The sequence below is a fragment of the Leucopleurus acutus genome (assembly GCF_964270905.1).
Source record: "Leucopleurus acutus genome assembly, chromosome: 12".
In the NCBI taxonomy this organism is placed as follows: domain Eukaryota; kingdom Metazoa; phylum Chordata; class Mammalia; order Artiodactyla; family Delphinidae; genus Leucopleurus; species Leucopleurus acutus.
In genome coordinates, this window is record NC_139154.1 from 87,686,117 (window position 1) to 87,830,295 (window position 144,179).

General features: G+C 41.0%; 5 protein-coding genes and 1 pseudogene across 16 annotated transcripts; 3 read left to right on the plus strand and 3 right to left on the minus strand.

Annotated features, from left to right (window-relative positions):
* Positions 1-10,955: 10,955 nt before the first annotated feature.
* On the minus strand, positions 10,956-39,925 carry TIA1 (TIA1 cytotoxic granule associated RNA binding protein). 9 transcript variants are annotated; one of them, XM_082851999.1, is made up of 13 exons: positions 39,675-39,925; positions 31,765-31,861; positions 28,527-28,625; positions 27,748-27,802; positions 27,545-27,577; positions 26,318-26,405; positions 23,018-23,093; positions 17,522-17,630; positions 17,046-17,141; positions 16,854-16,938; positions 16,267-16,390; positions 14,562-14,704; positions 10,956-13,642 (listed from the first exon to the last, which is right to left on the minus strand). In XM_082851999.1, exons 1-13 carry the CDS (start codon positions 39,698-39,700, stop codon positions 13,516-13,518), a joined length of 1,158 nt encoding a protein of 385 aa, XP_082708125.1. In that variant the 5' UTR covers positions 39,701-39,925; the 3' UTR covers positions 10,956-13,515. The 9 variants fall into 9 exon arrangements, 8 of the variants coding, with proteins under 8 accessions (XP_082708125.1, XP_082708128.1, XP_082708124.1 ...); XM_082852002.1 differs by having other exon boundaries at positions 10,956-13,638; positions 14,562-14,707; XM_082851998.1 differs by having other exon boundaries at positions 14,562-14,707.
* A 345-nt stretch (positions 39,926-40,270) lies between these two features.
* Positions 40,271-43,449, plus strand: LOC309969620 (phagosome assembly factor 1-like; annotated as a pseudogene). The gene is made up of 2 exons: positions 40,271-40,319; positions 42,198-43,449. The product of its transcript is annotated as a phagosome assembly factor 1-like (transcript).
* Positions 43,450-57,073: 13,624 nt separating this feature from the next.
* On the plus strand, positions 57,074-80,240 carry PCYOX1 (prenylcysteine oxidase 1). Its single transcript, XM_082851542.1, has 6 exons — positions 57,074-57,236; positions 58,342-58,548; positions 59,575-59,749; positions 75,682-75,893; positions 76,250-76,402; positions 76,921-80,240. Exons 1-6 carry the CDS (start codon positions 57,116-57,118, stop codon positions 77,577-77,579), a joined length of 1,527 nt encoding a protein of 508 aa, XP_082707668.1. The 5' UTR covers positions 57,074-57,115; the 3' UTR covers positions 77,580-80,240.
* A 471-nt stretch (positions 80,241-80,711) lies between these two features.
* SNRPG (small nuclear ribonucleoprotein polypeptide G) lies at positions 80,712-90,407 on the minus strand. Of its 2 annotated transcripts, XM_082851630.1 has the most exons (4): positions 90,310-90,407; positions 87,102-87,124; positions 86,071-86,195; positions 80,712-81,316 (listed from the first exon to the last, which is right to left on the minus strand). In XM_082851630.1, exons 1-4 carry the CDS (start codon positions 90,339-90,341, stop codon positions 81,266-81,268), a joined length of 231 nt encoding a protein of 76 aa, XP_082707756.1. In that variant the 5' UTR covers positions 90,342-90,407; the 3' UTR covers positions 80,712-81,265. The 2 variants fall into 2 exon arrangements, with proteins under 2 accessions (XP_082707756.1, XP_082707757.1); XM_082851631.1 differs by lacking the exon at positions 87,102-87,124 and having other exon boundaries at positions 90,310-90,370.
* Positions 90,408-93,144: 2,737 nt separating this feature from the next.
* FAM136A (family with sequence similarity 136 member A) lies at positions 93,145-97,609 on the minus strand. Of its 2 annotated transcripts, none has more exons than XM_082852449.1 (3): positions 97,508-97,609; positions 96,444-96,584; positions 93,145-93,428 (listed from the first exon to the last, which is right to left on the minus strand). In XM_082852449.1, exons 1-3 carry the CDS (start codon positions 97,592-97,594, stop codon positions 93,240-93,242), a joined length of 417 nt encoding a protein of 138 aa, XP_082708575.1. In that variant the 5' UTR covers positions 97,595-97,609; the 3' UTR covers positions 93,145-93,239. The 2 variants fall into 2 exon arrangements, with proteins under 2 accessions (XP_082708575.1, XP_082708576.1); XM_082852450.1 differs by lacking the exon at positions 97,508-97,609 and adding an exon at positions 96,708-96,797.
* On the plus strand, positions 94,458-94,935 carry LOC309969467 (non-histone chromosomal protein HMG-14-like). The gene has a single exon (XM_082851286.1). The coding sequence runs from the start codon at positions 94,459-94,461 to the stop codon at positions 94,762-94,764; it is 306 nt and encodes a 101-aa protein (XP_082707412.1). The 5' UTR covers position 94,458; the 3' UTR covers positions 94,765-94,935.
* Positions 97,610-144,179: the final 46,570 nt, after the last annotated feature.

The window sequence follows — 144,179 nt, forward strand, 5'->3', positions numbered from 1 at the left end:
ACGATCACCATAAATAAAACATAAACTTGCTAACGTTTACTGAGTACAAGTAAGCTTTTCCCATGCATTTACTCATGTATGCTCACCACGATCCTGTGAAGTAGGTATTATTTTATCTTAGAGCTGAAGAAACTGGCTCAGAGAAAGTAGTGATTTGATTAATGTCCCTCAGCCGGCCTCTAGATAATCTAACGTGAGTTTGGAATCTGCTGGATTCCGTCAAACCACAAGTGAGAGGAAGGGGCAGAACTAGAAGCCAGGACTCTCAACTCCAGGTCCAGGGTAATTCCATTGCCCCGCACTGCCTCGGAATAGTGGAGAAAGGCCTCCGGGGGCCACGCAGACAAGACCCCTGTCATCCGGCCTGCGGGACCCGCACCTCCCACCTGGCTTCCGGGATGCGGCCAGCCCCCGGACGCACCCACCCGGGGACCTGCTTCCCGGCATCCTCCCCGCGCGACCGCTCACTTCCGGTCCTAAGTAGGCCCAAGCAGAAGCATCACCTGCCTGGCACCCTGCTCTTGGGAAACGCTATCCGCCGGGATTCCCAGCTCTACGCCCTTGTCCCATTGCCACCCCGCCTTCTGTCAACACAGCCCCCTTACCTGCCCTGCGCCCCCCACCCCGCCGTCCCAGGCCCCCAGCTGATGACCGCCCTCACCTCCTCTCTCTTCGCCTGCCACGGCCTTTTACAAACGCGGCCAAACTGTTCGCTGTAACGACAGTCGTTATTGGTCAGAGCCGCCCACGCGCGGCGAGAGCCCGCCCACCTCAGCTAGCGTTGTCTGACGGGAGTTGTAGTTTCCTCCTCCTGGAGGCGGCTGACAATTGGGGAATCCCGTGGTGGAATCTGCGCCTACCTGGTGGTAGTACTACTTAGGTTCTTTGCTGTGGAAAGAGTGCTTCTGGCCAACCCTGCTGGTACTGGAAGGCACAGACAACTCTAGGGCTGGTCATGACTGTTTCAGGCTTGAGTGAGTCCTATTTCTGAGTAGAATTCCATTGGTCATTGATGCAAAAATCAACTTAGATTTTCTACATTATTAGCAGATGCCGGCTGCGATTTAGTGTTTTGTCAAGGGGATCTTGTCCACCAAAGTATTCGCTGCTTCTATCACTTGTGTGTTTGCATCAAGTTATCTTTTTCTCCCTTAATTATACTCTGACATATTACTTGAACGTTTTCCCGTATTAGGCGTTGGAATTGGGTTCTGGTATGACCTAGTTTTGGTCCTTGGAATCGCACAGAATAAGTCTAATAAATAAGTCTAATCAAATAAATAAATTTGTGCTCCTGAGTACAAATGTGTTAAGGGTGAGGCCTGTGTGTGTGTGTTGGAAAACTCTGGAATGAGATTTCCTGCACCTTTAGCTTTCATCCTGATACTTATTAGTGGTGGCACTGTGGGCTGGTTGCCTGAGAACTGTCAACGGAAATAATAAAAATATTTAAAATAAAAAAAAAATGTGAGAGCTGTGAGTTTCAGTTTTATTCAGGGACTTACTTAGGACTATAGTCAGGGAGACAACCTCTCAGATAGCTTTGAGGAAGTGATCTGAAGAGGTATGGGGAGAGGTTAGTACATCTGTGATTTTGGAGAAGGGGTATGTGTAATCAAGCACACAGCTTGGTAGAAGATTGCTGCTGGTCACAAGGCACAGATAATGATTTCAGTGTTTTTCTAAGTATGGGAAGATGCAAGAAACTGGGTTCATAAAATCTCCCGAAAATATCTATATGAAGTCCTATTCTGCCAGTTTTCCCAGAGCATGGAGTACCCCATTTCTGATCTCCACCCTGAACTCCTTTCAGGGTGTGTTGAAGGTCAGTGACTGCAGTGGCTAATGACTTAATCCTTGTTGAGCCAGAAGGTGAGTGACATTCTTTAGCTGGTAGAACCGTAGTCTTCTCAACTGTTAATAAGAGAAGTGGTCCCTTTCATGATTAAGGTTTGCTATGTTGTTTCTTAAACTGGAGGTAGGGGGAGAAGGGAACATTTCTTTCCAGGAAATTTTTCCAATTTTGTCTTTCCGTTTCAATTATAAGGTTTTAAATGATCATCAGTATATCCTGTATCATCTAGATGATCACCTAGTAATACTGTGGGGTTTCAATGCCTGCTTGTGTTTATGATTGTATTAGTACCAAGTGATTATCTAAAGCAGTTGTTCTCAACTGGGAGCACTGCTACACATCTAGTAGATGCCATGGAAGATCCTGCAATGCACAGGACAGCCCTTACAACAAAGAATTATCTGGACCAAAATGTCAGTAGTGCCACAATTGAGAGACCCTGTTGTAAAGAGTGTTTAAATGTTTTTCAGTGGAATTGCCCAAATGTGTCCTAAGAGATCTGTGGGTTTTCTGCTGAGACACATTATCTGTTCCAGCCAGAAAGGAAGCTATCAAGCAACCCCATTCTAAAAGAGGTTTCTTTCTTCCAAGCCAGACACTCAGGGTTCTTCCATTCCTTCTTCAAAGAAGGGTCTTTGAAGAAACATTGCCATCGTCGAAGTCCTTTCTGAGCCCTCTTCTCATAAATAGGATTCTCAGAATTGCACAATATTCTCAAGTTATGGTTCATTACGGTATGTTAATTTTCAGTATGTTAATATTTTTTACCCAGTCACTTTACTTAATTCTCTCATTGTTTTTTTTTTTAATATATATAGACTATTTTTTTAAAGTTTATTTTTGTCCGCATCGGGTCTCAGTTGAAGCACGCAGGCTCTCTAGTGGCGCACAGGCTCCAGAGTGTGCGGGCTCTGTAGTTTGTGGTGTGTGGGCTCAGTTGCCCCATGGCATGTGGGATCTTAGTTCCCCAACCAGGGATCAAACCCACATCCCCTGCATTGGAAGGCGGATTCTTAACCGCTGGACCACCAGGGAAGTCCCTGCCCATTAATTTCTAACCTTTCTTTTCTAATATAAGCATTTAAGGGTATACATTACTTTCAAAGGGCCATTTTATTTGCATTCCACAAATTTTGCTAGACAATATTTTAATTTTCTTTAAATAATTTAAAATTTTCACTATGGCGTCTTCTTTGACTCATAAGTTATTTATACATGCGTTTTCGTAATTGATTTCTAACCTAACTTCTTTATGGTCAGAAAACATGATAGGCTACTTTTTTTGATCTCATAGAAACTCTGCTTTATTTATTTATTTGTTAATAGATGAATAATAGCTTCTGATATTTAAAGGCATTTCCAATAAAAAGAATTTGTGTGGTATTGGCACATTAGAACAATTATTCACAGTTCTTTGATTTTTGCCAATTGGCAATAATTATTCTTCAACTTTCCTTACCCTTCTAACTCCTGTGACCTTTAAAAACCAGTATTTTCTTAAGTATTCCATGTGTGCTTGAGAACAGATGTGTATATATTTTCTTTGCTATTAATTTGGCTACATCAGCTTCATTTAGGGTTTCCTGGTATATATCTTTCTGCATACTTTTGTTTTAGATGTTGCTTCTAAGCAGTGCATCTAGATTTTAAAAATCCAATTAGACAATCTCTTTTATTAGCTTAGTACATGTATTATGCTTGTTAATCCATTTGGAATTATTTCTACCATCTAATTTTATTTCTACCATCTAAGATTGGTTTGTCTGGCTTTCTCTATGTTTCTTTTCTTCTTCTGCCTTCTTTTGGATTTCTTTTGTTACCTCCTCTTTTGGGAAGTTATATGCTCTATTTTTATTATTTTAGTGATGATCCTTTACATTTTAACTCAAGGCCAAAGCTAATACATTTTTCTGCTATTCTCCTGAAAAAAATACAGTGATCTTAGAACACTTTAACCACCTCCTGTCATATATATTATTATTATCCAGTATTTTATTTTAGTTCTCCCTTAGAAGAAGGCACTATTATTGTTGCTTTAGATTAAACTACATATGTATACATTTCTTTGCTTACCATTTCTTTTTGCAGCTCAGACGTTTGTTTGGGGATTTTTTTCTCCCTGAAATATATACGCTTTAGAAGTTCATTTAGTATTGGATTTATTGTTGGCAAATTCTCTTGGCTTTTCTTTTTCTATTTCATCCTCATTCTTGTATGATTGCTTTAAGTTGGTTGTTTCTTTCAGCACATTGAAGATATCCCTCTGAATTCTGGCCTATCGTCTTGCTGTTGAAACATTTGATGTCAATCTAATTGTCATATCATTGTAGTAGTCTTTTTTCTCCCCCTCTCTGCTGCTTTTAAAATCTCTCTGTCTTTGATAATCTGCAATTTGACTATATATGTAAGCATGGACTTCATTTTATTTATCTTCCTTGGGATTCATTGTGGATCTTGTCTGAGAATTCCTACCCTTCAATAATTCGGGAAAATTCTCAGCCCTATCTCTTCGAATACTTCCCATCCCAAATTGTTTTCTCTCTTTATGGAACTCCAGTTTAAATATATTTTAGATTTCCCATTCTATTCTCCATGCTCTCTTCATATTTTCTACCTCTTTGTCTCTGCACTGTTGTACTGTTCCAATTCACAGATGTCTTCAGCTGTATCTAATTTGGTTTTGCCAGTCCACTGAATTTTTAATTTTAGCTTTTGTGTTTTTAATTTCTACAGGATCTATTAGTTTCTTTAAAAATTCTGCCTAATCATTCAATAGTCACTTCTTGCTCATATTTTTACTGCATCTTTTACTTCTAAAGACATATGATATATAGTTATCACATATTCAACATGTGATTATTATAATGTCTTAAAGTCCTTGGAGGTCAAATGGACAAAGGATACAGACAGGTCACAGAAAAGAAACACAAACAGCCAACTATCATGGGAACAAATCACTAACTTTACTTACAATCAGGGAAATAAAAGAGGTCATTTTACATGCATCAGATTGGCAAAAATAAAGGCTTAATAACAACCAGCACTGGTAAAAGTAGGGGGGCAAACGAGTGCTTTCGGACATTATTGGTTGGAGTGTAAAATGGTACAGCTTTTAAGAGCTGTACCATTATAACTGTACCATTATAAAGAGCTGTACGTTATAAAGTACCAATATAATTTGACAATATATATCATACAGTTTTTGCAATTTACATTCTTTAATCCATCATTCAATTGAGTATCCTAGAGAAACAGTACACACATGCACACAAACGCATTCTTTAACTGTTGTTTCGATTTTCTATGTAAAACGGAGGTGAATGTTTTTTGTTGTGTATTTCCGAATGAAGAGTGGGGTTGTTTTTTTTGGTGGTCATTTACTTATCTTTGTGATTTATTCATAGTTTATTGTATTAAGATTTTTAAAAATTATTGCTTTTTAAAACCCATCTCCTCTTTCCTCTCTCCTTCCGTCTATAGCCCACTTAATCGGGAAGGCAGAGGCTGCACTAGCTAACTATCCCCACCTCCCACTCCTTTACAGTCCACATTTTGCTCCTACTACTTCACTGAAAATGATTTTTTTTTTTTTTTGCGGTACGCAGGCCTCTCACTGTCGTGGCCTCTCCCGTTGCGGAGCACAGGCTCCGGACGCGCAGGCTCAGCGGCCATGGCTCACGGGCACAGCCGCTCCGCGGCATGTGGGATCTTCCCAAACCGGGACACGAAGCCGTGTCCCCTGCATTGGTAGGCGGACTCTGAACCACTGCGCCACCAGGGAAGCCCAAAATGCTCATTTTTAAAGTCACCAATTACTGCCTCATTGCTAAATCCAATGGACTTTTTTTCACAACTTGTATTTTTCCCCTCTGCCAAATTTGACTCTTCACTACTCCTTGAATGTTTTCCTCCTTGATTTCTGCAACATCATGGACCCTCAGTATTTCTCCCACCTGTCTGATAGCTCTTCGTCATTCTCCTTTGCAAGCTTCTCTGTCTCTGTCCCCTTCAATACTGATAGACCTAAGAGTTCTGTCCTCAGTCCTCTTCTCACTCTAGTGTCTCTCTGGGTGATTGCCACTCCATGGGTTGAACTACCACCTAAATGCTGATGACTCCCATCTCTATTTCAGCCTGGACCTCCCTTCCAAATTCCATATCATTACCTACTGGCTATTTCTACCTGAATGTCACACATGTCCAAGCATCACATTTTGAAAGGCAGACCTCATTAGCTTTCATCTTCTGCCCTGTAACTAGCATCTATCCTTACTCACGCCCGCAAACTGCGCTTCTTCCTTTTCCTACCCCAGTAACTAGTCCCAACCATCCATCTAATTGCTCATGCCAGGAACCTGGAAGACATCTTGACTAAAAACAAATTAGATCAATGGCTCCCTAGGACCTTTAAGATAAAAAAAAGTTCAAATTACTTGGCATGGCATAAAGAATTGGCCCTGGTTTGGTCCTTTAGTTTTAGCTCTTATCACCTTATACCCAGTACTCTAGCTGGTAGTACTATCAGCACATGGTAGAAATCCATTTGGTTAAAACAAGATTGAGATAAATTAATTGATTGATTTACTACCTACTGGGTATATACAGCACTGAAGGAAAGTCACCAGCTTTTAGTGGGCAACACAGGTTTTTTTTTTTTTTTTTTTTTTTTTTATTTTATTTTATTTTTTTTTTTGCAACACAGGTTTTAACGATACAATCGCACAAATACATAATTTAAAATGATGACAAATGCTATAAAGGAAAAGTAAACATAAGATGGCTTGAGAGGCTACTGATTTAGATTGTGGGTAAAGAAAGGAAGGCATTTTAGAGGAAGGGACATTTAAGTGGAGAGTTGAAGACAAAGAGCAGACAAAAGGCATTCACATGGCAGGGCTCTGCAATGGGAGTCTCGGTCCCCAGTCCACTCTTCTTGGCCTTGCTTTGTGAAACATTTCTTCTTTGCCAGTTGGCTCAATGTTAGGCTTTGTCAATAGAGGGCACTGGGGGAACATGGCAAGGTGATGGTGACAGGAAGGCACATTCCTTATGGGTTCTGGTTCTCTCTTTCTTTTCAGTGTGCAAGCCAATGGATCAGTGTACAGAAGACCCAGTGGCGCTCGCGTCAGTGGTTCTCTGGACCTGCCCCGGCTGCACCCTCAGGCCACACTTTACTTACCTGCAGCTGCTTCCATGGCAGCTTTGGCTGCACCACTCTCGAGGACTGACAGATAAAATACAGGACACCCAGTTAAACAACAAATGACTTTTAGTATGTTTCTTGCAATATTTGCGATTGTGCTTTCACTTGCTAATTCTGGCAACCCTATAGCTCCCCCACATGGTGGACCATTTCTAAAGATTATCTCCAGCCCACCCACCTCTGGCCAATGGCAGGCAGCTTCTAAGGACCAGCTCTGGCCCACGCCATCTGGCATGTTTGTTCAGCAGGTGGCACGTTCCTATGATAATCAAGCCCACTTTGAAGAGGTGAGAAACTCAGTGCTCTCCTAAACCCTTAGTTTCTGCATTGTCCCCTCTGTCCATAAATAGTAGCTGCTTTTTTTTGCGCCTGCAATTTCTGGATCCTTTTTAGTAGTTAACCACTTTTTATTATTTAACAACTATTCACATTAAAATTTCCCTTTTCAAATTTTAGTGTTGGCTTCTGTCTCCTTGACTGGACCTTAACTGATATAAAGTGTTTACTTATTCAGGAAACTGAAAGATGAGTGTGGAGTGGAAGGGCTAATGGGAGACTGGAGAATGGCTTGCTGTGAAGTTGGGTAAGCACAGATTGCATTTGTAGAAGGATCTGCGGGCCACCTTAAAGATGTTAGATTACTGCTAAATACAATTTGAAACAAAGACTTTCAAGCAGGGGAGTGTCATGATCAGATTTACATCTGTTAAAAGATTCCTTTGGTCTTCTGATTCTGGTAGAAATGTTAGCAGCCTGGTTCTGGATCTTTCCACTTCTGGAAACCACAGGGAGCGACAAGAAAAACATGACCAACTGACTCCCACGAACAGTTATCTTAAGTGAAACTAGGGATGCAAAGAAAACTTATACATTCCACATTGAGTGGAAGTGTGGTACTGGATCGGAGGCCAACTGAGTGCCATGGGGGAAGGACAGGGAGTGAGGAGGGGGCTGGTAGTGGCAGACCTCAGAAATCACTCGCAAATATTCACTCTGAGAGCCAAACCCTGAGTGGAGCCTGCTGTGGGGAGGACCGAACAAGCATATGAGTGTGGGAGAGGCAGGGAGGGAAGGTGTGTGAAGTGCCTAAGGGGTCCAGAGGTGATGTCTTTCAGAAAGCAAGTTAGGGGATCTCATTGAAGACATGAGTTAGGTCCCTTAATGTAGCAGATGAAGGAACCAAGGGAGCTCAGAGCTGGCAGAGAACTTCTGAACAAGATCACATCCCAGAGAAGACCCATGGCTACACTTTTAAGGAGACAATTCATTGTAGCCAGAGGGAGGTGAGATACCTCGACAAGGTCTTTCCCCTTCATCCTCCTGCTGGCACTTGGTCTAGGAAAAACCAACTGTTTCAAATATGAACAAATAGGAATAAGCACAGCATTTGTATCAAGATACTGTAATTAAAAATAAGACGGCAAAACTTACCTAGAGTTTCCCTGGAGAAGACTCACAGGAAAAATGTTCCCACAAAGCAGTTGAAAATAATATAGACATTCCAATATGAATTTTAAAAATCTAATGAAGTAAATGCAGCTAAGAAAAACAAGAATTCAGGGAAGAGACATCCCTGACGTCAAACAAAAATTGGTGGAATTTAGAAAACAGAAAAAAAAATTTTTTTCAGAAATGAAGATTACATTAAAAGGAACACAAGTGAGTCTGGATACCACAGGAAGCATATTAAGGAACGGAGATTAGAAATGAAAAACGCCAACAAAAAGGTAAAAATAATTAAGAACAAATGATAGAAACCATGTCAGGCAGAGGAAATCCAACACACAATTGGAATTGCCAAAGAAAACCAAAGCAGTGGAATAGTATTGATACAAATATTTGTGAATATAATTCAGGAAAACATGAAATATTATCTTGATGCATGTACTTGGCTCAGGGAATGTTTCCTTTCTTATAGAATGCTTTCCCTGACAACTGTCTCTTTCCATTTGCTTTTCTTCCAGTATTTAGTCTTTTCACATGCTCCATAGTTCCATAAAACATCTCACAATACACAGGCTGGCGTCTCAGATAACCTTAAGTCTAGCCCTCTGACCATCAGTCTGGATTGGCTGCCAGGTCGCTTCACAGCTGCAATCCTGGGACTTCCCGTTATCTCACTCGTGTTTGATCCTGTTTCTAGACGCTACATCATATTTTTTCTTTGATTTACTCTTATTTTGATGGAGTTTATCCAGTAACTGAGAATCAGTGAACAGGAAGAAAATCTTTTGAGAACTTGCATGTCTAAAAATGTCTTTATTCTATTGTCACCCAAGACATAATTCATTCAAACTTTTGAAGACAGCACCCCATTGATCACTAGGTTCCAATGTTGCCGTTGAGTATTTTCCTTGATCCTTTTTCTACCTGGTAAATTTCTGAATATTCTCTTTATAGGTCTGGCATCCTAAAATTTCATAGTGGTATGGCTTCGTATGGGTCTTTTATATTTATTGTGCAAATTCAACATTAGCTTTTTTTTAATCTTGAAACTCAAAATTTCACCAGGGAAATTTTCCTTTATTTAATAAATTCTACTCAATCCTCTATTTTCTGTTTTCTTCCTGGAACTCCTATTGATTTAATATTAAACCTCCTGAATTGATCCATATTTTTTTTTCCCTACACTTTTGATTTGTTATAGAACATCTCTTTTAATATTCTCACTGAATTTATTCACATTCTAATTTCTTGTTGTGACATTTTATTAGTATCCTGTTCTAATTTCTTGAGTACAGTATCTTATTTGAGGATATGACAGTTGTTGAAGTTTTCTGATTCTTGAGAGTTGCTTTTATTTAGCTCTACCTTTTACAATCAAGGTTTTTCTCAATTTCTGGTGATCTTTGGCTGTCTTTATTTAGAAGTGAAGCACTAAAAACCTGTTTGGAAGGTTTGTGTACGTGGGCAGGGCTTACTGATTGGTACGCTCCACTGTAAGGGGACTCTTGGCCAGTTACTTTTTGGCGGGGACCCTCAAATGTCAGCATCTGTCTTTTCACTCAAGAGTTGCTTAGTTTTTCCACAGTAGGAGCCATCAAATCTTGCCTGGTGTGTTTAAGTGTGGCTGTTGGTTTTCTAGAGCTGAACACAAATAAGGAGCTAGGGATCTCATTTATCTAGTATATAAAACTGCTTAATAACTATTTTCTGCACAGCCTCTCACCCGAGCTTATTAACCCTGAGTAAGAAATCTACTTTTCCCTTTTTTAGGTGAATTACTATCAGAATAGCTTAGCCTTCAACTTTAGAGACCACAGTGTAAAGTCCTATTCAACTCAGAAACATTCAAATACATTTTATCAAGGCTCTTAAATTAAAATTTGTTGTTTTGGAGGTATGTCTTTCAAGTTCTAAATAGTCAAATGCAGTGACTGGAAAAAACGTGACAACCCCCTACAAAAAGATTTTGTTTTTAGAAATCATCACTCTTTCATTGAAAGGGTTTGTTCTTTATTTCCTACAAACACATTTTATTTTTCCAATTCAACTGTAACCTCAAGAGCACCCTGTAGCTCTTGGTAAACTTAACTCTCTTTGTGTATGCAAACTAGTCCTTATCAACCGCCTTCTCAAAAGTAATAGAACTCTAACACATACAAAAGGAAGCTGAGTAAGCACAGGAACAAAACAGGAGAAGAATAAAACTAGAATGTGAATCTCATTTTCAACAGGGAGAGAATATTAACAAGGAAAATGAGATTCTGATTTCATAGTGAGTTAAATCTACAGCAATTCTTTGTGGTATCAAACTAACCCAATGCAAACCATGGTTTCTGAAATAAGATTAAAAAGAAATCTAACAAATACCAGAGTGAATATAACAATATGACTAGACCAAAAAGAAAAAAAAATCTCTCACACACAATAATCACTGCAAGAAGATCCCAAAGGTTATAGAAAACATAAAGGAACTTTAATATCCAAACAGTCAGGGCAAAGAATACTGGATTAATGACCCATTAAGTGTGAACCACTTTAGGTTCTTTACAGTACCAGATGTATTTTAAAGTAAAATGTGAATGCATATTGCAGAGAATGAATCCATTTAAAAAACTTTAATTTCCTTACCTGATACTAATACCAGTACGATTTTTAGACTGTAAATTTTTAAAATGATTTAACACTGAGTAAGATTTAAAGCAAAGTTAGCAATGTTCCTGAATTGCAAATTTGTTCAGTAGTAATAAGCCTTTGAGTAATGCTACTTTCTTCTCAAAAAGTAGTCAATGTACATTTTAGAATTGTGCAATAAGAAAATATTGGCTAATAAAAAGTGTTATTTCTTGAGATAGTCAAGATGAAAGAAAAACTATACTTTTGCTTGGATTACTTATGCCCAAATAATTTACCCTGCAATCCACAGATGTATAGGACATAAAATACTTTTGAATAAGAGAAAAGTGAGGGTCCTAAAATAGGAACATAAACCAGAAGAATCTAAAAACAGCATCCTGTTACTTTTTTTTGAGTATTTAAGCTGCTTTTGGTTGCATGCCCTGATCTGTAGAAGGTTAATTAACAAGGAAATAAAATTTCCAAGTGTTTAAAAAATTTACTCATCTTCCATAAAGCAACTTTTAATGTATCAACACTTAGAAAATACACAGTGACTTGATGAAACATCAGTACAACTGCATAGAATTGAGCTCCAGAGAATTATACATTTATGAGTTGTCTTTCCTGGGCTCTGGTTTACAGGAGTATTGGCTTAGAGACCAGCTTAGAGTCATCTGCTCCTACCTGGAGGATACAGGCCAGGAAACTCTTAGGATTCCATGGGCCTTTTCTGTTCCTAAATACAACACCAGGAGCTCTCTGGTCTTAAAAACAACCAAGCATCCAAATATGTATACTGGGGACCCTTCCCCTTTGTGAGTCAAAGAAGAGGAGAGTTTGTGACTTTCGCTGAAAACAAAACAAAACAAAATCTCCCACAATTCTTCTAAGAGACTGAAATATACTAGAAATTTCAAAACTAGAACAATGCCATCAAAGATTAAACCTCTTAATGCTCGGAGCCACCCCAAAATAATAAAATTGGGAACTCCAGGAAAACAGGTACCAAAAGAATCAAAGTAATGATTGCACTGAGGATTCTCCTCTTTGAAGGCTGGTTAAGGAGGTAGGATTTCACGGTTTTTTGTTTGTTTATCTTTTGGCCTCTGAACATTTAAAAAATGCTTTGCCCGGCTGGTCATTCAGGCTAATTTTGGAGTTCACAAGAAACCCCAAGCCTGACATAAGGATATTCTACAGTTTCACAGCTATCATTTGTACATATTAAAATCAAGTTGATTTACTCTTTTTGAGTAAATATAACTAGGATATGGCAAATTAATATATTTCTTTACATACAACTTTGTGTCTCAAAGTTCTTGAAAAACAAGAGCAGATGACTTTGTATTCAAAGACTACCAAAGTGTGTATTTGATATTCACATGCAAACAAAACCTTATAAATCTCCTGTCAACTCTGCATGATGCCTTTAAGGAGGAAATGACATACAAAGTTTGCTAACTGTGCAAAATATTAAATTGCTAAAACATTTTACATAATGAAATGATACATGTAAATGTAGAAGTTGACACATGAAATTAACATGGGTCCATAAGAACTTATCACATTTCAGAGATTTTCTTTAGTAACAAGTTTTTGTTTTTATATTTCCTGGTACACAGCAAAGTTTATCACAGAAGATAAAAACCCTTTTAAACAAATTCAACAGGGAATTCTTGAGGCACCTTCTCATATAAAACACAAGATGAATGCAATTATCAATCCATCTGAGAAAAGTTTTCAATCTAAAGATCATTTTTTTCCATTTAAGTATATTTCATAGAACTTTAATAAGGCAAGACAAATTTGTGAAAAAAATGTAGATACAAAAATGATGTAAACTAATAACTTATATTAAAAAACCCCAAAGGGAAAACAGTGGAGATGGGACAGCTCAAACAATGCCTATTTCAAAAAAACCTAAAATAGAATTGTGCATAAGCTGAAGATTACAAAGAACTTCTAGACTCTGCACAGTTTTGGTTTTCCTTTTTTCTTTTTTTTTTACATCTTTATATTACATGTTTTAAATCATATCAGGAATGCAAACTAGAACTGCACACTACTTCAGTGGAAAAAAGTTCAACATTGTGCAATTTTCTGCCTCAATTTTAAAAAAGTGGCAGCAATCCCTGCATTTGTATTTGAAACAAGGATTTGAGAAACTTTATCAAAAAAGGTAATGAAGGCAAAAATTGGCAGACATCCAGCATATTGTTTCTTTTTAAAACAATGCGGATGGTAAGTAATTTCATGATTAAAAAATGAATCTTTTAAATAAATACATTGTATCTGACATTTGCACTGACTGATTTGATAAATCTTTAAGTAAACAACGGCTTTACTACACTCCCTGTAGCCTTAAGCCACTGGCTTTAGATTCTGGAGTCCTTTTTCACTGGGTTTCATACCCTGCGACTCGATACCCTGCAGGCTGATTAGGCATCATGCTGCCATTCTGTCCTGGAGGCGGCTGCACTCCATAATTTGGTCCCATCCACGGTGCAGAAGACTGTGTCTGACTGGTGCAGAACGTGAAAGAAGCAGAGGGGAGGGGAAATCCACTGGTTAAAATAAAATGTAATGCCAAGAATAAATAATGCCAAGAATAAATAACACATATGTGGGAAATATCCTTTTTCTTAAGCCCAAATGTAAGAATAACTGTTATGCCAGAGAAAGCAAAGGCAAAAGCTTTTTTCTTTTAAAAACAAGCATCCTTGTAGCTTTAATTTGTACAGTTTAATTATAGCTAAGAAAATATCCTTTATCTATAAACATTTATTCCCTTGAACTCAGAAAAACTCATCTCTAATCTCAGAAAACTGTCCATCTGGAGTTTGACATGTTGAACAAGCCACTACCTGAAGGAAACATGATCATTTAGCATGATACGGACTTGTATTTATATTACTCAAAGAAGAAATTAAGGTAATTATTAGTATATGTAAACTCATAAATTTTCTCAACATTACAAGATTCTTTTTAATAAAAATGGCAAAGCGTTTTAATTTCCAGTTTGTTTTTCAGAAATTTAAGTAAAATTGTAATTCAGGATGTATAAAGAAGCTTTCATATAACAATGTATGAATAAACCCTCTTGCACAAAAAAAAGCATAATGAATAAAGCAATTAGGATCAAAATAACTGTATCCAATAAGCCTAGCAACTATTAAGTTCTTATTTCCTTACTTAAATATTTGTTGATTAATTGCCAAGCATTACCAAAATTCTCATAACGCTGGTTATAAATCAAGACAACACATTTCTAGGCAAAATTTTAGATATACATTTAAAACTATAAAGTAAAAACCTCTCTAAGTCTTTCAAAGGCTATGCTTTAGAAAGAAGGCACATTACCTACTAATTACTTAAAATCTCTTCCCAAGTTCTTGACATTTTCAAAGGCTAATAAAAAAGGAAAAGAACAAGTATGCTTACTTAAATCCCTGCTGGTTCCATGGCTGGCCATACATTCCATATGCAGGTACTTGCCAACCATTAGGCATATATTGGCCAATTTGTTGTGCATTCCCATACCACTGGCCCCACTGGCCATAAGCTTGTGGATATCCAATTTGATTCTGCTATTAAGTAAAATTGTAACAGATAATTTAATATTATTTAAAGTTATAGGGGCATATACAGTCCTAATACACTACAAATACATAGCCATAACACATAGGGCCATAATTACAATTAAAACTAAAGGACAGGGCTTCCCTGGTGGCGCAGTGGTTGAGAATCCGCCTGCCAATGCAGGGGACACAGGCTCGATCCCTGGTCTGGGAAGATCCCACATGATGCAGAGCAACTAAGCCCCGGGCGCTACAACTACTGAGCCTGTGCTCTAGAGCCTGTGAGCCACAACTACTGAGCCCGTGTGCTGCAACTACTGAAGCCTGCGTGCCTAGAGCCCATGCTCTGCAACAAGAGAAGCCACCGCGATGAGAAGCCCGCGCACCTCAACAGAGTAGCCCCCACTTGCGGCAACTAGAGAAACCCCGTGCACAGCAACAAAGACCCAACACAACCAAAAATAAATAAATAAATTTATATATATATTAAAAAGAAAACACTAAAGGACAAAGAAAAGTTTATAAAGTCACGGCTAATAAAAAAAAAGTGAGGTTATACTGCTTTAACTCTACAATGATGCTCTAAATGGCATACTCTTTGTAAGGCAGCAGGTTAGGGTTAGGGTTATTAAACTCAGGATAATGTTTGGGTGTTTTGTAAATTATCCATATGACCGTTTCCTTTAGCTAGGGAAGATAGGGAAGATAAGGACTATTTATTCCTATATTCAGTTTACTTAAGAAAGTTATATAGTTTAGGATTTTCTCACTCCTATCTTGATGCTCCATTTCCTCATAGAAATGTTTGTGGGATCAAGTTTGAACCACTAGAACTGCCTGGAAAAACAAAGGCAGCAAAATCTCGAAGAAAATGCCAAGGTCCTAAATATATTCATAGCTTTTGTTTCAACTGAATCAAACATGCTTGTGAGGACTTCCCTGGTGGCGCAGTGGTTAAGAATCTGCCTGCCAATGCCGGGGACACGGGTTCAAGCTCTGGTCCGGGAAGATCCCACATGCCGCGGATCAACTAAGCCCATGTGCCACAACTACTGAAGCCCCCGCGCCTAGAGCCCATGCTCTGCAACAAGAGAAGCCACTGCAGTGAGAAGCCCGTGCATGCAACGAAGAGTAGCCCCCGCTCGCCGCAACTAGAGAAAGCCCACGCGCAGCAACAAGGACCCAATGCAAACAAAAATGGATGGATGGACGGATGGAGGGATGGATGGACAGATAGATAAATAAATAAATAATAATTTTAAAAAAACATGCTTGTGAGTTCTCCAAATAGTATGTGAATAAATCTACTAAGTATTAGAAAAAATTTAATACCCTGTTAAGTTTGTTGCAGCATTTTAAAATCCACTGTGTGAGCATGAGTCAATCGAGGTGGTCACATTCATCATGTCACCCCTGCATCCATGAACCACTACTCTGGAACTATAATACATGAAGAACCCTTATATGCTATCATTTTAGCCAGAAGCATTAATGACGATTATCAACAATTTCATTTAAAAATACCTATTAGCCCAGCAATTACTCTGCAAAGTCAAGAACCTTCTCACCTGTTGCACGGGATTTATCATATCAAGAGTTTCTTTGCCCCAGTAGCATTTCACAACATGGCCTTCAATGGTAGTTCCATTAACAGAAACAATTGCATGTGCTGCACTTTCATGGGAATTGAACCTATTGAAAATAATATTAAGAATTACCAATATAAATTGTTTAGTATACATATAGCTGATTCACTTTGTTATACAGCAGAAACTAACACAACATTGTAAAGCAATTATACTCCAATAAAGATGCTAAAAATAAATAGTTTAAAGTGCTTATGAATAAAACCTATTTTTAAAAATCAAACTAAGCCTGAAATATAACAGGAAGTTAATATAAAAGAATCAATAAAATGGCATATTTTCATTTTTTTTCCCCCTCAAAGATCTTATAGTTCTGGGGAAATTTCTTTTAACAGAATGTTTTATTTGCCTTGTGTTGGAAGGAGGGAGCTATTAAAAAAGTGGCAAATATGATAAACACTAGAGAAATTTTTATTTCTTTATAACCAAAGTAAATTTTAAAGAAAACCATTAAGTTAAATGTTCAAAAATGATCTGGGGGGAAACATGTTTTTAAAAGCCACCCCTACCGAACAAAAGAATATCCTTTATCTGGAAAGACTCGAATTTCCATTATTTGTCCAAATGGCGAAAAAGTCTGACGCATTAGTTGTTCTGTTAGACAAAAAAAAAAAAAAAAACCCGCATTAAAATCCTACAAATACCAAGCCTTTTAGTTTAAAAATTAATCTCAAGATGCCACATAGGTAAAGCCCCCATACCTGTTAGCCCAGAAGTGACACCTCCACAATACACAGTACAGTTGCTTGGACTAGACTGATTTACGACCTCATCATATGATAGCTGTTTGGTGTTTGCTGGAGAGGAAAAATTTAATATTTTTAATTCATTAAATAAAATGTTCAGAAAGAGTAAAGCAACATTAACTACACTACTGTAATGGTAATATTTACCTTGATCAAAATGCTTATTTAATACATATTACATTTGACTGAGGATTAAACCTCCCCCAAGAATGTCTAAAAATTACTCAATATTCTCTATTTAATAGGAGACTTGACATTAGAGATATAATTTATAATTACAAAAATGAAAACTAAGTACATTTTTGAACAGTAGTCTTGATTTGCTTCTCATCTATTTCTGCAATAAGTCTCCGGGAACAGCTCTAACATTTAAAATCTAGTGTATTTTCCTCCAAAATTCCACATTTCCTTTTCTTCTCCAATTCACCTACACTCATATGTACTCTTTGGAGCTGGAGGCTTTCGGGTTGCCCAGTTAGTTCTGATTTGTCTTCCACCAAGCCACTGGCCACCCATCTGTTGAATGGCGTTTTCAGCATCCTGTTCCACACAACATTAGAAATGACAAAGAAGCCACTATTAGTTGACGTTAAACAATTGTTAGCAATAGAGAAAACTCATGGTTGCTTTTCACAAATGTTTTTTGAATGAAATGCTTTGTGAAATACACAATATATGACAGCTTTCCTAAAACACAATGGTGCTTTTAAACTGTCTTTCTTTTACTTGGATATCAGACTTTGGGAATGTTAATCACCTGAAAGACTCGAGCCCAAAAGCCCTTATTGAGGTAGCCATTGTAAAGTTCATGGAACAACCCATACTATTATGGATGAAAATTGCACTTTATACAATCCAACATGCTTTTAATGACAGTGTTTGGTTTCTCATTCATCTTACAAGTAAATACTCAACAGCTATCATGTCCTAGACAGCAGGTTAAGTGCTAGGGAAACGTTGGTCAATGAGGTAGACATGGTCTCTGCTGCCACAGAACTTACATTCTTTTGCGGGGGACAAATAAAGTAATTACAGATTGTGGTAAATGCCATGACAGAAACAAAAGGTTGAGAGAGAGAATATCCCATGCTGAGATACAGGCATGGGAATCTACTTTAGAGCAGCATGATTAGGGAAGGTCTCTGAAATGACATTTAAGCTGAAATAGAAAGGAAGAGGAGCTAGAAAAGTCCAAACACCAGGGTGTTCCTGATAGAGGGAAAAGCACTGCAAGGTGTGTTAAGGCAGGAAAGTGTTTGGTACGCATCTTAAAGAAGCATGTGAAAGATGACTAGTTTTAATGGAATCTAGTGTGCAAAAAAGGAAAAGTGCCAGAGGAAAAAACTGATTATTTTAAGAAAGATTATCATGATCGATTTATGTTTTAAGAAGGCCATTCTTATGTTTTAAGAAGGAGAACAGTTTGGGGAGATAGTAAAAGGAAAAAGACACTTTATGAGACTAATGCAATATCCAAATTAAAAAAAAAGTCAGTGACCAGGACTAATGCAGTAGCAGTGGATGTAATCTAAAGGAAGAGTCAAGAGAATTGGTGGGGAGGGATGTGCACAGTAAGCCAAAGGGCAGGAATCAAAGATAATTCCTAGGTTTTGCCTGGGCAGTAGGAAGGATAGTGCTAGCATTAATGGAAATGAGAAGCCTGGGAGGCAGGAGGGCAACAAGTTTGAGGAAGAAACAAAGATGATTTAAGACACACTAAGTTTGAGATATCTGTAAGACATCTAAATGAAGACCATTTGTTAGTTAAGTGTGAAGTAAACGGAGCTGGAGATATAAGATTCAGAGTCATGAAGAAAGACTAGAGAGAAGAACGCATCCTGGGATAGAGTCCTGAAAGACAGCAAAATCTCAAATCTGGGTAAAGGAGCGATCAATAGCTAAGGTGACTAAGAAGGAATAGCCAGTGATGAAGGAAGAAACCCTCAAAAATCTACTGTCAGGGGCTTCCCTGGTGGCACAGTGGTTGAGAGTCTGCCTGCCGATGCAGGGGACACGGGTTCGTGCCCCGGTCCGGGAAGATCCCACATGCCATGGAGCGGCTGGGCCTGTGAGCCATGGCCGCTGAGCCTGCACGTCCGGAGCCTGTGCTCCGCAACAGGAGAGGCCACAACAGTGAGAGGCCCGCGTACCGCAAAAAAAAAAAAAAAACAAACTACTGTCAGGGTCAAGCAAGCCAGAAGTCAAGAGGTGAACTTGAAAAGGGTAGTGCTGGTATAGAGTAAGAACAAAAGCCAGCTTAAGAGCAGACTGAAAGGGACTCCCCTGGCAGCGCAGTGGTTAAGAATCTGCCTGCCAATGCAGGGGACATGGGTTCGAGCCCTGGTCCAGGAAGATCCCACATGCCACGGAGCAACTAAGCCTGTATGCCACAACTACTGAGGCTGTGCTCTAGAGCCTGCACACCTAGAGCCTGCAAGCCACAACCACTGAGCCCGCGCACCTCCAGCCCATGCTCTGCAACAAGAGAAGCCACCGCAATGAAAAGCCCGTGCACCGCAACGAAGACCCAACGCAGCCAAAAATAAATAAATATACAAAAAAATAAACTTATTAAAAAAAAAGAGTACAGTGAAAAGTAGATGGGGTTCAGCTTTGGTTTGCATATGTCAAATGTCAGCTTAAACTAGCACAAAAGAACAGGCAAACTAAAAGCTGTTCTTGAGACACATAAAAAGGAAATGCATATTCTTAAAAAAGAAACAAATATTGCTTACCACACTAACAAGTCTGAGCTCCATACGATGTTTAATTACTGTTGTGGGTTGAACTGTGTCTCTTAAATTTATATGAAGTCCTATCTACCCTGCCCATAACTGTGAATGTGACCTTATTTGGAAATAGGGTCTTTGCAGATGTATTAGTTAAGATGAGGTCAATACAAATTAGGGTGGGCCCTTTAAGAAGGGCCGTTGTAAGAAGAGGAGAAGCTAATGTGGACACACACAGAGGGAAGAAGGCCATGTGGAGACCAAGGCAGAGACTGGAGTGATGCAGCTATAAGCCAAGGATACCAAGACTGCCAGTCACCACCAGAAACTAAGAAGAGGGAAAGAAGGATTCTTCCACAGTCTTCTGATGGAACATGGCCATGATGACAACTTGATTTTGGACTTCTATCCTTCAGAACTTTGAAAGAATACATTTTTGTTGTTTTAAGTCATTCAGCTACTTTGATACAGCAGCCCTAGAAAACACATACAATTACTTGCTCACAGAAGAGGGAAAATTTTTTCTGTGGGGGGTATGCGTATTGTGAGTGGGAGACAAAGAAGTGGAAGAATGTGCAAACAACTCTTTTGAGAAGTTGGAGTCTCAATTATTAAGAGAAATAGGGATACAGATAAGGAAGGGATATAGGGTTAAGTTTATTAAGAGACATCAGAACATGTTTTTTTGGTTGATGGGAATGATTCAGTGAAGAGGGAAAGACTGATGACATAGGACAAAAGAACAAGCAGAGCACATATTATACAATTCCATTTATAAAAAATGTTTGGATCAGGGAAATCTATATAGACAGAAGGTAGATTTAATAGTTGCTCAAGGCTGAGGGGAGAGGGTGTAGAAGAAAAAAGCTAGTGACTGCTAATGAGTATGTAGTTTCTTTTCAGGGTCATGAAAATATTCTAAAATTGTGGTGATAGCTGCATAACCGTGAATATTCTAAAAACCAATGAGGTATATACCTTAAATGAGTGGATTTTATGGTATGTGAATTATATCTCAATAAACCTTTAGTCGGGAAAAAAACCCAGAATAACCACGTGATCAAAGTCCTTAAAAAGGACGGAGTGGTGGGACCCCAATCATAAGTGATTTGGTCTTTTACAGGACCTTTCCTCCACTGTAATAGGAGGAAGAGGGAGAAGGTGAGTGCATTTAATGTAGGTTTGGTGGTTGAAAGCTCAGGGAATTCCTGTATGATAGCTTCTATTTTCTCAGCTGAAGCTCAGGGTGGTGATGGAGAAAAGTGAGGAATATCCAAGGAGAAATGAGGGGTAATGAAATAGTTATCAAAGAACAGGAAATCATATTTACTAGAGAAACATAGGTTTGCAAAGACAGTAACATGTACTCATCTAATGTGTGACCATTAAATTAGAAGCAAAACCATTGACTCAGTTTTTCTCTATCAATACTCAATTACTTCAGAGTAAGCAGAGAGGCTATGTTCAACCAGTACTGGAGTTTGCCTAGCACACACAACACAGGAAGAGGCAAGGAAGCCAGGGGTAATGTCAGTCAGTGCTGTGGCACTGAGAATGCCTGCCAATCACATATCCCAAATGTACAGAAAGTGAAATATAAATTTGGGAAGATCACATTAAATCACTTACTCTAAGTTACCCCTATCATATGATGATTGTCAGGATTACAATCCATCTCTGGCTAACTCCAGAGGCCACACACAGACATCGTTTGCTATCCGACTTTCATACTAAATATGCATTAAATAGTGACTTTCATATAGCAGGGGCATATATTCCATAATCTCAAATGGAAAAAATGAGCTCTTAGTCAACCCAAAGCCCTCAACCTATTTCCCCAAGTAGCACAAGACACTAATATCCTATTTATCAATCCTTTAAGGAACTCATACTAATTGTGGCTATCAATCCATTGTATGAGGTATTTTTCTACCTTTCCTAAATATTATGCTGTGATTAACAGTAAGGCTTTGAGAACCAGCTACATTCTCATAGTTTTCATTTCCTTATCTCATCTTATACTTGGTAGATGGGACACATACATGACGGAGCTTTTACCCCTTCACCTCTCAATATGCTTTACCATGTGCAACTTTTCTTCTAATATACGGATTTTTCCTGACCTCTTAGGCTAACCTACTCCTTAGAAGACATTTTCACTTCATGAGAGGAAGATGATAGCTATACATTTAAACAATGTGATTGCAAGATATGATGTTACTGTGCAAACAGCGGACATACCATTACAGTGCATTCTACCCTCTTTTGCCTTAACTTATAAGCCATGTAAACATTTTTAGGGCAGACTTTTTTATTTGAAAAGTAGATTTGGGGCAAAATGGTTGCAAGCTGGCTGCTATAGCAAGCATCTGGATAGTAAGAGTTCATAGGGAGGAATAACCAAACAGTTTCAATGTAAGCAGACAGGAACTAGAAAAAAACAAGACAATTTGACACTATTTGGCATAACTGCGAACGGGTGTATTTTTTTTTTTATCGGTGTATTTTTAAAAGACTCAGAATGATGCTCATAAATTTGACCTGAAGTCATCAAGAAATGATATCTATTTCAAATACTCTATTTACTAAAGTAAGAAAATCCTTTCTAAAATAATTTTATATTATCAAAAATTTTAATGGCTCATTCTAAGGCACTCTTACACAGAAAGTACAATATTTTTGTAGTAATCGTTGGCAAACAACAGTCGTAACAGAGGCAATACAATAAAATCTAAGGTTAATGAAACATTAGTGTATACTCCAGGATTAGTGCATTAAATTCTCCTACCATCCATCCCTATATTTTTAGAAATGTGATTATCTCTGCATTTAATTGTTTGGAACCTTGAGTTATCACACTAGCTACGTTTGAATTACCATGGGAATATAAAACAGGGACATAATGAATTAAATATATAAATGAGATAGTCAATATCTAACTTTGGCTGATGATTTAAACAACTCTACTTTCTATATTCTGAAAACATTTTATCAGTAGTTTGCATGCATCAGGCGCTAAATAAATGCTGACTAAATGACCAAACAGGAGAAAAAAGATATCCTCTAGTAAGGGTATTAATTATCAGTGAAATGAACAAATGGCAGATGAGGAAAATGATTAACAATCGAAACAAAATGAATATTTTTATCCTTTACTCTTAAAGCACCACACATGCACTTTTTATTTATTTAGCTCACCCATTTGTTGAAAAAGGAGACAAAGCCATATCCCTTAGACTTTCCTGTTGCCATGTCTTTTACCACTCGGGCATCTCTGAAATCAGAAACAATCGGAAGTTTAGGTTTGCAAACTCTCCTCTGGATATCAAGTGAGAATTTCATACACAACTCATTTTCATGTTTCATCTTCATTAAAATGAACCTTTAATGCAAATTCACCTTTTATTCTATAAAATTTATCATGTATTAGCAAATGAGGCTTAATTTTATAAACATGCAAATCAATAACTTCTTAAATATATATGTATACATTGTACAGAAACTGCCTCCCACTTCAAAAAGTTTTTAAATTTTTAAATATTAAGCATGGTAAAAGCAGCTATTCACATCAATTTTACTTAACTTATAGGGTTCACAGGTACACTAAATGAATGGCTTTCTTTAACCATGCAATTTATAATTTGCTATTTGACACTATATACTTACTACCTAATCATTAAAAAATTAAAATAGAAAACTGGAAACTAAAAGAATGGAAAAGTTGTATATTTCCTAAATTAATTAAATTTTTTCATTTTCTCAGATCAGTTCATACCCCCCTTCCGGACTATGGGTAAATTTTGAGAACTTGACTTTTCAGAAATGTTAAATCATTGAAGAAAAATACTAGACACACACTTTAGTTTTATACTAAACTATATTTAGTTTTATATAAGAGAAGATTTTACACTAAATTCTAAAATAGCAATCATATAAGATTGATTGGAAACTATAAGATATAAAAGCAAAATTTTAAAAAGTCAGAAAGTAAAAAAGCACGCCAACATTTATCCACTGTGAACCGTAGCTTGTAGTTAGCCAGGGCAATTCTGTCCATTCTTCAGAGATACTCTGCAAAATAACCAGAGCCCTATTATTTGAGATTGAGTAAAAAACCCAGCCATGATAGCTAAAACTCCATACCTCAAAAAATTGGACTCAAATTGTGCTTCACAGGCAATCTGCTTTTAAGTTAGCCAGGTATGTCACAATGCTTGTTCTCTCAGGACACATGAACAAAACAGGCACTTTTACAACAAAAACCCAAGTCAGAAAGCCATGCAATATAATTTTATATTAAAGTATACATAAGCATATTTTGATCAATTTAGGAGTGATTTATTAAGTGTTTAGGGTCAAAATGACAAAGAGGTGATGGTGAAAGGGGAAAACTAATGCAAGCCACTTCTCAATACGTAAAAATACTTATTAAAATTATCTGTATGGTACACATGCATTTAATTTGTAGCTGATTCATTTCTATAGCAAAATTTGTTAGACTACCCTAAATTCAAGGAACAGGAAAAGTTTAAGCTATATAAATTAGGGAAAGAAAGTACTATATTTTATATACTAAATATTTTAATAGGCCAACATTTACTACACACCTTTTATAAATCAAGCACTGTTGTAGGATCTCTACGGGGAATACTTGACTATCATGAGAACCTTTCAATATATATATTTATCAACTTATCTCCTTTAATTGAAAAAAATCAGGAAATGATGCTACCAACTGAAAATGGTTCCTTCAAATTTAGAAACACTAACTCTTTGGGTAGCCTAAAGCTTAGACATTATCTCGACTGAAAATTATAAAACTTAAAGGCCTTACCAAGGAAAAATGATATATACATCAGTAATCATAGTTGACTCTAAGAAAATCTAGACTATAATTATGATACCAACATATTTAACAAAAAGAAATTATTGATCCTTGATTAAAAAGTAATGAAATTACTAAAATTTGAATGTCATTTAACTTAAACTCACCAATTGTTAAACAATCTTTATCTAATGCCAAACTAAAATTCCCATGCTTTCAGAAAAGCTACTGCAATCAAAATCGAAACATTTAATAAAATAGCATTTAATCTGTTAAAATGTTAGAAAAGCCTTTTCTTTTTAAAGGTAAGTTTCAGGAAATGTTAGCCTTGAAATATATTTAATGCTTACTTATATCTGAAAGGATTCTCTAAGGAAGAAGCAGCAAAGATCTATATCAGAGTTCTTTAATCTTTTATGGCCCTGTGACTAATCTGAAAATAGGATAAAACTTACAAAGATACTCCACACCAAAATGAAAGCAAGCATAAAATTTTGCATACAGAGATTTACAGAAACTTTGAGAGGCCAAAGGTTAAGACCTTTCCGATCTAGATATTTGAAAGCCAGCTAGAAAGCCAGATAACCATAATCAAAGCCCTAAAACAGATTAAAAGGAACAGTCAAGAAATTAGAACTTTATTTTCCTAAAGTCAGTTCTAAGAGACAAAGAAAAATGTCACCTAACAGAAGAGTCTACTTGTAAACCCTAATCGTGTGACTGCCTTTAAAGTTGGCCCCTTACTTATGGTCATTCCTTGGTCACTATGCATTTTCATCCTCCTACCAATGAACTAAAACTCTTCAAACGAAAACTTCCAAAATTCAACACCAATACCACCAGCTTTTACTGTCCAGTCTCCTTCTCATCTCTGCTGTTGGTCGGTTCATCAAACCAAACCAAAGCTAACATTTCCTTTTTCCTACTCTTCTAGCTGGAATAACAATAATAAAGCAACGAGAAACTCTAAAAATTTTGTTTTCTAAATTCAACGATTACTTCTAAGAAAGTGCAATCATCAACTTATTATTCTTACTCTATTACAGGCATGCTTTTCAAAATATAAAGTTCTTTTATGATGAATACTCCTTGAGTGACCTTTTTATAAAAGGCCTAAACTATACAATTAATAACAAATGCAAGCAAGACAGTGCTTCACAAAACACTAAAAGGCATTATTATTATTGTTAATAGCAACAACAAAAGGATAGATACCTGGGAATTAACATTTAATAACTGCGTTTTGGGTTGAATTGTTAAGGTTTCTTTTTGTTAAAATATATTAACAGAAAATGCATGGTATCATAGAAGTGCCAAAGGGTCTAAATTCCTTAGTCATAGCACAAGTTCACTAAAGATTATGACCAAGCTAGCAAGACACTCATATAAGAAACAATATGCACAACAGCACATTTGTCTCTTAAAAGCTAACGCTAATTGAAAAAGAGTTCTAAGATAACTGAAGACCAAAGATTTATTTATCAATGGGAAAATAATCTTTGGCTGTTAACTGCTTGAATAGTCTCTAAACAATACACTTATTCAAGTGAATATTAATACATCACATTCAAGTGTTAAAATTAATGTCCAAAATTCACAATAGATTTTCAAATTACTTCTATGTAAGATTGTTTCTAATATAAAGCATTTTAAATTTATCTTCTGTTACTTACGATATTCTTCCAAATGGTGCAAAAGCAGCTTTTATATCTTCAGTTGTAATTTCTGGACTGAGATCACCAACAAAGACATGGAAATGATCTTATAAGGGGAAGGAAGGGGAAGTGAAAAGAAAAATATAATTTTAGAATTTAAAAAAATGCTAAAATCTATTCAGTAAAGTATTCTTAAAATAATTTATGGATTATAGTAAAGTATAACACTATCCTATACCTAGACAAATCCTATCAGTTTTAAACATAATGAATCAAGGTGACAATACAGGAAAGATTCTCCTAGGGACTATGATATATCTAATGGGAAACTGACAGTTATATTTCTACTTATAGCCAATTATTATACTGGTCTAAGAAAATAAACTAATAATAATAAGTTTTGCAAAAAAAAATATATATTTATGACTTCATTACCATTCTAATAGTACTTATTTACATTTATTCAGTTTACCTATGTGATATACTTGGTTTAACCATATTTTGTGAAGAACAATCAAAGAAATACCTTGCATTGCAACAGTTTGATGTTAAAGTATTTGACAGTTTTCTCAAAAGCCAACAGTTTTGGTTGCCCAGACATTACACCATTCAGTTTATGTGAATCCATGTGCAAGTGAACTAAGACTGAAGGCAACAGAATGAAAACAGTAATCCCTTCACTTTATATCAGAGCCATTAAAAAAGCACTGGAGAGAAAAAACGTTCCCATATGTGAAGTTTTCTTAAAAAGACAATGCTCAAAAAAAAAGAAACACTTTAAAAATACAAAATAGTTGGATCAACACTTTAAATGGACATATATATCAATTCTGACAAAGTATATTTGGAAAGAAAAGTTACCCCTATTTGGCAGGCCTTAAGCAACACATTGGGTTGCCATTTGGGAAACACAGTTTCAGGAGCAACTCAAGCAATCAGAAGATCTGGTATGAAGCACAGATCATGACCTCAAGGAAAAAGGGTATCTTGCCCTTCAGTGGTGAAAGTATTTCTAAGGCATCAGCTGCTATCAATGGGGATCAGAGAACTTAAAATACCACCAAAGTAGTGGACAAACCACAATTGGTCAACAGTGGGAAAAAGGGGGAAAAATATTGCCAGAGAGACAAATAGAAATACGACCCCTCCCTCCCCGCTCCCCCCAATATCAAACAAAAAAACTTCAGGTGGTTAGTGAATACCCTTTCAAGAGATTTCATTTTATGTTTAAGAAGATACAATTACCTTGTGAACGCTGTGTGCTGACAACGGTACTACCTGATGACAAAGATTAGATTTGTTCTTAAATTTATTAACACAAACACATTCAATCATATCTTAGGATAACGATCAAAACATTACTGCAAATGTATGATGTTTATATGCTTTATAATAAAACTACTATGTACAATAAACACAAAAGTTCAAAGAGTATAAAATATACTTACTGCTTGTATCTTTCTTTTGACTGCTGGGGGTTGTTGCCCAATTCACTTTGACTTCCTAAAAAAATTTTTCTACATTTATACTCCATAAAAATAAAGGTAATAATCAGATATTACAAGATTTGCATCTATGAACACATACGTATACGTTTGAGATGAAGCATTCAAACTTTCTGGTCAAAATTTCAATACCCTTTTTTTTTTTTTGCAGTACGCGGGCTTCTCACTGTTGTGGCCTTTCCCATTGCGGAGCACAGGCTCTGGACGCGCAGGCTCAGCAGCCATGGCTCACGGGCCCAGCCGCTCCGCAGCATGTGGGATCTTCCCGGACTGGGGCACGAACCCGTGTCCCCTGCATCGGCAGGCGGACTCTCTACCACTGTGCCACCAGGGAAGCCCTCAATACTTATATTTTAACGTACACTTACGCAAATAATGTTAACAAATCCTAACCATACATACTTCTTTGTTAACATTCAACTAACCTTTCTAAAGTACCAATAAATTTTTTTTCTTTTATTCTTCCCCATTAGTATCCAATGTTCCTAGATCTTTCATCAAAGCTTGAATAATTCAACAAATATCTTAGTATTTACCATGTGCAAGGCACCATGAAGAACACTAACATAAACATACCCTCTAATTTGCTTTATCCCAGCTTCTTAATATTAAATGTGATCATTTTCTGTAATGCGAATACAATGCTTCTAAAAAGGAAACAAAACCGTATACAACTTAGAATTCTCCAGTGCAAGTCACCTTCTTTAATTATGACAGCTTACCTTACCCATTATCTTCCGCCCATTCATAGCAGCTAGTGCTGCAGCTGCATGACGATGCTCATAAAACTCCACAAAACAATATGGATCATTTCCAGCTGTCTGTTGAAGAAGAAACACAAAAGCCAATTTTAAGTTTTATACATCTCAGTATCAGGCCATGGAGAACGAAGGGTCTTTTCTGCAAGTAAATGTTTCGATAAGGCAGTAAACACTAAAAAATGAACTATTTTTATAGAAAGCTATCTTCTTCAACAGCTTATACTATACTACTATATATAATTTAATCTTTTATTAATGACTAAGTGTTCTAATCAACTTTCTTAAACCTGTTACTAAAATGTAAGTAAACAGGCTCTGAAAACTGAAGAGGTTCTCTGGTAAGCAAAGTTTTAGAATATGTTTTAGAATGTGGACTTTCTAACATCAAAATTTTTGCCTGCTTAGAAATCTTTTAAAAATAAAAATTCTTGGGAATTCCCTGGCAGTCCAATGGTTAGGACTCCACGCTTCCACTGCAGGGGACACAGGTTCAATCCCTGGTCAGGGAACTAAGATCCCACAAGCCGTGATGCGGCCAAAAAAGAAAAAAAAACCTCTCTCCTCTTTCTACTGGTGTTCCAAGTAGTTGAGGTCTGATGACAGGTGAAGCCTGGATGTTTTCTTTTAAATTAAAGAAGCAGAAAAAACACCCAATATTTTACACCTATCAGTACAAAATACCAAATGACTTTTTAATTCTTTCCATAATCTCCTAAGCAGAACTATTAAAATAAGAAACTAATTCAAAAGACTAGAATGATAACAGAAGAAAGAAATATGCCATTTTGTTTCAAGCACAATTAACAGTTAAAAAAAGTCACTGGCAATGATTTTAAAGAATTTTAGAGCAAGGAGGCAACCACAAAATTGATGACATTGAAACTATCCATTATTTTACTTTAAAAACTTTAGAGAATATAAAAATGTTTTTAAAAATGTATAATCAAACTAATGTTATATTTAATGGGAATTCTATTACCAAGATCAATGTTGACAGGCATCAGAATGTGGTTAGAAAAGTGGCTTACACCTAAGAGTAAGACAATAAAATAAATAAGAATGTTCATTTTACTTAATTTGTACCCAGAAAAAAACCAACAACTACTTTTTAGATTAAAAAAAAATTCTAAGCATATACATTATCAGCCTTTATACTCTAGGGAGTATAAAATTCCTAAATATGAACATCAGTGCATCAGTGTGAAAAGACTGGAATTTAGATTTTAATAATAATAAAATAATGATAAGGAGGAGGAGAAGGAATAGTTAATCTAAGCCTTTGAGTGACGAAAATCCAAAATTTATACGAAGTGGCAGAGGTAACCTAGCTAGCCTTTTCTGTAGGTCCAGCAGTCATTAACATTTTGCCTAGTGATCTTTAACAGGTAAATATCTAGAAAGACCCAGACACAGAGAGAATAGCAGCCTACAGACCTATGGAGAGAATAGATCAATCTGGGTTTACATCCTTGCTTTGCCCCATTTCTGTGTATATTAAATAGGAAGGGCTTCTCTGGTGGCAGAGTGGTTAAGAATCTGCCTGCCAGTGCAGGGGACACGGGTTCAAGCTCTGGTCCGGGAAGATCCCACATGCCACGGAGTAACTAAGTCCCTGCGCCACAACTACTGAGCCTGCGCTCTAGAGCCCGTGAGCCACAACTACTGAAGCCCGTGTGCCTAGAGCCCATGCTCCGCAAGAAGAGAAGCCACCGCAATGAGAAGCCCGCGCACTGCAACGAAGAGTAGCCCCCACTTGCCTTGACTAGAGAAAGCCACGCACAACAACAAAGAACCAAAGCAGCCAAAAGTAAATAAATAAAATAATAAAAAAAAGGAATAACAGCTGCTTTGTAATGTTTCTATTGAGCATTTGTGATAAGGCATCAGCATTAAAATAACAGGCAGTAGGCATTCCATAAATACTATCACTAAGATAAGGAAGGAGCCCCAGATGAAAGTTTGGTTTTAAATTCTCCATCATAGTCCCCTATCTCTCCCTCTTATCTTTCTCTAAGGGTACAGAAATCTTTTCTTCTTTATCCAAAGGCATACAGATATTAAATGTGATAAGAAAACACTTTAGGGGCTTCCCTGGTGGCGCAGTGGTTGAGGGTCCGCCTGCCAATGCAGGCGCGTCCGGAGCCTGTGCTCCGCAACGGGAGGGGCTACAACAGTGAGAGGCCCGCGTACCGCCAAAAAAACCCCAAAAAACAAAAAAAACAACACTTTAGAAGAGTGTAAAGGACAAAAAACATCTGTTGAATCCATCTATATTATATGTAGGTGACCCTACCACATTAGGAGAAAGTTTTTTTTTTTAGTTTTGGCTGCACCCCGCTCCAGATGAGACTTTAATTCCCTGACCAGGGATCGAACCGGCATTGGAAGGCAGAGTCTTAACCACTGGACCACTGGGGAAATCCCAGGAGAAAGGTTTGACATTTTAAAATACGAGACAGCAAACCAAAGCCAACTGGCTAAATAATTATTTTTAAAAATACCAAGTAAAAAAAAGTTAAATTGAAATACAATAGAAGAGAAAGTAGTAGATACAGACACATATATGATTTTCTTTCCTGGAAAAAAGAAAACCAAAAGTTTAAAGGTAGGTGAGACCAGGGATAAAAGGATTTCTCTTTAGCACTGTTTTTCTCATCAAAAGAATTTTAAGGTGCCTTTTAACACACATTATGACTCAGGATTAATACCAATTAGATGAGTGAATTCTATGTTTTTTCTATACATTAAGGTCTGATGGATGGGCACTGCCACAATACAAGAAAAACTTGAATCATGACCTTTAAAATTAAGTTAAAAACACTTTCACAGTATCAAAGTCTATTATTTTTTTTACCCAATTTCCGATTTTAATTGTAATACCTGAATTTCTAGTTTAGCCAATCAACTGATACCACATATAAAACAAACAATTCTGATGCCTCAATACACTTTAAAACAAGAGCCCACATATAGTTGTCACCTGCTTTAGACATGATTAGTGCCATTCTCTTCTTTCTTTACTTACTAAAACAAACTTCATGGCCAAAACGGGTTCATTACAAATTTACTAAAACCCCTATGAATTTAGACTGTATAAAGCAATTTAAGAGTTCCTGGAAGTAATGGATTTAAATAATGTATCATGGACAACCTCAGAGAAAAGAAAAAAAAGAAAGTTAACTAAGTAAAATACCCTTACATCCATAATCATTTTGCAGTTTTTACAAGGTCCAATCTGGCTAAAGAGCTGGAGAATTAAAGCTTCTGTCACATCTCGGGAAAGGTTACCGACATATCTGAAACACAAAGAAAAACAATTCATCATTTTAAATTTGCTTCTTTTGCATCAGTTCCTAAAGTTGATTACTGGAGAGTGAATATGGGGAATAGGTAGACCTTTGGGATCTACTATTTGGGAACTTTTTAAAAGTTTGTGAAAACTTCAAAATCTCTTTCAAAACATATGGAAGATACGTTATTTGCAAATATATTAATGAGACACTGTTAGTAGAGGGGAAGCTAGTGTGTGTGTGTTTTTATTCAAGGTTGTACAAATAAAACCTGTTGCTTGTTTCTAAGTTTCTAGGCTTACCTTAGGAAGATATGCTTAAAATCACTCAAATGAATCATTAAATATGTAGAACATTTTATACAATCAATCCTGGAAAGCTTTGCAATTATTTCTACTTCTACAGTATTACTGAGAACATTAAATTTTCTTCAATTTTTAATTCACATGATTTCCCTAAAACTGTCCAATTTAGGTATACTTTGGCTTACACAGTAAACATATTTTTGAAAAATCATGGATAAATCACTTATCAGGTGTTGTACATGCTCACAAAAGAATCGGAAACCTTTCAATGGGAAACCTTCCACTGATCAGTGATAGTAGAAAGGGAGTAGAAAGAGTCTAGGAGAGACTTTTAACAGAGAATATGAAGTGGTGGCTAACAAACTTAATTAGTGTAAATAATGTGTTATAAGACCACATGACTGGGATGATCCTTACTTTTTCTGGGGGAAGGGGGATGATCCTTATTTAAAGGGTTTATAAATTAATTTTCAAAAGGGGATTTTAAAATGAGATTACCTCCAGACATGTTAGAGTTAGAGGTTTATTACTTCTGAAATCAGAGAATGTTGTCTCCCAACAACTGTAGTTTCTCATTCTTCTGCTAAGAATCCTTCAGGGAATATGATGAAAGGTATGGACTCTCTCCCCCCAAAGATAAACATCTATACATGCCAGAAAGTGCGGATTCAATTCCTTCCTTCCATTTACCCATTCAACAGAATATTGAATGCTTACTGTGAAGGCACAGGTATAGGTTAAAATGGCAAAGGGAGAAGTGCTGAGTCTTAAGGAACAATGAACAGTTCCTTTATAGAAAAATGCTAGTCAGTAAATGTAGACAGAGAGCATTAAATTAGCAATGTGTAAGCCTGACTGAAAAATTGACTCAGGCATGAACCATTAATGGATATAAAACTATTAGGTGAAAGGTTGGTAAGAAAATGGATATTTGCAGGGTGCCTAAATTATCACATAGATCACTTAACAACTGCAAAGGGAAAACCCACCTTAAAAGTGAGAGCTTTTGGCCACTTTGACCCAGTGTTCAAACTTTAAATCATTTTATGGATAAACAATGAGACATTGTATGTACAATATGAATTATATAATATCAATCTATGAAGTATTCAAATCAGAAAGATCTAACTGAATCTAGCTAAGCTTAAATTTAGATCTAAGTTTACAGGATATTGGGCATATAAAACAATTACACAAATTACACATATATATGTGTATTATGGCGACTTATTTGATTATTATATGGCGACTTATTTGATTATCTTCAGAAGATTATTGTCCTAAAAAAGACTGTGTTTGATTAAGAGGGACTTAAAAGACTGACAACCTAATACAATGAATAATCCTTGACTGAATTCTAGATTAAGGTGTGGGGGGGCAAGAGCTTTTTCTTACAGAATTCTAATTAATAAATGTAGAAGAAATGAGAGAAATCACCATTAAAACACCTTAGTAATAATCGCTACTGACAAGAATTCTTTGATACACCTCCCTCTCTGAAGTGAAGCTTAATTTCCCTCTACTTGAGGGTCGGCTACCTTAGTGACTCAATTCTAACTGACAGAGTATGTCGAGAAAAACAGTAGTCATTGTACAGTGGAGAAACAGTACCCTTCAAAAGTGCCACAGTAATGAAAGATATCTCCTTACATATTACAGGATAGAGACATGACAACTGAACACAATGTGGTATCTTGGATTAGATCCTGGAATAGAAAAAGGACATTAGTGGCATGGGGAAATGGTAATAAAATTTGTAGTTAACAGTACTGTACCAATGTTAATTTCTTAGTTGTGATAATTACATCATGGTTATATAAGTAAGATGTTAACATTAAGAGAAGCTGGGTGAAAGTCAAACGAGAACTCTGTACTATCTCTGCAACTCTTCTGTATCTATTCTTACCCGACTCTTGTGCCTATAAGAAATCCTAAGGATTGCATATGTCTAAATGAAAAAAATGGCTCTTCTGAAAATTTAATTCTAACATCTGCTTTGCTAAAGGTAGATAATCCAGTGACAAGCTGAACAGTATTTAGGGAACCCGGAGTCTATCATTTACTCTTTGCAAAACTTTAAGATTTTCTCAGAAATATTTTCTAAGTGATTTACGTAGTTTGAAGATAGCTAATAATAATAATAAAACATACTTTAAAAAGCACTAAGGTCTGTATTGCCTTTATATTTGTTTATTTAATGTGGCCTGCTGTATACTATATGTTCCAGGAGGCTTTATCAATTAACTCTACACACAGCTGTTTGAGAAAGTCTCTTCAGAGGAAGTTACACAACAACTTGCTCTCAACCTTCGACACCAATACAATAAACTACAAGTAACATATATACTTGTAGTTCATTCCCATTTTTATATAAAAATGTTTCTTTAGTTGTCCCATACTTTGTCACATACTATTCTGTTTCTGAAGTGAAAGGATTTCCTCTTAACAGCATGGATTTAAGTTACCTGTGTAACAGATTTTTTTTTTAGGCTGCTAAATATCTTCCTGTTTTTAGAGAAATCCTCACCCTGTGGCAAAGCCTGACTCCTCTTCAGAAGATGAAAAGGCTAAATATGGTTATATAGTCTCCCTTGCATGTGATCTGGGCTAGCTCAATTACAGATACCAGTCCTGAACACAGAAGACAAAGATAGGGGTGAAAGAAGCAGAGACTGAAGAGAATCCACTTTGGTGGCAAACAGCCGCAGAGTCCCATGCCCAGTGAAAGTGGAAGCTGTAGTATCAGGTCCTCAGTAGGTGTGGCAGTAGTATCCTTTCTGGGATGATCTGTGGCTTGATTAGGACTGTAGGCCTGACAGTTAGTTGTCTCTCTTTCCTGAACATTTTCTAAGCCAGGTTCCATAACCTTCCTGCAAATTCTGGGAGTGTCCAATATCTTTTTAAACAAATTCCTTTTATGCCTGAATTTTTTTGCAGCTTGCGTTTAAGAAAATACTGAGTGATACAAAAATTGATACTGGAGCAGTTGTAAGCCAAATCCCCTGTCACAATGTCAACTGGACTACTAAACAAAAATGTAAATTTCTTACATTTATGTAGTTTTAATTTTTCAAGATGCTTTTTATTCAAGAATGTTAAAATATCCCTTTCTATGTGTTCCATGAACTTTTTGTTAACAGCATAGACTGAAGTATCCCATGTTGATATTTATTATATCACCTCTGAGAACATGTACCAATCTTGTGCAGAACTGGAAAGTAAACATCCTCCTTGGGCAACTGGATAAAATATGAGCATAAACTCTGTATTAGTTAACAATGCTGACTCAGTGTAGCCTCCTTAATATGAAAATTATATTGCCGTTACATAAGAGAATGCCCCTATTCTTAGACGTATTTAGCCCCTAAGTGTCATGATGTCTTCTCAAATGGTTCAGCAAATTTGGCTAACTATTAGCAATTGGTAAAGCCACATGAAAGTTATCAAAGTCTACAACATACTATTTTTGCTACTTTTCCATAGGTTTTAAATTTTTCAAAATAAAAAGCTTCCTGAGGGACTTCCTTGGTGGTCCAGTGGGTAAGACTCCATGCTCCCAGTGCAGGCACCCCAGGTTCAATCCCTGGTCGAGAAACTAGATCCCACGTGCATCCGCAACTAAGAAATCTACATGCTACAACAAAGATCCTGTGTACAGTAAAAAATAAATAAATCTAAAAAAAAAAAAGCCTCCTGAGAAAATTCAATGGAAAAAGTCATCAATGCTAGTGAAAACTTGACAGTTCTGGGATAGGATTTCATGTCAATTTAATATATACTTTTAAAGCTGATATTAAGTTCAAACAGTTATAACATTGGAATCCAAAACATTTTAAATATTCATTTTGATTAGTACAGGTCTAGAAAATTTAAGCTACAAAGAAAAATTTACAAGGCAGAATGCTGTATTGGGTTTGTTATGAGCCACAATCTTATAAAAATGCAGACTTTGATATGAGGCCTCTGAAAATCTGAGTGAAAAACATGAATACGTTTTAATCTAATGATAAATTTCATAAGAATAGAGATTTTTTTTTTCATTCATACTATATATCTACTATCTAGAACCCTGCCTGGAATATTTAAGTGCTCTATAAATATTTGTCAAAGAGATAACTGTACTCTCTCAGAATTACTTTTGAACATTTGCAATTTGCTAGGGAATTAACCCATTTTGCCTGAGTCACTCTAGTTCAGGGGGGAAAGGTATATGTCTCCTACTAATTACGAAATTATGACAAGAGTATATTACACGTTACAGGGAATACAGTCAATAATTTATAAAATAACTATAAATGGAGTATAACCTTTAAGAATTGTGAATCACTACACTGTACACCTGTAACTTATAAAATATTGTACATCAACTATATTCAATTTAAAAAAAGAAATTATGTATGACAGTAAATGCTTGTTGTACATAATACAAATACTATATACCAGCATCATAACCTTACTATTATTTAACAACTGTCTACTCTTCACAAAGGACACTCTGTTGCGTGATAGCTGAAACCCTCTTATTTTATCAGCTAGCACCTCCTTCCCTTGGAGAACAGACCATATGCAGCCAGCCATCTCTTGGTACTCCCAGGGGATTGTTTCCTGGACCTGCCCCCTCCCATGGTTACCAAAACCCATGGATGCTCAGGTTTCTTACAACTGGCCCACCATATCTGAGGGTTCCACTTCAGTGGATACAGAGGGCCAACTGTACATAAACCAGTCTGAACAAAAGTATCTAACACTACGCCCAGAAGACTTATTAATAAGATATCCATGCTCTCAGGACAGTTCTCGTTTTAAATTATATTTTACAACAAACTAACATTCTAGATGGTTGATAATTATGCGTTTGCAAATTAAAGTTACTGCTGACTTCACTCTCACATTCAACATCCAAACCACCGGCAATTCCCACAGCTCTGTTTTCAAAACATTTCCAGAATCAAACCACTTCTCACAATACGGTTGACCCTTGAACAACATGTGTTTGAACTGTGTGGATCCACTTATACACATGGAATTTTTTCACTAAATATGTACTACATGATCCACACTTGGTTGAATCCACCGAAGCTGAGGTCTGACTGTAAAAGTTATACATGGAGTTTTGACTGCTTGAGGGCTGGAGCTCCTAACACTTGCATTGCCCAAGGGTCAACTGTACATTTCCAAAGTACTGCTGACAAGAAATTGAACAGTCTCTAACAAGGCACTGCTGAACACTCGTTTGTGGCAAAGGAAGGCACTTCCTCTGAGCCATTCAGGTACACAGGCAATACTGAAATTCAGACTGTATCTTACCCTCAAGAATGAGTAAAATCTTGATTCACTGCTTGAAACTGTACCAGTTTTTAAAACAAATTTATTGATCACTTACCATGGACCAGACATTGCTAAGAACATATTAAAAGCCTCTGACTCCCAAGGTTATTCAAACAAACATTTTATATTAAAAATAAAAAACATTGCTGGGAAAAATCAGGGATGAGCACCTACTCATATTTAATCAAGATTGGTCTGACTGGAAGAATGGGAGTTTTGGTTGAGAAAGGCAGAAGCGAGGGAGGGGATAATAGGAAATGTTAAAGCATGGACTACTTTGGGGAAAAGATTCTTGGATGGGGTGTTCTAGTAAAGCATACAAGGCAAAATTAGTCATAAATGTAAGTGTCAAGAGTTGAGGACAGTAGAGTTGCAGGATGATGAACAAAAGGGTATATGACTTGGGATGAGTTACTTTAATTCTAAGCTTAGCTTTTCCTCAGCTGTAAAATGGACCCATTTACTGCAGAATTCTGATGAGGATTACACAAGCTCATAAAGCACTTAACAGAGAACACACAGCAAACGATAAGTATTCAATAAATAAATAATAAATTAAATAATAAATAAAACTTCATTAATTCTCCTGCAATGGTTGGTCCCCTGTCCCCAAGCTAGTACTGCTTGCTTTTGTAGACTGGCCTAGGAAAGCTTAAGTTGTCTTCATTATTTGATATTCCCAAATCAACGTACTAAATAGGTTAAATTCTCAGATTATTTTTGGCAGTTTCTGAAATTAAAAACTTCAAAATAAGAATCTTAAAGACATTATAAAAGATGAGCCGTTCTTAATCCAATATGCTGCTGGCTATCATACTTCTAGCGAAGAGGCAAGAGGGAAAAAAGGTTTCCATAAACTCTATGGGGCTAATGATGTTTTAGGGAGTATTCATCTACAGATATAATCTTTCAAAAGTCATGGGCTAATTGCTGCATCCTATTAAAAAGACACATAACGTAACTAACAGATTATGAGACAAACTATCAAAAAAGTTTACCTATTCATTAAGAAAACAAGTGTAACTATATTTCTCATATAGATTACAAAACGTAAACTATTTTGTTGGCGAAAAAAATAATTGATTACGTTGTACTTCATAACAACTGTGATATCCAGAGAGTTGCAAAAAGAAACCTGAGCGTATTTTTATTGCCTTGAGTTCTCAAACTGCCAGTATTCTAAGAATAAAAACAAAAAAGCTACGTCAAAAACTCATCGGGCTTTTTCTTCTTTTCGAGAAAAGCAACAAAGGCAGGATCACCTCAGCGGATAATATTTCGAAAACAACAAAGGAGAGGGGGCGGGGAGAGCAACACGACAAAGAAAAGATCCCAAACTAAGATCACTTAACACTAAGTCTAAAAATTCTCAGAGGTGACTAAATATGTTAAGGTACGTATCAATTGGTGCTTCATTAAAAACTCCCCTTTGCTTCAACGACATGTCAATCAGAAAAGTAGCAAGCGACGATAAAAATGCATTATATTCACTTCCCCTCAGTTAATATATACCTCCGGGGGAGAGTTCCATTTTTAAAAAGCAGTTTCAAGATCCTTAAGGGGTCCGATTTGGGGCTTTTTGATCAGGGGAGGGGGTGCCACGGAAGGAAAGCCACAGAGAAGTTCAAGAAAAAACATTTGGCTTTTTTCCAGTTGGCAACTGCGAGAATAAAGTTTAAGTCCCTGAAAATCAGTATAAGCATTTTCAAGCCAAAAATTCTTATCAACGAAAGACAATGAAAGGAAGAGTTTCTAGAGAAAATCAAAGTAAAATGAATGGGAGACGGCTGTAAAAATCAAAAGAGGTTAATCGAGACGCGGGGGAGGGGGATGGGGGGAGAGAAGAAAAGCGTAGAACAAAAAGGCTAGCCGAGTTCTAAAAACAGGTTTGAATGAAAATCTTTTCTCCACGCCTAAGACCACAGAGCGCCCGGGACGAAGCCAAACGCGACGCTGTGGGGTAGTTACGCGGCAGGGACTAATTTAGAGGGCTGAGCCCCGTCTCCGTCCATCTCGTCCCCTCACAGCCCGGGTCTCGGTCCCTAGGCATCCCGGTGAGCGCTAGGGAGAGGAACCATGATATCGCGGCGTCCGCGGGGAACAATAGGGTGGGGAGCGGCGCAGAGCCGAAGCTTCGCTCCGGGACCAACACCATCCCGCCCCCCTCATCGCTGCCCCAGACTCACAGAGTCTTAGGCATTTCGTCCTCCATGGCTGCTGCTGTCGCGGCGGCGCCTCCGGGTCCAGCTCTCTACCCTTTACTACCTCACAAATCTTTTGAGCTGCTATGTCTGTGAAATAGCTGGGTTTCTCGGCCGACCGGAGGTTACTCCGCCCCCTGCTTCGGCGGCAATTACACTAAACCACCCGGCCCAGCGCGAACAATGAAGCCCCAACACAAGATGGCGGCCAGCCGGGAGCCTTGAAGCGGCCAGCGAAGTGACCCGGGCCGCGCAGGCGCAGAAGAATCTTGCACTTTCAACCTCCTGGCCGCCAGGCTGCACCTCAGTCCTTATATTCACTCGTTGCGCAGCCGCTCTTCCAGCGACGCTCGGGGAATGTCTCAGACTGCGCAGGCGTAAAGGTTAACTAGTTCATGACTTGAGGAAACTTTTTTGAATTCCACTCCACATTCGAATGTGTCAACAGTAATTTAAAGTGAAATATAAATCTTCATGGAAATGAAAAATTGTGTTTCCAGAAGAAGAAAGATTATAAAAATTATTTAAGGCAAGGAAAAAAGTTAGATGCGCCGCCCGGGAATCGAACCCGGGTCGCAAGAATGGGAATCTTGCATGATACCACTACACCAGCGGCGCTCACGGTGTTCGGTCTTGCTGAAATGCTTTAGGTTGACGTACAAGCAAACGTGTATTCCCGGAAGATTTGTTTATTTATTTAAAAATAAAAGTTTATTGAGAGTCCATATAATCTGTTACTTTTCATATAAGAAATGATTTCTTTTCTTTCATTCCGATACAGTTGAATGGATGTTCCTGCTTTTTCTGTACGGAAAAAATCTCATTAAAAATTTTTTTATTTTTAGCTTAAAAGAGTTTCAAGAGACTTCCCTGGAGGTGCAGTGGCGGGACTCGGCGCTTCCACTGCAGGGGGCTTGGGTTTCATCCCTGATCAGGGAAATAAAACCCGCAAGCCACACAGCGCGGCCAAAAAACAAAAAGTTTCATTAAGAATTTGTCTTCTTCATATATACACTACCAAATGTAAAACCGATAGCTAGTGGGAAGCAGCCGAATAGCACAGGGAGATCAGCTCGGTGCTTTTTTGTGACCACCTAGAGGGGTGGGATAGGGAGGGCGGGAGGGAGGGAGAAGCAAGAGGGAAGAGATATGGGGATATATGTATATGTATAGCTGATTCACTTTATTATAAAGCAGAAAGTACACACCATTGTAAAGCAATTATACTCCAATAAAGATGTTAAAAAAAAAAAAAGAATGTCTTCTTGATATTAACCAAATTTTTGAGAGCCTGGAATGTATTTCTAGATCTTAGCGGAATTTTTCTTTATATTTGAATTTCCTTGGTATATTCAATGTATACTGAAAAATATTTAAGAAATAGTTATTTAATGCAAATAGGTCCCAAGAATTCTAAAACCAACTGACTCAGAATATATACAAATTTCAGCCCTCTTCCAGGGAAGCAGAAAAATTAGGGCTCTGAAATGTACTTCAGTATACTCATTATGTGTTTTGTATTGCATTTTATAAGTTATGTAAAAGTTTTTAAACATTGGGAAATGTACATGCCCCAAAATGTGGTGTTTTCTTTGGACTAGTTCCTTTAGACTTCGATACTTTTGGATAACCATTTTTAGAATTGTCTTTAGAATCTGGTGCACATTCTTGGGATTTTATTCAAAGATATCAAATATTAGTCTTTTGGGGATGAATAAGACAAATGTTAATAGTGGATAGTATTTTTAAACAACGTTTTGAGATGTAATTCACATAACATACATTTCTTCCATTTAAAATGTACAGTTTGGGAGTTCCCTGGTTACCTAATGGTTAGGATTCTGGGCTTTCATTACCACAGCCTGGGGTCAACCCCTGGTCGCGGAATTGAAATCCCCCAAGCTGGCAGCCAAAAAAAAAAAAAAAAAAAAAAAAGGAAAAAAATGTATAAAGATAGAATGCACAGTTCAGTGTTTTTGTTTTGTTTTTTCAGTACACGGGCCTCTCACTGTTGTGGCCTCTCCCGTTGCGGAGCACAGGCTCCGGACGCGCAGGCTCAGCGGCCATGGCTCACGGGCCCAGCCGCTGCGCGGCATGTGGGATCTTCCCGAGCCGGGGCACGAACCCGTGTTCCCTACATCGGGAGGCGGACTCTCTACCACTGCGCCACCAGGGAAGCCCCAGTGTTTTTTTTTTTAGGGTAATCACAGAGATGTGCAACCATCTCTATAATCAATGTTAGAACATTCACCGCCGAAAAAATGAAACTCTTACCAATTAGAAGTCACTTCCTATTCCCCATTCCACCCCCCGCCACAACCCACTAATCTTCTGTCTCTATAGATTTGTCTATTCTGGACATTATATTGTCCACGAAAAATTTGATTAATAGTCAATCTAAGAAAGCAATAGAGAATTTTATTTGAGCCAACCTGAGGATTATAGCCCGGGAGACAATCTTTCAGAAAGCTCTGAGGACTTTTCTGCCCATTAGAAGTTAATGCACAGGGCCTCCCGAGGCTGCTGCCAGTCAGGTGAGCTCCGGTCTGTCTGCGCTGCGGCAGGGAGGCCGCCGGATCAGCGAACCAAACCAGTGCTGGGTGTGGAGGTGGTGCCTCAGTGTTCTCTGGGAAACGAGCAATGGGAATGTGCACTGGTCTCCTCTAAGCCATCACCTCATCTTTAACCTGGCTCAGGATGGGATGAAACTATCAGAGACTTAAGGTGATTGAAATATATGACTTGACTAAAGTAAAGTTAAATATTGTGGTGTGCATTTCAATTCTCAAGCCATAGCTCCCACCATTGAGCAGATTGACCAGTCTTTCGATGCAACCCATCCTGGAGTGTACAACTCCACTGAGCAGCTCTTCCACCTCAACTTCAGAGGACTGTCTTTCTCTTTTCAGCTAGATTCATGGACCGAGGCTCCCAAGTGCGAACCCAGTTTTGCCCATGGTCTGGCTTCTCTCCAGACAACACACGAAGCAATTGTGAAACGAATGCACATCTACAGTGGAAACGGCCTACAGGATACCAAGGTTCCCATGATGCCCCGAGCTGTTTCCTGGGCAATGTGTGTGCTGAGAGTATAGATGTTCTTTGAGATGGAACTGGACCCTCAGGTTTATGACTTCGCCTACTTGCCGCAGGTTGCGGACCCAGCCTATTAACAGATGCCAAGATGTGGGTATTTGAATTCTTAGTGTATTTTGGCAGTTCCTGCCAAGATGTTCTTAGCATGCTTACCTCTCCACACAAGGTCTTCTACAAGTCAGAAGACAAAATGAAGATTTATTCTCCTTCTCCTGATAAGCAAGTTCCATCCAAGTGCGATGACTACTTTTTTAACTACTTCACTCTTGGAGTGGACATCCTCTTTGACGCGAATACACTCAAAGTGAAGAACTTTGTCCTATACACCAGTTACCCTGGACATTATAATTTTAACATTTATCACCACTGTGAGTTCAAGAATCCACTAACTGTAAAGAGAGAAAACACAGATGGTCAGACAGAAACGTGCATGACCTACAGCAAGGGGGACAACATCCAAGAGCTTCTGGGCCATCCTGTGGAGAAGCCTGTTGCTCTGCACAGGTCCTGCTCCCCAGACAACACCAACCCATTTGGCTCCACATTCTGCTTTGGTCTTCAGCGGATGATCTTTGAGGTCATGCAGAACAACCACATTGCCTCCGTGATCATTTATGGCCCTCCCAGGCCTGATGCAGACCTGAGGGCCACGGAGCTTCACTAGGATCATTACCACCCATGCCCCTCTGCCCCATGGAACTGTGCATCGCATCCTATTCGGCAGGCCACCCTGTGGGTTTTCTTGGACACCTTGTCAGTGTGGAAGGGCTGTTGTGATATTTTGAGCTGGAGCTCAGGCTGGGTGCTCTGCCATGGGGTGAGAGGCCCAGATATTCCTCTGTCCATTCTTAGCCTGCTGGTGCCAACAGGGGGCACAGACTACAAAGAGAAGCACAAACTCTGAGCCTTGATACCTGGACCCAGGAGCTCTCGGCTAACATGTAAGGGGAGACTGTTCTGTCTCCCCTGACCCACACACCTTGGGAAAACTTGAGGCTCTTTCTGTGGCTGAGGACCCAGGCACCCAGGACAAGGACAAGGTCCTGCCTTTGGCCCAACATTGCCACATGACCCTTAAGGCAAGCAGGTAGCGTGTCCATAGTACTTGGTTGCAACTTTTGTACTACATCCACTTTAGTTACTGGATGAGCTGGCTGTGGCCAAGGTGGCCCACCTGCCCTTCCCTGTTTCTTTCATGCATGCGCTCCCTGCCAGGCCCAGTAGGCACACCCAACTGGTTGAAACACAACTTTCTCCCATCAAGGTACATGCCCAGGCCTGGTTCCCACCTTTCTTGGAGCCAGGCTTCAAGGCCGCCTGTTCCCCTACTCTGCCCCAACCTGGCTGACAGGGCTGCATGTTTCCATCCTGTTTGCCTCTTTTATTTAATGCCAGAGCTGTAGCCAGAGACAACTTCCTCCTTTTTTGTGTTTCAGCATTCTGCTCTGCACTGTGGGCTTGACTCCCCTTCCCTGACTCTGGGCAGTGTCCCCTGGCCAGGCCCATTCATAGCTCAAGTCCTCTGGGGCTCAAGGAGAGCTGGGCTGCTCAGTCTCTTTGTGGAATTTGCTAAGGAAAGTAGTATATGTGCTTTAAAAATATTAATCCTTTTGAAAAGAATTGAGAAAAGAAATGTATAATTTTATTCCATTTTAAGTTATTTTCATTTAGCAACTTGTGATACATAGATGACAATTTTGTGAGTTTTTCAAATGTGTGTACAGATTTTTGTAAGTATAGCTCTTTTGTAATTAACTCATGTACAGCCTCATCCTGTATAGTTTAACATCCTGTATAGTTTAGCCCAGGGGACCTGCCTTGGGCTCCTGTGTAGTGCCTGGGCCCACAGCCAGGCTTGTGTGGCATTCCCATGACTTTGGGACTGATTGGTGTCTTCCCATGTGGACTGTGGCCTGGCCAGAGACCTCCCCCCACCACACAACCCACTGTGGGGCAGCCAGGACTGTTCCCATCCTCTTAGAATGGGGGAACCTTCCTCATGCCCTGCCTGTACCCCTCCTCCAATAAAGACCTATGCCCTTAGCAACAGCTCACCATGTGCTGTTGCTGGGATGTTTGTACTTAAAAAATAAATAAATAAAAGAGAATACACAGTTATATACATTTTGAAGACAAAGAGTTATATATCAAATGATGTATTGACAGTTTACATAGTCCAGATCTGCATGTACAAGGCAAGTAGTGAGTCATCTTGATTAAGGATTAAGAAAGGAATATGGGGATTCCCTGGCGGTCCAGTGGTTAGGACTCGGCACTTTCACTGCCCAGGCTGTGTTCAATCCCTGGTCGGGGAACTAAGATCCTGCAAGCTGTGTGCTGCAGCCAAAAAATAATAGCAATAAATAAAATAAAATAAAATACACTTGAGCTGGAAATGAAAACCCTCTTTAATTGAGAAGGAAAAGAAATAAAACAGCCCCATGTTCAATGCTGCCTCATCCCTCATGTTATGTCTCATCCCTCATGTTATAGCCTAAGGAATTACCTTTCTGGTGCCAGGAAGAATTGCTCTTTACCATCAAGCAAGCATTCCTGTGTCTTTTAAGGAGATCTGGTTTATGTATAATTGTAGAAGCACAGTGCACACTAAAAAGGAGTATTGGCCCAAATGAGCAGAGAGAAAGTTTTATGTTTAAATGTTTTTTGTCCTCCCTTAAAATAGTTTTATTTCATCAATTCCCTCTTTTGATCATTAATTTTTTTTTTTTTTTTTTTTGCTGTATGCGGGCCTCTCACTGTTGTGGCCTCTCCCGTTGCGAAGCACAGGCTCCGGACGCGCAGGCTCAGCGACCATGGCTCACGGGCCCAGCCACTCCGCAGCATGTGGGATCTTCCCGGACCAGGGGCACGAACCTGTGTCCCCTGCATCGGCAGGCGGACTCCCAACCACTGCACCACCAGGGAGGCCCAGGCCATGTGATTTTATAGGACCTCTTTTCTCATCATGGAAACTTCTGAATTGAGCAAGCTAATGGCTTGGTTACTATCATTTAAGGATTGCTGGGTGAATTTTGTTAAAGTCTCTGTGAATAATGACAACTTCTATTCCAAGTGAAGCAATAAATATTGTGACCAAACGATCATACCAATGCAAGACTGATTGATCCCAGTGTGTTCACATTAAAGGCAGATTGGCAGGGACAGTTTCAAAGGCTACCTGTAGATGACCTTGCGCATGAGTAAAACCAATTGTGCATCTTCCTAACCAACCTGGGGAGAGGCAAGGCCATAAAATTGTTCAATAAATCCATTGGATCCTGGTAGGAGCTAAATTATATATATATATATATATATATATATATATATATTTATATCCATTATCTCTTTTTTAAATTAATTATTTTTATTATATTTTTGGCTGCATTGGGTCTTCGTTGCTGCGCACGGGCTTTCTCTAGTTGCGGTGAGCGAGGGCTACTCTTCTTTGCGGTATGCGGGCTTCTCATTGTGGTGGCCTCTCCCGCTGCGGAGCATAGGCTCCAGGCACCCAGGCCTCAGTAGTTGTGGCACGCGGGTTCAGTAGTTGTGGTGCACGGGCTTAGCTGCTCCGCGGCACGTGGGATCTTCCCGGACCAGGGCTCGACCTCGTGTCCTCTGCATTGGCAGGCGGACCCCCAGCCACTGTGTCATCAGGGAAGCCCTAAGTAATATATTTAATATCTAGTGAAAAGGAGTATTTATAGCCAGGTTCTGAACAAATGTCATTCATTGGCTGAATAAGAGGGTCCCACTTAGTGATATCAGTGGTAGCTGGCACAGTCCTAGCGTATCTTTCTTCTAAAATAAAATTTCTAAGGACCATCCAGTTAGAGCCTTGGAGAGAAGAAATCCACCAAGGTACACCCGGAAGAATCTGTTGTAGATTACTCACTGTAAAGCCAACAATTGAATTAATTTTAAACCCTACTTAGGTTTTGTGCCCATGATAGAAAAAATTGATATATGCAAAAGTCCACGAAATCAATAAAACACTATAAATAATCATATAAGTCAGGTCCAGCATCTCAAGATAGCTGTCTACTTCTGATGTCATTGTCTTCTTGTCCTAGTGTGGGTGTAGTTTCTCTTCTATTTGAGCACTGTTTTAAAGTGAGTTGAGGTCAGCAGTCTTCTCTATAGACCAGCCCAGTGCAGGACCCTTCTAAAGTGGGACATAAGGATCCAAAAGTCAATTTCCTTTAGTTTTACTGTGTATGAGCTAGTCAAGTGTACCTGGTAAGGGTCTTTCTATCTAGGTTGGAGATGGACCTTTAAATAATGTCTTTCCCAGTATGCATAATCTGCCTGGTTGCAGGTCATGGGACAACTGATCTTTGCCCAAAGACAGACTACTGGGATAAGCTTCAGAAAGAAACTTAGAATGTCCTTTAAAAAGTTAATTAAACTTTACAATAATATAACATAGTAATGAGGAGCCCTTCAGGAAGTGAGTCCTAGGTAGTAAATATAAAACCCCAAAGACACGAACAACGCTAGAATTGAATATCCACAAGTAATTTTTCTCTCTAAAATTATCCTCATTGCCACCAAATATAGCCAAATTAAGACTAATTTATTTGTAAAATAAGCCTGGCTTCAATAAACTTATCTTAATTATTTACATAAGTGTAATTGATTATATAGGCTCTTTAAATTGGCTTTGCTGGAAGTTTTCATAAGGAATCTCAGGTTAAACTTTTAAAAGGCCTGTCAAGGGTGGGCAAGCCACATCAAGGGCTTGCTATCAGATTCTGCCTGTCGTATCTATAGATTTGGGTGAATTCCTCTCTTCTCAAAGTCCCCAAAATATCCTGAGATTCCTGCACCAGCCAGCAGGTGGACTTCTTTATTTACCTGGTAAGGCTGCTGAGAACACTGAAAGCAGGGTACCAGGCTGTTTTCCAAGGGGCTTTATAGCTCCATAAAGTTCACCTTAGTTCTTTAAAGTTATTTGGTCATATCTGATTCTATCATATTCTGTAATACAACATTCCAGTCAAAGCCATGTTAATATAACCAATGTTTCCCATTATGTCCTGTTATAAGGAGAACAGATTCTTCTTGAACTTATACAAATAACTATATTGCCTAAAAATAAGAATATTCACTAAGCGTTTCCAAATTCTGAAGTAATTAAGTTGAGAGAAAGGATAAATATTTCAATTCTGCTTAAAAACGTACAACTTACCAAGTTGCTCTAAGTCATTATTAGCTTAAGAGGAAACATTTCCTTAAAACTGGAAAACAAAGATTAAAAGCCAAAAATATTTCAGACAAAAAGCCATAAAAATTATAACCATATTCATCAGTTCACTCAGTCCTATGTAGCTAATCCTTGTTGATCTTGATCATCTGTTAACAGTTTATGAAGCCATTTTGTTTTCCATTAGAACTCTTTAACTTCTTACCCAGATTGGTGGTATGATTTGAACGATATCAGAAACCTGTACTTGTCAAAAGTTTCTTTCTATGAATATTCTTGAAGATGAAGGATTTTTTTTCAAAAACATCAGAGTACAACAATAGCTGTCCATAAATGGTAAAAAGACTTTAGGGCTTCCCTGGTGGCGCAGTGATTGAGAGTCCGCCTGCCGATGCAGGGGACATGGGTTCGTGCCCCGGTCCGGGAAGATCCCACATGCCACGGAGCAGCTGGGCCCGTGAGCCATGGCTGCTGGGCCTGCGCGTCCGGAGCCTGTGCTCCGCAACGGGAGAGGCCACAACAGTGAGAGGCCCGCGTACTGCAAAAAAAAACAAAAACAAAAAGACTTTAAAAGGTATGGTTAAAGATCTAATTACAATGCAATTGACAAAGAAACTTGGTCTCATCAAATCACGTTCTTTTTCTTGCTGACAAATTTTTTAACAGAGATTGTAAGATCTTATTTGACTTCTAGTAAACCTAGTACTTAATGTTGATGGTTCCACAGACACATCTGTATCAGTTAAACCAAAAAAATTAAACTAATTTTGATATCAAATATTAATTTAACATTGAATATTTTCCAGTGAACCTGAAATTCATTTGGGTTAGTTTCTTTTATATTTCTGAGTATTTACATAAGAACTTAGTTTTATTTAAGCCAATTAAATAGAGCTAATTTACATTAATTGGCATTTAATTTTGGTAAAGCCATCCGAACGTAAAGATATGTCATATCTATAACGTACACACGTATAGACAGACACAACCAAAGATCTCATAGCTTCATTTTCAAGTCTAGTCATGAATCAGGTATTACAATATAAACTCACTAGTTTGTAAATAACAATTGGAGTAAGTTAAGTTTATCTGCATGAGTTTAAAAAAGCCTCTTTTCCACCTTTTTTCCTCTCACTCTCAGGAATTGGAGATGGTTTAGATAAGAGTAAGGTAAGAGTTCCTGAGAGTCCTGGTAGAACACTTACATCTCAAGGCATAGGGAGAGAAAAGCAAGTCCCTCCTAGAAGATCTTGTTCCCTTAGGGTCTGAATTCTGAAAATATGTTTATCAAGCTGGCATTATATAACTGCATATGCAAAGCCAGTTTGGGAATGTCAGAAAGAGCCCCATCTTGGTCATTTTCAGGGCGTGACTTTCCACAGTTCCCAACTAAGTTAGCTCTTGCAGGTATCAGTTCCATAAGTGTAATACGTAAGCCCAGCTGGGGTTCCCATAGGTGCCTATCTGTCAGGGAGCTGTTTGGCCTTTGAGGAACAATTTCCCATTATTAATTTGGTAGCCTAATTCAACAACTTTCTGAGAACAGTGTGGTGTATCGAATATATGCTGCTTCTGAGTCTAGCTCCTCAGAGAGTTAACCTTGGATTGGTTTGACTCTTTTACATGTCTCTGTTCTTCCCTCTGATAGTCTAAAACTGCTTTGGGTGCTCAGAGTACTAGATGATCAGTCTTTACATCATGTGTCTCAGGAAGAGCAGAAATGACTTAACAGTACTGGGATTTCCTGTGAGACTGCTCCATGTCACAAGGATTAATCCTCAGACATTTCCACTAAGTTCTCAGTTGCCTGAGGACACCTTGTGGCCAGAACGAGCAAATGTCCCTTTTCTTCGGAGTGGAATAATTCAGCCTCTCATTTCACTAGCCATTTGTTCAGACCATATATCTACTTGTTTTTCAATTAAGCCAAATTTAACAAAAACCTGGCCACCTATCCGGGTTTCCCTGAGCCTCCCACCCAGATCCCCCTAAGTCCCTAAGAAATGTACCAGTGCTCTTTAAGACTCCAAGTCTTAAGTAAAATCAGCTTGAATAAAATTTGTAGGACCATCACCTAAAACAATAAGATCTGGGTATCAGGAGAACTTACAGGAACACCTGAAAAGTACTGAGAAGCCAGTGGAACTCAAAGGACCTGAGCTGGTACTGAACAACAACCAGTTCAGGTAGTCTCCAGGCGTCCTCTGATGGGTATCTCTGATATCCTGCTGGCTATGCTATGCAAATGTCTATGAAAAGTTATTAGTAGTCAATCTAAGAAGGAAATAATTTTATTCGAGCCAATAGAAGACAGTCTTTCAGAAAGCCCTGAGGACTGTTTTGCCCATTAGAAGTTAAAGCACAGTTATATACATTTTGGAGACAAAAGGTTATATATCAAATGATGTATTGACAGTCTACGTAGTTCAGACCTCCTTGTATAAGGCAAGAAGTGGGTAATTGGTGACCCCTTACAAGATTAAAAAGTAAATGTTATATCCTAAGAAGCTACCTTGCTGGCACCAGGAAAAAATTGTTTTTATGGTTGAGCAGGCATTCCTACATCTGCTAAAGAGATCTGATTAATATATCATACAGATGTACAGTGCAACAAGGGTAGTAGCCCAAACAGGCAGAGAGAGAATTTTATGTTTAAAATTTTTCTTGTCCTGCCTTAAAAATAATATTATTTCATCAGTATAAACAGAAACATAAAATACGCAGTCCTTTGTGACAGGCTTATTTCACTTAGCATTATGCTTTTATGGTTCATCTATGTTATAGCATGTATCAATTCTTCATTCCTCGGCTTCCCTGGTGGCGCAGTGGTTAAGAATCCGCCTGCCAATGCAGGGGACACGGATTCGAGCCCTGATCCAAGAAGATCCCACATACCGCGGAGCAACTAAGCCCATGTGCCACAACTACTGAGCCCATGCGCCACAACTTCTGAGCCTGTGCTCTAGAGCCCGCGAGCCACAACTACTGAAGCCCGCACGCCTAGAGCCCGTGCTCCGGAACAAGGGAAGCCACTGCAATGAGAAGCGTGCTCACCCAACGAAGAGTAGCCCTCGCTCGATGCAACTAAAAAAGCCCGCGTGCAACAACGAAGACCCAACGCAACCAAAATTAAAAGAAAATACTTCATTCCTTTATCTTGTTCCAAATAAAATTCCTTCCAATGGATACAGCAGAAGTATTTTTTTAAGCTTTGAAAAGTTTGTTAAAACTTTATTATTTTATTATATATTATATATATTTTAAAGCTATATTAAAAACTTTAATAAAGTATTAAAGTTACAACTGTGTTGTCCTAAATTAGAAATAACATCCAGAAAAGAATCAGGGTTATCTTGAAGCAAAAAGACAGTTTTATTGTTCACAAGGTTTGCAAACTGGGGATACACAGCCCTCAGCTGAAACTGAAATTGTGTTCTCAGTGGGGGAAAGGGGTGAGGGATTTTTAAAAGTGAAACCCTCAGAAGCCATAGATGGGAGACTTGTAAGGGGATTGGATGGTCCTTGCAGACTGACTACAAGTCCTCCCATCATGATCAATGATTGGCTGTCATTGGAGCTTCTTGATTGGGGCTTTTCTACGTAGGACCCTTAGCAGAATAAAAGTCTTTAAAGTTTTTGTTCGTGGTTTTTCTACGAACACAGAGTATGTGACTGAACCCCAGGTCTGTCATGACTGCCTGCCCCATTTTATTTTTGGCCCCCGTTAGCCACACTGGTCCATTTTCTATGTTCTTCCTTGGGAGATTTCTCTTATTTTTTTACTTTTTCTTAAAGGACCTTATTTTATTTTCAGAAAAGTAACACATGCTCACTGTCACAAGTGAAACAATGTAGATAAATAAAGAAATGATTAATAATCACCTTATCCTCCCCCCATGAGTTTGTAAGCTTCCACATCTTACTTTGCACGCATACAGATGCACATCTCTGTAAGTACTTTGGGGTTTTGTTATTTTTAAAAATGTGGTTACACCATGGATATTACTTGCAGCTTTCTTTTCTCGCTTAAACTTGCATCATAGATATTCTCCAGTTCAACTAATATGGATCTAATTAATTGTTATTTTAAAAGCAGCAAAGAGTCCACAGAATATGCCACAATTTTTTCAGTGGCAAATTGAATTAAGTGATAAATGGCATTCATTGACATACATTCAGGTTTCACCTATTTTTTGTTTGTTTTTATAACTTTTAATCTCCCTCACCTATTTCACTCCTTCCCATGACCTTCTCTCCTCTGACAATTACCTGTTCATTCTCTGTAACTATGATTCTGTTTTGTTATGTGTGTTCATTTGTTTTGTTTTTTAGATTCCACATATATGTGAAATCGCACAGTGTTTATCTTTCACTGTCTGATTTATTTCAGTTAGTATAATACCCTCTGGATCCCTCCATGATGTCACAAATGTCATGATTACATTCTTTTTTCTGGCTCAGTAATATTCCTTTATATATATTATGTATAATATATTCCTTGCTACGTAATATATAGGAAGGAATATCTAATATATAATTTTATATATATCTAATATATTTCTTTCTATATATTTATTTTATATATTCATTATATATAGTAAATATATATATCTATATGTATGTATATTTATATACTTCTCTATCCATTCATCTATTGATGGGCACTTAAAATGCTTCCAAGCTAAACATCCATCAACAGAGGAATGAATGAAGAAGATATGGTACATATATACAATGGAATATTACTCAGCCATAAAAAAGAATGGAATAATGCCATTTGCAGAAACATGGATGGACCTAGAGATTGCCATACTGAGTGAAGTAAGTCAGAGAAAGACAAATATCATATGATATCACTTATATGTGGAATCTAAGAAAAGGGTACAAATGAACTTATCTACGAAACAGAAATAGAGTCACAGATGCAGAAAACAAACTTACAGTTACCAGGGGGTAATGTGGCTTACCCTCTGACAATGGCTTTTGCTGGGTCCCATATCTTTTGGGTCATTGCATTTTTGTTTTCTCATTTGTCTTCAGGTATTTCTTGATTTCCTCTTTGATTTCTTCAGTGACACATTGGTTGTTCAGTAGCATATTGTTTGGCCTCCACATGTTTGTACTGTGTTCTTTGCACTTTTTTGTTTCTTGTAGTTGATTTCTAGTCTCATAGTGTTGTGGTTGCAAAAGATGTTTGACATGATTTCAATCTTTTAAACTTTACTGAGACTTATTTTGTGGACTATCATGTGATCTATCCTGGAGAATGTTCCTGGTGTACTTGAAAAGAATGTGTATTCTGCTGTTTTGAATGCAATTTTGTTTATATATCTATTAAGTCAAACCGGTTTACTGTGTTGCTTAAGAACAGTGTTTCTATATTGATTTTCTGTCTGGAGATCTGTCCATTGATGTGATATTGGTGTTTAATTCCCCAATATTTTTGTGTTCCAGTGAATGTCTCCCTTATGTCTTCTAGTATTTTATACCTGTTCCTCCCCCACCACTACAAACAATGTTGCAGTAAGCATCCTGGTACATATACCTTTATGACTAATTATTTTATCCCTGTAGATTTCCAAACATGGGATTTATAAATTAAATATTGGGCTAGCCAAAAAGTTCATTCAGTTTTTTTCCATACCATCTTACGGAAAAACCCAAATGAACTTTTTGGCTAACCCAATATTATCTTTTTATGTATCTTAATAAATAATTGTTGTTAAAAGGTTTTAGTCATTCACACCCCCACCAACAAAGTCAGTACCTGAGATCGATGTCTACTCCACCTTTTTTTCTGCATTAAGATGTTGTTATTCTTATTAGTTTCCCCCAATATGATTGATGAAAACTGGTATCTCCTTGTTGGCAGTTACATTCATTTAAACTACTACTGGAGTTGAGAATTTCTTCATCTTGTCTTTTTGACCAATGGCACTTGCTTTCCCTTTTGTGATTTACCTAATTATGTACTTTGTCTGTATTTATATTGAGTTGTTTACGTCTTCTTATCCATTTGTAGAGTTCTTTGTATGTTTGTGATATAAACCACCATCTTGTCTGTCATTTTAGTGGCAAATATTCATTGTTTTTTTAAACTTTTAAAATTTTATCTCTGGTCATCTGAAAATGTTTATGTTTTATATAATCAAATATGTTTATCTTTTCTCATATTACCTCTAAATTTCCTATCTTGCCTAGGACAGAATAAATATCATTTACACTATTTAGAATAAGAAAGAAATGAGATGTTTGGAAGTAACAGCATATGCAAATTAATTTCTTAAGGTAGTTCCAATGAAGAAAAAAAACCTGGAGACATAGCAGAATTATTGACTTCAGCGTTGTCATAGACAAAAAAAGCCATACACTTGTAAAATTTTAACTTTTATCAGTAATTTAGTATTTCACTGGGGAAAAGTCCAGTGTGAATACAAAGCTGGACACCTGTCAACATTTAAGTTTTAATCAATGATATACTGTTGCAATAGGGAAATGTTCAAATCAACTTCGATTTGTACATAGGTGATCTCATGTTTTAAAAGGAGAATGAGAGAATGGGGGTGGGGGCATGAGTAGGGGACCAGTAAAGTCAGGGAAATGAAAGATTACAAAAATTGAGAAGCAGCTGTTAGGCAAGTGAAATCCCTCTGCTTTCGTTAACTGCTGCTTATCAAATTTAGTCTCCAGTCCTTCCACAAAGACTAGAAGATAGGGACTCTATCTTCATTTGTTAGCTGGAACTAACACTACATTTTTTGGGCAGCCTTGAGTTTTTTCACATAGGCACTTTAAGGGAAGTTGGGCTCATTCCAAGGATGCGGCTTTGAGCTGTTGTAAACTATGTTAGTCTCTATATGCTAAAGCTGAGGCCCTGTTGAGAAGAGGTCTCAGAAGAACCTGGCTAGAGTTTGGTCAAGGAGAGGACCTTAGTGTCTAGGTTCTTAAGGAGACTGCTTTCTTGAACACTTCTTTGAATAAATATTTCTTATATTACTTTATTATTACACTTCATATACATGGTAACATTTTCCACCAATGACTTAAAAAAATCATTTTGAGTTTTAGTGACAGTATTCTTTTGAAAAGTTAAGAGTGCAGAATGAGAAAGCCTTCAATCCACCTCCACTTTGCAAGTCTTTTTTACTGTCTCTTCATCAAGGGTCCTTTCAGCAGAATCTTTCCTAATGTTTCAGAAGCAGAAATGAAAGTTTCCACTTAGGACAGCTGTGTGAAGTTCACTGACATGGTAAATTCTAATCAACCAACATATATTTATTGAAGGGCTTTTAGGCTTAATGTACTTAGGTGTTGTGGGCATAATGTAGTTTGGAAAAAGAAAAGTAAAAAACACATAATTTAGTTCTTTCTTTGTAACTTGTAGAAAAAGGAGACTTAATCTTCATATTTTTATGTTCTTTCTGTTTTTTTTTAAAGACTTTATTTCTTTTTTTTCATTGCAGTGCGTGGGCTTCTCATTGCGGTGGCTTCTGTTGTTGTGGAGCTTGGGCTCTAGGTACGTGGGCTTCAGTAGTCGTGGCACACAGGCTCAGTAGTTGTGGCTCACGGGCTTAGCTGCTCTGTGGCATGTGGGATCTTCCTGGACCAGGGCTTGAATCTGTGTTCCCTGCATTGGCAGGCGGATTCTTAACTGCTGCACCACCAGCAAAGTCCCTATTTTTATGTTCTTACATGGAAGTGTTTATTTCTTGTGTGACTTGCATCTTGTTCCATTAACACCTCCATTTCCCCCTTTCTTACTGTGCTCTACTGGCTGTTTCACAAACATGCCAGGCATTTTCCTTGCCTAGAAAGCTCTTTCCCTAGATATTCACCTGGCCCACTCTCTCACTTACTGCAAACTTTTGCTCAAATGCCATCCTGCTCAATGAGGCTTGATCTGACCATCCTATTTAAAATTGCAAGCCATTCCCCTTTCCTCTTTTCCCATCCTACATCATTTACTTGTTTACTCTAATTGTCATCTGTCTCCCTCCACTAGAATGTCTGTGTCATTAGAATCAATATTTTAAAAAATCAATATTTTCTACTGATTTTTCTCAAGTTCCTGGAACACTGCATGCCACTTGGAAGGAACTCAATAAATATTTGTCCAATAAATGAGTCCTTTTTTGTAGTGGATTTTCTGCTTCCTTTCTCCAAGCTTATCCTTTTTTTAAACCATAATTTTATTTATTTATTTATTTGGTTGCTCTGGGTCGTAGTTGTGGCATGCATGTGGGATCTAGTTCCCTGATCAGGGATCGAACTCAGGACCCCTGCATTGGGAGCTCGGAGTCTTATCCACAGGGAAGTCCCTAACCTTTCTTTTTATCCAACTTGTTTTCCTTCCATCCATACTGTTCTTCATGTTCATGTACTAGTTTTTTCTTTTCCTTTTTTTTTGACTGGGTGGGGGGGTATTTTAATTACAGAAATGGGATCATATAATACCCATCACTCAGTCAGCAGATTTTCTCACCTAACAATACTAGGACAATAGATACTGATGTTACAAATCTTTTTAATGCTTGCATAATGTTCCAGCATATGAGGTGAGTACACTACTTTCATTCATGTTTGTCACTATTTTTCCACTCCCTTCACTTTGGACCACCCCATCCCTGGTCTCCCCCATTTTTCCTTCTACCTAGTACCATTTACCCATTCATCCTGTACCCAACAGTCCCGAACATAGTGATCACTCAGTAAAGTGTTTGTTGCACCCCTGGTCTGTTTCTGGCAGCGATTAGCTGTGTGCATTGTTTGAGCGAGAGCGACTGAAGGGACAGAAGAAGGCACGACTGAGGAAATTAAAAGCTGGGGTGAGCCTCCTCTGGGGCCTTTGGTCTCTCCCTGAAGCAGCGTGGGCTTCGGAGGGGCAGGGCGGGCTTAGGGGACCGAGAGAACCGGATTGGCAGCTCTTGGAGGGAAGGGTGGCCTTGGGGTGTCAAGGGCGGCCGTGGGGTGTCAAGGGCCTGTGCAGCAGAGCGGGATAGGTTGGGGGTGGACCTGGGCGGGGCTTGGAGGGGCGAGGCCAGCCAGGGGGCGGGGCGGGCAGAGAGCGCAGACTCAAACGCGGGCGGACAGCTGGGCTTTCCAGTCCGACAACAACGCTTCGAGAGCCATGGAGCGTACCTGTGGGCGGCTCGCTTGCTCGACCGTGGGGCTGTGGCTGGGGTTGTTGCTGCTGTGCAGCTGGGGGTTCCCTGGGAGCGCCGAGCCACGGGCCCCGCCGGAGAATATCGGTAGGCGAGAAGGAGGCGGCGCGCGGCGGGGGCGGTGGGAGCGCGCCCCACGCCGGGCGGCCGCTGCCTGATGCTCCAGGCCGGGCACCCGCGACTCCCGCCGGGCCGCGCAGAACGAGCTCCTTGCGCAAGTGGAGCTCTTCCCGGTTTGCACCTTGGGACTGCTTTACGTGCCCCAGGGACCGCTCTTTCCCGGGCGTGGAGACTTGCCCACTTGAGCAATGGGCCGTGGAGGGGGGCGACCCGGGCTGGCGGGCGGGCGCCAGGCCTCCCTGCAGCCCCTGAGTCGGAGGCCTTGGGCTCCGGGGAGGCTGAGGCCCCTCCCGCGGCCTTCCCTTGCTGCACTTTTTGGGAAATCGGTCTTCTGGCTGGTCCGGGAGCGACGGGCCAATTCCGCTCTGCAGATGAGAGGCGCACGCGGGCACAGCACACCAAGCAGCTCAGATAAGCTGACCGCGCTGGCCGCGTCTGCTTCCAGTGATGGGCTGGGGCGCCCTTCCCCCGTCCGCTTTGCTGAAGTCGGCCGGCTGGCACAGTCCCCTGGCTTGCACAAGTTCTCTGCCTAGGACGACTACACAGCCGAAACAGTCACTCTTTTAGTTTGAGTCGTTTTGGTTGTTTTCCCCCTGTTTATTATGTTTTGTTTTGTTTTTTTTAATTCCCCTTTAAGCCGTGGCCTTTGGAATCATTAACCTGTTTACATTAACGAGACGGAACAAATCAAGGCAAAAATGGCGGCCACTTTATTTGAAATGCGTCCTGGAAAGGCCCCGCCTCCTCTGTTCCTTTGCATTGGGCACAAAGAAGGGTGTGCGGCGGTCCACTTGGTTCTTCCGCAACGAACTGTGAGAATCTTGGGCCATCTGGCAAAAAAAAAAAAAAAAAAAAGTGTAACTACCACTTTTGTCTAGGGGCAGTGTCTGGCCAGATTCATAATTCTATCTTCACTGCAGCTGTCACTTGCCTCCCCCTCCCCAGGCTTCCCTAAATTGTTGATAACAGGCTTAAGCAACGTCTGTTGTTGATTTACGGCCTTTCAAAAACAAAGCAAACCTACAAAGCTGGTAAGAGGGAAAAAAACCTGTTCCTTCTTTTTCCCCCATAGCGATTATTGGAGCTGGCATTGGTGGCACTTCAGCAGCCTATTATCTGCGGCAGAAATTTGGGAACCATGTGAAGATTGACGTGTTTGAAAAAGGAGAGGTGGGGGGCCGTCTGGCCACCGTGACTATGCAAGGGCAAGAATATGAGTCAGGAGGTTCCGTCATCCATCCTTTAAATCTGCACATGAAGCGTTTTGTCAAGGACCTGGGTATGTAATTTGGTCTTAGAGCCAAGCAGACTTCAATATGCATGGATATTGTTGTCAGATAGGGAACTGAAACTTTCCTGCCTTGTTAATCATCGTTTACAGTGAAGCTGGTAGAACTGCTTTCCTCACTTTCCTGCTAGCAGTTGGTGCTGCCTTAGGAGCTGCTCTGCTGTAATGGGACACTAGTTATCTGTATCTTCAGTTATCTGGAATTACAGCCATGGGGCACAGGGTGGGGATGGTTGCTGCTGTGGCTTCTCAAACCTCTGGGTTCGTGTTAAAGAATCAAAGAATGGTTGGAGTTAGCAGAAACCCTTGCGTGCTCATTTTACAGCTGGGGAAATGAGGCCCAGAGACTTGAGGTGTCTGGCTTAAGGTCACTCACACAGCTGTAGGTGCAAACATGTGCCTAGAACTTGGGACATCGGACTGCTTGCCTACCAGCAGAGGCACTGGACAGGTATGGGGGAAGCGTGGCCAGCCTCTGCAGGCTATTTCCTCAGGGAATATTGTGTAATTTTGGCCTTCTTCCAGTTATCAGAACTATCCAGTTATGCAAAATAGGATTTGCACAGGAATGGGGCTGACTTCTTTTCCTTAGCTGCTTGCCACATCTCCGGTGGACGCCTCCGGGGCCTCTTTCCTCCGTGACGGCGAGTGTATGCCAGGAGCCATTTATGCTGCCAAGAGTCATGTCTGACATTTCTGTTTTTAAGTTGAATTCAGCTCATCCTTTGGTTTTTTTCTTTTGACTTTTTAGTCTTTTTAGACTAACTATAGCCAGTCTCATTTTGATATATCTGCATGATCATCCAACCCATCTTTCAGGGAATCCGCTTTTGGAAAGTGTGGTGTCTAGTGTATCACCCACTGTTCTAAAGATAGAGCTCCTTTAACATGTCTCCTGAGAACTGGGGGAAGCCCGGATTCACTCACTTCAGAACGTCCCCGATAGCTTCAGGTTATCTTCTCTCATTTGAGCAGTACAGAAACCACTGACTTAGCTACCTTTCTTTGTTTTTACAGGTCTCTCTGCTGTTCAGAGCCCTAGTGGCCTAGTGGGGGTGTATAACGGAGAGACTCTGGTATATGAGGAGAGCAGCTGGTTTATAATAAACATGATTAAACTAATTTGGCACTATGGATTTCAGTCCCTCCGAATGCACATGTGGGTAGAGGATATATTAGACAAGTTTATGAGGTAATTTCTTCTCTTCCATTTAACCTAAGACTTATTAGATGATCTGTAGGAATTATGGTTTCTTGGAACAGTTCTCTACCTAACTGCAGCCTGTTTTTAAGATCGTTAGGCAAAATGTTTTGTATACAATACGCAGACCATTTATCCACTTTGAAGCTGAAAGGGTAGTTAATTTTTCTTCTGAAAACATATTTTGCAAATGCTTATTTAATGTTACCAGACACTTTAAAATGCTCTACAAATATTAACTCCTTGAAGTCTCGTGACAGCTCTCTGAGGTAAGTACTGTTATTAGCTTCTTTTCACAGGTGTGAAAGGTGAAAGCTTAGAGAGGTTTCAAGTGTACAAGTCCACCCGCCTAGTAACTGGTGGAGCTGGAGTTCTTACCCAGGCAGTCTGGCTCCAGAGTCCTCTCTCTTAATCTCGGAACTGTTTTAGTGTTGTGTGTAGATGAATGAGCTGATGTGTACAAGAGCTTGTAGAAAGGATCAGAAAACTTAAATGAGCTTTATTTAACTGTGACGTGATGTTTCAGTGAGCCAGCAGCCTGAAATATCAGTTCTGAGACCCAGGAATTTAAATTAGGATATTAAATTCCCACACTGTCTTGTGTAGTGAGAATACAGGTGCCTCTTTTCCTTCTCTATGTTTTTCTGTATTTTCAAAAATTTCTTTGTGTATGAATATGCATTACTTTGGTAAGTAGGAAAAATAACATAAGATAACCAGTCTACCTTTGAAAGATACAACCTATTTTTTTTTTTTAAGGTCATTGGCATGTGCTAATTTTTATGCCGGTTTACAGTTTTAGGTCCTGGAGAAACTCAGCTTGTAAATGCTAATAATGTTTCATTACTGTGCCTGTGCCAACGGAATAAAATAATTGTTAAAAAGGTAAAATTAGGGACTTCCCCTGGTGGTGCAGTGGATGAGAATCCTCCTGCCAATGCAGGGGACCCAGGATCGATCCCTGGTCGGGGAAGATCCCACATGCTGCGGAGCAACTAAGCCTGTGTGCCACAATTGCTGAGCCTGTGCTCTAGAGCCCGCGAGCCACTACTACTGAGCCCATGCGCCCTAGAGCCTGTGCGCTGCAACTACCAAAACCCACGTTCTCTAGGGCCTGCGTGCCACAACTACTGAGCCTGCGTGCTGCAACTGCTGAAGCCCATGTGCCTAGAGCCCATGCTCCGCAACAAGAGAAGCCATTGCAAGGAGAAGCCTCCGCACTGCAATAAAGAGTAGCCCCCACTCGCCACAACTAGAGAGAGCCTGCATGCAGCAACGAAGACGCAATGCAGCCAAAAAAAAAATAAATAAAATTAAATCTGTCAAAAAAAAAAAAGGTAAAATTACATGTCATATGACCAAGTATTGCCCAGCACAAATGTAAGAGGTGAATAGGATAAATGTACTCTAGTTTCTGTAACTTATAGTAGTTAGGGATTTCTTTCTTTCTAAACATCATTCTGAGGTCAATTTCTTGAACTCCTTTCCAGCGGGTACGTTAAGTTCAGCTATAGTTCAGGTTGTTTTAAAGTAGTCATTCATTCCTTTGTTCATTCACCAAATATTGAGTACTTATTATGTGCCAGGCAGTATTCTAGGTCCTAAAGATGTAGAACCCAGAACATGTCCCTGCCCTCAAAGAATACATATTCTAGTAGAGAGACAAGCAGTTTACTAGGAAAATATATAGAATTTGTATAGAGACAGCCAGTCACTTTTTTTTTTTAATTTTTTATTTTTTGGCTGTGTTGGGTCTTCGTTGCTGCGTGTGGGCTTTCTCTAGTTGCGGTGAGCGGGGGCTACTCTTCCTTGCAGTGCATGGGTTTCTCATTGTGGTGGCTTCTCTTGTTGCAGAGCACAGGTTCTAGGCACGCGGGCTTCAGTAGTTGCAGCATGCAGGTTCAGTAGTTGTGGCATGCGGGCCCTAGAGCGCAGGCTCAGTAGTTGTGGTGCATGGGTTTAGTTGTTCCGCAGCATGTGGGATCTTCCCGGACCAGGGATTGCACCCTTGTCCCCTGCATTACAGCCAGTCACTTTTTTTTTTTTTTTTTTTTGTGGTACGCGGGCCTCTCACTGTTGTGGCCTCTCCTGTTGTGGAGCACAGGCTCCGGACGCACAGGCTCAGCGGCCATGGCTCACGGGCCCAGCCACTCCGCGGCATGTGGGATCTTCCTGGACCGGGGCACGAACCCATGTCCCCTGCATCGGCAGGCGGACTCTCAACCACTGCGCCACCAGGGAAGCCCTACAGCCAGTCACTTTTTAAAGAAAGGGGGCATGTTGCTGCATCCTCAGCAGGAAAATCAAGTTCACATTGCATCAGATACAGCCTTGCCTGTGTGTATCAGTTTTCTTGACATGTAGAGAATTGCCCTTTGAGAAATTACAAAATCACTTTTCAAGTGAATTCAGGGTATTACAGAACTGTGAAAAAGACCCAGTGAGGGGATACATAAATTATACTACTTTTAAAAAGTTTATTTTATTGAAGTATAGTTGATTTACAATGTGTTAATTTCTGCTGTACAGTGAAGTGATTCAGTTATACATATATATACATTCTTTTTCATACTCTTTTCCGTTACGGTTTATCACAGGATATTGAATATAGTTCCCTGTAGATTATACTATTTTTGATTTTAGAAAACAATTCCCAAACTTTATGGAATTACTGCTCCCCTCCAGTGTATCTTTGATACTTGATTATAGAGCACTGACCTTTGTGTTGTTTAAAGGGCCATCCATGATACATTACTGTTTCTTTCAATAAGTCAAGAACATGCAGATCTTATTTTGATAATTTTGTCATACCCTATGAGACAGTTGGAGAAAGGGCAGGTATTGAGCCAGCATGTGCCCGTTGCTAAAGTAGTGAAATACTGCTGGACTTGTGAAATAGCTACTAGCTGCATGTTTTCTCTTCCCTGGGAGTCTCCTCCACTGCTCCAGCAGGGAGTCTTGACTCAGTTCCAGTGCTGTAGTCAGTCTACTTTCTGTTTAATATTGTACCAGTTATTAAATATTTGTAATATCACTCATGTTACAAAAACCAGGATTGGGAGCCACAGAGGTTGCCAAAGAGGAATCTGGAACAGTGAAATCCCCAACATTTCAGTAAAGTAGTAGTTATTAATCCTGGCTGTACATTATATTCACATGGGGATCTTTTTTTTTCTTTGGCCATGCTGCGTAGCTTGCAGGATCTTAGTTCCCAACTAGGGATGCAACCTGGCCCCCGTCAGTGGAAGTGCGGAGTCCTAACCACTGGACCACCAGGGAATTCCCAACATGGAGATGTTTTAAAAATAAGAATGATGTGGGACTTCCCTGGTGGCACAGTTTTAAAAATAAGAATGATGTGGGACTTCCCTGGTGGCAGAGTGGTTAAGAATCTGCCAATGCAGGGGACACAGGTTCAGTCCCTGGTCCGGGAAGATCCCACATGCTGCGGAGCAACTAAGCCCGTGCGCCACAACCACTGAGCCTGCACTCTAGAGCCCGCGGGCCACAACTACTGAGCCCGTGCACCGCAAATGCTGAAGCCTGCACGCTCTAGGGCCTGTGTGCTGCAACTGCTGAGCCCGTGTGCTGCAACTACTGAAGCCTGCGCGCCTAGAGCCTGTGCTCCACAACAAGAGAAGCCACCACAATGAGAAGCCCGTGCACTGCCATAAAGAGTAGCACCCGCTCGCCACAACTAGAGAAAGCCCTCGCATAGCAATGAAGACTGAACACAGCAAAAAATAAATTAAAAAAAAAAAAGAATGCTGTGCTCTACTCCTAGACAGTTTTTATTTCATTGGTTTGTAGTAGGCATCTGGGCATTGGTGTGTTCACCTCAAGTGAATCTTGCCTATAATCAGGGTTGAGAACCACTGGATTAAAATGCGTAATTGGAGAATATTCTTGAGTTTTTTTCTTTCTTTGAATGGTGTAAGAAACCTAAAGTCCTTGCTCAACATATTTTCTCCCTTTTTTGGATATATATGACAGATCCGGTTGGCTCCTTTTTATTTATTTATTTATTTTTTATGATATGCGGGCCTCTCACTGTTGTGGCCTCTCCTCCGCAGGAGCACAGGCTCCGGACGCGCAGGCTCCGGATGCGCAGGCTCAGCGGCCATAGCTCACGGGCCCAGCCGCTCCGCAGCATGTGGGATCTTCCCGGACCGGGGTACGAACCCGTGTCCCCTGCATCGGCAGGCAGACTCTCAACCACTGCGCCACCAGGGAAGCCCAGGTTGGCTCCTTTTTAAAGTGGCTTGTGTGATCATCTGTAGAAATTTTTGGGAGATTTGTTGACCAGCTTTGGGGAGGTACATTGTCATTTTTGTGCTTCTATTTCAGAGTGTGCACAGTGTGAGCAAAAGCCCATGTAACAGTAGTAAACCATGATACTTGAAAGAGGGTTCAAGCTTGTGGTAGGCAAGGCCCCACACCCCTGGGAGTATGCATTTTTCTTTGCTGTTGAAGGTATTTGGGTGGAGATCCTGCTGCCCTTGATATCCACACTTGCCAAGTCAATTTCCAGTTCTGAGCATTTATTTAGGCAGTTTTTCTGGTTGGATGCCATTCTTTATTCCAGAATTCATGTCTTATCTCACCCCTTTCCTAATACTCTAGTCACCATTCATCTCTCTTTTCGAACATCTCTTAAGTGTTATATGGTGCACACCACACACACACTTGCGTTGTTCTGTAGTATGCGTAGTAGCCAGAATGTCATAGATATTCAGTCACATATTTGTTGAATTGAATCCTGTGGTCCACAGAATGGCTTCCCGTTGAGATATCTTGGCTTATAGGCTGGGTTCAAGCTCATTCTTGTCTCTAGCACTTAGTGCATTTCTGGGGATATGTTAGATCCTTAACACTTCTTGATCTGAGACTGATAGGACTCATAGTGAAAGGCTTTATAAACACCCTTTTTATTCCTCAAAGGAAAAAAGTTACACCTAACAAGCCATTTTTTATTCTTTTCGTTTTCTCATTTCCCGAATCCAGTCTATCTTGAATCCTATCAGTCTTTAAAATATATTCAGAATTTCACCACTTCTCACCACCATCACTGCTACCGCTTTGATCCAAACCACCATTATCTCTTGTCTGGCGGCATGTGGGATCTTAGTTCCCCACCCAGGGATCAAACCCGCATCCCCAGCATTGTAAGCACAGAGTGTTAACCGCTGGACCACCAGGGAAGTCCTGTCTGGATTGTTGGAATAGCCTCATGTGGTGGGCTAAATAATGCCTGCCTCCCTCTGCAAGATGTCTACATTCTAATCCCTGGAGCCTGTGAATGTGTTACCTTACGTGGTAAAAGGGACTTTGTAGATAAGATTAAGGATCTTGAAAAGGGGAGATAATTCTTAATTATTTAGGTGGGCCCAATGTAATCACAAGAGTTTTTATAAGAGGGAGGCAGGAGAATCAGAATGAGTATTAGATGGGATGATGGAAGAAAGAAGTTGGAGTGATGCTTGGCGGGGCCATGAGCCAAGGTGGCTTATGGAAACTGAAAAAGGCAAGAAAATGGTTTCTTCCCTCAGAGGTTCTAGAAGGAACCAGCCTTGCTGACACCTTGACTTTAGCCCAGTGAGATTGACTTTGCATTTCTAACCTGCAGAAACATAAGATAATAAGTTTGTATTGTTTTAAGCCACTGAGTTTGTGATAATTTGTTACTGCAGAAATAGGAAACTAATTCACCTCCTAACTCGTCTCCCAGCTTTTGCCCTTGTGCCATCACAATCCGTTTTCAGCATAGCAGCCAAAGTAGTTTTCTAAAAATCTAAGAGTCATCACATTACTCCTCTGCTGAGAAACTTTCAGTGGCTGTTTCATGCAGAGTTACAGCCAAAATCTGTGCCATGGCTTGGAAGACCTGATAGGATGTAGATAATCCCATTCATCATTTTTAAATTTCCTGTTTGTTATGGGCAGAGTTGTGTGTCCTCCCCACTCCCAAACTTATATGGTAAAGTCGTAACCTCCTGTACTTCAGAATGTGACTGTATTTGCAGATAGGATTGTAATGAAGTAATTAAGTTAAAATGAAACCGTTAGGCTGGGCCCTATCCAATCTGACTGTTGTCCTTATAAGAAGAGTAGATTAGAACACACAGAAGAGGCACCAGGGATGTGCACAGACAGAGGAAAGACCATGTGAGGACACAGCAAGAAGGTGGCCATCTGCAAGCCAAGGAGACAGGCCTCAGAAGAAACCAAACCTGCCAACACCGTGATCTTGGACTTGGAGCTTCCAAACCTGTTGGAAATACATTTCTGTTGTTTAAGCCAGCCAGCCTGTGATACTTTGTAATGGCAGCCATAGTGAACTAGTATACAGTTGGTATTCTGCGTACTCGTTCACCCATTGTTGAAAGTGGGATATTGGAGTATCCGGCTATTATTGTTGAACTGTCTGTCTCTCCCTTCAGCTCTGTCAGTGTTGCTTCATGTGTTTTGGAGCTCTGTTGTTAAGTGCATATATGTCTATAATTGTTATGTCTTCCTGATGGAGTAACCCTTTTATCATTATAAAATGTCCTCCTTTGTGTCTAGTAACAATTTTTGTCTTAAGTCTATTTTCTCCGATATTAGTATAGCCACTCCTGCTCTCTTTTCATTACTGTTTGCATGGTATATCTTTTCCCATCTTTTTACTTAAAATCTATTTGTGTCTTTGAATCTAAAGTGTATTTCTTGTAGACAAGATAAGTTGGATTATTATTGTTATTTTTTAAATCCAGTCTGCCAATCTCTGTGTTGTGATTGGAGAGTATAGTCCATTTATGTTTAATTACTGTTGATATTTGCTTTTTATATGTCTTTTTTCTTTTTGGCTACACCACATGGCATGTGGGATCTTAGTTCCCCACCAGGGATTGAACCTGTGCCCCCTGCATTGGAAGGCGGAGTCTTAACCACTGGACTGCTGGGGAAGTCCCTCTATTTGTCTTATATCATTTTTGTTCCTCTGTTTCTCCATTACTCCTGTCTTTTTTTTTAACCCATTTATCTTTTGATGGATATTTGGGTTGCTTCCACCCCTTGGCTGTTGTGAATAATGCTGCAGTAAATGTGGGTGTTCAGTTATCTCTTTGATCCTGCTTTCAGTTTTTTTGGATATATACCTAGAAGTGAGATTGCTGTATCTTTTGGTAATTCTACTTTTAATTTTTTGAGGAAACACCATACTGTTTTCCATAGCAGCTGCACCATTTCATGTTCCCTTCAACAATGCACAAGGGTTCTAATTTCTCTACACCCTTGCCAGTACTTGTTATTTTCTGTTTTTTAGATAGTGGCCATCCTAATGGGTGTGAGATGATAATCTCTTTGTGGTTTTGATTTGCATTTCTCTAATGATTAGTGATGTTGAGCATCTTTTTTTTTTTTTTTTTTTGTAAATTTATTTATTTATTTTTGGCTGTGTTGGGTCTTCATTGCTGCGTGCGGGCTTTTCTGTAGTTGGGGCGAGCGGGGGCTACTCTTTGTTGCAGTGTGCGGGCTTCTCATTGCGGTTGCGGAGCATGGGCTCTAGGCACGTGGGCTTCAGTAGTTGTGGCAGGCGGGCTCAGTAGTTGTGGCTTGTGGGCTCTAGAGCGCAGGCTCAGTAGTTGTGGTGCATGGGCGCAGTTCCTCCGCGGCATGTGGAATCCTCCCGGACCAGGGCTCAAACCCGTGTCCTCTGCATTGGCAGGTGGATTCCTAACCACTCTGCCACCAGGGAAGTCCCTCTTGAGCATCTTTTCCTATGCTTGTTGGCCATTTGTATGTCTTCTTTGGAGAAATATCTATTTAAATTGTTTGCCCATTTTTTAATTGGATTTTTGTTGTTGTTGCTGAGTTGTAAGAGTTCTTTATATATTCTAGATGTTAAACCCTTATCAGATACATGGTTTGCAAATATTTTCTCCCATTTTGTAGGTTGCCTGTTCACTCTGTTGATTGTTTCTTTCACTGCACAGATGGTTTTAAGTTTGATGTAGTCCCATTTATCTTTTTGCTTTTGTTGCCTGTGCTTTTGTTGCCATATCCAGGTAGTCATCGCCAAATCCAATGTCATGAAGCTTTCTCCCTATGTTTTCTTCCAGGAGTTCTATAGTTTCAGGTCTTATGTTTTTGTCTTTAATCCATTTGGAATTAATTTTTGTATATCATCTAAGGTAAGGGTCCAGTTTCATTTTTTTGCACGTGGATATCCAGTTTCCCAGCCCCATTTGTTGGAGATACTATTCTTTACCCCATTGTGTAGCCTGGGCACCTTTGATGAACATTTGATGATATACATGAGGATTTATTTCTGGATTTTCTGTTTTGTTCCACTGATCTGTATGTCTGTTTTTATGCTGGCACTAAACTGTTTTGATTACAGTAGCTTTGTATTATGCTTTGAAATTAGGAAGTGTGAGACCTCCAGCTTTGTTTTTCTTTCTTCATATTGTTTTGGCTATTTGGGATCTTTTGAAATTCCATGTGAATTTTAGGAATTTTTTCCAGTTCTGCAAAAAAAAAAAAAAAATGTCACTGGGATTTTGATGGGGATTGCACTGAATGTGTAGATCACTTTAGGTAATATGGACATTTTAACAATTTCAAGTCTTCCAATCCATGAACACAGGATGTCTTTAATGTCTTTCAGCAGTGTTTTGTAGTTTTCAGTGTACAAGTCTTTTTGTCTCCTTGGTTAAGCTTACTCCTAAATATTTTATTCTTTTTGATGCTATTGTAATGGATTATTTTCTTCATTTCCTTTTCGTATTGTTCATTGTTAACATAGTGCCTTTAAAAAATATTGAGATATAATTGACATATGACATTGTGTAAGTTTAAGGTGTACAACATGTTGATTTGATACATTTATAATATGTATTACATTATGATTACCACCATAGCTAAACACCTCTGTCATATCACATAATTATTATTTCTTTTATGCGGCAAGAACATTTAAGACCTAGTCTCTTAGAAACTTGGAAGTATATAAAATAGTATTGTTGGCTGTCATCATTATGCTGTGCATTAGATCTCTAGAATTTATTCATCCTCTAGGTGGTGCCTTCTTTTGTTTTAGAGAGTATACCATTTTAAGTCTCTTGCTGTTTCTTTCAGAATACATATTTTTGTTATTGTGTTAGTAGTTTCCCTGGGGATTACAGTTACTATCTTAACTTAAAATAATGTTAATTGCTTAAAACAATGTTAATTGAATTAATACCAACTTAATTTCAATAGTACACAAAAACTTTACTCCAATATAGCTTTGTTACCTCACCATACTTTGTGCTATTGTCATACAAATTATGTCTTTATGTTCTATAAGCTTATTAGTTTTATAATTATTGCTTTATGCAGTTTTTAAAAAGTCAGATAAGGGGAAAGAATTTCAAGCATATACAGTGGTCCCTTGGTATGCATGGGGGATTGGGTGCAGGACCACCCCACAGATACCAAAACCTGCAGATGCTCAGATCTCTTACAGTTGGCCCTCTGTATCTGTGAGTTCTGCATTTGTGGAAATGGAATGCCAGCTGTATATTTTTTAGAAAAAATTTGTGTATAAGTGGACCCGTACAGTTCAAATCTGTGTTGTTTAAGGGTAAACTGTATATCTTTATACTGTCTTTTTTTTGTGTGTGTGGTACACTGGCCTCCCACTGTTGTGGCCTCTCCCGCTGTGGAGCACAGGCTCCGGACGTGCAGGCTCAGCGGCCATGGCTCACGGGCCCAGCCACTCCGCAGCATGTGAGATCTTCCCGGACCGGGGCACGAACCCGTGTCCCCTGCATCGGCAGGCGGACTCTCAACCACTGCGCCACCAGGGAAGCCCCTATACTGTCTTTTATATTTACCTATTTAATTACCTTTACCCATTCTTCATGTGGATTTGAGTTTCTGTCTGGTGCTATCTCAGCCGGAAGGGCAACTTTTAGTATTTCTTGTAGGGAAGGTTTGCTAGTGTTAAATTATCTGTTTTTGTTTACCTGGGATTATATTAATTTCTCTTTATTTTTGAAGGATAGATTTGCTGGATATAGAACTCTTGGTTTATAGTCTTTTTTTTCCCCAGCATTTTCAATATGTCATCCCACTATCTTCTGGACATCATGGCTTCTGAAGAGAAGTCAGCTCCTAATCTTACCGAGGATCATTTTTGCTGGATGAGTTGCTTTTCTCTTGCTGCTTTCAAGATTTTCTCTTTATTTATCCACAGTTTAACCATTATGTGTTTAGGTGTAGATTTTTTTGAGTTTATCCTTTTTGGATTTGTTGAGCTTCCTGGATGTATAGATTATTGTCCTCCATCAAATTTGGGAAATTTTTGACCATTATTTCTTCATAAATTTTTTGTTGGTTTCTTTTTTCTCCTCTCCTTCTAGGATTCCATTATGTGTATCTTGGTATGCTTTTTGTTGTCTCACAGGCTCCGAGGCTCTGATCATTTTCTTAACTCTTGATTCTTTCTGTCCCTGATTGTATAATCTCAACTGACCTTATCTTTAAATTCACTGATTCTTCTGCTGTTTCAAATCTGCTGTTGAGCCCCTCTAGGGAATTCTTTTTTTTTTTTTTTTTTGCGGTACACGGGCCTCTCACCGCTGCGGCCCCTCCCGCTGCGGAGCACAGGCTCCAGCTCCGGACGCGCAGGCCCAGTGGCCATGGCCCACGGGCCTAGCCGCTCCGCGGCACGTGGGATTCTCCTGGACCGGGGCACGAACCCGCATCCCCCGCATCGGCAGGCGGACTCCCAACCACTACGCCACCAGGGAAGCCCTCCTCTAGGGAATTTTAATTTCAGACTATACTTTCCAACTCCAGAGTTTTAAATTTTTTTCTATAATTGCTTTATTAACAGTCTATTTGTTCTAATCATTGTTTTCATACTTGCTCTAGTTCTTTAGATATGGATTCCTTTAGTTCTTTGAACATATTTATAATATCTGATTTAAAGTCTTTGTCTATGGGACTTTCCTGGTGGTCCAGTGGTTAAGACTCTGTGCTTCCAATGCAGGGAGCGTGGGTTCGATCCCTGGTTGGTGAACTAAGATCCCATGTGCCGTGTAGCAAGGCCTACTAGTCTTTGTCTGGTAGGTCCAATGTCTGGGTTTTCTCTGGGAAGGTTTCTGTTGACTCCTTCCTCCCCCCCCACCCCATGTATGGGCCATACTTTCATGTTTCTCTGAGTATCTCGTGATTTTTGTTGAAAACTGGACATTTAAAATAATATTAAATGGCAGCTCTGGAAATCAGAACTTCCCTCACCCCAGGTTTGTTGTTGTTTGGTTAGTGGCTTTCTGGGACTGATTCTGTGAAGTCTGTTCTTTGCCATGTGTGGCTGCCCGAGTGTGTGTGTTGGGATATGTTTGCAATGCTCTGGAGGGTGGTTTGCAACTCTACTTTAGCCTTTACTTCTGGCTTGCTCAAAGCCTCAAGGTCAGCCAGAGGTGACAAGATTAGGGCCTTCTCAGGTCTTTCCTGGACACGAGACAGCCTTGTACATGGACATGAGCTTCTAGGTCCCCAGGAATGAATTGGGGTTTTTCATTCCCCAATATTAAAAAAAAAAAATCTTTTGTTAAGCCTCTTATCAGCCCCAATTGGTATCACAGCCTCAGGCAGCTGATGTTAAATTGCCACTGATGTTTTTGACAGATGCACTCAGGATGGGCTGTTTGTACAGAGCGAGCTCTGAATCAGGTCAAAAAAGACAAGCCCTAATCTAAAAAATACAACAAACTAGTGAAAATAACAAAAAGAAACAGACTCACAGATATAGAGAACAAACTAATGGTTACCAGTGGGGGGGGGGGGGAATACAGGGGTGGGGGCTGGGAGGTACAAACTATTGGGTGTAAGATAGGCTACAGGATGTATTGTGCAACTTGGGAAATATAGCCAATATTGTGTAATAACTGTAAAGGGAGTATATCCTTTAAAAATTGTATTTAAAAAAACAAAAGGACAGTCCCTGACGAAGGAGCTTTTGAGTGAGTTGCCAGATAGGGCAAAAGTGGCACTTCTCTGGGAATGGGAATTTTGGGATGCTCTCTGGGAATGGGAATTTTGGGATGCTCCAAGCCTGTTTTATCCCCTGCTGTGGCTGCCAGCTTGCTGGTTTCACAGGGATTGTAGTTGCAAGGCTGCTGATTTTGAAGGCTACCTTGTTGCTAGCAAGAGGGGAATGGGAATAGGGGAAGTTAAAATACCACAAGGCTCACTTGTTCTTACAGACATTCAGCCATTTTTCTTGAATAAATTCTCCTGGGATTTTGTTTATTTCCAGAGTTTTGAAAAAGTTGATGTTGACAATATTTGTCAGTGTTCTCATTGCTTTTATTTAGGGGCAGATTTTTTAAGGTCCTTACTCAATTATTGTAGAAGTGCTTCATCCCATCTTCCCTACTTTTTTCTGTCTGTGCCTCTACCTGTTCTCCTGGATCTCTCTGCTTCAGCTGCAGTACCAGGCATGCTGCTGTCATAACGCCTTTGCACTGCTCATACCTCTGTCTGAAATATTTCCCCCCACTCCCATCCCTGCAAGGATTGTATCCTCACCTCCTTCGGGTGTTTGCTGATGGATCACCTTCTCAGTGAGGCCTTTCCTTGACTACTTATTTTTTTGTATCATCTTATTTAGAGTTGCAAGCCTGTCAGCTCCAAACATTTCCAATCTATTTTTTTTTTTAGTTTTAATTTTATTTATTTATTTTTGGCTGCATTGGGTGTTCGTTTCTGCACGCGGGCTGTCTCTAGTTGAGGTGAGTGGGGGCGGCTACTCTTCGTTGTGGTGCGTGGGCTTCTCATCGTGGTGGCGTCTCTTGTTGAGGTGCACGGGCTCTAGGCACGTGGGCTTCAGTAATTGTGGCGCATGGGCTTAGTCGCTCCGTGGCATGTGGGATCTTCCCAGACCAGGGCTCGAACCTGTGTCCCATGCATTGGCAGGTGGATTCTTAACCACTGTGCCACCAGGGAAGCCCTCCAATCTTATTTTTGATTTACTTTTCTCCTTGATAATTATCATCCTCTAAACTGTCATATAATTTGCTTGCATTTCTTTATTTATTTTATTGCCTGTTTCCCCATCTAGAACAAAAGCTCCATTAGAGCAGGGACTTTTTTCTGTGTTGTACTGACTTCTGCATCCTTAGCACCTAGAACAGTGTCTGACTCAAAGTTGATGCTCCATAAATATTTGTTGAATGATTAAATGAATGAATGAGTGAATAAATGGGTAGGGGGTATACAAATGTAGTTTAAAAAGAAAAGAAGTTTGTGTAAGCAATCTGATTAGCAGAAACTACTTGTTACGTCTCACTTTTTAGTAAATAGGCATTCTTTTTTTCTTAAATTTATTTATTTCATTTATTATTTATTTTTGGCCGTGTTGGGTCTTCGTTGCTGTGTGCGGGCTTTTCTCTAGTTGCGGCGAGTGGGGGCTACTCTTCGTTGCGGTGCGCCGGCTTCTCATTGCGGTGGCTTCTCTTGTTGCAGAGCACAGGCTCTAGGTGCGCAGGCTTCAGTAGTTGTGGCTCGCGGGCTCTAGAGCGCAGGCTCAGTAGTTGTGGCGCAGGGACTTAGTTGCTCCGCGGCATGTGGGATCTTCCTGGACCAGGGCTGGAACCCGTGTCGCCTGCATTGGCAGGCGGATTCTCAACCACTGCACCACCAGGGAAGCCCGTAGATAGGCATTCTAATGCAGGGGTCTCTAAGCCCTGGGCCTCGGACCTGTTAGGAACCGGGCCAAACAGCAGGAGGTGAGCGGGGACGGGGTTGGGGGGTGGGGGTGGGCTGGGCAAGCGAGCGAAGCTTCATCCGCTGCTCCCCATCGCTCGCATTACCGCCTGAACCATCACCCCCGCCCCGTCTGTGGAAAACTTGTCTTCCATGGCACTGGTCCCTGGTGCCGAAGAAGTTGGGGACCGCTGTAATGCAGCTAGTATTGTAAAGCAGTTACAGGGCTCAGTGTTTATACGGGATATATTGTCTCCTGTCACCCTCTATGAGGCCTTTACTTAGGAGGCTTGTTTGAGTGGGGTTGGGGCTCCGGTGGGAGGAGGCAGGGAATAATTTTTTTATAACATCATACTTAAGTTATTTAATTGGCTACTATTTTGTCATGCTGACCATTACAAAAGATTGCTCTTCATTTTATGAGGTATTCAGTGTATTATTTTTCTGAAGAACTCAGTGTTCTCATCTTACTTTTTCCAACTTCCTAGGGACTACAAGCCAAACAGTATGGGCTGGAAGGAATTATTTTAGTTTCTCAGTTTTGACACAGAATTTTTCCACAAAAATATATTCAACATTTTGTATACTACACCGTTAGACACTAGGTAATGTTGAAATGGATATGACATTATCTCTGCTCTTTAAAAAAATTACAGATTATTTTGAGAGAAGAAATTTGATGTAAAAACTCTTCTATGATCACTGGTAGAGATCTTTCCTTGGCACTTATTTCTTCCTTTGCTTCATACACTTATCTGTGCATATTCCTGAGTACCTGTTCCTAACTGTAAGTTCCTTGAGAGAAAGAAACCATGTCTTCCTCATTTTTGTGTCACTTGCACACTGAAAAAATATGTATTGAATTATTGCATGAACTAATTTATGTGAACATTTTTTCAAGTCTCTAAAGTGCAGAGAATGTCAGGTGATAGTTCCTAAAAATTAAATAATTCGAAGTAGTATCTAAGTGCTGAGCATGAGTGCTAAGTTTTATGGGACTTTTGGAGATGATGACATCACTGTGGACTGGGAAGTTGGGTAAGACTTTGCAGAGGGTTTGGGATTCAGGCTCTGAAGGAAAGTGTAGCTAGTTGTTGTATGATTAGGGATTAGTTGTATTCCAGATGGAGGGAAGAGGCAGTGCAGTGTTTGGGAGCAATACCCAGAGCATATTTGAGAGCAGTGAATGAATGGGTCAGCTGTATTCAAGTGGAAGATTGTGTGTGTGTGTGTGTGTGTGTGTGTGTGTGTGTGTGTGTGTGTGTGTGTGTGTGTGTGTGTGTGTGTGTGTGTGTGTGTGTGTATGTGGTTGAAGGCAGAGGGGGATAGTGGTTCTTGAGCCTTCTACTTGCCATGTGACTTTTAGACACGTTCTTTAACTTCTACTTTGCTTCTTTATCTGCAATTGAGCAAAGGAGTTAGTTAGACTTGATGAGTTTGGCTCTAAAAATCCATGATTTTTTTTTTTAATGTCAGAACTTTAGTAAGTAACAGTAATACGCAAGATGTTTTTTGAGTAAGTGGATGGATGACAAAATAAGGGTATTTTAGGACATCTGGGAGATTCATAAATGTTTTAAAGAAGAGAAACTAGAGGCAGGTAGATCAGTTATTCATTTTAGTAGTTTGAATATAAATCCTCACTTAAGATCAGGGAGATGAGAATGAAGTAACAGAAGAGATGTTAGAAAGATTGATAAGGTTTCCTTCTTAGGTGGGAGAAGCAGAGAGGAGAAGTGAAATGTTTAAATTTGAAACTAAATGAACCGAGAATGACATGTAGGATGTTGGGAGTAACTTGTTATTTTTGGTTGTGGGAGGAGAGAGGATCAAGTCTAGTGGAAAGGTAAAGTTTAACTTTAGACATGTCTAAGTGTGCTCAAGATAAGATGAATAAGACATACCTACTTCTTGAAAGGTGCTCCCAGTGACCATATTAATGCAGAAGAGTGTATATAAAGGACAGTGGACTTCCCCCAGAGGAGGCGGAGGGAGAGGGAGGCCAAGAACCTCTGGGATACCTGGGGCAGATGGTGACTGAGGTGCATCTCACAGGATAGGTAGGGACTCATCAGAAGGACACATGAAAGTCACTTTGAGTCTTAGAATGCTATTTTCCTTTTTTATGTGTACCCTTCCCCCTGTCTTGTTTGGTGTTTAATGGCCATTTCTTTTCTGTTCAAAAGGATCTACCGCTACCAATCTCATGACTATGCCTTCAGTAGCGTAGAAAAGTTACTACATTCCCTAGGAGGGGACGACTACCTTGGATTATTTAACCGATCACTTCTTGAAACCTTGCAGAAAGCAGGCTTTTCTGAGAAGTTCCTCGATGAAATTATTACTCCTGTCATGAGGGTCAATTATGGCCAAACCATGAACATCAATGGCTTTGTAGGTAAGTCAGGGCTTGGAATAGTTATGGACATTAGTTTACAGAGTGGTTTACCTGATGCTATGGTGGCTCCTTACTTTAGGCCATGTTTTGGAGAAGACTGCCTTTCTTTGTGAAACCTCAGACACAATAAAAATGTTGGCAAAATTGTGTATATGTAAATGTGCATTTCTATGGGAACAGAGTCTTTAGCTTTTATTAGTTGAATGCTTCTCATCTGGGGGAGATTTTGCTCCCAGAGCCACTTGGCAATGTCTAAAGACATTTGGAGCAGGGCTTAGCTAATTGGGAAGGGAGAGTGGGTAGAGGGCCTCTTACAGAGTCAGAATTAAAACACATTTTCTTCCTACCGCTGACAGGGGCAGTGTCAATGTCCTGTACTGATCCTGGCCTTTGGGCAGTAAAAGGTGGCAATAAACTTGTTTGCTCACGGCTCCTTCAGGCTTCCAAAAGCAATCTTATATCTGGCTCAGTAATGTCCATAGAGGAGAAAACAAGGACCAAGCAGACAGGTAAACTTGAACTTCTATTTTACTGTTCCTAATTTTCCCTGCAGAAAATAACTGCTCGGGGAGAAAAACCTCTTTCTCCATCTCTCACTCAGTTCCAAATGATGGAACGGAATTTTAGTTTCCCGACCAGGGATCGAACCTGCACCCCCTGCACTGGACGGCCAGGGAAGTCCCAAATGATGGAATTTTAAATTGGAGGTGTTGTATGTCATGTAGAAATATTCACAAATGTGCTCAAGTACAGCAGCATGACTCTTTGGATTTAAAAAACAATTTCATCCTCAAAAGTAAAAATTTCATATTTTGTTCTTATTGACAAGATTTTATTTCCATTCCAAGTAGAAAATTGGCCTCATTGTAATACAAGTCCAAGGGATAATTATCTTAAGGGATAAAACTTGTTTAATTCCTTAGAATTATAGAGAAACTATTAAGAAGGTATAGAATTATTTTTAGAAGGTATAAAATATAGTATGTTAGAAACATTAAAAAAATCTATGCTTCCCTATTTCCTCTAGGAAATCCCACAAAGGTGTATGAAGCGGTCTACCAAACCGGATCTGAGACCCATTCAGCCTTCTATGACATCGTCCTGGTGGCCACTCCATTGAATCGAAAAATGTCCAATATAACTTTTCTCAACTTTGATCCTCCAATTGAGGAATTCCATCAATATTACGAACCTTTAGTGACAACTTTAATTAAGGGGCAGTTGAATTCAACTGTCTTTACCTCTAGAGCTTTAGATGAGTTTGATCTCGGTACAGTCTTAACCACTGATAATCCAGATTTGTTCATTAACAGCATTGGGTTTGTGTCTTCTGTAGAAGAAAGTAATAATCCTCAACCAAAAGCGGACAGGTCACACGTTTGGAAGATCTTTTCGGCAGGACCTCTTACTAAAGAACAAATTTTAAAGCTCTTTGTGTCCTATGATTATGCTGTGAAGCGGTCATGGCTTGCATACCCTCATTATACGCCTCCAGAGAAATGCCCTTCCATCATACTCCACGATCGACTTTATTACCTCAACGGCATGGAGGTTGCAGCAAGTGCCATGGAAGTGAGTGCTGTTGCAGGCTACAATGCTGCTCTCCTCGCCTATCACCGCTGGAACGGGCACACACACATGATTGACCAAGAGGACTTATATGAGAAACTTAAAACTGAACTATGAAATACCACTATTTCTTTTTTTTCCGTCCTGGTTCCAAATGGAATTATCACTGCAAAAAAGAACACAGTCTGAGTGAGCAGAGACGATTTTGAAACAGATATTTTGCTGTTATCATTGTTTAACAAAAGTAATCCCAGTGAATCATGAGATATACAAGGTTCTAATTAAGCATGAAGGCATAACTATTGCATCTCCAAAATTTATTCTTTCTTTAATATCCATCAGCAGTGTTTCCCAAACTTCTCTGATCATAAGAATCATCTGGAGTTTGTTAAACGTATGGATTCTCTAGCTCCTCTGGAGATTCTGATTTAAGAGGTCTGGGGTGGGGCCCTGGATTTTGAACCAAACCTTAAAGCATTTTAAGCGGAGCACTTGAGGAAGACTTATCTTTTAGTTCGGGACTAGTTCATTTGTGCTTCGCAGCTGGATGTGACCTTCAGTCAGAAAGAACTACTATGGGAGCTGGTATCTTATGCCTGGCTTTAGTAATTTATATTTTTCAAAGTACATATGCCCATGCTTGAAGCCTTGACTTTCAGAATGTTCTTTTCATTGCTTCTGTCTCTATTTCATTAGGGGTGAAAATCAGAAGTCTTAGTTTAGTATAAATTTAAGATGTCATACAAAAATCTTAAGTAAAATGAAAAGTGCAGGCTACTGATTTAAGAAATTGGCCTTCTATTATCAAACCCTCACCTGAGGAGCTTTTAAAAATAGTGATGGAGCTCCACAACAGAGATTCTGATTTAGTTGATTGAGGACAGGACCTCAGCTTTTTGTAGCTTTTGAAAGTTCTTAATGTGCATCCTGGGTTGAGATTCACTAATGGTGGTGGTTTATGATGTTTCCCAAGGGTTTTTAGTGCCTTACGAGTCCCAAGAAACCCAATCCGTTATCAAAGCGGGTCCATGTTGCAAAGAATGATTTCTCTCATTGAGAACTCTAGTAATCTTGATAGTAAGATGCAGTGACAGTCTCACAGCAGAGGCAACTTAGATTACTCCAGAGCAGTTGGCACTAGAGGAGGATATTCAGCAAGACACCTTGCTTGATCAGATCCCGTGTATGTTCAAACTGTTAAATGCTTCTAAAGGTACTGTAGCATTTTGGTTGAGAAATTGGTTGCTGAAATCTTTTGAGGCCCTGGTTCTGAGCCTCAGCTGTACATTGGAATCACCTGTAGGAGTGCTTCCTGAATGATTCTAATATGTAGCCAAACTTGAGAACCAGCTCTCCATCTGTACAAAGATCATGAGTAACTGTCCTTATAGTCACTGGGAGGACAGGACAAGTAAAAGCTTGTGAATTCTAAAAGTAACTGCAACCAAGTTAACATGTATTATTTTTTTTTAAAAAAAAGCCCTCCAGATTATAGCAAAAAAGAGAACACTGATTCTTAAAACAGTTTCTTCTCTATTACAATTGTGAATAATATGCTGATAAAACTGCCAAGATATATTTGATGTAGAGGCAGGAATTAAATTTATAGTTTGTCAAAGGGTCAGCTTTTTACTATTTTTATTCTTAATAAGTATGTTGAGACATTCAGTTTTTCCTTTTGTGGTTTTAATGAAGAGAGTTATGTAGAGAGTGTAATACTATTATGTATATGCTAAAAGTGGGTGAATACTAGTGAGGTAATTTAATTTCTATCACTTACAGACTTGTTTTGCGATAGGACATATTTGTACTTAGAACACCAATTTAAAAGGTTGCTGTTATATCAAACCCAACTCTGTTTTCCGACAAGGCATCTGAAGTTGTTTCCTCAAAGAGCAAAACAGGTTATCCGTATGTCAAGCATATTAGTATTAATGCAATTACAGCATTAAAAAAACTTTTTTTTTAAATTGGAAGAAAAACCTATCAGGGCCTGTTATTCCAGGAGGCCGCTCAAATCATCTTTTTACAGAAGAGACTGGTAAAAATTATGCAGGGGCTGAATGAAGGCCAAGTTCTGCTCCAGTGGTTCTCCAACTTGAGTGTGCATCGGAATCACCTGGAAGCCTTGTTGAAACATTGCTGGGCCTCACCCCAGAATTTGTTTCAGTAGGTTTGGAGTGGTATACAAAAGACTGCATTTCTGTTATGTTCCTAGGTGATGCTACTGGTCTAGGAACCACACTTAGAAAACCAGTTCAACAATTCAGCTCTACGTGGCTGCAAAAAACACAAGCTTGTTGACATTAGTGAAGAATTAAAAAGAGAATGGAAAAATAAAAATGTATTGGCCTTCGTTAGTTTGATCCCTCTCGCTATTCTTTTGCTGTAAACATTTCCTATAAATAGGAAATACCACTTTACATACACATAAGCCACCCGTTTTATTTTACAAGTACCTCACGTACTCAGTGTACACCCCACTCTCCAGTTTTAAAGCAATTCATGATTCGTAGGCTTTTTACCAGATCACAAAAATAAGCATTTGCTTGATAGGTTTCTTAAAGTTAGGTTTATGATACAACCATCTGTAAAATATCTCTCATTTGAGTTTGTGAACCATAAAATTTATGAACTAGGTGAATATATCATGGGCAGTGTTATCACTATCTTCTCCACAAAGAACCACAGTGCACTGGAATGTTTTTCTCTGGAATTGTATTTCTACTCTTGTATTCAAAAAAAATTTCCCACGTATGTTCAAAATAAAACCATGATATCATGACTTCCTGTGTTTTACTTCTGTTGTACTATATGGTTGACCCTTCAACAATGTGGGGGGTAGGGACGCTGACCCCCAAGCAGCCAAAAATCTGCGTGTAACTTACAGTCAGCCCTCTGCACATGTGGTTCCTCCATCCAGTTCAGAATCCGTGGATTCAAACCACCATGGATGGTGTAGCACTGTAGTATTAGCAAATTATTTACTAATAATCCAAAATTATTTTGGAAAAAATCTGTATAGAAGTGGGCCTGCACAATTCAAACCTGTGTTGTTTGAGCAAAACCGTACTTGGTATGTAAACGTATGTGAAAAAGTCAGAGTTTGTCAAAGTTATGGCAAGAACTTTGAAAATCCCAGTTAATGTTTCAGAAGAAACCCACTCAGGCTTGCAGCTTCTTTATCTCTGTTCAGTGGTAAAAGATACAGAAAATGGGCATCCTTGCCAATGTTTCATATTTAATAAGATTCTTGTATTTTAATGCATTAAAAACCTCAGGGAATTCTAGTGGATGAGCATCCGCCTGCTAATGCAGGGGACGGGGGTTTGATCCCTGGTCCAGGAAGATCGCACATGCTGTAGAGCTAAGCCCGTGCGCCACAACTGCTGAAGCCCGAGCGTCTAGAGCCTGTGCTCTGCAACGAGAGAAGCCACCATAATGAGAAGCCCGTGCACCGCAACAAAGAATAGCCCCCGCTCACTGCAACTAGAGAAAGCCTGCACGCAACTACGAAGACCCAGCATGGCCAAAACCCGCCCCCCAAAAAACAGAAAAAACAAAAAACAACACCCGTGAACAAATCAGTCACAACCAGGAAAAGGTCATGATAGAAAAAAATCAGAATAAGAGCAAATCTTCTATGTTCAGAACAGCTGAGAAAGCATTTTTGACTATTACAGAAGTTTATTTAACAAAAAAGTTCAGTAAGAAAATGTACACGACCCAATTGTCATCGTAGTAGAATGTGGAGAGAGGACAATGTGGAAGCAGTTGATTTCTCTGGTGAAGACAGCCATTGTTCATACTCGTTCCAAAGCTTCTAACATGATGATACTATTTCCTCGTATTACCTAAGAAAGAGAAAATGAATTTGAAAAGAACACAATTCATTTAACAGACATATCAATGATGATTAAAATGATTTGATTTCATCAAATCATTAATGGTTTTTCGGTAGTTTGTGAGGCTTTTTTCCTGGTCACAGGAACACAAAATAATTCCAGTCTTGTAATGACATGAAGCCACTAAGCCCTTCATAATGAGATGCACATCTAGATCGAAGGCTAACAAGTACCTTTTTGAGACCAGTCTCTAATGACCCATTTCACTTAAACTGCAGGACTCAAATGAACATGCCCATCCCTGCCCCTAAGGGATCCATAAGTTAGTGGGAAAAATAGGTACAGTAGAATACATCAATCAGTTTAGGGGTATAAGATCATTGAGGGAACAAACCAGGATGAAAGTTGGAAAAAGTAGGATTTCTGAAGATGACATTTTAGCTGGGTCTTGAAAATTGGGTACAATTTTGACAGGAAGATAGGAAATTCTAGACAGAACTGAGATGAAAAAGTGTAAGGGGATAAGGAAAAATCTAATCTGAATAAAGTAAACGGCTATGGAAGGAAGTGGTAAACAAAGACAGTTCGCACCTAATCTTAAAAGGCCTCAAACACCAATCTTAAAAGTGTTTGGAAAGCATCATGAAACCAACAATGAACCAGTGACAGTTTCAGAGCTGGGGGAATGTTTTGGCAAAAGCGTATATAAGAGAATGGGGGTGGGGGAGACTTAGAGGCAGGAAGAAAAGTTATAAAGAAAAGGCCCCAGGGGCACAGTGCCTGATATAGTAGCCATTCTATAAAAGATAAGCCAGGATATTCATGACAGCATAAGTGAAATGGCTGGTAATGGCTGGTAAAGAGGGATACAAAAATAAGTCAAACTGGAAGGGGACTATGAAAATAAGGAGAATAATGAGAATTATTATGAAAATAAGGAGCGCCTGGTGGACTGTAGGCAATGCAATCACAGATCAGTTCAAGTAGAGCTGGAGAGGTGAAAAGGACAGGAGTGGGATGAGGGATGTGGAACGATTTATTAGAAATGGAGGCATTCTGAGTAAGATCAAAGTGGAGCTATGCTTGTAGGCAGGTGGTGTAAAAATAGCTGTAACTGGTTCTTTTCTCCTCTCATTCTACTTGCTTTATTCACTACATACACTATTATTTACTATCGCTGTAACTGGTTCTTCTCTCCTCTCATTCTACTCGCTTTATTTATTACATACACTATTAGTTACTATCTTCCTCACTCCAGTGTCATTTCTATGAGGCAGGGACTTTGCTTGGTGCACCATCCCCAGTGCCTAAGCTGTGGCAGACACACAAAAGGTTCAGTAAGTACTGTTAAGTAAACAAATGAACCTCCCCGTGATTACCGCAGCTGACAGACTGGAAAGGAACGTGACAGGTGGGCAAGTGTCTTGGAGCCTGGCAGAGACAAACAGCAATGAGTATGGTGAGAAGGTGGCAAAGAATTAAAGAGCTGCATTAAAGAGAACAAGGCCCTGAAAATGACAATGGGGATTGAAGGAAACTACAGACTCTTACTCTTCTTACAAGTTAGGAAAAGAAGAAAGCTAAACAACATGATTACCTAGTTCTCAAGAGTTTTAAACTGCTGGCTTATGTGCAACAGATGATGAACATCACATCTCATTGACAAAAGCATGAAAAACAAGTAGGCTTCTTTCCTAGCTCCCTCCTAAATTTGTCCCTTTCTGACACTTTCCCTAGACGTGGAGGGTGGTGGAGAGAAGTTATTTCAGGTAACTAAGATTTTCAGATCTGTGGGCTTTTCCTTTTTGCCATCATTAAAAAACAAAACCACTACTTTCATCAACATTTTCTAAAATGGTATCACACACTTCTTTGCCTTCTCACATAATACACAGTTAAGGTTTGTCGTGAACACCTCTGTTGTGCAGTGCTCTACCTCTTTTCCCACTGTGCTCAAGGCCCCATTCTCCAAATCAAACTGGAACCCGAATTCTGTATTGCTCCTTTGTTGGGCTTCAATACTAAGTTTTGGCAAAGTGTTGCTCAGGCTTTTAAAGTCTCCTGCAAGGGCACAACTGCCTAATAAAGAATACAAACATAATATGGAGCTACAGAAGCACAGAGCCTGATCACCTGAAATATGTAGCATCAAAAAAAGACACAATTTTTACTACATTCTTAGGGGAACCTTGGAGTGGAGTAGAATCTTTAGGAAATAAGACAGAGTTGATGCTACTGACTACTCTGGGGATGTCTCAAAAGATAAGAGGCTAGTCGAGACATTGTTATGTAATTATCCACCTGACAGATCCCCCAAACAAATTACCCCACCCCCTTCAGAATACACACATTCTAAATACTATTCTTAATTTAATACTATTAAGTAATTTCAATGGCCTCAATGGGTCACTGATTGGACAAGGGAACAATGACGCCAACGTAACTGTCTCCTTAGCCAAACAACTTGTGAAAAAACAAAACTGTAACTGGTTTCCCCTCTTTTCCTTGGAAAAGCCATCCTTCCATTTTCTTTAGACTGTTTTTTTAAAGACAATTGATATATTATCATTTCATTTTCAAAGTGAACTCAGCCACAAGAATTAGCACCTACTAACACAAGACTTTAATTTTTAGTCACACAACCCCCATCATAGGTGGAGGAGCAGACTGCCTAACACGGTAAGTAGGTGCTCATTATTTGAATGACTTGGGAGGACACTGCTTTTAACCAATTTCCGTGTAAAGAAAATTAAGCCCATCAAAATTTAGGGAGAAAATTACGAGAAAGATCCATGATCTAGGCTCAATTCCTTCTCTGATAAAAATTTCGAGAAGTGCCACACATTCTCTAAAAAGTTATCTTCCCAAGTTAAGAACTTTAGATGTCAATTCCTTCTTGAATCCTTTTTTAGCACATTTTTTCAGATATGAACCAAAATCCTAATCTACCCTCTATTAGAATGAAGATTTCCTAATCTGTAAAAGGAATGGCTAGGGGGAAATCTTGGGGTATTTTAAAACTGTTTTATAAGAAACTGCTGCTAATGATTTGCCCATACTTTTATTCATTTTTAACAGAAGCTCAAGGAGACTGTACCTGGCAAGAAGGCAGGTTTACATGAAACGTGTTGGGGTGGGCGGGAAGTCTCATAGCTAGAGATTCCAAGTTGTTTCTCTAACCCTGACTACTGATTTGCTTTTCAAAATGCAGTAATGGAAATACACTTGAAATAAGCAATAACACAAGCCTTGGAAAGGGTGATTAAAAAATTATACCCCTTTACTGCTCAAACTTTAAAAAGTGAGGCAAAATCATGGCTAATGATTAGGAACTCTTACCACCTCTTAGAGGTCGACATGCTCAATGATTTGCTACAGCTAAGTTGTCTGTTTTGATTCACCTTGCCCAGGTAACTCAGACTTAACACTTACTGGGTATACTGTCCTGTGTTGGGCAGAGTGGAATTCAAAGTCTGGGTCTTGTTGACAAACATCAACAACTCTTCTTCAGTAGTCATACCACTATGGCCTATTGAGTGCAGAAACGTTTGCTCCTATGATTAAGAAGTCAGCATCTGTTTTCCTCCTGTTTTCTTCCATGTGAATGGCTGTCATCGTATCCCTTGCAACTTTTACCTTGACTACTTTTTGAGTGTGATAAACCAGAAAATCTAGGTTAATTATATATACAATTAAATCCCAAAAGTGTGATCTGTGACCTGGCAGATCTGCATCAAATGGGCACTTGTTAGAAATGCAAAATCTCAGGTTCCATCCCATACCTACTGAATTAGGATCAGCATTTTAACAAGATTTTCTGGGAATTCATGGCATGTTAAAGTTTGATAAGCAGTAATCCTCACTACACGTTAAAATTACACAATATCTTTTAACAAAAAAAGAGAGCAGCACCCTTAGAGATACAGTTTCAATTGCTCTGAGGTGGACTCTAGGCATAATTTTTGTTTGCTTGCTTTTAAAAAAACTCCTCAATGATTGATTGTAAATGCTCTCAATCACTGGTTAATCTTTGCCTTACATTAGAATCACCTGGGGAACTTTAAAAAAATTTTTTTATTGGAGTATAGTTGGTTTACAATGTTGTGTTAGTTTCTGCTGTACAGCAAAGTGAATCTGTTATACATATACATATATCCACTCTTTTTAGATTCTTTTCCCATAGAGGCCATTACAGAGTATTGAGTTCCCTGTACTATACAGTAGGTTCTCATTAGTTATCTATTTTACACACAGTGCTTTTTTTATGTCAATCCCAATCTCCCAAATCACCCCTGCCTGCCGGCCCCCGTAATCATAAATTTGTTCTCTACATCTTTGTCTCTATTTCTGCTTTGCAAATAAGTTCATCTGTACCATTTCATCTGGGGAACTTTAAAAAACTCTACGCTGCATCCCAGACTAATTTGATTCTAAAATACAACTAAGATTGAGAACCACTGCTCTAATGAAGGAACAAGTATGTGTCTCTATTATAGAATAAAGCTCAAAAATGATTTCTAACACCCATTTCAAGTCTAAGGACCTCAGTGGGTTCTGTGTAAGATTCGGATCTAACCTACAGGTAACTGGGATATTATCACAATTGAATAACTGTCATTAAACTAAAAGGGAGATGGAATGTCTAATCTTGCCTGAAATTTGCCTAACTTCAGTTTAACCCAAGAGTTTGATAGAAGGGATGTTAATGCTTATTCCAAAAGAAAAATGAAATCTCTTAAGAGAAATCTTGTGTCTTTACTTACCACCATTCCAATATTGTTCTGTTGCCCACTAGTTGCCATCTCCACACATTCATCTATCACAAGATTCATAAAGGGATCAAATCCCCTCAATATTCCTTGGACATGTCTGCCACCATTTAATTTCACTGTGTAAAGGGAAAAAGACATTTTAATAAAACTGACCATTAATTATCAACTAAACTATTCATTAAAAATTAGGTGAGATTGGGATTTCCCTGGTGGCACAGTGGTTAAGACTGTGCTCCCAATGTAGGGGGCCCAGGTTTGATCCCTGGTCAGGAAACCAGATCCCATGTGCATGCCACAACTAAGAGTTCACCTGCTGCAACTAAGGAGCCCATCCGCCACAACTAAAGACCCAGAGCAACCAAATAAATTAAAAAAACTAGGTGAGATAAAACCCAGGTATTTGAGATGTATAATCTACTATCTTTACTATATGCCAAGCACTGGGCTAAACATTTTACATTTACTTCCACATTTAAACTTATAAGAATCCTATGAAGTAGAATTATCCTGACTTTTTATGAAGGAACTGAAGTATAGCATTTTTAAATAACTGGTTCAAGATTATACAGTTACTGTGGGGTACAGCTGGAATTCAAACTGAAGGCTGCTCGCCCCTAAAGCCATGGTCTTAACCCCTATATACTTCGAGTACTGTACAGGTTAGATTTTAGTCCTTGTCTGTCCTTTGTTTAAAGGAAAAAAGTTAAGTTTTCAAATAGAAAATAGAAAATACTGTTAATTTTATCAAATTGAGAGAGGGCTTATATGAAATAATGAAGAGTCTAAAGTACTGTGAAACTTCCTAAGTATCAGAAATTAAGTAAATAAAACTGTCTAGTTAGAATTTTGATAAACCTGCTTAATTAATGGATATGAATTAGAGGTTCTGTGTGCTTTGAATTTTTATAATGTTGCTCCTTCAAACATTATATACCGCCAAGGCACATGTAAAAAGGAATTTAATATAAAAAGGAATTTAATATTAAAAAAAGGCCCGAAAATAAAAAACCAAAAAGACTTACATGATAACTTCTTGTCCATAAATCTGAAAAAGCAAAAGGGGTAAAGATTACGTAACTAATTAAAAAAATTTAAGCACAAGCAAGCATTAAAGTAGGTATAGTCAGGATAATCTGTTAAAATATACACAATAGGAATAATGCAATTTAAAAGAGTAAAAACTGTACTGTGGTAAAGGATGAGAGAGTGATGGGCTACCACAGTTAGTACTTATACTAACCAAGCAATGTCATTTGGGAAGGGAAGATAAACAAAAATGGAATGGATTTACAATATATTAATGTACATTAAATTGCATCTTTATACTGATGTGAATTACAAACCATTCTTGTTGTTCAATACTGACCTAACTTTCAATGACAGGATTTTACAACCATAACAGAAAAACAAAGATTTGGTTATATTTTTAGTTATTTCCAAAACCAAACAAAGTTGTGAAGAAACCAGAAGGTAATCAAACTATACCCAATCCAATAGGTATTTTATTTTATTTTATATTTGAGACAATACGTAGTGTTGTTTTATTTAATATTAAACATCAATCTTAAGTGTTCAGGATAGTCTTCAACACATAATTACGCTTTAGCAAAATAAATGCGCATTTTGAAGTTTTAAATAATCTGAATTAAACAAGAAAATTCCATCTCAGCAGGGTAGTATGAGAATATGAAGACATGTAGTCAAACCAGTTTTTACCTCTTCCAGTTATAGGCTAAAAAATATGAAATTTCATTCAATTTTAATATAAATCATGGGAGAATTCAAAGATAAATAAGAGAAAGGGGCTGACGGAAGGTGTAAGAAGATAGGTTTTTACAAATAAAAAGATATAGTATGATATATAAAATAATCTATTTAATAGGATATGTTATATAAAACAAATGTAACACACATGAACTTATTTAATCCTATGACAGCTTTTATAAATTACATACATACAAATTAATAATAAGTATCAGCATTTAATAGATGGGGAACTGAGGCTCAGAAAGGTTAAGTAAAATTTCCAAAGTCACAGCAGTGAAGAAGTTTGAGCAAAATCAAATGGTTCAGTTTGGCTGGAGAACACAGCACTCAAATGTTAGTGTGTGTAATATTTGGTGCCTGGATTTCTGATGGAGGAGCTTGAATGTTGGGTCAAGAAATCTGGACTTTGTTATGTATACAGCAATAAGTTATTGCAACAGAACCAGCCAATGGCAAGACTACTGTGGCACGTGTAAGCCAAATCATTATGCTATGCACCTTAAACTTACACAGTGCTGTATGTCAATTATATCTCAAAAAAACTGGAAGAAAAAAAAGACTACTCTGGCATTGACTTTTTTATTTTTATTAATTAATTTATTTATAATTTATTTTTGGCTGTATTGGGTCTTTGTTGCTGTGAGCGGGCTCTCTCTAGTTGGGGTGAGTGGGGCCTACTCTTCGTTGCGGTGCAGGGGCTTCTCATTGCGGTGGCTTCTCTTGTTGTGGAGCACAGGCTCTAGGCATGTGGGCTTCAGCAGTTGTGGCACGCAGGCTCAGTAGTTGTGGCACATGGGCTTAGTTGCCCCGGGCATGTGGGATCTTCCCGGGCGAGGGCTCGAACCTGTGTCCTCTGCATTGGCAGGTGGATTCTTAACCACTGCGCCACCAGGGAAGTCCCTGGCATTGACTTTTAAGAGCAGGACTAAGAATTTGGTTAGGCCAGGGTATCTCAACCTCAGCATACTGAAATCTGGGGCCCGATAATTCTGTTGTTGCATGATATCCAGTGCACTGTAGAAAGTTTTAGCAGCAACCCTGGCCTCTTCCTACTAGATACTGACAGAACCAGACTCCCATCTCCTCAGTTAAGAACCACTGAGTTATGCTAAACCAGGAGGACGGTATAAAAGTGTAAAAGATGGGTTACTTGTGAGAAATTAAAGGAAGAAAAAAATTAAGTCATTTTGGAGGCAGACCTGCCAGGATTTCACAATTCATGAAATCTAGAGATAAGAGAAAGGTAGTAAAACTAGTTTCATCCTCTGAAATTCTCAAATAATGTCTTAAGAATCAAAAAGGAAACCTTACAAATAGAGAATGGTCCTTCTGTTAAAAAATAATTACCATTTCACCAGTTCCTGATGAAGCCAGAGGACATGTAAGATTCTACCAGCTCACCAATAAAAGGATAACTTGGATAAGCATTTTCACAGCAATAATTTTTTTTCTTAACGTTAGGCTTATTTAATAATTGTCTTAAATTTATAACAGATCCAACTAAAATACACACGAGTTTTTGCACAAAAGATGGCTTCAATACAAATGTGCATTTAAGTGTAAAATCATTAAATATGAACTTTTCCTTAAGCCTGACTTCTTTATGGGGCTGATAATAAATGAACTGTACACATGGCAGACCAGATGGCTGGCTGCCTCACAAACTGATCCTTGGACCAATTTTCCATCCTTTGTGCTATCCAACTGAACAAGACAGAGAAGTTACTTAGGAAACATGGCCCATGCTAAGTTCAACCAAGAGTGTTTGAGGACGCTAAAACTTTAAAATGGGCCTTATCTAAAGTAGGAATATCCTACTTTGAGTTGACTTTACTGGGTTCAAACCCCACCCCCGCCCCCCAAACAACCTAGCCTTCTCTAATTAGAAAAAATGAATATTCTCACACAGCTCTGTTAACAGAGCAAGATATCACACGACACTCAAGTTTAACCTAAGAACAAGAAAACAAGAAAAAGGAATGTGATTTCTAAGTTAAAGCTCAAAGAAACAGCTACAAACACACTCTAAGATTAAGGCGGCTTTTGATTCCTCAGATACTATCAAACACTTCCATTCCACCCATCTCCTTAGTTCCTTACAGAATTACTCTCCAGCCACCTTATCTAGAACATGATGCTATTCAAGATGTTCAACAAAGGGTAGCATTCGAAATGTTCAAGTAACGAGCGAGAGCGTGCGGGAGACGGGGCCTGGAGCTCGGGCCTGGGATGCAACTCGGCGGGCGGAGGCGCCTTGCTGCCTCTGGTAACCTTGCCCACCGGGCCGAAATGCTAACGTCTGAGCGGGTCTTAGGCCTCGAAGCGCGGGACACCGGCCCGCATCTCGTCGGCCACGGACCAGAAGACGCACGCCAGGCGCACTCTCGGGAATGGCGGAGGACCTAAGGAACCCGAGGCACACAAATAAGCTGCCATTTCGGCACGGCCCTCACACATACTTACTTCTTCAACTCGGGAGGGTGAGCTTTGCTCATGATGTCTACTCGAGGAGCTCAAAGACGCCTCCAAACAGAACTCGAATCGTCGCTCTCGCTCCAGCAGTAGGCCCGGCGCTTTGCGTCTGACGTCACTCATCCCGTTAGCCAATTGATTGTCGGCCGCTTTCCCGCTTCACCTCGCGATACTTAGGGAAGGCCTGAGAGTGTCGATCAGTCCCAAGCTTCCGGTTGCGCCGCCAACGATTGGCCAGGACGGAGGGATGGGACCTTCGGGAGCCCCGTTCTTTCCCGTCTGTAAAATCGGGGTGCGCCTCTAGCTTCGGAAGGAACCTGGTTAATGCCGTGTCTTTGTGGGTTGCAACACGTATCTTATTCATATGTACCAAATGAAAATAAGCTCTAGAGGAGTGGGCCCCTAATATTTCTTTGCATATGTGGGGATATGTCCATGTATCGCGCTGCCCTTTGTTGTGCTTTGCAGATACAGCGTTTTTGTTTTTGTTTTAAACAGAAAGAAGGTTTGTGGCAACCCTGAGTCTAACAAATCTCTTGGTGCCATTTTTTCTTTTTCCAACAGCATTTGTTCACTTGGTGTCTCTGTGTCATTTTGGTAATTCTTACAGTACTGAAAACTTTTTCATCGCATTTGTTATGGTGATCTGTGATCATACCAAATAATTCATGTGTGACTTGCTTTATCGAGACATTTGCTTCACTGTGGTGGTCTCCAACAGAACCTGCAGTATCTCGGAGGTTTGCCTATACTCCCACAGGAGAATGTCATGCTAAGTCTAGGGTTCTGGTAACAGCTCAGTTAGTGAGTGACCTCTGCACCATAAGAGAGGGTGATTGGGCCTCAATTTCCAAGACTTTGAATCTAGAGCCCAGAAGTGTATTCCCCATGGTCGGTCCTACAATGCTTGTTAACAATACCTCCAAACCCTCACTTAACGTACACTGTCTCTCCGTATAAAACGTGAAGTGCAGCACACAAATGATCTCTAATACGAGGCATTGATTTTCAAGTCAAGAGTGTACGTGTAAACAGTGGTCTCTGACTTGTTCCTAGTTAAGTTATCCAAAATAAGTGCATCTACATTTACGAATCAGATACAATTGGGATTATAGAAGACTTAGGCCAAAATAGAAAAGCATTAGTGATTTTAAGTAGGGGATGGTTCTACAAGATTAAGTTCATTCCTCATGTTCAGGAATGACTCTATTTAAATACCAGTGATAGTAAAGTCTTAAACTCATCATCTATTTTGTACTCTCTTGGTACTCAAAATCCCAGGCATTGCATTTTCTTTAGAGGGGTCATAACTGCCTGTCTTTTCCAGTTTTTGTTGTGTTTAGTTGAAGCTAGAGACCTGATGTGGATATTGAATTTCTTTTTCAGCCTTATAGTTTGTCTTTTTACATTAACAGACTTCAATTTGTAGTGCCCTAGCATGCCCTCAAAGTTCTTCCCATTTACAAGCATCCGAACCATAACATGTAGCTAATTTTCACTCCCCTGGACCTCTTAAATTTATTTCACACATTACAAAGAGAAGCATCCTGACAAAGTTATATATTCACTGGCCAGATATAAGGAAAGAAACACAATAGTGGAAGAAAAATTAAGTCTTATGTATTTTTAAAACCAAACCACTAGGAAAATATATCACAGTCTTGAAACAGCAAACAGACAGGCTATATTATCATTTCAAGTAATAAGTTGGTAAAAACACAAGGTCCTTAATAAAACGATAAGGTGCCAGAACTGGGGCAAGAACAACGCATGTTGCAAAAGTAGTATTTGGTACAACGGAGGGCTGTCCCTTTTTTTGCTCTAAAGGAGTCACAGCTTGCCCGAGTTGCTTACTTTTTCTCCTTTGACCTTCGTGTTGCCAAGGGATTGTTTCAACAGAGCTCTGTTATCACAGGGGGCAAAGTAAGCAATACTGGGTGTAGGCTTTCATTCTATTTTGTTTTATGAAAACCAGAGTTTTCCAAAGCCAGTACTTCATAACTCTCTTAATTAAGCAGCTAACAATTCCTCTTTCACTGTTCATTCTTGAATACTAGCATATGGCACAATCAAAATCCCCTTTCCCTTCAAGGGTGAGTGTCACTGCAAGATTGTCTTGTCACTCGGCTGACTCTGCAGCAGACAGCCTCAGGGCTCATCATGGCTGCCAGTCAGAGGGAAGGTTTGCTTCCCCTACCATTGTGATAGCGCTTCTTATATTTTTGCAGGGTCTCCAGGCTGAAAGATGTCATGTGTGAGAATTTTAAGAAATGCGCATCCACGTCCTGACGGCCAGAAATGAATATCCGCAAGGACCCTTTCAAAGTTTTTATCGAAACTACCTCTTCCAACTCTACATCTTAAAGTAGCTTCATGCCCCTGTATATAAAACAAAAGCACGCAAAACAAATCCCCAGAAGCCCCCTTTCCCCTTCTAAATTAGTGACCTCATGGATTTTGTTTTATTTCCAGTTTGTGGGAAACGTTGTAGTGATCCTTCTGGTAAACAGGAGGTTGGCAACAAACAGAAACACCTCTCCTCACACTCCACCAGCTCATAAGCAGGTCAGATGAACCTGCCAGCCTGTTGGTATCTGTGTACTAAGAGAATCTGGTACCTTGGAGGGCTGTGGTTTGGTACAAGGGAGACTCCCTGTTGCCAGGATAAGCACTTGCCACGTGAAATTCAGGATCACAAAAACTCTCCTGTGCTATCTCTGACCCCAATTTTAGCACCAGGTTTTTTCACTTTCTAGGTTTCAAACACAAAGGAACCAGTGTCCAGAGGCAAGTGATATAGGCCTTAAACTTGCTGCTATCCTTAATTTCCTCATTCATAAACCTTCCTTAGAAAACCCAAATCCCCATTTCTCTTCTTAAATAGACTCCTGCCTTCAGCCCCGATGGCCAATAGCAGACATCTACTTCCCAATGGATGAGAGAGACTCCTTCATCTTCTTGGTCATGGTTGGGATGAGGTTCATGTGGTCATCCACACACGTGGTCACGCAACTCTCCAGCTGCCGCTTCACCTGAAGCTCTTTACTCCCTGCATCAATTGAATCTTTGGCTTTGTCGTTGCAATGCATAGTGCACCGGGCCAGGCGGTCCTGCGGCAAGAGGGAAAAGGGTAGAGGAACTGAAAGGCTGGCCTTTATTTACCAAATGCTTGTCACGTGCCAGGCTCTGTGCTACGTATTTTTCTACGTATTACGTGGGTTATCTTGATCAATTAAGTGACACTATCGTGCAATTAACCAGGATTGTCCTGATTGAAACAGAGGGTGGCACCACGAGGGCCCAGGGAAAGCGTCACTAGAAAGCAGGTGAATAATAGAATAAATTGTACAGAAGCCCCTTCCAGGAGGTGAGAAGGAACTAGAGGCTAATGTTACTCAACTATAGACTTTCAAACACCTTGATTTTATAAGGTCTGTACTTGCTACAGAAAAATACTCAATTCAACGAATATTTATTGAGCATCTACTATGTGCTAGGGACTCTTCTAATGTTGAGGAATACAGCAATGAGTAAAACAGATAAAGTTCTTGCCTTCATTGAACTGATATTCCAGTGAGGGGAGACAGACAAACAAAATAAGTGGAGATGTTGGGGGAAACAGTTGGATACATGAACCTGGAGATCAGGAGTAAAGCTGGTCTAAAGATATGAATGTGGGTGTTGTCAGCATATAGATGATATTTGCTATGAGCCTAGAGAAGTAGATTGAAAAGAAAAAAGATCCAAGGACAGCCCTGGGCACTCCAGTGCTCTTCAGAGGTTGGAGAGGGAAAAAAACAGTAAATGAGAACAAGAAAGGAGAGAGGGAGAGAGGTGGAAAACCAGGAGAGTGAGCCATCCTATCCTGGTGGCCAACTGAGTACAGATTTTTAAGGAGGGGGAGAGTAATCCACTGTGTCAATGATGCAGGTAGGTTGAGTAAGATGAAGAATGAGAAATGACCACTCCCATGGAAGGGAGTGGCAAGAGCGGTTCTGGCACAGTGGAAAAGTAAGTCTGATTGGAGCAGTGAAAAGTGAATGGAAGGGGTCCCAGCAGCTCCGGCGGCGGCGGCGGGAGCGGCAGCGGCCAGGCAACCCAGCTTCGCGAAGGCTCTCGGCGCGCGCCCCCGCCGCGACGATGCCTAAGAGGAAGGTCAGCTCCGCCGAGGGGGCGGCGAAGGAGGAGCCCAAGAGGAGATCGGCGAGGTTGTCAGCTAAACCGGCTCCTGCAAAAGTGGAAACGAAGCCAAAAAAGGCGGCAGGAAAGGATAAACCTTCCGACAAAAAAGTGCAAACAAAAGGGAAAAGGGGAGCAAAGGGAAAACAGGCTGAAGTGGCTCACCAAGAGGCTAAAGAAGACTTACCTGCAGAAAATGGAGAAACTAAAAATGAGGAGAGCCCAGCTTCTGATGAAGCAGGAGAGAAAGAAGCCAAGTCTGATTAATATCACACACCTGGTCCTATCAGGGGTCCCTGTTTCCCTTCTTGTACAATCCAGAGGAATATTTTTATCAACTATTTTGTAAATGCAAGTTTTTTAGTAGCTCTAGAAACATTTTTAAAAAGGAAGGAATCCCACCTCATCCCATTTTTTAAGTGTAAATGCTTTTTTTTCAGAGGTGAAATCATTTGCTGGTTGTTTATTTTTTGGTACAACCGGAAAATAGTGGGATATTGAATATGGGAGGCTTTGATTGTCTTGGGTGTAGCTTTTCTATTCTATAATACAAAGCATACTAAATGGTAGTTTGGAGTCAGTTGTGCATTTAATGTCTTAAACACTTTAAATTACTTCTCTTCCCACGTTGTTTTTGGTAGAATTGTTTCCTAAAGCAAACCACTCACCCCTTGATCTTGGTTCTCCTGGGCAGAATTTTGTGCACTCTGTAACATCTTTGGTCATGGTAGTCCAGTTCTTCTAGTAACCGTTAATGTGCTGTGAACGATTGACAATTTGAGTATGTAGTGTATGTGATATTAAATTGTGAATTAGTGGGACTTACGATGTAACAGCATATCAATATTTGAAGATATTGGTACTTGATATCCTGTGAAGGAAAATTTGCCCCCACATTTTAAGCTGGAAAGTCACTGGAATAACTGTTCAGAAAAGAATCACAACTACATGATTGTTTAGGTTTTTGGTATGTATGTTGAAAATTGTGTACAAATTGAAATGTCTGTGTACTGATCCTCAAAACAACCAATAAAATCTCAATTATGAAAGAAAAAAAAGTGAATGGAAGAAGAAAGTTGTACAGTAATTCAAGAATCAAATTTTGAAAGACCCTATCTATACAATAAGGTGTCAAACACAAAGAAACCCCCTGAAGTTCCATGATCTTGGAGAAGTTATTCTTTTATAGTGTCAGTAATTTTGAAGAATTTTGTATAGAATGTAAAAATGTACCACATTAGATATAATTTTTCCATTTGAACAGAATCCCAGGCTATGAAAACTGGTTCAGAGGTGGGCCCTGCTTCCCCAAGTTCCAGGAAAGTATATCCAGAGGAAGGGAGTAAAAGGAAGTTGTGGATACCCTTTGCTCCAGAGAGGGATACTGTAGGGGGGGCTCTTAGTGACCTCAAAGAGGCTTGTGAGTCAGGCATCAGTGAGTCAACAATAATAATTCTTCATATAAATGGCCGCTCTTTAGTGACACAGGAGCTGCCCCCTGGGTGTAGCAAGTAGGAGCATCCTGGGTGGGTATATCCACAAGATGACGGCAGGATCTTGTTCTAATCTGTACGCTTTAAAGACGGGCCCATTCCACTTTCCTGGGGATTCTACTGTTGTAAGAATGAATTAATATGTTTTAGAAAGCTTTATACTGTACAGTATACATATGTATTTGATATTTATGGGGGAAAAAAACATAAGGCTCTTGGTCATGAACTCCCTTGGTTAACTCTATGGGAAATTTTGTTTCTATGGGAAATTTTTACAGCACTCAATCTGGACTTTTTCCAAAATTTGAAACTGTGTAAAGAGTAGTTGGCCATAGGACTGTCACAAATGTTAACACAGAACCAAGACACTAAAGCTAAGAGTTTTGAACAAATGCTTGTCATCTGCAAAAGAGCAACATCAAGGGCTAGAGTCATCTGTTTGGAATTCCTCACCTGGAACTTCTCCAACTCGTTGGTCACCAGGGCCTGGGCTTGAGCCAGAGGTGCATGGCAGCGCTCAATGCACTGGTGCACTTGCTGCATGGACGCCTGGCTGTCCTCACAACAGCCGGCGCTGCACCGGAACATGAGGCCCTGTGGGGGGAGGGCAGAGGAAGGTTAGGTAGTAAAGCCTCCGGGACAGAGATGACCACGGAGTGCAACAGAGGCTAGGAGAAGCATCATACCCGCACCTCTCCTTAGAATAGACATCAGGACCTTAAAACCACGAACAGGAACATTATCCTCGGTGCCTAGCGCAGTGTTTCACAGCCTCCTTGCCGCTAGCTCATTGGCACTTGTTGAATCGAAGGCTGGGTGGACAGGGAAGGTGGTGGAGGGTCAGATGAAGCCAAGCTCTGAAAACCTGGTGCCTAAACCACAGGGTTCAGAGGTCAGCAATCTAGTAACCTACATTCCACCAGGGAGCAACTGGTCCCCTGACTCCAGGGGCACCTTTACAAGGGAAACCCACAATCCGGTTAGGGAAGCTGGACCAGCAGCCACAAAACATTTAGGAGATGAAAGCGGAACAGCACATAAGCCAGCGCTGTGTGGTGCCAGGTTCGGTGCAACAGAACCGGGCATGACCTGGCCATTGAGGAGGCCGAGCGCAGTCCCCTTTCCGGTCTTTCACCCTGGCTGTGCTCTTTCCGGGCCTCTGGCTGCTCACCTGCAGAAGGGGCCGCGCAAGTGGGGAAGGTCGGGGAGGCTGACCATCTTACACCAGGGGCTTCTTAACCCTGCCCCGGGGACACCCCCTCCCCCGGCCTGGCCTTGGGGGCAGACGGCATTGCGCATGGCGAGGGAGCACAGATTTCATCCGCTCAGCCGAAGCTCCAGAAGTTCTGTCTGAGGGTGAGCCGAGTTTCCGAGCAGGCCGCGACGACCCCAGGGACACCCCGACCCGGGTCTGCGGGGAAGGAGGCAGTGGCGCTGGGGATCGTGCGACGGCTGCGGGAAGGGGCCAGGAATCCCGGACCGCCTTGGCTCCCCCCGGGTGGGCCCCGACCCGCTACCTGCATCTTCCGGATGTTCTCTCTCTCCAGACTCTTCACCATAGAGTCCACCGCCTCCTGCACCCGGAGCTGCTGCAGCTCCGCCATGGCGACACGGCGCTGCTCCGTGCCGCGCCGGCGCCCACATGGACTCCCGGGCACGAGCCCGCCCCCTCGCCGCCTCTTCCCGGGTCACCGCGGCGAGCCCTTTCCGGGCCCACGCCGTCGCCTAGCGTCCTAGAGGAGCAACTGCATGTCCGGCGGCTACCTTCTGCCCGCGCTCTCCGGCCCCCACCCGTAGTCCCCGCCCACCTCTCGGCCTTCTTCACCTGGTCCGCCCACAGCCGCCGGCAGTGCAGGCGCCGAGACTGCATTTTTCCCTCCACCTCCCTCCGTCCCTCTTATGTATTTATTTTTTAAAATTGAAGTATTTACAATGTTGTGCCAATCTCTGCTGAAAAAAAGTGAAAAAATATTTAATATAATTAACATAACAGATAAGTGCGCAGATCTTAGATGTAAATACCTTGGTGTGTTTTAAGAAACCTTGCCCTTTCCCAGTCAATCCCCGCCCATTCCCTACCTATCTCCCCATTCCAGACCCCAGGCAACCACTGATCCACTTTCTATCATGACAGATTACACTTTCTCTTTCTAGAATTTATAAATCATTCCTATGTACTTTTTTGAGGGGTTTGGCTTCTTCACCTAACATAACGCTTTTGAGATTGAGCCTTATCTTCAGTTCCTTTTTGCTGCTGAATAGTATTCCATTGAATGGACATACAGAAATTTGTTTTTCCATTCCTCTGTTGATGGACATTTGGGTCTTTCCCAGTTATTAGCTATTCTGAATAAAGTGGTGACTATGAACATCCTTGAGCAAGTCTTTTGTAGACGTAGATGTCCATTTCTCTTGGGTAAATATCTAGAAGTGGAACTGTTGGATTGTTGGTAGATGTATGTTTATACATTTATTTCTAATGAGAAATTATTAACCTCAAAGGAGCAACGCAGGGGCTACAGATATTCAATCGACAATGAAGCATTTATACGCCAGTAACAGTGGGCTGTTTCTGAGCTCCTGGCAGTTCTATCTGGAATGCCCAACTCCACCTCCAACTTTACTGTCCTATGTATTCATTGATTAAACACATGCAGTCGTCCCTCGGTATCCCTGGGTTCCGCATCCGCAGATATGGAGGGCCGACTATGATACTTGAGTGTCGGTGTTAGGACTTTTAGTGGGTCCTGTAACCAACCCCCCGCGGATACCAAGGGACAACTGTAGCTGGTGCGTGCTAGGCACAAGGCACTGTGGTAGGGGCGAGGGTCCACAGGGGAGCCTTGGTGAGGATGAAGGGGGCAGACAGGTAGTGTTGGAAGAGATGTGCTAATACGGGGTGACGGCGGCTGGCAAGAAGGAAGTGAGCAGTCCAAGTGTCTCAGGAAAGCTTCCTTAGAGGATATGACAAGTGGGTGTTTTTGCCTGGCACACGAGACGGTGAAGAGAATGCCATACCAGGCACGGGAAGCTGCCTGAACAAAACAGAGTGTGAAACAGCGTGAAGCTTTGGGGAAGCCAAGTGGTTTTGCTGACTTGGAACCTGGAGTAGAGAGTGAGGGACACAAGGAAAGGGACCTTGACTTTGGAATTTAGGCATTTGCTGCCACCGGACACTAGATGGCAGCAGAACTCTGGTTTGAGGGCAGTGGGCCGCTTGATTCAGCCCAAAGACTTCAAACATCAGGCCCTTCTCTAGCCCAGGGGCTGGTAACTTCCTGGAAACCACTGTTCAGCATCTGAAACATCCTTTACACTTCAAGCCAGTCTAGAGGCGGCTACCAGCAGCCTCTGGAATTAGAATGACCCCGGCTATTACTGAATGTGCCAGCCTTTGTTTTAAGTTCTTTATATGGGTTATCTCATTTAATACCCACAACAATCCTATGAGGTGAGAACTTTATTATCCACTTTTCTCCTGCTTAGGGCAGAAAACTGAGGTCCAGGGAGGTGAAGCCATTTGCCAAAGGTTGCATATTTAGAAGCTAGAATCGGTGGAGCTAGACTTCCAACCTGCATAAGCTAACTTTCCTACTGTGAAGTAGAAAATCTCTGTTATGACTGACAATGTTTATACTTATGTTTCCATATTCCATGGAGAGTTCTTACTTTCTTTGTTATAGAACAATCTGAAATATCTCACCTTTCCCCCTTATTTCTAAAATGTCCGATTGAATCTCTCCAACAAGTCCTACTTTTAGGAGCCCAGTTAATCACACTAAAATGAATTTAAAAGTCCTTGAGTAATGCAGCCTTACTAGTTTGTGTATATGAAATGAATGGTTCTTTAGTATATTTATGAAAAATGATTCCTGACTTCATTTGGCTTTGGAAACCTACATGGTGGAAGCAGTTTAATCTCATTTTAGGAAGCTCAGATACCTTCTTTGTGTTATTTTCCTGGTGCTTTGGGAGTAGGAAACGAGGTTTCAGGATTTGAGATCTTGTGTGGCCCAGTCTTGGTTGACTCACTGGAAACAAGTCTGAGCCCTTTCAGGGTCCTGGATGGTCAGTTGTATAATCTTGATTCCCTTTCTACCTCCCCTGCATGTGACGCTCTGCTCTCAGACCCTGGTTGTGGCCCAACAGCGTCCAAAATACTCCCAGCCACTCTGCCAGAGAAAAACAATGGCAATAGATAGGCCAAGACTCTTTCTTACATTCAGATATGGGTGGGATAAAGGGGGCCCTGGGACCTTGGGATGATAGGAGGAAGTGAAATTTGCTCATTGCTGTCACCTTGACTGAACTTCACGTTAGCAATGGGTGACAGCCAGAAACCCCTCTGGCTAACCTAGGTTAAAGAGCTCCGGAGGCTTCCCTGGTGGCGCAGTGGTTGAGAGTCCGCCTGCTGATGCAGGGGATACGGGTTCGTGCCCCGGTCCGGAAAGATCCCACATGCCGCGGAGTGGCTGATCCCGTGAGCCATGGCCGCCGAGCCTGCGTGTCCGGAGCCTGTGCTCCGCAACAGGAGAGGCCACAACAGTGAGAGGCCCACGTACTGCAAAAAAAACAAAAAAACAAAAAAAAGAGCTCTGGATGAACCTCTATGCGTCAAACTGATAATTCAAAAAACAATTCTTATGTTATCACTTTCTAGTCATGATATTCTATTCCTTGGTAGGTTAACAAGTCTGCTGAGGAAAAGAAAACTCTCACACAAAGAATACTACCTTCTGTAGAATGAGGAATTTAACTTTTGGGAAGTCACAGAAATTTTTATTAAAATACATTTGAAGCTTTGATTGAACAGTTATATATATATATATAAATAAAATTAAACATAAAATAAAGCAAATGTTTTATGATTATAAATATTCTACCATGTAAATATCTCTTGAATCTATTCACATCTCTCTAGCCTACTGTTATCACCCTAGATAAAGCCACCATCATTATTAATATTATTATTTGCCTGGGCTACTACAATTGACCCTGTTTAAATCTTTTGCACATCTTCCGATTGAGTGGCCTTTTACTTCTTGGTTTGTAGAATATATTTATATATTTTTGTAATGGGCTTTTTGTCAGTTATAGGTGTTATAAATATTTTCTCCTATTTGGTGACTTGCCTTTTCACTTTAAAATTGGAAGAAGTCCTTAACTTGAATTTAGTCTTATTTATAATTTTCCCCTTTATAGTTAATTTCTTTTGTGTCATCTTTAAAAATTTTTTCTCAACTCCAAGATCATGAAGGTATTCTTTTTTTAAAAAAAAAAAAACTTCCCTCTTTTTTTTTTTTTTTTTTTTGGTGTGTTAGTTTCTGCTTCATAACAAAGTGAATCAGTTACACATATACATATGTTCCCATATCTCTTCCCTCTTGCGTCTCCCTCCCTCCCACCTTCCCTATCCCACCCCTCCAGGCGGTCACAAAGCACTGAGCTGATCTCCCTGTGCTATGCAGCTGCTTCCCACTAGCTATCTACCTTACGTTTGGTAGTGTATATATGTCCATGCCTCTCTCTCACTTTGTCACAGCTTACCCTTCCCCCCCCCATATCCTCAAGTCCATTCTCTAGTAGGTCTGTGTTTTTATTCCTGTCTTCAGGAATACTCTCCTTTGTGGTGCGCAGGCTTTTTATTGCGGTGGCTTCTCCTGTTGAGGAGCACGGACTTTAGGCGCACAGGCTTCAGTAGTTGTGGCACGTGGGCTCAACAGCTGTGGCTCACGGGCTCTAGAGCGCAGGCTCAGTAGTTGTGGTGCACGGGCTTAGTTGCTCTGCAGCATGTGGGATCTTCCAGGACCAGGGATCGAACCCATGTCCCCTGCATTAGTAGGCGGATTCTTTTTTTTTTTTGCTGTACGCAGGCCTCTCACTGTTGTGGCCTCTCCTGTTGCAGGGCACAGGCTCCGCACGCGCAGGCTCAGCGGCCACGGCTCACGGGCCCAGCCACTCTGCGGCATGGGGGATCTTCCCAGACCGGGGCACGAACCCGCGTCCCCTGCATCGGCAGGTGGACTCTCAATCACTGCGCCACCGGGGAAGCCCAGTAGGCGGATTCTTAACCACTGTGCCACCAGGGAAGTCCCTCAAAGATTTGTTTATTATAAATAGGCTATCTAGATAACCACTGGCCACGTGTGGTTATTTGAATTTAAATTAAAATAAATTTTTAAAATTCAGCTTCTTGGTCACATTAGCCACAGTTCAAGTGTTCACTAGGCAAATGTGACTAGAGTATATAGGCATAGAGTGTTTCTATCATCGCAGAAAGTTCTATTGGACAGCACAGCTTTAGAACAATGAGGTTGTTTTGCTCAAGGTTATGAATGATATTTCATCCTTATAGCAGTCTCAGCATCCAGTGTGAATTTTGATTTTCCTTTACTTGTACAGAATCAAGGCAACTTTGATTTTACTAGATGAGTAGTTACACATGGTGGTCCTTTCCAACAGCTCTTTTTTCAAACTCAGGATGGTCTTCCATTAAGGGGAGGTGTTAGGAAAAGCTTTAACTTGAGCCCGGACTAAAGCTAGTTAACCTGGTAGCACAAGATAATGCCCTTGTGATGTCTTGTGGGTTAAAATAGGACATAGAATATACTTGAGCAGGTGTTTGTTTGAAGAATAGCTGAGAAAGTACTTAAACACATTTTAAAAATTAGAATTCTCACACAACATGTGGAACACCAGGGCCTCTCTGTGGAGCCCTAGGCTGCTGTGGGGTACAGTTTGAAAACTCTTGATCCAAACCAAAGCTCTCATGAAACTGGGTCCTCAAAAGACAAAGGGGTTTCACATGGTCACACAGTAGGTGACTGTCAGAAAAGAGTAGAAATAGATTTTTCTGACTCAGTCCAGTGTTTTCCATACACTTTTGAAATGACAGAGTCCGAACATGGCTTCCCCTCATTGTCTGGGCCATGCTCTCCTGAGCCTTAGTGGTGGGAAGGATGGGCTCTGGAGCTGGACCCAAGCTGGGAGCTGAGTGGGGCCTCATCTTTCTCATTTGGGATGTTATCTTCAGTAATAATAATAGCATCTTCCATTTATTGAGCACGTACTGTGCGCCAGACATACTGTTATCCTCATTCAACAAAGGAGTGTCAAGTAAAAAACAAATCCAGACTTAGTAAGGAGAAACCTTAGTTCAAAATGATTATTGTAATGGGGGAGGGGGACTACTTTAAAGATGTGCAAATCTCTCCAGAGTTAGGTAAAAAGAGTTTTCCTTCTACAGAGCAGGAAACAAAGCTAGAGAGAACCAGGTGTGAGAAAGTGGGATGAAGGGATGGTGAGATTAGATAGTAGATCAGAGATTGTTTTACCCTGAGGCTAGCTTAATTTCTGGGAGGGATCCTTTAAGGGGGCTGTATGCTGGTTCAGGCTGAGCGTGGATGAAAGTTCAGGGAGCTGGAGACGTCAGAAAAGCTTAACAAAAAGTTTGGTTAACAAGCGTCTTATTCTGACCGATCGGTAGGGACAAACAGTTCAGCTAACGGTTTATAAAGCAAAGAATGGGAATTTGGAGGCTGTGTGTGTCCTGTCATAAGTAAACAAGGAAGACATCTGCAACTCTTACAAAAGTCTCATAGGGAAGGGTGGTTCCTTGCAGTGTGCTGTTTTGGAACACAAAGGGTGTGAGGATATCTTTTTTTTTTTTTTTTTTTTTTTGCTGTACGCAGGCCTCTCACTATTGTGGCTTCTCCCGTTGCGGAGCACAGGCTCCGGACGCGCAGGCTCAGCGGCCACGGCTCACGGGCCCAGCCGCTCCGCGGCATGTGGGATCTTCCCGGACCGGGGCACGAACCCGTGTCCCCTGCAACGGCAGGCAGACTCCCAACCACTGAGCCACCAGGGAAGCCCCTGAGGATATCTTAATCTTCACTGTTTTTTGGGATCACTGGGCTCAGGTTAAAATCCACATTGTCCAGGAAGCAGGTTTAAAAGTCAAGTAAATTGTCTAAGGTCACACAGCTAAAACAGTGGAAAGGAGACTCTAATAAGATCTGATAGACTCCGAAACCTACACATTTTATTCTACTCCTATTGGCCTCTCTAGTCTAAAATTTAAAAGTGGGCTTATTAGTTGTCCCATCTGCCAGGGGTGGTGGGGGAGTGGCGTGACAGCTGCGGTAAGTGTGGACCCACTGCTATTACATCTTTTACAAAATGTGGGGGCTTTCCTGGCGGCACAGGGGTTAAGAATCCGTCTGCCAGTGCAGGGGACACGGGTTTGAGCCCTGGTCCGGGAAGATTCCACATGCCGTGGAGCAGCTAAGCCCATGCGCCGCAACAACTGAGACCACTGGCCTAGAGCCTGTGCTCTGCAACAAGAGAAGCCACTGCAATGAGAAGCCCACGCACCACAACGAAGAGTAGCCCCTGCTTGCCGCAACTAGAGAAAGCCCGTGCACAGCAACAAAGACCCAATGCAGCCAAAAATAAATAAATAAATAAATTTATTTAAAAAAACTGTGTACTCAGAAAACTGTAAGACACTAATGAAAGAAATTGAAGACCGCACAAACAGATGGAAAGATATACGGTTTTCTTGGGTTGGAAGAATCAATGTTGTTAAAATGACCATAGTACCCAAGGCAATCTACAGATTCGATGCGATTCCTATCAAATTACCAATGGCATTTTTCATAGAACTGGAACAAAAATTTAAAATTTGTATGGAAACACAAAAGACCTGGAGTAGCAAAAACAATCTTGAGAAAGAAGAATGAAGCTGGAGGAATCACGCTTCCTGACTTCAGACTACACAGTAAGTCCCCTACATACGAAACTTCCAGTTGCGAACTTTCAAAGATGCGAACATGCATCTGGTCCAGCAAGGAACCAGAACCTGTGCCATCAACGTCAGGCATGAGTGAAATTGCACCTTGCCCTCCATCTCCTCTTGCTGACGACTCCTCACCTCTACCATCTCCCACCCTGTCTCCCTCCGCCAGTCAGTAACTCTTCTTCCCTGTTCTCTTGATGCCAGCCCCTGTACTGTACTACTGTATTTTTCAAGGTGCTGTACTGTGAGATTAAAAGTGTTTTCCTGGGGCTTCCCTGGTGGCGCAGTGGTTGAGAGTCTGCCTGCCGATGCAGAGGACACGGGTTCGTGCCCCGGTCCGGGAGGATCCCATATGCCGCGGAGCGGCTGGGCCCGTGAGCCATGGCCGCTGAGCCTGCGCATCCGGAGCCTGTGCTCTGCAGCGGGAGAGGCCACAACAGTGAGAGACCCGTGTACTGAAAAAAAAAAAAAGATTTCTTTATTTTTGTGTTTGTTTTTTATATATTATTTGTGTGAAAAGTATTATAAACCTATCATAGATAGTACAGTACTAAATAGACAATCGTGTTAGTTGGGTACCTAGGCTAACTTTGTTGGACTTATGAACAAATTGGAACAGAACTTGTTCATATGTAGGGGACTCTGTATTACAAAGCCACAGTAATGAAAACAGTATGATACTGGCACAAAAACAGAAATATAGATCAATAGAACTGGATAGAAAGCCCAAAGATAAACCCACACACTTATGGTCAATTAATCTATGACAAAGGAAGCAAGAATATACAATGGAGAAAAGAGAGTCTCTTTAACAAGTGGCACCGGGAAAACTGGACATAGGCAGAACACTCTGTGACATAAATTGCAGCAATATTTTTTTGGATCCATCTCCTAGAGTAATGGAAACAAAAGCAAAAATAAATAAAAGGGACCTAATTAAACTTAAAAGCTTTTGCACAGTAAAGGAAACCATAAACAAAACAAAAAGACAACCTACAGAATGGGAGAAAATATTTGCAAATGATGTGACTGACAAGGGCTTAATTTCCAAAATATATAAAGAGTTTATACAGCTCGATATCAAAAAAACAAACAACCCAATCAAAAAATGGGCAGAAGATCTAAATAAACTTTTCTCCAAAAAAGACATAAGATGGCCAACAGGCACAGGGAAAGATGCTCAACATCACTAATTATTAGAGAAATGCAAATCAAAGCTACAATGAGGTACCACCACACACTGGTCAGAATGGCCATCATCCAAAAGTCTCTAAATAATAAATTCTGGAGAGGGTGTGGAGGAAAGAGAACCCTCCTACCCTGTTAGGAATGTAAATTGGTGCAGCCACTATGGAGAACAGTATGAAGGGTCCTTAAAAAACTAAAAATATGATCCAGCAATCCCACTCCTGTGCATATACCCAGAAAAGACGAAAACTCTAATTCAAAAAGATACATGCACCCCAATGTTCATTGCAGCACTGTTTACAATAGCCAAGACATGGAAGCAACCTAAATGTCCATTGACAGATGAATGGATAAAGATGTGGTACATATATGCAATGGAATATTACTCAGCCATAAAAAAGAATGAAATAATGCTATTTGCAGCAACATGGATGGACCTAGAGATTATCATACTAAGTGAAGTAAGTCAAAGATCATATGATATCACTTACATGTGGAATCTAAAAAAAATGATACAAATGAACTTATTTAGAAAACATTTCTAAACGTTTTCACAGACATAGAAAAGCAAACTTATGGTTTTCAAAAGGGAAATGGGGAGGGATAAATTGGGAATATGGGATTAACATATACAAACTACTATATGTAAAATAGATAAACAACAAGGACCTACTGTATAGCACAGGGAACTAAATTCAATACCTTATAATAACTTATAATGGAAAAGAATCTGAAAAAGAATATACATATGTATACATATATATGTGTGTGTATATATATATACACATATACATATGTACATATATAAAGCTGAATCATTTTGCTGTACACCTGAAACTTTGTAAACCAACTATACCTCAATTAAAAAAAATATAATCACAAAAAAGGTTTATGGAACACCATTTTAATATTCATTGCAACGTTAGAATTTAAATTCTTTTATTAAAGTCTTTATTTCTTTCCCTTTCCCTCTAAAATTTTATTTCCAAAACATTTTTTTTTTTTTTTTTTTTTTTTTTTGCGGTACGTGGGCCTCTCACTTTTGTGGTCTCTCCCGTTGTGGAGCACAGGCTCCGGACGCATAGGCTCAGCGGCCATGGCTCACAGGCCCAGCCGCTCCACGGCATGTGGGATCCTCCCGGACCGGGGCACGAACCCATGTCCCCTGCATCGGCAGGCGGACTCTCAACCACTGCGCCACCAGGGAAGCCCTTCCAAAACATTTTTAAACAGAATCCAGAGCATCTACAGTACAGCATCGATACTATTCCATCATAATCCACAGTATTCAAGAATTACCAGACATGCAAAAAAAAACAAAAACAAAACAAAACCCACCCCAGAAAAATATGGTCCATATACTAAAAAATGTTAGATTTAGCAAAGACTGTAAAGTAGTTATTATAAATATATTCAAAGGTCAAAGCAAAAACTTTAAAACTTACAGATAAAGTTGAAAGAATAGCTTGATGAGCACCTACCTATATATCCTTCTCCTAGATTCACTAATTGTTAATATTCCTCTACAATTGCTTTCTCTTTCTCTACACATATTCTGTCTTTTGAAGCATTTGAAGTACATTTCAGAGGATACAATTCTTTCCCCCTTAAATCCTTCAGGATGTACCTCCAAGAACAAGGGCCTTGTCTTACATAACACGATGCCATTATCACACCCAAGACACTTAACGTGACCCAATGGTATCATCTAACATGAGATCACATTCAAATTTCCCTCATTGCCCTCATACTGTACTTTGTGGCTGGGCTGTTGTTGTTTTCCCTTTCTCCAGCCAGAATCCAATTAAGGATCACATATTGCATGTGTCATGTCTCTTTGGTATCCTGTGATCTAAAACAGTCTCTTACCTTTTCTTGCTTTTTATGACAATGAGATTTTTGAAGACTTCCAGGTTTGTTGTCTTGTAGAATGTGCAGGATTTGTCTGATTGTGCCTGCATGATTAGATTCAGGTTAAACATTTTGGGCAAAAATTCTATATAGGTGATGCTGTGTACTTCTGCTATTATACCTTAATCTTACAAACGTGACTCTATACTCATTTTCTTCTATTTTTATCCTTAACTGCTTTTCTTTCTTCTTTCTTGGAGAAGAGGTTCATCCAGCCCTTCTCCTTTAGGACTGCTCTTTCATCTTCCCTCTGAAGATATATTTTTCAACATGTGGGTCATAACTCACCAGTGTGTAGTGAAATACATTTAGGGGGTTGTAACTAGCACTTTAAAGAACAAAACAGAATAGACTTAGAATGAAAGAGAAAATATCCAAATGCATGGCACGCGGTAAGGGTTAACAGGACTGTTTTATTTATTTATTTAATTTATTTAATTATTTTTTTAACACCTTTATTGGAGTATAATTGCTTTACAATGGTATGTTAGTTTCTGCTTTATAACAAAGTGAATCAGCTATACATATACATATATCCCCATAGCTCCTCCCTCTTGCATCTCCCTCCCTCCCACCCTCCCTATCCCACCGCTCTAGGTGGTCACAAAGCACCGAGCTGATCTCCCTGTGCTATGCGGCTGCTTCCCACTAGCTATCTATCTTACATTTGGTAGTGTATGTATGTCCATGCCACTCTCTCACTTCATCCCAGCTTACCCTTCCCCCTCCCCGTGAACAGGACTGTTTATGAACGCTTTTATTTCTGTTATGTACATATATGCATGGGTGTAAAGATAAAAATCATATTATTTACCAGGGTAATGGTCAAAAGAGCTTGGAAACTGCTGCGTTGAGGTGTTGTGTAGGGCACAGAGCTAGGTTCTGTTGAAAACACAGGTCTACAGATCCAGTCTTGGGCCGAGCATCAATGTCTTCTTTATTCTCCACTTATCTCTGACAATCTAGCTTTTGATTAATCCACTGACAGAGCACTCCCCTCTTCTCTTCCTTCCTTCTCCTTTCTAAAAGTTGTGGACAGTACTGCTACCTCTCAGGGGTAACAGGCCATGGTTTAGTGTCTTTGAGGTATGAGGTAAATAATTATTACTGTTGCTGGGCATCTTGTATTTCCCTCTCTCCCACTCATTACTGCGGTTGTCATAGCAAAAACAACAATAATGATAATTTGTGGAGACTGCTGTGGGCCAGGCTTTGGGGGCAGAAGTGCTAGGAGCCCCCCTAAGAAGACCTGTTGTGGGGCAGTGTTCGGCATAGCCTGAAGGAGGAGACCTGAGGCCGGTCACACATGTCCTTAACCCAACGAGCTCTGGTTCTCATGACAATGAAGGGAACTTTGGTTGAAAACGTTGGGTCTGTGCCGGTCTTACGCCTTCCGTTCTCTAGGACTCAGTTGCTTGATCTATAAAATGATCAGGATTGGATTAGACCATCTCTATGGTTCTCATCAACTTTACCCCCTGTGATACCCTTTACCAAGCGGCAAAGAGTCTCTTGCTAATTGGGAAACATACCTGGCAGCCAAATTTTGAAGAGTAAGAGTGGAGGAGAGATCCGTTCCGAGGCCTTGTCGGTAGTGGGCTGTCCTGGTAGGATGACAGCTCCTCCCGGTGCCAACAGTGGGCAGTTAGAGGGCAGTGACAGGCGGTGCCAACAGTGGGCAGTTAGAGGGCAGAATGATGGCACTAAGCTCCCAAGAAGACCAGGGATAGAAGTTGTGAGAGAGAATTCAGGGAGTTACCAAAGACTGACTTCATCTACTCTAAACACTGGATGCTTTACTACTGTAAACACCATGTAGTGCAAATATTAAAAATATACCTGAGTTCAACAGGAAGAGTGATGCAAGTAGGCTAGATACAGTTTCTCTTGGGGATATTAGAATGTCGGTGAACCTCACAAAAAAGTCTAGGCATCTCAGGTCGGAGGGCAGGCCAAACACAAGAAGCTCATTCTTCATCTGACCCCGGACCACCATGAGTCACTGAATCCTGGAGAAATGGAAAGGTTGTGTGGACATATATACACTACCAAACGTAAGGTAGATAGCTAGTGGGAAGCAGCCTTCTAGCACAGGGAGATCAGCTCGGTGCTTTGTGACCACCTAGAGGGGTGGGATAGGGAGGGTGGGAGGGAGATGCAAGAGGGAGGAGATATGGGGATATATGTGTATGTATAGCTGATTCACTTTGTTATAAAGCAGAAACTAACACACCATTGTAAAGCAATTATACTCCAATAAAGACGTTAAAAAAAAAAAAAAGAAAGAAAGGTTGCCTTCAGCTTTTAAAAACAAGATCCGCATGCTTACTTGTGTCATTACATCAACATAACTCAGGGGGTGCAGGAGAGTGACGGGCTGGGAAGGGGGGTTGCCATTCAGGAGGTCAGTGCTGAGGTGGGTGAGAGAGGCTGAAGGAAGGAAGGGAGGAGCTGTCATCCTACCAGCAGCTCCACTGGGCTTTGGGGCTTCCAGCTGCAGCCTGTGGCTTCTGGCCAGGGACCCAAGGCTGGCAGACAGTACCCTCGGATTCCAGCTAAACTCTTAGCAGACTTGCCCCATCTGAATACCAGAGAGATGGGATACGTTTATTCTCCCGACATGAAGTGATGTTGGTAATAATGAGAAAGATAATCAGCGGGACTTTCTCTCCTCCCTGTTAGAAGCATAGAGAATTGCTTAGCAAGGGGTCAGGTGAGCACATTCTTAACTGGAAGGGCAAGAGATGGGAAGAATGCCCTTGGCTCACCTGTGCTAGCCTGAGAGGACCTCAAGGTACCCAGAGCCGAACTCTGCATCCCTCTCTGGAATGAGGTGTGGGGCATGATCAAGACTCTACACAGGGATAAAAAAGCTAAAATGTGTTTGACAGGCAGACTTGAAGGAGATAAGATATTACACCTGGACGACCACACAAGGGTGGGCTGTGTATGTGGGGTGTGCAGTGGGAAAGGGAAAAAGAAGGAACTGGCCAGTAGGTATTCAAAGAGTAACCTGGAATACAGGCAGGTTGTCTGTATATGTGCTTTGAGTGTATTTTAGCAACAGATTTCTCATACCTTTTTGTCTCGCATCACTACTCTACTGGAGTAGCCATATCCTGATGGCATCTTGGGCCCCCTGTAACCTGGGGTTGTGGACATCAAGTGGAGTGGTCATCCCTTCTGTGGAAATAAATGAATAACAACTGAATGAGAAAAACAAAGGCTTAGAAATTGATCAAGTCCTGCTCATTTCGGGCTGATTGTGAGAGAAGTTATTGCTTAGCTTCCACGATTGTCACTAGAGATAGCAATACGGTTTTCCACAAGTCTGACTTCTAGCAGGTTGGCTTCCGGGGTTGTTTATTGGTGATAAGGGGGGCTGGTTTCCTGGACGGGTTGCTGCAGGTTGTGGGTCAGAGTCCTATTCTTAGGTCTGACAATTGTCCGTTCATTTTAGATTCTAAATTTTACTTTATTAAAATCTTGGCAATAGTCCATGGATAGGTTCAGTCTCTCAACTATTCTGACAGGGCAGAGAAGGAGCTGCAGGGTAGGCCTCTTTCCCCAAGTCAGTTTTTCCCTCTGGAGAAGAGAGTGGTTGAGTTTTCTGGGCCCGTGGCAGCATTCTCTGCTCAGCTTGTGTGATGTGAAGAGGAGGCTGGGAAGACTGCCTGGAAGAAAGGAGCATGGCAAAATAAAGCCTAATTGGCTTTGTTCAAGCTTTTTAAAGGCGATGGTGCTTTATCCATGCTTTGATGTTCAACAGTGGTAGGAACTTCCTTGTTTTGCTAAACATTAGGTGAAATCAAATGAGACTCCTGAACTTTTGCTTCTGGAAGTGGGGCTCTTGGGCTAATGAAGGGACTATGCCCAGGAGACAATGGCATAAGTCAACACGGAGCATCTTTCCTCCTATTCGATCCCACCTGTCCTCCAAAGCCCAGACTAAGTCCCACCTCTCCAGAGAGAGGCCTTCCTCGAATACTCCCACTCACAACAAACTTTCCCACTTCTCTGAATTCCTGTAGCCCTTGTTGGAATGATTTCTTCCGGTTCTTCATCCCACTCAGCTTTACGTGGTTACCTGTGAACCTGGGGGGCAGAAATCACATCTTATTTTCAGCCTAGATTGGAACCTAGGAAGACCCTGCACGTAGTGGGCTTGCTCACTGCGTGGGGCAGTGGTAGTCTTGTGGTAAGAAAATGATGGCTCGGTGACGGCTGGGTGACAGTATGAAGACTTCAGAGCATCATAAACGCACTGCAACCGGAAGTTGCCAGTCTCTGTCGCCTGAACTGAGATGGTCAAATTCACTAGGCAGAGATTTAGGAGGAAACACTAAGGTTTCTTGCATTTTCTGAAGAAAGACTCTGCGTTGGAGGCTGATGCTGTGGTTTCTTACCACTTTGGCAAAGACACATAAATATGTGCAATGTCACTGATGGCCATTGAACGTCTGCAAAGTCCTCCTCCCTGCTGGGATCACCTGTCCTTTAGGATTTAAAGAAAATTGTCTTGACCCCTCATCCACATCTGTTGGGAAACTTAAAATCCTTTCCCCAATTTCTCGGAGGATTGTAAGGGGCTTACATTTCTTTCACTTAATCCTAGTTGGCTTTCCCTGCTCGGGTGGCATTTTCTCCCCCACGACATCTCAACTCTCATGTGTGCTACCCGTTTCCGAACCCAGTCGCGCTACACTAGAATCCTCCCTAAATTCCTACACTCCTTCTCAGTAATATGGACACAGTGGAATGTGTGTGGATGGTAGTTTTGGACCAAAAATTTGAGGCCACACCTCCTACACACATCCCATACTTGTGTGGTCATCCAGGTGCAATATCTTAACTCCATATGAAAGACACTGTAAAACAGAGTAAGTGGAGGGAAAATACCTTTGCAAAAGATTTAAGGCAGGAAACAAGAGAAGATTATCATCTACACTGTTCTTTAGGGGAAAGTCAAAAAAATGTGTTTTCCAGGAAATGGAAAAAAAAATGAGATAAGAGGATAGTAGACAAATGAAAATGAAGCTGCCTCATGAGTACATAAATAAAAGGAAAGCAAAGAAATGAGGAAAAAAAGTGCTTTGAAACAAAATGAGGGGGATTGTAGACGTTAAAAGTATTTTAGAAGTAGGGACACTGGAGGAAAATCTAGGTTTCAGTTAAGGCAAGAAGATGAATGAAACATCAGTAGAGACGTTGACAGTATGGGGGGATTTACTTTACACAAAACGAGTTCCGGTGGGCACAGTGGAAAATTTGGGAAAGAGGAATTGAAAGAAACAGAGTCAGGGTGTGGAAACCCTCAGTGATGTGGTGATGAAAATAGATGGCTAGAGAGCTTATATATTCTACAGTTGTGTGAATGAGGCAGAGTGAGTTTAGCTGGGCACTGACGGCAGGACACAAGTCAACCAGGGTCCTGGGATCCACATCCACCTTTCACCGGGAGCACTTCCTGGTGTGAGGCCCTTCCGGTGGTGGGCATGCAGCAAAGAGCAGCCGTGGTCAAGAGATGCCCTGAAAACAAAGCAACTCAGAAAGGCTACAAATAAAAAGGCCTCCTGGTGAAGGCAAACAAAAACAAATTCAGGGATTGCAATATTAATACCAGTGAAACTGGATCCAAGATAAAAACATACTAAAGTTCTTTTAGACCTTTGAGGACATGTTTAATCCCGTGTTTAATAAGCCCAACTCAGCTGAAGTTAACAAAGGAATTTCTCAGTTTATGTCATCAAATCAAAGAAAGAACAGAGACACAGCTGGCTTCACCTGAATCTAAGGACTCCCGAGAAGTCCAAGTGCTTTCTGTTTCTTGCTTCTGCGTCTCTCTGTATGTTGGCTCTATTTTATTTGCTGCATGGAGGAGAACGTGGGAGGGTTATATCCTTCCAGATGTGACCAGAAAAGAAAGGGAGGCAGATCTACTAGCTCTTATAAGAAAAATCCTGGGAAGGAACTCTGATGGGCTTGGTTTGGGTACCGAGTAAACCCTGGTCCAGTTGCTGTCATGAGGTGACTGAGGCCCTAGGATGGGCTTAGCTTCACACATGTGTCCCCGGTGGTCAAGGCTGCAGGGTATCTCACCAGAAAAGGGGTGGGGGAGGGGTCGCTGGATAGAGTTTTAAAAAATAGCCACTAACATAAATAGACATACAAATTCAACACATTGTTATTAAAAACAAAACAACAATAATATACACACCACAGCTAGTCCAATAAAGATAACTAAAATGAGTAATCAAAAAAGGGACCTAGGGCTTCCCTGTTGGCGCAGTGGTTGGGAGTCCGCCTGCTGATGCAGGGGACACGGGTTCGTGCCCCGGTCTGGGAGGATCCCACATGCCGCGGAGCGGCTGGGCCTGTGAGCCATGGCCGCTGGACCTGCGCGTCCGGAGCCTGTGCTCCGCAATGAGAGAGGCCGCGGCGGTGAGAGGCCCGCGTACCGCAAAAAAAAAAAAAAAAAAAAAAAAAAAAAAAAAAAAAAGGGACCTAAATATAGATATTGTGCAGAACAAGAATTATTAGAATATTATGCATAGTGCTGTGCTAATGTATTTTAAAACCTTGATGAAATTCCTTTTTAGGCTAATATAAATTATCAATATATGTTCAAGAAGCTTCATGCGTAGGTGAGTTCTTTCAAATCTTTGAAGAAAAGAATTCCCATCATATATACACTGTTGGATAGCAGAAAATTTTACTTTATTTTACAAAACTAGCATAATCCTGAGACAAAAATAAAACAAAAGATCCCCCAAACAGGCCAATGAACAAACATAAAAACCCCCTATAGACTAATGAGTGAACAAGAATGCAAAAATATTAACTTCATAGTTCAAATATAATCAAGTTATGCTCATGTTTCAAACACAGCCATAGCTTCCTAACACGTTTAATGTGAAGACAGAAACTCCTCAGTACACAAGGTCCTCTCCTCTCTCTGCAGGCTCATCCCGCCCCCACCCAGCCCCTCCCTGGAGTGCTGTGTTCCAGCCCTGCTGGCCTGTTTTGTTCTTCATATGCACCACACGTCTATCACATCACATTTGCACATGCTGTTCCCTCCACTCACATCATTCTTCCCTCCCTTTTAGACTTATTTAATGCCTCTCAGATCTAAGTTAACTCATTGCTTCCTCAAGAAATCTTTCTTACCTCTCTAATCAGTCAAATTCCCCTTACTCCTGCGCTTTTCAAACTGTAGGGTTTGAGATTCTGTTAAAATACAGATTCTGACTGGGGAGGCATGGAAGGACTGGAGATTCTGTGTTTCTAACAAGCTCCTAGGTAAAGCCCTTGCTGCTGGTCCATGGATCACACATTGAGTATTGTAAGCCTTTTCTTCCTCGCACCTGCTGTGGTTGTAATTTTACATTCATTATATGATTATCTGATTAATATCTGTGTTCTCTACTAGACTCTAAGTAAGCTTCATGGGGGCAGGGACCATGTGTGTTTTGCTTACCATGTATCCAGCACACAGCACAGTCCTGTCACATAGCAGGTGTTCAAAAGGTATTTGCTGAATAATGAACCAATGAGAAAAATGATATCATTATCTAGGGATATATTTATTACAAAGGCATTTGATAAAAATATTTTTTAATAAGATTGCCTAATAAATTAAGGATAGAAATTTCTCTGAGTATGATGAGAATATTTACCTCAAATATTAAATGTATTACAAAGTTATAATAACTTTATACAAAGTTATAGTGCAGTTATTTAAAACTATAAAGTTATAACTTAAGTAATAATAACTTAATAAATATATTATTAAAGACAGACAGAAAAATTTAACAAAATAAAGAGTTCAGGAATAGATCCAAGTATATATATAAAATTTTAATAAAAGATAAGATGGCTTCAAATCACTGGGGAAAAAGAGGAGTCATTCAATAAACATATTGGAACAATTGACTAGCCATGTGGGGAAAAAAATAACCTAGATCACAAAATAAACTCCAGATTTAAGGGCTTCCCTGGTGGCGCAGTGGATAAGAATCTGCCTGCCAATGTAGGGGACACAGGTTCGATCCCTGGTCCGGGAAGATCCCACATGCCGCAGAGCAACTAAGCCCGTGTGCCACCACTATTGATCCTGGGAGCCACAACTACTGAGCCTGCACGCACAGAGCCTGTTCTCTGCAACAAGAGAAGCCACCGCAATGAGAACTGTGCACCGCAACGAAGAGTAACCCCCACTTGCCGCAAGTAGAGAAAGCCCACGTGCAACAATGAAGACCAAAGCAGCCAAAACAAAACAAAACCCAGATTTAAATTTTAAAAATAAAACAAAAAGTACTAGAAGAAACACAGGCAAATTATTTTTATAACCTTGAGGTAGAATGCTTCCTCATATGGATATAAAAACAAGAAATAGAAAAAGATGAATACATAAAAAAAGTTTAAACTCTTGTTTCCTATAACCTAGGAAAATATTAGGAACCTATGTGATAGATCAGTGGTCCCCAACCTTTTTGGCACAGGGACAAGTTTTGTGGAAGACAATTTTTCCACGGACGGGGGTGGTTGTAGGGGTAGGGGTGGGGAAGGTTCAGGCAGTAATGCGAGCGATGGGGAGCGTCAGATGAAGCTTCCCTTTCTCACCCACCACTCACCACCTGCTGTGGGGCCGGGTTCCTAACAGGCCGCGGACGGGGGGTTGGGGACCCCTGTGATAGATAATATAAAGTGCTCCTACCAATCAAAGAAAAAGACAAACCACTTAATAGAAAAGTGAACAATTCATCACAAGAAAAAGAAATACGCATGGCTAGTACACATGTTGTTATGATTTGAATTGTGTCTCCCCAAAAAGATACGTTGAAGTCCCAACCCCTAGCACCTTGGAATTCAACCTTATCTGGAAATAGGATCTTTACAGAAGTAATCAAGCTAACACAGGTCATTAGGGTGGGTCCTAATTCAATATGACTGGTATCCTTATAAAAAGGAGAAATTTGGACACAGAGACAGACATGCACGGAGGGAAGGTCATGTGAAGAGACACAGGGAGAAGGCAGCCATCTACAAACCAAGGAACCCTCAAGGCTACCAGAAGCTGGGAGAGAGGCCTGGAACAGATCCGCCCCTAGAACCTTCAGAGGGGGCAGCCCCATGGCTACCAACACCTTGACTTTGGGCTTCCAGTCTCCAGAACTGTGAGAGTACATTTCTGTGGTTTTAATCCACCCAGTTTGTCATACTTTGGGACAGTAGCCCTAGGAAACTAATGTACATGTGAAATAATATTAAGCTTCACTAGAAATTTAAGAAATCAAAAAGAAAACAAATCACTATTCTTTATACCACTGTTCATCTTGTGAGGTAGCAGAATAAAACCAGTTGCAGGTGAAGATGAGAGGAACATTTATACAATGGTGGTGGTTGTAAATGGTACAACTTATCTGTAAGACAAGGAAGGCCATTTGGCAATATATATTAAAAAAATCATAAATACATGAAAATTTCTTGACCCAACAATTCGTCTAAAAGGAAGAACCTAGGGAAATAATCAGACATGTTTGGAAAGATATGTGAACAAGGATGTTTAGTACAGCATTTATAATATTCCATATTTGGAAGCAACTAAATGTGTAACCATAGAAAATTGATTAAATAACTAATGAATGTACTATATTATGGAGTACCCTGAAGACATAAAGAATGATGCTGTGAGAGTGGTTTTTATTGATGTGGAAAGATGTGTATTTGATTGATTGAATTACTTGAGAGTCAAGTAACAAAAGGTTCTGTGCAAAAGATTTTATATTTATAAGAAACATGTATATATGCATAGAGGAAAGTTTGGGGAGTTACATGATAAAATGTTAAGGTTTGTTATGTGTGGGTGATAAGATTACAAATGATTATAATTTTCTTCTGAATGGTTACATGGAATTTCTATGTTTTCTCCAATAAATATATCTCTCTTGGTTATATAAAAATTTTTTCAAGTTGGAACATTCCATCATAATTAATGAGCGAGGGAGTGAGGATTGATCAGATCATGTAATACTGCAACTCACTCAACAGCAACACTTTTAAATTATTATTATTTTTTACTATCATGTGCTTTCCCCACAAAGCCTTAAGGCCACGTCACTGCTCAGATATACTAGGTGGACAAAAAGGCAGCCTGGGAAAGCTCTAGCACATGGCAGGGAGCTGGTGCTGTGGACTGGGTTTCCATCTTCATTTCATCCTGTAATCACAGCTCTGCCCAGATTGCCTTAATGACAGCCTCTCCTCACCTGGCTTCCTGAGCGATGCATTCCTTCCCACTTGGTTCACAGAATGCTATTCTGATTCTCGAGGATGTGGCCCATCCTCGCTCAGTGCCTCCTTGCCAAAGATGCCCTAAGTCACTCTATCTTTGGTACCAAAAATCTGATTACTGTAACGAGATTTTTTTTCTTCTCACCTCCTTCAACTCGAAGACAACACTCTCCTACTCATGTCTCCTGCTGTCTTACCCATGTAAATCACTCTAAGGGTTAACAGAATTATCTTTCCTCTGCCTGTAGCTTTGGGAAAGCAGGTGAGCTGATGTGTGCAGGTGAATGGAGAACAGAAGACAGATGGCGCATACTGGAGCTTTGACTTCTGTTCTGATGGCACTGGCAGAGTATGCAAACTACTTCCGTTAGAAAGGCATCCTGGAAACTTGTTTACAGTAGTTAATCATGGAGCTCTGTTGTTAACCTCTCCATATATGTGTGTGTGTGTGTGTGTGTGTGTGTGTATGTATACATATTCCCCCCACCGCCGCCACACGCAAACATGTTAAGATCTACAAAGTGTCGTACAATTGTTATTTTGTTATCAGGGATGCTTTTGGCTGAGTTTTTGCTTCTATTCTTCTGAGCACATCAATGAAGTGGAACAGAAAATATTAAGGACAGATATTGGAGTAGCTTCTCCTCTTAAGGAGAGATTTGTGACCAGAGCTTAATGGGACCTGTCAATGGGACAGGTCCTGCCTTGTATTTTTTGTTGCTTAGAGACCACTCACATACTGGGGAAAGAAGTGATGCCTGGTATATGCCAGGAACCCTAATAACAACTTTGGTTCCTAAGTGCAATAGTGCCTGCCCTCACTGTGACTTTTAGGACCACAAAACATATTTGATGGAATAACTATGATAATAAAGAAAATTTCCCCAGACTTACAAGTTTTGTAACAATTTGAGATATACTAACACATTTGCAGAGTTGTTTTGAAGGTAGAAATAGGTGAAATTGTGTTTTTCTTTCTACATTTCAGTATTTTGCCAAATTTTCTTTAAGAACCATGTACAACTCTTATAAATGGGAACATCATGAGAAAGAAGAGAGCCCTGAACCCAAAACCTCCCTGGGCTGACAGCTGAGGTCCTCAGGTCTGAGCTTCTGCCCCATGTGGAGACCTTTACCACGAGCAGGTTGCCCAGCCCTGGGCCAGGTCACAGCCTAAGAGGTGGCAGGTCACTGACCTCCTCCCTGCTCCCACAGTCCTCCTGAGTTCAGATCTCTGTTTTAAATACTTAACATGTTGAAAATTCCAGCAATAGCTCCAGGTCTTCTGACTCTCCCATGACTCCCAGCAGCCTGCCAGTCCTCGTGGGCCCCAGAGTCTCCTCAAGATAAGAGACCAGTAGGTACTTAGCCTGTGAATCTTCTCCAAATCTTTTTTCCTCCTGAGATTCTGAAACAAAACCCCTAGCATCTTGGTCAGGTCATTTCCTCTTCTTGGACTCAGTTTAGCAGATTGAAAATGAGGTTAGATCAATGTTTCTAAATTTCTCTTCTGTGAGGTGATTCTAAAAATCCTAAAACCAACCAAACTCTCAAAATAATGCAGACTGTATTTTTTCTTAAATATATTTAAAAACATGTAGTAAAATAGAAACACGTATATTGTAATTATTATTGTGTCATAAACTATCTTTAAGGGGTGGTGAGCCAGGCCTAGGCACACGAGGTAGAGGGCGTGCTGCATGGATGGGCAGTGATTACCGATGATGATGGTGGGGTCCAGACCCACCATCTACTCGGTGATCACTGGTCCATGCTAGGCCTCTTGTCTTGTAATTATGGTACAATTTTGTCATAGTTTGTGCTTTATGTTCTTCCTGCAATAAAAATGATTTAGTTTTTCAAAATATTTTCACTCCAACATATGAATATACTTAGGATCATTTTGTGTAGCATTTAACTCCCCTATGAGACCGTTTTGGCTACTTAGTTGAATCCAAGTGGCCCAACTCATGTTCTATCAATGGACGATGATTAAAAAAAAAGTTATTGTCAAATTTCTTAAGAAAGCACTAGATTGTAGGATCTTTAGATTTCCTTTTACATCAGGGAATCTATACTCATGTGGATATAATTCAGGGAATGAAAGAAGAAAAAACGTTTGGAGGCCCCATCCAGTAGGAACTTAGGGATCTACCAATCAAAGCAAAGTGTGTGTATGTGTGTGTACACCTGGGTGCACAGTGTGTGTGAGGGCAAAACACTCAGGTACAAGGAGGCTTGAAGCAAGGAGGCTGAAGGGATAGGGATTGCTCCCAGAGCTTATCAAGAAACACCTTATCCAAGGACTCCTTCCAAGGCCACCCGGACACATGCAGACAGGTAGACAGACAGACAGGCTCTCACACAGACACAGAAACACACACATACTCAGACACAGAGAGGTGCAGAGACACACACACAAACACTGTTTTGTATTCTTTTACAACAAGGTTAGTCAGGTGCAGCCACAAGAGGAGACAGAGGAGGGGCTCAGGAAAACAAAGTTTATTGCACTCATGGGTCCTAGAGACAGGAGGCACAGCACGTCACACGGGACTACGGGGAGAGACACCCTGGTGGCCAGGAAGCAGGAGTGAGGGGAGCCCTCAGTCCATGGAGTTTCTTGGGGTTTCTGTGGAAACAACAAGGCAAGACAGGGTGAGCAGTTTAGGACTGGCCAGTTTGAATAGTTTCACTGGGCTTTAGGGGTGATTCCTAGTCACTGGAGCAGGCTGTCACACTCACAGGTCCCAGTTATCCAGAGGTGAGCGCCAGGGAGCCCTTTGTTGTTTATCAATCTAAATCTGCTCTTACTCAGGGTTGGGGGGGACAATTTTTGGGATACCTGACCCTGGGATGATTAAGGCATAGGAATATTGCTTCCAGGTCAGGTAAAATAGATGTGACCTGGCTCTGGCTTGCTTAGTTTGTGTCCTGGCTAGATCCTTTGCTATCTCTAAGAAATGGGAGATAGCAGTCTCTGCTCAGCAGGAAAGGTTTTTTAAGATGCAAAAACATAATAATATACAGAAAATTAGGTAATATAATTTATATATACATATAAAACAGACACACGGGCTTCCTTGGTGGCGCAGTGGTTGAGAGTCCGCCTGCCGATGCAGGGGACGCGGGTTCGTGCCTCGGTCCGGGAAGATCCCACATGCCGCGGAGAGGCTGGGCCCGTGAGCCATGGCCGCTGAGCCTGCGCGTCCGGAGCCTGTGCTCCGCAACGGGAGAGGCCACAACAGGGAGAGGCCCACGTACCGAAAAAAAAAAAAAATCTTGGCTAAGACTAAGCAAGTGTATAGGCAGGGAAAGGAGACAGAGGAAGAGAAACCAGGCTAAAGAGGAGTAATTGGTATATCCTGGCCCAGAGAGGAGCGGGGTCCAAGGTCCAGATGGAGGGCTTAGCCTTGGAAGGTGGCCATTCCTTCTGAGAGAGAGTGCAACTGATGAAACAGGGAAGAGGTCGAGGTTCAGGGAGAAGGGGTGGTCGGCTGAGCTAGTTCAAGTCGCTTCTGTTTCCAGAGTGAGCAGTGAGGAAGGGTAAGTGGCTTGAGCAGAACTCACCAGCCCGCTAGAGAGGAATGAAAAGTCTTTAGTTTTAACTCACACATATTTAGGATCTACTCTGTATCAAGTATTTTCATTGAAATTACTTTATTCTTCTAACAATATGTGAAATAGAAAGTATCTCCGTTTGCAGGTTCTAACGTTTTCTTGCTTCATCTAAGCACGAAAAGAGCATGGCTGTGAGGAAAAGAGGGACGTGCTTGTTTCAAGTCCGTCCTGGAGCTCAGAGACCGGACCCTAGTCTTAAGCCTTTTATAGTCTCCTCTTTCCTTGATTTTCCTCCTTTTTTTTTTTTTCTCCTCACTCCTCACTCTCCAGATTGCTTTCAGGAACTTCAAAGTCTTCTCTCAGTAGTTTGAAGACCAATTTACTTACCGAGAGCATGCTTGATAATAAAATAACTAACGACTGTAGAATATAGCTATGACTATATATGTACATGTGGGGTGTGTGTGTGTGTGTGTGTGTGTGTGTGTGTGTGTGTGGTGGGGGGAGATTTTGGTGGCCTCTCTTATCTGATCTAGGAACGCCAAGCTCAGATGCAGCTCAGCTCTTCCTTGCCTTACTCAGGGCAAACAGCTGAAATAGGTTTGTGGGCCACTGAATATAAGCCTGTAGATTTCCCTGTGTGTAAGAAGGACCCAGCCAACCCTAGGGCCAAGGGATAGGGGCATGAAATAGAGGACCACTTAGTGATTTCTGCTTTGCTTACCCCAATCAATGGGCCTCTGCTTTAAGAAGCAGGGCGCTAAATGCTCAGTGGGACTGCCTGGGCCATAGGGTGGCAGTGGCTGTCTCTCTCTGCTGAAGGCCATGCTCTGTTGAATAGTTCTCTTTCATAGCTGTGGGTCTCTCTGGGTTACAGTGACCTTTCCCAGCTTGTCCCCTCCAGGTCTAGAGATAGTAACAGCTCCCCAGATTGCACGCCTGTGGTACAGTGCAGGATTGTTGCTTTGCCTTACTCCTGTCCTCATTCACTGTAATTGATCTCTTTATCTCACTCTCCTCAATTAGCTGACTGCTGGGCGCACCCTCTCTTTTCAACTCACACTTCCTTTGAGTCCTTTGTGCCCTGGTCCTAGTTTTATAAAAGTCTTGCCCAGCTTGAGGAGTCCCACTGGGCCTTTCAGGAGTTGCTTCCCTGGGGCCCTTCCTGGCCCTGGGGTTGTGAGGGTAGAATAAGGTTTTATAAGCAATCATGCAGCCCCTTCATTCCCCCCAGAGGCCCTAAAATGCTCTGGAATGAAAAGGTGATAAATAGGTTTTGTAGACTGTTTGGAGGGCCCAAGTGCCTTTAGAACAAGAATCAGAATAGGACAATGCCTGGGACCTGTTATTTTGTTACCAAGGCTGTTGCCCCAGAGTCATACCCCAGCCCCTCTCTCGAAAAAAAAAAAAAAAAAACCAGTTACTCTTGGGGACTTCCCTGGTGGTCCGGTGGGTAAGACTTCCCGCTCCCAATGCAGGGGACCTGGCTTCGATCCCTGATCGGGGAACTAGATCCCACATGCATGCCACAAGTAAGAGTTCATATGCCGCAACTAAGGAGTCCACATGCCACAACTAAGAAGCCTGCATACTGCCACTGAGAAGCCCACATGCTGCAACGAAGACCTAGCACAGCCAAAAAAAAAAAAAAAAAAGAAACCAATTACTCTTATCTAAGTTTCAGGAGGGAGCTGCAAAGAGCAAAAAAAAACCAAGAACTGGTTAGAACAAATTAGACCCAAGGTGGCAGAAGATTTGACTTCAGCTGGACCTTGAGCCTCATTATACGCTCATTGTAATACATTAGCATGCTAAATGACACACCCACCGGTGCCATGACAGTTGACGATTGCCATGACAACAACTGGAAAAGCTCATACAAGGACTGAAGAGGAGAGCTGCATTAGTTCCTGGACCAAACCACACCCCTGTTCTCGGATAACCCATGAATATTCATTCCTCTCAGTCTTTCCAAATCTCTCCCTTTTGCCTTGACCCTTCTATATATTTGGTGTCTCCACCCAAATTGGGTTGAGAAGTTGATTTGTGAACTAGGTTCCCAATTCTCCATTCTTTGGCCATTGAATAAAGCTTGTGCTATTCCAGTCATTGGTTTCGTTATTGGCTGCGAATCCGACTGGAAAAAGAACTTCCCTGACTGAGACAAGGGGTCTCAGCCCAGGCTCGGAACCCTGGTTAACCAATTTGGTGACACTTACCCGCTGCTCACAGCCCCCCTGCTCTCTCCTCCAGAATTCTTATACCACAGGGTATAGGGGCAGTGAGCTGGTTGGAAGAGGGTTGAGAAGACTTAGGAAACTTGTCTTGAAACTGCAATTGCAGGGTTTTGCTGGAGATTCAGTGTTTTAAGAGGAGGCTTGTGGGGTGTGGTAGTGAGGAGAGGGTGTTGATGAAGGTCTGAGCCTTGCCCACTCACTCCTTAGCATGGCCACTGGCTCCCCCTTTTGTTAGAAACTGGCCATGCCAGTTCCCAAATAAAAAAATTATAAACGAATGTAATTCAAGTTGTAGGGGAGCCATACTTGCTACCCCAAAATGTCTCTTTGGCGTGCAGACTATTTCGAACTGGAAAACATCAAGGCCCAAAAGATTCAGGAAAAAGCTTTGACCTTCCTCCTAACTGCCTAAAAGAATGTAGATAGAGGATGTGTTCCAGCAAAGACGTTATCACCGTAGATAACTATAGAGTGAATTAGGTGTGTAGACAGGGAGGAGCCTAGCGAAATCTCTTTGTTAAAATTCCACTCTGTAACCCTCCTTTTTTTGGCGGGGATAGGGCGTGCGGTCTCGGTCCGAGTAATGTACGGAGGTAGAGGGAAAGGGCTTCGGCCCCCTCCGCGTCATGTCTTCGGCACCGGCGGCTTCCGTTCCGCGGGTTCTATCCTCAAGCGCTGGGACACAGGGGAAAAAAAAAAAAATTCCACTCTGTGTCCCATTGTCTCTGCATGGCCCAGCAATACTTATTTACCAAACATGTGCTTTTCCATCTCCATGTCAACTGCTTCCTCCCCTTTGAAGTCCCAAACCACTACCTTCAATATTCTCTTTTGTCTTTAACTGAAGATGGCATTTAAAGTGAGAGTTTCAGCCATTTGGGCTTGTTATTCAGTTTTTCTGGGTTTCTTCCATGTATACATGTTATTCAACTCTTATGTGATTTTCTTCTGTTAATCTGTCTCACGTCAATTTAATTCTTAGACCAGCCAGAATAACCTAGAAAGGTAGAGAAAAGTGTTTTCCTCCCTGACAAAGTCAAACTTTGAGAAGGATTTTCATGGAATTTGATAAAACTAATATTAAAGGGTAAAGGATAAAAGAAAATAAAGTGTAAAGGATCAAGAATTGCTAAGACAATTTTGAAGAAGAATGTGGTGAAGATATTCTTCTTTAAGTTATTAAGACATCATAGGGAATTCCCTGGGAGTCCAGTGTTAAGGTTCAGTGCTTTCACTGCCGAGGGGCTGGGCTTGATCCCTGGTTGGAGAGCTAAGATCCCACAAGCTGCGTGGCATGGCCAAAAGAAAAAAAGACATCATAAAATGTAGAACTTAAAACTGACTTTTAAGGGATGAATTTCTGAGCTATCCAATGTATATGGGAGCTTGAATTTAATGGCAGAGGAACTTGAATTTAATGGCAGAAGTGCTACGGAGTATAGGAAATAATGAACTATTCCATAAATGTTCTGGAACCAGTGGCTCTCTATGGAGAATATAAAAATAAATCCCTACCTCACATCACACACAAAATAAATATCACACGGATTAAAGCCCAAATGTGGAAGAAAAGCATAAAACTTTAAAAGGAAGAGTATTTTTGTGGGGTAGAGATAGATTTCTCAAATACAACAAAAAATTCCCATGAACTATAAAGGAACATTTGACAACATTAAAATTAAAACACTGCAAATACTAAAACACATCATAACCAAAGGCACAACCTTTGAAAGAATGACATAGCCCGAGGACATGATATAAACTGATTAGAACCAAATGGGTCCAAGATGGCAGACAAGTCAACTCCCACTAGACCTTGAGCCTCAGTATATGCTCACGTCAGCAAGCTAAATGACACACTCACAGGCGCCATGACAGTTCCAAGACCAACCATAAGTATCAAAAAGTGGGCGGTGGCCCAGTTCCTGGAAATCCCCGCCCCTTACTAAAATAGCTGGATTACTCCTCCCACTCATTAGCCTAGGAAATTACCCACTCCTATAAAAACTGACAACCCCATACCCTGGTGCTCTTCTCACCTTCTGAGATGGCTCACACTCTGTTTGTGGAGTGTGTTTCTCTCTAAATAAATCCACTTCTTACCTATCACTTTGTCTCTCACTGAATTCTTTCTGTGATGAGACATCAAGAACCTGAGCTTCATTAAGTCCTGAAACCAGGTGTGTGATCTCAGTTGGAAGACTGCTGGTTTTGTCTGGGTTTGAGTCCCAGCTGCATGGGTTTATGTTGGGTTTGTGTCCCGGCACATGGGTTCAAGTCCCAATCTGAGGTGCACAGTTTCAAAAAGACAAGCTGTAGACTGAGCAAAGATATCTGCCATATATATATAACTGACAAATAATTAGTACCCAGAATACACATCAAGAAATAAAAGACAAATAACCCAGTAAAAATTGTTGTTTGGATAGGAATGGGTGGTTAGTAGAGAAAGAACCTGAATATTCATAAACGAACAGACAGATGCTCAACTTCACTGGTAGTCAGAGAAATGCCCACTAAAACAGCATTTTATAATAATCATGCTGAAAAAAAATCAAGTCTGGTATGTCAAGGGTTGGTGAGGAGCTGGTAAATGGGAATGCTGGTAGGAAGTAAATTATTTCAACTGTTTTGAAGAATAATTTGTCAATGTCTAGGGGAGTTGAATATATACCTTATGACCCAAGAATGACACTCTAGCCTATCCCCTAGAGAAACTCTCACACTAGTGCACAATTCAATGTGAGTAAGAATGGCCACTGTGGTTCCTTTGCTGAGGTGAAAAGTGGAAACAACCTAAATGTCCTTCAGTAGGTCCATGCTATGGTTTTTGTTTTGTTTTTAATCTCTCTCTCTGCCTGGGACTGGTGGGGCGAGTGTGGTAGGGGCCCCAGGACTGGGATCGATGTGAGCAAGAAGCACAAGTAGGGCAAATGCCTCTATGAGGAACGTGTACAGAAGCCTCTGAAGCTGGTGCTAAAAGGGGAAGGAAGCAAGGCCACTGGCAGGTCAGGACACATTTTTTTTTAAACATCTTTATTGGAGTATAATTGTTTTACAATTGTCTGTTAGTTTCTGCTTTATAACAAAGTGAATCAGCTATACATATACATATATCCCCATATCTCCTCCCTCTTGCGTCTCCCTCCCACCCTCCCTATCCCACCCCTCTAGGTGGACACAAAGCACCGAGCTGATCTCCCTTTGCTACACGGCTGCTTCCCACTAGCTATCGATTTTACATTTGGTAGTATATATAAGTCCATGCCACTCTCTCACTTCATCCCAGCTTACCCTTCCCCTCCCCATGTCCTCAAGTCCATTCTCTATAGGACACAATTTAAAAAAAATAACAGCTTTCGAGTTCCCTGGTGGTCCAGTGGTTAAGACTCTGTGCTTCCAATGCAGGGGGCATGGGTTCAATCCCTGGTCGGGGAAGTTCTGCATGCTGTGTGGTGAGGACAAAACAACAAAACAAACAAACAAAACCCCAGCTTTATTGAGATATAATTCACATGCCGAACAATTCACCCACTCTGAAGTATACAATTTGATATTTTTTAGTATGTTTGAATAATTGTACAACCATCACCATCATCAATCACTGTTGACTCTATTTTATTTCTTGGCTTAACACAAAGAAATTAATTCTCTTATGGAGAGGCTAGAAGTCAAAAAACATCATGACAGGGTTGGTTCCCTCTGGAACCCCTGAGGAAGAATCTGTTCCATGCCTCTCTCCTAGCTTCTACTAGCTGCTGGCAATCCTTAGCATTCCTTGGCTTATGGCTGCAACATGCCAACCCTTGCCTCCATCTTCACATGGTCTCCTTCTCTGTATGTCTTTGTGTGTCTTCTCTTCTTATAAGGACACTAGTCATTGGATTTAGGGTCCTCTCTAATTGAGTATGCAGGTCAAGGCACAATGTAAAACTCTTTGAGGATGGAAATGATCATTGCAAACAAGAACAGAAAAAGAAAAAAGAGAAAGAAAATAGAAAAGCAGGTTCTGGGTGAGGAAAGAGAGGTGGGGAGTGCGGAAATGAAAAGAGTAAAGGAGGATAAAAAGAAGCAAGATGAAGAATGAAACAAACACCTCTGGAGTCCGGCTCCCAGAAGTTTGGAATTTCTACCTGTGAGCAGCCTCCTGAAAGAAAGTTCTATAGCTAAGCAAGAAGGACAATAGGGTTTGTCCCTTCCAGGTTTTTTATTTTTTCTTTTTTAAGACTATTTTTTTAAGAGTATTTTTAAGTTTACAATAACATTGAGAGGAAGGGAGTCTTCTGAGGAGATTGGTTCAAGATGGTGGAGTAGAAGGACGTGTGCTCACTCCCTCTTGTGAGAGCACTGGAATCATAACTAACTGCTGAACAATCATGGACAGGAAGACACTGGAACTCACCAAAAAAGATACCCCACATCCAAAGACAAAGGAGAAGCCTCAGTGAGACAGTAGGAGGGGTGCAATCACTATAAAATCAAATCCCATAACTGCTGGGTGGGTGACTCACAAACTGGAGAACACTTATACCACAGAAGGCCATCCACTAGAGTGAAGGTTCTGAGACCCATGTCAGGCTTCCCAACCTGGGGGTCTGGCAACAGGAGGAGGAATTCCCAGAGAATCAGACTTTGAAGGCTAACGTGATTTGACTGCAGGACTTTGACAGGACTGGGGGAAACAGAAACTCCACTCTTGGAGGGCACACACAAAGTAGTGTGTGCATTGGGACCCCGGGGGAAGGAGCAGTGACCCTAGAGGAGACTGAACCAGACCTACCTGCTAGTGTTGGAGGGTCCCCTGCAGAGGCGGGGGTGTGGCTGTGGCTCACCATGAGGACAAGGACACTGGCAGCAGAAGTTCTGGGAAGCACTCCTTGGTGTGAGCCTTCCCGGAGTTGCGACTGGCGCCACCAAAGGGCCTGTAGCCTCCAGTGCTGGGTCACCTCAGGCCAAACAACCAACAGGGAGGGAACTCAGCCCCACCCATCAGCAGACAAGCAGATTAAAGTTTTACTGAGCTCTGCCCACCAGAGCAACACCTAGCTCTACCCACCACTAATCCTTCTCATCAGGAAGCTTGCACAAGCCTCTGAGATAGCCTCATCCACCAGAGGGCAGACAGCAGAAGCAAGAAGAACTACAATCCTGCAGCCTGTGGAACAAAAACCACATTCACAGAAAGATAGACAAAATGAAAAGGCAGAGAACTATGTACCAGATGAAGGAACAAGATAAACCCCCAGAAAAACAACTAAATGAAGTAGAGATAGGCAACCTTCCAGAAAAAGAATTCAGAATAATGATAGTGAAGATGATCCAGGACCTTGGAAAAAGAATGAATGCAAAGATCGAGAAGATGCAAGAAATGTTTAACAGAGACCTAGAAGAATTAAAGAACAAACAAACAGAGACGAACAATACAATAACTGAAATGAAAAGTATACTAGAAGGAATCAATAGCAGAATAACTGAGACAGAAAAACGGATAAGTGACCTGGAAGACAGAATGGTGGAATTCACTGCCATGGAACAGAATAAAGAAAAAAGAATGACATATATACACTGATATGTATAAATGGATAACGAATAAGAACCTGCTGTATAAAAAAATAAATAAAATAAAATGCAAAAAAAAAAAAGAAAAAAGAATGAAAAGAAATGAAGACAGCTTAAGAGACCCCTGGGGCAATATTAAATGCACAAACATTCATATTATAGGGGTCCCAGAAGGAGAAGAGAGAGAGAAAGGACCTAAGAAAATATTTGAAGAGATTATATTCGAAAACTTCCCTAACATGAGAAAGGAAATGGCCACCCAAGTTCAGGAAGTGCAGAGAGTCCCAGGCAGGATAAACCCAAGGACAAACATGAGGAGACACATAGTAATCAAATTGACAAAAATTAAAAATGAAGAAAAATTATTAAAAGGAACAAGGTGGGCTTCCCTTGTGGTGCCGTGGTTGAGAGTCTGCCTGCCAATGCAGGGGGCGCGGGTTCGTGCCCCAGTCTGGGAGGATCCCACATGCCGTGGAGCAGCTGGGCCCGTGAGCCATGGCCGCTGAGCCTGCGCGTCCGGAGCCTGTGCTCCGCAGGGGGGGGGGGGGGCACAGCGGTGAGAGGCCCGCATACCATACACACACACACAAAAAAGCAGCAAGGCAAAAATGACAAATAACATACAAGGGAACCCCCATTAAGTTAACAGCTGATTTCTCAGCAGAAACTCTACAAGCCAGAAGGGAGGGGCACGATATATTTAAAGTGATGAAAGGGAAGAACCTACAACCAAGACTACTCTACCCGGCAAGGAACTCATTCAGATTCGACGGAGAAATCAAAAGCTTTACAGACAAGCAAAAGCTAAGAGAATTCAGCACCACCAGACCAGCTCTACAACAAATGCTAAAGGAACTTATCTAAGTGGGAAACACAAGAGTAGAACAGGACCTACAAATAAGATTGAGAGGAAGGTAGAGATTTTGCATACACCCCCTATCCTCACTCATGCATAGCCTCCTTCATTATCCTTGTCACTCACCAGGGAATTTCCTGACTGTTTAGTGGTTAGGACTGCCTGCTCTCACTGCTGAGGGCCTGGGTTCAGTCCCTGGTTGGGAAACTAAGATCCCACAAGCTACATGGTGTGGCAAAAAAAAAAAAAAAGAAAAAAGAAAAAAATCACTCACCAAAATGGTACATTTTTTACTAAGGATAAGCCTACTTTGACATATCATAATCATTCAAAGTCCATACTTTACTTTAGGGTTTACTATTGATGTTGTACATTCTATGGGTTCGGACAAATGTATAATGACATATACCCATCATCATAATATCATACGTGGTATTTTCACTGCCCTAAAAATCCTCTGTGCTCTGCGTATTCCTCTCTCCCCCTTCCTCTGCTCTAGCAACCATGGATCTTTTTATTGTTTCCATAATTTTGCCTTTCCTTCCAGAAGTTTTGAATCAATGATGAGGCAATCACAGAGAAAGGACCCCAAAGCTTACTTTTCATTTCCTGTGACTCCTGACTACTCTAAAATTATTCAACATTAGTGATTTTAGTTCCACAAAAGAGGAGATCTAGAATAATGACCACCAGCCCATAACAGCACGACAGGATAGTTTAGAACTAATGTGTATCAATGCCATGCTTTGCAATAACAGAGACCTGCAAGAGGCAGAGACAAAGCTGCAAAGGGGCTGTTGTACTCAGGTGTGCAAACTCTAAGGCTGGACCAAACTCAGATTCTGAATCAGTGTATAATCTTCACAGCAGACTCATGAAAGACCAGAGAGTAAAAAGTGCATCAGATATCTTGCAGAGAGGGGAGGACCATGGCTGCTGGCCAAGGGAGAAAGAAGATCTTGTAGACACTGATGCTGAAGTCTTCAAAATTCCCACTGAGGAAAGTGAAAAGAAAGAGATATGCTTAAAGATAAATGTAAAGCAGTAGTTCAGAAAGAGAACAAGGGTGGACTGGCCCCATAGTTAAGAGATGTGGAGGAAAGCTGACTGGCAAGTCAACTGAGATTGAAAGACCAGATGGCTAACTACACAGAGACCTCTCTATTCTGCGGAGCCTGTGGTAGGAGAACCAGGCCATTATCTTGTAAGGCTGAGGTTGACAAGTCAATGGCTTTGGTCTGGAGTGAATATGGATGAGGGGGAAAATCGAATTCCACGGCATCACTGTTTTGAGACGGTGACTATTGCCCCAGGATCACAATGCAAAAGGATAGGAATTAGTGTTTCCAGTTTGCAGATTGAGAAACTGAAACTAAGGTTAAGGGACTTGCTCCTGGTAAAACTGTCCCAAGTGTTGAAGTTGGGAGGGGCTCCCAGTCATGTGTGACTTCAGCCACAGGAGGCCTGAAAAAACAGTCGTGACCTTGGAAGGTATATAGAAATCAGAGGAATCGGGGGGCTGGTGTGAAGGGTTTGTTTCACTAAAAAACGTCTGTCTTCGTTGAATTAGTTAACTCATTCTAGGGAGGAGGCCTCAGTCTAACCCTCCTTTTTATAGAAATGTCAGCTGGGTGGGTCAGGCAGCTGGGGAATGTGTGCTTTTTCATGAGTTCAGGCTTCCTGATTCATGGGGTGAAATTTAGCTTTCTTATTGCCTCTCTGAGAAGGATGAGCTCATTGGTGGTGACAAGAGCAGCCCTCTGTCCTTCCTTCTTTTCCAAATGCTGGAAGAAGTGGGATGTGAGCTCTCAAATGTCACAGAAGCCTACAAACTGCTGACTCCCAGATGCCAGGCATAGCTGGGTTTGGCTCGAAACGTGGAGACAGGGCAATACCATCATCTGCTAAGAATTCATTGTTCTGCAGCTCGCCTGGGACACAATGGCAAGACTGAAACAGGAGGCATAGATGTGGGGCAGGGGGAGGGCGGGGGGAGTGTAGGCAACCTGGGTGTGTCTTTGCAAACACAGCCTTCATGGGGGTGGGGAGAGGAGCAGTGCAGGATTAGTCCACAGGCAGACGGCATGTGGGTTTAGGGCACCTAGAAGCAGGGACGCAAAAAACCCTGATGGAACAAAGCAAAACAAAACATATACCCAAACAAAGAAAGGGAGGGGGGAAAATTTGTTTGAAAAGATTTTGATATTCACTGCTTAAAAAAGGCATTGAAGTAGTAATGGGAAAATTTAGAACTTTGTTTAGTGTTATGTATTTTGAATCACAAATGGTGTGTGCGCACTATGACGTTTGCAGAGTCTAGGGTACTATTTAGATTAGGAGGTGTCCTGGGTTGAATGGTGCCAGACTCCCTTGTAGGCAGAAGGGCAGCTGATAGCCTGATGGACATGCTTTGAGCCCCTGAGTAGACCCCTGACTCTTTCTCAAAGGGCTCTAGAGGGTTAGCTGTTGAGGTGGGATTAGAGATTATTTTAATGTTCTTTGTGTATTCTCCAAATTTTCTTTTGTGTATATGTATATATATATATAATGTATTTTAAACAATTTTATTAAAATAAAATCACACAATATGTTATTGAGTTCTTCCTGAGCAACATCACGATTTATGATAAGAGTAAACTAAGTCCTTTTTGGTCATCACTGCTTTTTGGGTTTCTTTTCTCTGCATTCACACACATATATAGAAACACACAGATGATAATCAGATTATTTTGTGTGGCTTTTAAAAAACTTAAATGACATTGGACTGTACATTTCTTTCTTCAACTTGCATTTTTCACTCAACAACACACGTCGATCTTTTTCACTCTTCTAACCGTAGCATGAAAGTCCAAATTTAGTTCAAGGTGTACCTTTCTACCAGTTCTCAAGAGAGATGGCTTAACCAACTAAGAGCTGATATCCAGCAGCCGCTATGAGAAAGAGCTTTCCTTGTTGCTAGAGCTCGTTGCTAGGAATGAAGGCTCAGGTGCTGTCAGGCAAGGTGAAATCCTGCCTGGGCTCGGTGGGGTATTCACCACTGCCACTGCCCAGCAGAGTCACCTTGCCCAGGCAGGAGCTAGTGCCCGGAGGTCTTCGGAGAGCTATTTACATCAACAAGGAGTCACTTTGTCCAGACTGTACGTTCTGGGATAGTCTTCACAAACTCTGGGTGTTTATAGTCTAAATGTCCCCTGGCCATAGATGCTTCTTCATTTGTTCTTACTGATAAGCCCCCAGCAGCGCCCCCGGCAGCTGAGCTACTGAGTGCCTAGGGCAACCACAGATGTGGATGATGACCTCCTGACAGAATTTCATTTTCATATCAAAACAATTTTACTTATAAACAACTTTATTTTTGTCAAAAACAAGTGGATTTGAAATCATATCGAACCACCAAACAACAGCTGGTGTAGGAACTGGAATGCTGGCAGGAACAAAGGCCACTCTCTTCCTTTCTGCTTTCTAGGCACACCTCCCCCTTTTCTCCCTTTTCATCCTGACCAGGTGCTTCTGCTACATATCTTGTGTTTAGCCTAGGCTGTCCATCTCAACTTATTTAATGTCTTTTCTCCCTAAGTGCCCACCATCTATTTCCTATGATCTCTGGGTTTCTTAGTTTAATTCTTTTTTTTTTTTTTTTTGGCCATGCTGCAAGTCTTGAAAGATCTTAGCTCCTTGGAACAGGGATGGAACCCCACCCTGGCAGTGAAAGCACAAGAGTCCTAACTACTGGACCTCCAGAGAATTCCCCTAGTTCAATTTCTAAGAAGATAAAAATATGATTGGTTTCTAGCCAACCAATTGACTGGCGATTTGGGGTCATATGTTCAGACCTGATCCAATGAACTTGTCTGCCTGAGGTGGAGGCTGGCCTGCCCCTCCCAAGAGTCTGTGGGTGTGGCAGTTCCTCCAGGAACTCCAGGGGCAAGTCAGGCAGCGGCATGTGCCTCCTACACAGGTGTGGTCTTCCAAAATCTGGGGAATTTTGCTTTGTTCTAGAGTATGTCAGCATGAGTAAGAATAACGTGTTTCCTTTCCCTTCCTCCTACTCCGAGCCCAAAACCTAAGTTCTGGAAGTCTAAACTAAGTTATTTTTTGCATAAAAATATTTTATAAGTCATATATATATATATATATATATATAATAGTGATAACATGAAATGGACAAAATGCCTTGTACTCAAAGGATGGCTAAATAAAATATGTCCATTCTATGACATATTGTGTGTCATTAAAGTGATGTTCATTAAAATTTAAAAAAAACAAGGGAAATGCATATTATAAAATATAATAATAGTAAGTGAAAAAATAGACTATTGGTTTGGCCAAAAAGTTCCTTTGGTTTATTTATTTATTTTCTGGGCTGCATTGGGTCTTTGGTTCTGCTCATGGGCTTTTCTAGTTGCGGCGAGCAGGGGCTACTCTTCGGTGCGTTGCGCGGCTTCCCATTGCCGTGGCTTCTCTTGTTTCGGAGCACAGGCTGTAGGCGCGCAGGCTTCAGTAGTCGTGGCTCGCAGGCTCTAGAGCGCAGGCTCAGTAGTTGTGGTGCGTGGGCTTAGTTGCTCCGTGGCATGTGGGATCTTCCCAGACCAGGGCTCGAACCAATGTGCCCTGCATTGGCAGGTGGATTCTTAACCACTGCGCCACCAGGGAAGTCCTCCTTTGGTTTTTAAGTAAAAGTAAAAGACACATTTTTCATTTTCACCAAGAACTTTATTGAACAACATTTTCACCCTTTTGTTCCACTACCTTCTACCATTTTTCAGGCAACTTCCTGATTCCATCTTCCTAAAACTTTTTATCTTTTTGAGCAGAGAACTGTTCTAGGTGCCTTTTACAGTGTTCCAGGGAATTGAAATTTTTTTCCATTAAGAGAATTTTGTAAAGACCGAAATAAATGGAAATCCAAAGGTGCAATGTCTGGTGAATACGGCAGATGCATCAGAATTTCCCAGCCAAGCTGTAACAGTTTTTGCTTGGTCATCAAAGAGACATGCAATCTTGGGTTATTCTGATGGAAGGTTAAACTTTTTCTGTTGACTAATTCCGGACACTTTTCATTGAGTGCTGCTTTCTGTTGGTCTAATTGGAAGCAGTACTTGTTGGAAATAATTGTTTTGTTTTCCAGAAGGAACTTATAATAGAGGACGCCCTTCCAATCCCACCATATACACATCACCTTCTTTGGATGAAGACCAGACTTTGGTGTGGTTGGTGGTGGTTCATTTTGCTTGCCGCACGATCTCTTCCGTTCCACATTATTGTACAGCATCCACTTTTTCTGTTGTTGTTGTACGCGGGCCTCTCACTGTTGTGGCCTCTCCCGTTGCGGAGCACAGGCTCCGGACGCGCAGGCTTAGCGGCCATGGCTCACGGGCCCAGCTTCTCCACGGCATGTGGGATCTTCCCGGACTGGGGCACGAACCCATGTCCCCTGCATCGGCAGGCGGACACTCAACCACTGCGTCACCAGGGAAGCCCAGCATCCACTTTTCATTGCCGGTCACAATTTGTTTTAAAAACGGAACGTTTTCATTACGTTTCAGTAGAGAATCACCTGCGGAAATATGGTCATGAAGGTTTTTTTCGCTTAACTTATGTGGAACCCAAACATCAAAGAGATAGACATAACTAAGCTGGAGCAAATGATTTTCAGTGCTTGATTTGGATATTTTGAGTACGTCGGGCTATCTCCCATGTGGCATAACGTTGATCGTTCTTAATTACTGTTTCGATTTGATTGCTATCAACTGGTCTACCCGACCATGGAGCATCATTCAGGGAGAAATCTCTAGCACGAAACTTCGCAAACCGCTTTTGACACGTTTGATCAGTCACAGCACCTTCTCCATACACTGCACAAGTCCTTTTTTGTGTTTCAGTTGCATTTTTACCTTTCTTGAAATAATAAAGCGTAATATGCCAAAAATGTTGCTTTTTTTCTTCCATCTTCAATATTAAAATGGCTACATAAAAATTCACCAATTTTGATAAGTTTTAAAAAAATGCACCCTGATATGACAGCTGTCACAATATAATCTAACAAAATTGTTTCGAATGAAGTAGCACTACTAGAGCCATCTTACAGAAAAAAACTGAATGAACTTTTTGGCCAACCCAAATATATTTGTGCATGTAGTATGATTCCAGGTATATAAATAAAAATAAACGAAAATGTCATATATATATATATATATATAGATGTGGCAGTCTGCTTGTCATTTGACAATGGGTAGTTCTCTCTCTCCTCTATTTTTTCTGTATTTTGAAATGAAATAAACACACATTGCTTTTATAAAGGGAAAAACCTAACAAACTTTATTTGAAAGAAGACAGCTTAGGCCTCTTGAGCCGTGGGCCATGTGATTGATGGCTTTTCTCAGTAATGTCTAAAGACTGTTGCTACTAGACTCTAAGTTCTGGGATGACAGGGAATATTCTTTATTCACCCCTGTGTCACCAGAGTTTAGCACAGTGCTTGAGTGCATAGTAGACACTGAGTGAGTGACTGAATCATGAGTGAATTTTTAAGCTGGGGATGATTGGCAGTGAGGAGGCAAGGTTAGTGGCCACTGTGCTGTGGGATTCCAGTCTCTTGCCTAGAAGTTCGAGTGGAATGAACTGAGCAGTGGACATAGTTTTGGGAAGCCCTGCTTGAAATGGCAGACAGTGCATCCAATCCCTCAGCTTTTCCAAACTAATAATCCTCATCTGAGAAGAGAAGTTCATTTAGAGCCCCATTCTCACTTTCTCAGGGCCACCACTGATACCCTCCTTTAAGCAGAGACTTGGGAGACCCCCCCTTTTTTTAGACATCTTTATTGGAGTATAATTGCTTTACAATGGTGTGTTAGTTTCTGCTGTGTAACAAAGTGAATCAGCTATACATACACATATATCCCCATATCTCCTCCCTCTTGCATCTCCCTCCCACCCTCCCTATCCCACCCCTCTAGGTGGTCACAAAGCACCGAGCTGGGGGAGACCCCTTTTGAAACGGAGCAGGACCCTATGGTCCTTCCCCTCCCATGTTCTCTGCCTGCCTTATGATTGTGGAAAAACTTTAGCCAAAGAATAAATTTAATCAGAGAAATGAGAAAATACAGAAACAAAGGAAAACAGTCCAACAAGACTAAATAATAAAAGTTTAGTCATTAAGCATAGTCAAGGACATTTAGTCCTGCTTCATGGGCTATAGATAATATTCTGAGCCCTATCCTGTGAGCTGTCTTATAGATACTGAAACCCTCACCAGGCGGAAGAAGTTAACTACCTGATGACCAGACTGTAGCCATGGCATAAGCTGCCACAATTCTGAGAATTGGCCTCAAGGAAATGGAAACAAAGCGAGCCTGGAACTGAAGACTAAATGTACTCAAAACAATCAAGATGATGCTGGTCAGACCACCACGTGACCAATTTCAAGATGGCTGCCAGAGCTGACTGTGCTGTTTCTGCAGGTAAGCCCTCTCTCTGCATCTATAAAAGCTCTTGCCCACTGACTGTCAGGAGGTGGGGGAGTCAGCCTTTGGACAGGAGTCCGCCCCCCAACCCCAGGTGCTGGCCTCTGAAATAAAGCAAACTTTCCTTTCTGCCAACCTTGCCTCTTTATTGGCTTTTGAGCAGCGAGCAGCTGGACCCCACTTTTGGTTACACTTTGGCTCACTCCCTGCACCCGTCACTTTGCCAACATCCAAGGAGCTGGGGGACTCCTGGCTGAGAGCTCCGTTCTCCATCCGTACTGAGAGCAGCAGCGTGCCCCGTTCCAGTTCTTCACTATAGAGAACTGTCTTCCCTGTCTCAGGGCGGTGTGTTTCTGCAGTTGGACTGAGGTTTTGCTAAAGTCAGAACTTTTTCTTCTGAGAGAGATGAGGACCCTGGACTCAGTGTGGGAGGATGTGTGTGTGTGTGTGTGTGTGTGTGTGTGTGTGAGAGAGAGAGAGAGAGAGAGAGAGAGAGAGAGAGAGAGAGAGAGAGAGAGAGAAGGAGGGAGAGAGAGAGAGAGAATAAAATTCTGAGATTAATAAATCTACTGAGAAGGGGAGTCCAACATGCTTAACATCTCCTGGTACCTCTCTGTGTTGCAACCTCTTCTGATCATTGAACACCCCTGAACCTTCACCATTCTAGATGTCATCTCTTTTCTCCTTTACCCAGTTCTATCCTGCCCTCATCTAAATGGTACATTATATCCCTTATGGCGCGTGCATTTCTCAGGCTCTGGCACCAACCTGTTTATCACTGAGATCTTCAATCTGCAGGGGCTGCCAAGCAGCTTCTCACATTCCCAGAACACCTCTACACAGCAAGTAAGCTTTCCCCCGGTTACCTCTTCACCTCCTTCTTCAGTGCCGTAGATGTCCACATAGCGGGCAGTACTTGGGAGAGCTCTGGGCCGCCCAGAAGTCACTTCAAGATTTAACAAATATTGGGAATTCCCTGGTGGTCCAGTGGTTGGGACTCTGCACTTCCATTGCAAGGGGCACGGGTTTGATCCCTGGTCGGGGAACTAAGATCCGGCAAGCCATGTGGCATGGCAAAAAAATTTTTAAAAAATAAAAAATTAACAAATATTTACTAACGATCTACTATGTGTCAGGCATGTTTCTCAGTGCTGGGGCACAATAATAGACAAGGCAGAACTGATTCCTGCCTTTTTTTGTTTGTTTGCTTTTGGTTGCATTAGGTCTTCGTTGCTGCGGGCTGGCTTTCTCTAGTTGCGGCTAGCGGGGGCTACTGTTCGTTGTGGTGCGTGGGCTTCTCATTGTGGTGGCTTCTCTTGTGGTGAAGCACGGGCTCTAGGCATGCGGGCTTCAGTAGTTGCAGTGCGTGGGCTCAGTAGTTGTGGTGCTCAGGCGCTAGAGTGCAGGCTCAGTAGTTGTGGCACATGGGCTTAGTTGATCTGTGGCATGTGCGTACTTCCTGGACCAGGCATTGAGCCCATGTCCTCTGCATTGGCAGGTGGATTCTTAACCACTGTGCCACCAGGGAAGTCCTCCGGCCTTTTTTTTAAAAAAATTATTTTATATTGGACTGTAGTTGGTTTACAATGTTGTGTTAGTTTCAGGTGTACAGCAAAGTGATTCAGTTATACATATACACATATCTATTCTTTTTCAAATTCTTTTCCTATTTAGGTTATTACAGAGTATTGAGCAGAGTTCCCTGTGCTATACAGTAGGTCCTTGTTGGTTATCTATTTTGTGATTCCTGCCTTAATGGAACTCATCTTTTACCAGGGGACTCAGACATCAGCAGATTCAATACATAATGATTGAAGCTCAGTGGTGATAAAAGCCAGGAGGAAGTACGGGGTGCCATGAAAACACTCTGGGGCTTGATGAGTCAGGGTGGGTCTGTTAAGGAAGGCTTCAGTGAGAAGGTAAGAGTGATGAGTATGAGTTGGGTAGCTGACATGAGGTGGGTGCAGCGGTCAGGGCTCTGGGCCAGCACTTTAATGTGTGTTCTAATCTCTTGGACATCTTGCTTTGGAGTGGGGTCCAAGATTTCACATTTCTAACAAGCTTCCGCATGATACCAGAGTTGCTGGTCTCAGAACCTCATTTTGGGTAGCAAGGTTCTAAGCCAGTGGTTCTCAACCTTGGCTGCATATTGAAATCATCTGGGAGGTTTGAAAAATACTGATGCCTGGTGCCAGCTCCAGAGATTCAGATTTGCTTGGTCTTGGTTGTGGCCTGGGCATTGAGAGTAAACAAAATAAAACAAAACAAAGCAAAGAAACAACTCCCTTGGGGGAGTCTGATGTGCAGCCAGGGTTGAAAACTCTTGATCTAGGCAGGCTAATAGCATGAGTATTGCTATTACCACCCAGGAATGGCTCACACTGACTTATAAGAGCCTGTTCCTAAATTTTCAGGAATTTTGTGAACTGGTTGTTAAACATAGCCATTATTAAAAATTAATTTATATAAATTTACAATTAAATAAATTATATTTTATAAGGATAATAAGTACAAAAAATTACTTCTTAATTATTTTCCTACATTTTTACAACTATCTATGTTTCTACTTTTGCTCTCTGTATGGTGGAAATACTACGTAAAGGTATACTATTGAAAACCTATCCAACTCGACTTTATGTTGGTAACTTGAAAACTGGCCATGGTGTTAGTATTTCTATCACAGAAATTAGCAAGGTCTACAGATCAGGGCTGGCTTTATTTTTTGTTGACTCTCTAGACTAAAGTGATGGAGAAAATATTAATAATGAAGATAAAACTTACGTGTGTATCATATCTATGGCTGTTACATTGTGAATAGCACAAAAATTAGGAAATATTCTTCTAGTAGTACAATCAGCAAGTCAACTGTAAATGAAATATCAACCAACACTCATGTCAGAACTATACTCATTTGGCAATTACAACCTTAGGTTGGCTCTCCGTGCAAGAGGTTGCCAAAACTCAGTGACAGCCTTCTTTGACTTACTGATTAATTGGCTCTATGGAATTTACAATAAAGAGTATTGTATATTTTACTACTCTTTGTAATCGTAAATTGTATTTGTAAATTGTGTACTGCACATCCTTATATCAGTAAAATTGATATGCAGACAGGCCACCTCATTCAAGCTGGTTGTTAAACGTTTACCAGCACAACATTTAGTTGGTGAAAGATGGGGAAGAGAGCCGGGTCTTGGTGGTACCTTTATGGGTTCCTGGCCGCAGGTAACATGAGGCCTCCAGCACCCAATAGAACAAAGCTGCAGCCTTCCTTTTGGATTCTTGAATTTCCTTAATATCCTCCCACTTCCCATTTAGAACCTTTGAGTTCATCTGGTTCCCATGGTATCTATCTAGCTGTCTCAAACTCAGTATCCCCTCTCTGCCCAGTGTCTCTGGGTTGCTGAATCTCTCTGAGAGGCTGCCTGGCAGTGGATTCCTTGGGGAACCCAAAGCTGCACATTTGTTCAGCACCCCCAGCCCCCAGCTTGTCTGGGTGAAAGGATTAAGCATCTTATTTTCCTCAAGAGAGTTTAACTTCCTTGTATGTAATAAACTGTGATTAGTAGTAGCTAATATTTATTATGTTTTTATTATTAATGGTAGCTGATGTTTTTGAGCAGTTACTCTGGGCCAGGTGCTCTGCTAGGAACTTTACATGTGTTATCTCTGATGCTTACCACCACCTGTGAAGTCATTTGACAGATGAGGAAGTTCATGGAAATTAAGTAGCTTAGGGTCCTAAGACTAGTTAAGGTAGAGCCTGGATTTGAACCCAAGGTCTGTGTGACTTCAAAGACAGTTACATAAAACTACTATTCTATACTGTGCATGGACTCTAGTCTTGTCTATAATGTAAAATAAAAATTATAGTTAACATTGTTTAAAAAATTTATTTATTTATTTTTAGCTGCATTGGGTCTTTGCTGTTGTGTGCAGGCTTTCTCTAGTTGCGGCGAGTGGGGGCTACTCTTCGTTGTGGTGCATGGGCTTCTCATTGCAGTGGCTTCTCTTGTTGCAGAGCACGGGCTCTAGACATGCAGGCTTCAGTAGCTGTAGCATGAGGGCTCAGTAGTCGTGGCTCCCGGGCTCTAGAGTGCAGGCTCAGTAGCTGTGGTGCACGGGTTTAGTTGCTCCGCGGCACGTGGGATCTTCCTCGGACCAGGGCTTGAACATGTGTCCCCTGCGTTGGCGGGCGGATTCTTAACCATGGCGCCACCAGGGAAACCCAAATTAGCTAACTTTTTTATAGAGCATTACAATCTGACAAATCTTCCCCAAGACAGAAGGCACATCAGGCTGCTAGAACAGGTCTTAGAAGGTTCACTGAAAATGTAATTAGACTATTTTCTGCGAAATAGTCTCTTTTGACTGAACAGCTTGTTTGATGAAACAGCCAACTTCACTGATCTTTTCCTGTCAGCCTGATTCCCAGGTGCAAACTAACTGTGGTGAGGGCTGTCAGCTTCCTGAGGTCTCCCTCTGAATCTCCTGCTGTCAGTTCTGCTCCACCCCCCACCTCACCTTGTCTTATTTCCAAATATTCTGTACTTTAGCCAAGTTACTTTGCACCCAACTTTGCAGGTATGTCCCAGGGCATTGTGAAACCAGAATGCCTAAACTCTTAATTTATTTTCATATAAAAGTTTTTGGGGAGGTGGATGGGGATGAGGATAATGGAAGGTCATTGCCCTACTGTACCCTCCCTTCCTTCCTTCCTTCCTTCCTTCCTCCCTCCCTCCCTTCTTCTCTCCTTTCCTTTCATCCACCCATCCATCTTGCCTTCCTGCTTTCATACCTTCCTTCTCCCATACACAAGGAGGTCTTGGAGATTCAAAGATGAATAAGGCCTGGTCCCTGCTCTTGAAAAACTCACAGCTTGGGAGAGAGAGACAATCTATAATTACATTATAAGTATTTTATCTTCAGGCTCCAGACCAAACCCATCTAGACAGGAAGGAATGACACTGAAAGGAGTTGGGGCTGTGGCCTGACAAAGGCCTGCTTGGATGGGGCAGGCACTGGAGGCCTATCTGCGAGGCTGATGTGTAAATATAGACATGACGTAAGGTTCCTTGACTGAAGTGGGTGGTGGGCTCCAAGCTGGTTCAGGCAGAAGTTAGCCACTCACAGCAGGGAATCTGGGATGGGTGATCTTGCCACTCCTGGTGATTAATGAAGGGCAGTGGGCGTGTCAAGGGATAGTTTAGTGAGTCTGGTTTCAGGGCCCAAGGAAGGGTCCATGAGACCAAGGCAGGGTCAGTGGAATGGGAATAGCAGGCCAGGCTTAAGGAGTGGGGCTCACTGGGGCAACAAGAAGACTAGGGACGGGCAATTGGGCCTAGCATCTTGGCTCCAGGTGATAGACAGCAAAGGCTTGGGGTAATAAACCACCCCAAGACTGAGTATCTTAAGATAACAGTTTATTATTTCTGATGATTTTGTTGCCAGGCAGTTCTGTTGTGATCTCGCCTGGGCTCGCTAATGCTATGAACAGTCACAGGGCAGCTAGAACAGCAGCTGGAAGGGCCAAGCCGGTCTCATTCACACATCTGACAGTGGGTGCTGGCTGTTGGCTGGGCTGCCTCGGTTCTCCATGGAGCCTCTCATGCAGGAGTAAACTCCACTGACTGGAGGGCACCATTTCATGAGAGCAAAGGTGGAAGCTGCAAGGTCGCTTAAGGCCTAGGCTCTAGAACTTACACAGCATCATGTCCTCCACATTCTGTTGACCAAAGCTTGTCACAAGGACTGCCCAGGTTCAAGGGGATGGAGACATAGACTCTACCTCTTAATGGGAGGAGAGGTAACATCACATTGCAGAGAAGGCTTGGGCCTTTAGTGAAAAGGTTGAACACAGAGATCAAAGCAGGTAATGTGGGAGCCCTGTGGTCAGAAAATGGTCTCTGGGCTGGTGACCTCATCTCTGTTTAATCCCTATAGACTTGAACCTGACAGTGGTCTCAGATTGCCGGCTTGAAATCCAAATTCCCTGCTTCCAGCTTTGTGCCTGGTGAGAAGGTGAGACAGAGTAGACCAGATAAAAGGACTGATTTTTCCCCGAGATGGTGGTGCTTCCTGCCTGCCTGTCCCGACGGTGGCAGGCTTAAGCTCACTGCACCCCAGCCTCGAGGCCCTTCCTACACAGAGCTGCTCTCTGGCCAAGAACACAGAAGCAGTGCAATCTTCACGGATGAGACGTGTCCCTTTAGCAGTAGGCAGCTGTTGTCCTGGTGGGACTGGAAGGAAAGAGGGGAGACCCTCCTGTGCCCCAGTGCCCACTGGAAAGCCTACCATTGTTAGGGGCTGTCTGAGCTTTCC

What these genes read in the sequence shown, in the direction of transcription:
- LOC309969467 (XM_082851286.1), top strand. Translation starts at nt 94,459, where the DNA reads ATGCCTAAGAGGAAGGTCAGCTCCGCCGAGGGGGCGGCGAAGGAGGAG.
- TIA1 (XM_082851998.1), bottom strand. Translation starts at nt 39,700, where the DNA reads ATGGAGGACGAAATGCCTAAGACTCT. An exon ending in TGATAAATCCCGTGCAACAG is followed by an intron (nt 14,708 to 16,266) that starts GTGAGAAGGTTC and finishes TTTACTTAATAG; the next exon opens with CAGAATCAAATTGGATATCC. An exon ending in TGGAACCAGCAGGGATTTAA is followed by an intron (nt 13,643 to 14,561) that starts GTAAGCATACTT and finishes GTTCTGCACCAG; the next exon opens with TCAGACACAGTCTTCTGCAC.
- FAM136A (XM_082852449.1), bottom strand. Translation starts at nt 97,594, where the DNA reads ATGGCGGAGCTGCAGCAGCTCCGGGTGCAGGAGGCGGTGGACTCTATG. An exon ending in AGAACATCCGGAAGATGCAG is followed by an intron (nt 96,585 to 97,507) that starts GTAGCGGGTCGG and finishes CTCCCCCCACAG; the next exon opens with GGCCTCATGTTCCGGTGCAG. An exon ending in ACGAGTTGGAGAAGTTCCAG is followed by an intron (nt 93,429 to 96,443) that starts GTGAGGAATTCC and finishes CTCTTGCCGCAG; the next exon opens with GACCGCCTGGCCCGGTGCAC.
- PCYOX1 (XM_082851542.1), top strand. Translation starts at nt 57,116, where the DNA reads ATGGAGCGTACCTGTGGGCGGCTCGCTTGCTCGACCGTGGGGCTGTGG. An exon ending in GCGTTTTGTCAAGGACCTGG is followed by an intron (nt 58,549 to 59,574) that starts GTATGTAATTTG and finishes TTGTTTTTACAG; the next exon opens with GTCTCTCTGCTGTTCAGAGC. An exon ending in GAACATCAATGGCTTTGTAG is followed by an intron (nt 75,894 to 76,249) that starts GTAAGTCAGGGC and finishes TACCGCTGACAG; the next exon opens with GGGCAGTGTCAATGTCCTGT.
- SNRPG (XM_082851630.1), bottom strand. Translation starts at nt 90,341, where the DNA reads ATGAGCAAAGCTCACCCTCCCGAGTTGAAGAA. An exon ending in CACCCTCCCGAGTTGAAGAA is followed by an intron (nt 87,125 to 90,309) that starts GTAAGTATGTGT and finishes TTGCTTTTTCAG; the next exon opens with ATTTATGGACAAGAAGTTAT. An exon ending in TATGGACAAGAAGTTATCAT is followed by an intron (nt 86,196 to 87,101) that starts GTAAGTCTTTTT and finishes CCCTTTACACAG; the next exon opens with TGAAATTAAATGGTGGCAGA.